The 141,423-nt window shown below is 34.4% G+C and overlaps 8 protein-coding genes across 14 annotated transcripts; 4 read left to right on the forward strand and 4 right to left on the reverse strand.

Annotated features, from left to right (window-relative positions):
* Positions 1–8,903: 8,903 nt before the first annotated feature.
* Positions 8,904–12,693, reverse strand: LOC129892169 (malate dehydrogenase, chloroplastic-like). The gene is made up of 2 exons (XM_055967727.1): positions 12,551–12,693; positions 8,904–10,386 (listed from the first exon to the last, which is right to left on the reverse strand). Exon 2 carries the CDS (start codon positions 10,376–10,378, stop codon positions 9,140–9,142), a length of 1,239 nt encoding a protein of 412 aa, XP_055823702.1. The 5' UTR covers positions 10,379–10,386; positions 12,551–12,693; the 3' UTR covers positions 8,904–9,139.
* Positions 12,694–14,535: 1,842 nt separating this feature from the next.
* On the reverse strand, positions 14,536–24,189 carry LOC129892064 (ribulose-1,5 bisphosphate carboxylase/oxygenase large subunit N-methyltransferase, chloroplastic). Of its 4 annotated transcripts, XR_008767256.1 has the most exons (13): positions 23,724–24,189; positions 21,200–21,402; positions 20,995–21,078; positions 20,123–20,180; positions 19,487–19,540; positions 19,173–19,244; positions 19,001–19,081; positions 18,472–18,644; positions 18,139–18,241; positions 17,920–18,051; positions 17,178–17,300; positions 16,668–16,836; positions 14,536–14,942 (listed from the first exon to the last, which is right to left on the reverse strand). XR_008767256.1 is itself a non-coding variant. In XM_055967600.1 (12 exons), the coding sequence occupies exons 1-12, from the start codon at positions 24,105–24,107 to the stop codon at positions 16,750–16,752; spliced, it is 1,515 nt and encodes a 504-aa protein (XP_055823575.1). In that variant the 5' UTR covers positions 24,108–24,189; the 3' UTR covers positions 16,565–16,749. The 4 variants fall into 4 exon arrangements, 3 of the variants coding, with proteins under 3 accessions (XP_055823575.1, XP_055823574.1, XP_055823576.1); XM_055967600.1 differs by lacking the exon at positions 14,536–14,942 and having other exon boundaries at positions 16,565–16,836; positions 21,200–21,363; XM_055967599.1 differs by lacking the exon at positions 14,536–14,942 and having other exon boundaries at positions 16,565–16,836.
* A 16,329-nt stretch (positions 24,190–40,518) lies between these two features.
* On the forward strand, positions 40,519–44,265 carry LOC129892069 (uncharacterized). Its single transcript, XM_055967607.1, has 6 exons — positions 40,519–41,002; positions 41,645–41,790; positions 42,099–42,267; positions 42,626–42,724; positions 43,567–43,649; positions 43,729–44,265. The coding sequence occupies exons 1-6, from the start codon at positions 40,628–40,630 to the stop codon at positions 43,859–43,861; spliced, it is 1,005 nt and encodes a 334-aa protein (XP_055823582.1). The 5' UTR covers positions 40,519–40,627; the 3' UTR covers positions 43,862–44,265.
* A 549-nt stretch (positions 44,266–44,814) lies between these two features.
* LOC129892068 (long chain acyl-CoA synthetase 8-like) lies at positions 44,815–53,116 on the reverse strand. Of its 2 annotated transcripts, none has more exons than XM_055967605.1 (12): positions 53,011–53,116; positions 50,989–51,557; positions 50,816–50,896; positions 50,453–50,716; positions 49,853–49,984; positions 49,579–49,752; positions 49,232–49,461; positions 48,939–49,056; positions 47,235–47,366; positions 47,012–47,146; positions 46,447–46,653; positions 44,815–45,276 (listed from the first exon to the last, which is right to left on the reverse strand). In XM_055967605.1, the coding sequence occupies exons 2-12, from the start codon at positions 51,529–51,531 to the stop codon at positions 45,112–45,114; spliced, it is 2,181 nt and encodes a 726-aa protein (XP_055823580.1). In that variant the 5' UTR covers positions 51,532–51,557; positions 53,011–53,116; the 3' UTR covers positions 44,815–45,111. The 2 variants fall into 2 exon arrangements, with proteins under 2 accessions (XP_055823580.1, XP_055823581.1); XM_055967606.1 differs by having other exon boundaries at positions 52,935–53,017.
* Positions 53,117–69,278: 16,162 nt separating this feature from the next.
* Positions 69,279–76,032, forward strand: LOC129893200 (uncharacterized). Its single transcript, XM_055968691.1, has 3 exons — positions 69,279–69,780; positions 70,367–70,555; positions 75,611–76,032. Exons 1-3 carry the CDS (start codon positions 69,544–69,546, stop codon positions 75,692–75,694), a joined length of 510 nt encoding a protein of 169 aa, XP_055824666.1. The 5' UTR covers positions 69,279–69,543; the 3' UTR covers positions 75,695–76,032.
* A 13,054-nt stretch (positions 76,033–89,086) lies between these two features.
* Positions 89,087–95,204, forward strand: LOC129892071 (pentatricopeptide repeat-containing protein At3g12770-like). 3 transcript variants are annotated; one of them, XM_055967611.1, is made up of 3 exons: positions 89,087–91,426; positions 93,945–94,408; positions 94,726–95,204. In XM_055967611.1, the coding sequence occupies exon 1, from the start codon at positions 89,769–89,771 to the stop codon at positions 91,356–91,358; it is 1,590 nt and encodes a 529-aa protein (XP_055823586.1). In that variant the 5' UTR covers positions 89,087–89,768; the 3' UTR covers positions 91,359–91,426; positions 93,945–94,408; positions 94,726–95,204. The 3 variants fall into 3 exon arrangements, with proteins under 3 accessions (XP_055823586.1, XP_055823584.1, XP_055823585.1); XM_055967609.1 differs by lacking the exon at positions 94,726–95,204 and having other exon boundaries at positions 93,945–94,634; XM_055967610.1 differs by lacking the exon at positions 94,726–95,204 and having other exon boundaries at positions 93,948–94,634.
* Positions 93,991–94,395, forward strand: LOC129892715 (uncharacterized). The gene has a single exon (XM_055968287.1). The coding sequence runs from the start codon at positions 93,991–93,993 to the stop codon at positions 94,393–94,395; it is 405 nt and encodes a 134-aa protein (XP_055824262.1).
* Positions 95,205–101,295: 6,091 nt separating the features above from the next.
* On the reverse strand, positions 101,296–104,047 carry LOC129892072 (heterogeneous nuclear ribonucleoprotein 1-like). The gene is made up of 6 exons (XM_055967612.1): positions 103,827–104,047; positions 103,636–103,676; positions 103,357–103,520; positions 102,717–102,816; positions 102,434–102,603; positions 101,296–102,153 (listed from the first exon to the last, which is right to left on the reverse strand). Exons 1-6 carry the CDS (start codon positions 103,868–103,870, stop codon positions 101,677–101,679), a joined length of 996 nt encoding a protein of 331 aa, XP_055823587.1. The 5' UTR covers positions 103,871–104,047; the 3' UTR covers positions 101,296–101,676.
* Positions 104,048–141,423: the final 37,376 nt, after the last annotated feature.

Below are 141,423 nucleotides of genomic sequence, written 5' to 3' on the forward strand. Positions count from 1 at the left end.
AGTATGTGGTCCATACCACTGATAAAATCTTCACCCAAGACACTCAAGAAAATTGTTTCAGTTTTAATAACTCTCATCCATAATTTGTTTAAAACACAGAAATATTTGCTTTCACCTTGTCACCACTAAGATACAGGACTCGATAGCTCTAACAAGATGACAGAGGCATTTAGATCGTACACGTAGGCTTTAATTTAATCTTTAGCGAACAAGGAGTCTGAGTAAGTCATAGAAATGGATATTGGAGAAGGATCCTGATTGCAAACGATACAGAAGATCAGAGTAGTATAAAGATGCAAGGCATTCCATCACAAAAAGGCACATAAACAGAATTTAAAATTAAAATATTTTCCTTCTAAAACTATAGATATTATTTACAACCAAGGAATTTAGCCTCATTTGAATCTCAAACGTGAGAAAATTGGTGAAGCTGACTGTTGATTGTGCGAAAATAGACAATATTTGGAATAGAAGAAATAAAAAAGTTAAAATCAAACTGTACAAAGTGTATTTCTAGAATATAAGACATGCATCAGACACCTCTAACTACTAGATTAGATTCTTGTTTCGCTCTCTGTTTGTGTGATAGATGGAAAATGGATGGTAATAGTCGATGAGTTATTAAAATCAATAATTGGACGCACAGGTATGAAATTGCATATGACAAGAATAACGTATTTAGAAAACAGAAATAGCACAATCGCTCCATTAGCTATCACTGCATAATAACTTCAGTGATGGAGTCTTGTTAGACGACTATATGAATCAAGACGAGTTAGACGAGAAGGAAAAATGGAAGTCGAAGTAAAGAAGCTGCAGATACAGCAGCAGAAGAAGAAACAGAGGAGATGTTGCAGAGAAGAAGAGAGGAAGAGAGAAGATCACATTGCTATCAATAGTCACATTATGCATACACACTCTCACCTTTCATGTGGTGTGAGTGAGTTGCATTTATAGAGTTTGAGTAGTTAGTTACAAGTCACTATCAACCTACAACTAACATCTAACAAACTTCAACTAACTTCTAACAAATTTTTAACCATGGTAGCTTGCATATGGTTAACACTCCCCCTCAAGCTCATGGTTTGAACAAGTTCATGACTCCAAGCTCCTTCACCAGCAGTTGATGTTGTCCCTTGCCAAGACTCTTTGTGAGCAAGTCGGCTAGTTGATCCTTGGTGTGTGTGAATTCTGTTTTCAGCATACCTTGGTTGATCTTTTCTCTTACAAAGTGACAATCGATGTCTATGTGTTTGGTTCTTTCATGGAAGATAGGATTAGCAGCAATTTGAATAGCTGCTTTGCTGTCACACACCATGGTTATAGGAAGCTCAATGTGTATGCCAAGTTCTTCAAACAGCCCTACAAGCCATGTAACTTCAGCAGCACAATGAGCCATGCTTCTAAACTCAGCTTCAGTTGAGCTTCTGGATACAGTCTCTTGTTTCTTAGATTTCCAGGATATCAAGGCTCCACCAAGCTTGACCAAGTAGCCAGTTATAGATCTTTTTGTTTCCAGGCAGCTTCCCCAATCTGAGTCATAGTAGGCTAGAAGCTTGTTGGTGTCTTCTACTGGCATTAGTAGTCAGAGACCAGGGGCTTCTTTTATGTACCTAACCACTCTTAATGCAGCTTCCATGTGAGACTCTTTGGGGCAGTGCATGAACTGAATCAGAACCTGAACTGAGAAGGCTAAGTTAGGTCTAGTCATGGTCAGATATAGAAGTCTTCCTACCAGTCTTTGGTACCTGCTGGGATCCTGAAGTTTGTGATCTTCATATCCCTCATTACCTGTACCTCCAACACACTCATCATATTGTGCAGATGTGAGCTTCTGATTCTGTTCCAGGGGAGTTGCTGCAGGTTTAGCTCCCCCTAGACCACACTCAGCTATTAGTTCAAGAGCATATTTCCTTTGAGACATGTGGATCCCTTTGCTTGATCTGGAACATTCAATCCCTAGGAAGAATTTGAGCTCTCCTAGATCATTCATCTTGAACTCCTTCTGTAGATCTTTTTTGATGTCTCTGATGATGTCCTGGTTACTACCAGTGAGCAAAAGATCATCTACATATACCATCACAATAAGTATATCATGTTTATCATGTCTAGTGAAGAGTGAGTAATCATAGTGACTTTGATGAAATCCCAGCCGAAGTAAAGAATGTGTTAGCTTAAAGTTCCATTACCTTGGTGCTTGTTTGAGGCCATATAGAGACTTGTGGAGTTTGCAGACTCTAGTGTTCTCCCCCTGTCTAGCAAACCCAGAAGGAATGGTCATGTAGACATCCTCTAACAGATCACCATTAAGGAAGGCATTGTAAACATCCATCTGATGGATGAGCCAACCCTTTGAAGCAGCAAGTGCTATAATGGATCTCACAGTAACCATTTTGGCCACAGGGCTGAAAGTTTCCCCATAATCGAGCCCCTCTTGTTGGATATACCCCTTAGCAACTAGCCTGGCCTTATACCTCTCCACTTCACCTGTAGATTTGTATTTTACTTTGTAGATCCATCTGCAGCCAATAGGCTTCTTACCAGGAGGAAGATCTACTAGACTCTAAGTTTTGTTGTCCATCAAGGCATCTATTTCCTGCTGCATTGTATGGATCCACTGAGGGTCAAGAGCAGCTTCATGATAAGAAGAGGGCTCTGAGATCGCTGAGAATGTTTTGATGCAGGAGCTGTAAGAAGGAGACAGATGTTTGTAGCTAACAAAGTCAGAAACTGGAAACAGACAAGAGTGACTTTTGGATTGAGTAACAAAATCCTGAAGCCAGATAGGAGGTTTGGTTGATCTGGAGGACTTTCTGGTAGGAGCCGATGTGGGAGATGGAAGTGGAGAATGGATTTCAGGAGTAAGTGGTAGCTGAGAGTCTTGAGGAGGATCATCAGGTGACAGGCTAGTAGGTGGATGATCATTATCAGGTTGTACTAGAGTTAAGACAGGAAAGATGGGATTAGATGAGGTTTGAAAGTCTTTAAAAGGGAACATGTCTTCTTTGAACACAACATGCCTGTTAAAAAACAAGGACTTAGTATGCAGATCATATAGGAGGTACCCCTTTTGAGACAAAGAGTATCCCATAAGCACAACAGGTATAGCTCTAGGAGAGAACTTATCAGTGATGGCTGGACAAGTAGCATAACATAGGCAACCAAAAATTTTGATATGAGAGAGGGATGGAGGATGTTGATATAGTATCTCAAAGGGAGACTTATAAGACAACAGTTTAGATGGAAGTCTATTAAGGATATAGACAGCTGTGGTAACACATTCTCCCCAAAACTGCAAGGGTACTGATGCTTGGAACCTCAAGGCTCTTGCCATGTTCAAGATAGTTCTGTGCTTCCTTTCTACCACACCATTTTGCTGAGGAGTGTAAACACATGTGGTTTGATGACATATTCCCAGAGTTGACAGCATGGACTGAAAGGCTGTGCTCATAAATTCAGTCCCATTATCAATTCTAAGCACTTTGACACAAGTTGAAAACTGATTATGGATTTGAGCAAAAAAATGTCTCATCACAACTATAGTATCAGATTTAGCTGTGAGAAGAAATATCCAAGTGAATCTGGAGTAGTCGTCTACTACAGTAATAAAGTATTTCATTCCATTATGAGTAGGTACTCTATATGGTCCCCAAACATCACAATGCACCAAGTCAAAGAGAGCCTTTGAAGTGTGATTGCTTACAGGAAAAGGAACTTTTGTTTGTTTTGCTAATGGACACACTGTACAAGGTGAGCTGTTAGAGATATCTACTCCTGAAAGACTAAAGGACCTTCTTATTACATCAATAGGAGCATGTCCTAACCTGCTATGCCACAGTGTACTTGACTCAGAACTACTACCATATACAACACTAGTAGAAGAAACTTGAGCAGTAGAAGTACTGCATCTCCTCTGAGTAGGATCAGTATGGTGAAAGCCTTCCTTGAGGATGTAGAGTCCTTCATCTTCTCTACCAATCCCCTTGACCTGTCCACTGTAGAGATCCTGAAAGACACAAAAATCAGGAAAGAAGGCTGCCATACATTGAAGCTCCTTAGTTAGTTGCGACACAGATAAGAGGTTGCATTTGACATCAGGAACAAAGAGAACATTGTCAATAACTTGATCTCCAAAGACTTTTGTGCTGCCAACATGAGACACTAATGCAACATTTCCTGTTGGTAGTAGTACATGCCTTCTTTTAGGCTTAGACACTGAGGTACATTTATTTAGTGATGACAGCTGAGATGTCATATGGTTAGTGGCTCCTGTGTCAACTATCCACTCCTTATTTACATATTTGGACACTAGTGTTGATAAAACTCTACCTGCTGTGGCTGCTTTGGCTGAATGCTCTCCACCAGTGTCACTGCCTTTGGTTAGTAACTGCATTATTTGTTGATATTGTTCTTTTGTGAAGAAAGCTGCTGGTGACTTGTATGCTGCACTAGGTTCTTCATTGTGTGATAAGCCTGCACTTTGAGCAACTGTAACTTGGTTAGCAAAGGAACTAGAGTTAGGTGTAGAACTACCAGTTTTCTTCTTGGATCTCCAGCCAACTGGATATCCTTTGACTTTGAAGCATTGCTCCTTAGTGTGACCTCTGTATCCACACACCTCACAGGTAATAACAGACTTTTGTGGTTTTTGAGGATTGAATTGAGCTTCATAGTGACTTCTAATTGGATTACCACCACCTCCACCAGGTTGATGACCATAATTCCCATTACCAACACTATAACCACTCCCTTTTTGGCTAAACAATGCAGTACTTTCCATTAGTTTAGGAAGGCATGATTCATAGTTAGTGTGTGCTATGTTCCTTTGACTTTCATAATCCATGACAAGGGAAAAGGCTTTGTTAAGAGTTGGAGTTGGAGACTGCATCAAAATCTGTCCTCTAACTGCAGAGTAGGTTTCATTTAGTCCCATTAGGAACTCTAGTAACCTTTGATACTCATAATGATCTTGAAACTTCTTAGACTCGGGACATGAACAACCTGGACAAGGCATAATTGAATCATATTCATTCCACAAGCCTTTGAGTTTTGTATAATAATCTGAAACTGACATGGTTCCCTGACTTAGTCCATGAATTTCTTTATGGAGTTGATACACATGAGCTCCATTTATCTTGTCGAACCTTTCCTTTAGATCACACCAAACCTTGTGTGCATCTCCTCCATACACCACAGTTCCCAGCAATCCTGGTCGAACTGCATTCATAATCCAAGAGAGGATTACAACATTACACTTCTCCCAAGCATCAGAAAACTCAGGTCCAAACTTAGACTTAGGATATCTACCATCAATGAATCCAAGTTTACTCTTGCCTATGAATCCAATTCTCATTGATCTACTCCAGATCGCATAGTTCTCTGAACCAACTAGTTGAAGAGAAATTAATGAGCTACCTGGAGTATCATTTTGATGCAAGAAGAGAGGATGATTGTGGTCAATATTTGGTATTACCAGCTCAGATGTTGTTGTGTTTGAGTTGAAGTTCTCAGCACCTAGTGTTCCAGTTGCAGCTTCACCTAGATTCACCATTGAACTTGCTTCGAAACTGAGAATGCTGAAAATTGACTACGACTCAAACACCTTTCAAAGATGAGCACCTGCACTTCTCGTTTTTTTTTCTTTCAGTACTTAACTGCTTGTTCCAGTTCTAGGAACTTACCAAATGCTCTGATACCATGATAACTTCAGTGATGGAGTCTTGTTAGACGACTATATGAATCAAGACGAGTTAGACGAGAAGGAAAAATGGAAGTCGAAGTAAAGAAGCTGCAGATGCAGCAGAAGAAGAAGAAACAGAGGAGATGTTGCAGAGAAGAAGAGAGGAAGAGAGAAGATCACATTGCTATCAATAGTCACATTATGCATACACACTCTCACCTTTCATGTGGTGTGAGTGAGTTGCATTTATAGAGTTTGAGTAGTTAGTTACAAGTCACTATCAGCCTACAACTAACATCTAACAAACTTCAACTAACTTCTAACAAATTATTAACCATGGTAGCTTGCATATGGTTAACACTGCATAAGTCTACACATCTAGCATCAACTTCAAACATGGACGTTTACATAATTATCCTTTCATAAAGAGAAGCAAGCCGGAGAGATCCGATTACTCCTAGATCAAATTTCAAACTCAGAATCATATTCGATATGCAAAAATAGCAGGGTTTAACAGATCTAAAGTTACAACAGACGAAAACACACACATAAAAAGGTTGATTTACATCAGAGTTACTGCATTCTATTGAATTTTACAAGCAGAATGTGAAAAATCCACCAACTGATCCAGACCTGAACTAGAGTAAATCAAGGAAGTACTATTCTTCTGATAATACCATTGTTCCAAATTACAATAGATTTTCGAAATTAAAATTCAATTTTACCAATTGAAGTTATACTTAATAACTATATATCCCCACTTAAATAAATAAAGTCGAAATAATATTTTTAAAGTTGGTGCCTAATCAATAGTGTTAGGCTTGAGTTACGACTTACGAGTATCACCTCTTTTGGTCCACAAACCTAACATTGAAATCATGGACCGAACTGAGTTTCAATTTTCTTCTCTAGGTGGACCTCAACCTAAGGCTCTAAAGGTCAAGAGGCCATTTGGTAAAAGAGATTCAGAAAATTAAAAAAAAAAAAAACTAATATAGTACTATGTATCATTTTATATCACATAAATTGTGAAGTAAAAATAAATATAGCACTAGTTAACGTAGAGATTAAATTATTTAAAGTTTATTTTTTCTTTAAAATAATAAGCTATACGTAACACTTCAAGTACAAATTTCTACGTCATTATTATTATTATTATTATTATTATTATTATTATTATTATTATTATTATTATTATTATTATTATTATATTGTTGGGATATCACTTTTTCATTATTATTTACCATAGAAATAATCATTGTTCCATAGCTTCAAATAGCTATAGCTTGTGACATAAAAGACTCTTTGGTTTCAATATACCAAAGGTCATCTAATTTGAAGCATAAAAAAATAATCTTGTAAAAGCTCTTGGTTTCAATATACTAAAGGTCAATATACTGAAGATCATTTGTTTTGAATTTGAAGCATAATAAGGGACAGTAAAGGTCATTTTCTTTGAAGTATGCTAAGGGTCATTTGCTTTGGTGTTCAATACAAATGTAAAATCATACACAAGTACAATCTCATTAGTTACTTATCCAAGCTTTACACAGTTTAGTCCATTAATCCAAATACAAAGTTTAAACACTTACTTCGATATTGCTCAAGTACTCAAGTTTGTTTCCTTCACATTGACAGGGATGCTTATTAGTTATTAATCAAACGCTCTTGGAACTTGTATTGTTTTACTGCTTGCAGTCACTCTGGACTACTTGATGAGGGTAGGATGTTTTTCAATAGTATGAGCAAAGAGTTTGGGATTTCATCAAACATTCATCATTATGGGTGTGTGGTTGATCTAATGGGTCGTGCAGGTATGGTTGATGAAGCTTACAACCTTATAAATTCGATGAAGGTCAAACCAGATGCAACTATATGGAGGACTCTACTAGGAGCTTGTAGAATTCATCACCAAGCTGACCTAGGAGAACAAGTCATTGAGCATTTGATTGAACTTGAAGCACAAGAAGCCGGAGATTATGTACTACTGATGAATATTTATTCATCGATGTTGTACGAGATCAATCAACAACTGAGGATAGCAGGATACATTGCTGAGACAATGTCAGAGTTGCACAATTTTGGTACGGAAGAGAAGCAGATTGCATTATCATATCACAGTGAGAAATTGGCTATTGCTTTTGGGGTTCTATCAACTCCCCCTGGCACGTCAATTAGAGTTGCAAAAGACCTCCGGATTTGTGTTGACTGCCATAACTTTGCCAAGTTATTCTCAGCAGTCCATAGTCGTAAAGTTGTTATTAGAGATTGAAACCGCTTCCATCATTTCAGATAAGGTCGATGCTCGAGCAATGACTATTGATAATTGTAAAATGTTTACCCAGTAAATTCTGGAGCAAAATGAAAGTTGGACTTGTAAAGATTTATCTTTTGAAAGGATGATGACAATGATATGGAATGTGGTGTATAGAACCACACTTTTAATATCAGAGTCCCATTAATCATGCATCAGGAGAACTCTAGATGTACAGGAAAGAGAGAATTCCATTGTCGTTGAATACAGCCTGAAGCTAGATTTAACTAGACCCATAGGCAGAGAGAGAGAGAGAATCTATAATATATGTCAAATAGCAGGATGCAGTTGATTTTGCTATGACTAAGTTGTGATCAGTATACTGGCTAAACTTTCCATGCTTATGGACAGAACTGAACGAGTTTCAAGCTGGGAAAACTGTTGAATTTGCCAGATGGAAGACAGTGACTGCAAAAGGACTGTGATCAAAGGGAGGTTTACATTGAACAAACGCAAACTGGCAAAGTGATTTATAATAAAATATCAAAGGACTGTTCAATTCCTTCAAATGGATAGAATTTTTATAGAGTATGTCATTCTAGTTGGAAATTGTAATATAGTGGCGGCAAGATGATCTTGTTCAGGTTGGGAGATTCAATTTTGAAGTTTTGAAAGAATTGGCTTCCTATTTAGGGAGGGGATTTTATTTTGTTACACTTATCTTGTTCAATATTGAAGAACCAAACAATTTAATCAATCAAATATGCCTCCATACCAATCAAGTAGCTCTTACAGGTACAAACATTGAAAAGAAGCTCTGTTGTAATATTCACTGTAAGACGCCAAAAATTGGGTAAGCAAAGTTAACAACGGGTTTAGAATACTCACTTTTAGCATAACTAAGTTTCAGAATAAATCGAAGTATTTCCTGAATTTTCATCACAGAAGAACCAAAATGACACGCTCAGATTATAGAGAGACAGACAGTTGATTTAACAAGAAAGAAGGAACATAATAAGAGTGCCTCAACATCGTCACTTAAAGAGTTTACACACCGGAAAGGAGATACAATTCTACAACATTATTGCTTGTTTCTCCGTAACAGAAGCACCTTTTAACTCAAATGCAAAACTGGAATTTGTTGATCATCATGAATTTTGCTAAATTACTTTATTCCTGTCATCATTTCTTCAGCTTGTAAATTTCTAAGCAGCTACAGGTTCTTTCCCAACAAAACCTGTACCTTTCTCAATGCTAGACTTCAATTCTGGCTTTAAAGCATCAAGAGCTTTCTGTTCATATTCAGTCAATCCTTGAAGGTCAGATGAAATCAAAGCCTCAACCCCATTCTTTCCTATTTTAATCCTTGAAGCAAAGAATGGAAGCTCTGATAGGTCAGACTGCACAAAAGCACACTCATAGACATCACCATCTCCATCAAGTGCGCGGAGAGAGGACTCAACAAATCTTGCAGCAGCGTAAGCCATGGAAAGTGTAGCAGACCCTGCACCAGCCTTTGCCTCCACAACTTCTGTGCCAGCATTTTGAATCCTCACAGTTAGCTCCTGTACTTCTTCGTCAGTGAAAGTAATTGAAGGTTTAGTCTTCGATAACAAAGGCAAAATGGTAATACCAGCATGGCCACCCACAACTGGGACATCTACGTCTATAAGCCTTAAATTTTTCTTCTGAGCAACAAATGTGTTTGCCCTGACTACATCTAGGGTGGTAACACCAAAAAGTTTTTTAGGATCATAAACACCCTTTCGCTTCAACACCTCTGCTGCAATTGGCACTGTGGAGTTGACTGGATTGCTAATAATGTGGATAAAAGCATCAGGGCAGTTATCAGCAACAGCCTCGACCAATGTCTTCACAATGTTTGCGTTAATGTTGAACAGGTCATCACGTGTCATACCTGGCTTTCTTGGAACACCAGCAGGTATGACCACCACATTTACACCTTTCAAGCAGTTGGCCAATTCAGATGCTCCAGTGAAATCCGAAACTTGGGAAGGAGTGTTGCAGTGACTGAGATCAGCAGCAACTCCTTTGACATTAGCTATATCATAAAGGTTCAGCTCTGAAACTAATGGTGACATCTTGACCAAAAGAGCCAAAGGTTGGCCAATACCACCGCTGGCTCCAAGAATAGCCACTTTGTAAGATGCTTGAGGCTGAACACAATTAACATATCCCTTGTTTTCTTTTTGGGCCTTTGGAGTAATAGATTGTTTAAGGGCAGCAACACTTTCTTTCCCAAGAAAGGACGATTCTGATTCACAGCGTACAGTTGTCGCAGCCTTCAAACCACTGAAACTCCTAATGCTGTTTTTGGAGTTGAATTTCACACCAAAGACTTTTGATTGTGATATTGAGCTCCCTTTGCAACCAAGAGATGTGGTTGAACCAACTGATAAAGTAGTTGCTGATGTTTCTGCCATTTCACACCCTGCAAAGAAGAAACGTGATGTTAATATTCTATCGATAATTTTTTAGGACATACCATACGATGCATGAGGGAGAATCTTCCTTATCTGATACATAAAAACATGTGACATTGCATAAATAAAGAATCAGTATTGTGCTTTATTCAGTTTCCCATAATAGATAAACTTAGTGGCCTTATTTCAATTTGACGTGCATAATAGAATTCCTTTCAACAACTTAAAGGAAGGAGGCAAGAATAAGTTTCTTATGGCTTCCGGCAAGCTACAGCAGGCACAAGAGCTTGGTTTAAAAGTGACAGCAGCATGTATAAGAGCAGAAATAGGAGTAAAGGAAAGAGCCATCTAAAAGGTGCACATCAAGTTAAATGAAATAGTCATCTCTTCCCTCAAGGAATCCAGGATATAACTGTCTCCCTCGAGACTATCACTTGAGGGATCTTAGTTCTAGTTTCTAAAACAATACTCAAGTACTAATTTTTTACTGCTCCGTAGCTGTATTATAACCCTGAGTATCACTTCCATTGTTCTCTTAACACTTCCTATTAACATCATTACCAAAATAATGCAATATTTTGACAGATAAGATTCACTTTCCTGTTCTAGATTTATAATATAGAGAGATATTACTATATTAGCATTTTTCAGAAAAAATATTGCACTAAAAAGGATAGCCTTGTAAAGAGTAAAGAGGAAGGAGAATATCCTTTTTTAAATTATCGAGAAATCACCGAGTGCCAATAGCTCAAAGTTTGACATAGTCTCTACTTAAATTAAATACCAGGCTTTTGTCCTTGACAAAGTTTAAAGCCAAGACCCGTGTCTAACTCAGGTATCACATACTACACCTTTGCCACTTAGTATTAGACCAAAGCCCGGGGACCTTAAATTCTTATTAAGAATTATAAGAAATTGATGTTTTCCCCTCCTAAATAATAGGTATAGCACATGTCACTTGATTGCGGAAACAAACCGAGTAAATATTTGGTTTGTGCAATAGAAAAGAAAACAAATGAACTAGGGGATGCATTTTTTGGGATTAAGGGACTCTAGGTCAACAAGCAGCTTGACAACACTTGGATAAAATCTGAATATTGATTGGATGAATAGTGTTGTCATGCCAAGGATCAGATTGCAACATCTGAAAGTGGGTTCAAAAGGTGTAGAACTGCAGCAGTGTCAAATGTTATTGCCATAGTAGGCGTTTGGCCATGCAATTTGGAGTTCAAATTTGAAGTTTTGATTTGAAATCATTGTTTTTGTATGACACTTGAACAAAACTTCAACTTCAATTCGAAATCTTGATTCCATATCTCACTAAAAGGTAGGATCCAAATTTGTGAATTCAACTATTTTAAAACTTAAAACTTGATCTGTAAGTTTATATTTTACAAAAAAAGATCTATAATTTTTAATTTTGCAAGAAACGACTGGGTCGACGTGAAGAGATTGTATGTACCTGTGAAAGGATTATATGAATGAATAACTAGTTATTACTATCGTTGATTTATTGGACTAGTGTATCTTTGTAAAATTATGTGTATATGAAAGTTTGTAATAGCATGTGATCGCAAACATTTATTTCTAAACAAACATGGAGATATGAGATTTTTTAATGTGGTGCCTAATGATATTCTGATAACTTAGTCCTTATTTATAGACTAAGTTTTGCTCATTCGGTAAGCTTGTAAGAATTTGGGAAGTTTTGATAGTTTACAAAATTATGGGACTTTCACGTTTATAAGAAAAAATACAACTTTTGAGATCTAAATTCCACGTCAACTTCAAATCAACCTGATATCAAATCATGGCCATAGGGGCCCTTAGAATAAGATGCAAAGATGAATGGGGGAGTATCTGTTTTGCAAAGATTGTAATTGCATAGATACAGCCAATCTAACAACCCCCAAAACCTAATCACAGAGGAATCAACGGAATAAACTAGGAAGTAAGCCAAAAAAAACCAATACATAATCACAGAGGAATCAAATGAATAAACTAAAAAGTAGGCCAAACTGTATAAAAATCAAGCGTGCAGATATTCATGGGTTGAGTATTCTCTCTTAAAACTGATAGAGGGGTTGTTTCCGAAAGAGAATCAGTAAAGAACACAAATCAATTCAACATTCGCTGGACTAGAAATCAATAAAAGGGCTAAGAAGTGTTTACCTCTCTTTCTGGGCAGCGAATCTGAGAGTTGACGAGAAGGAGACGAACGAAACTCCAACGAGATGAGATGTTGCTTAGGGATCTTCGCCGAGGTCGTTCTCTGGAGTCGTTTGTATGTATGATTGAGTTGTATTGTATGTGTATGTAATGTTGGATCTGAGTGTTGTTATGGGAATTTGGGGTTGGGCTGAATTGGGCCTGAAAAGGTGGATAATTTGGCCAATTTAATTAAGAATTTAACCAGAGTTGGATATAATTGGTAAAATTAGCTAAAAATTAAATAAAATGAATTAGTACTAATTAAAAAAAATAAGGTAACTAACTTAATTATAAACTAATTAGCTCAAATCATAAACTATAATTAAACTAACCTAATTAAATAAAATATTTAGTTTAAAACAATTTTTTTTGAGATGATTTCTAGATCATCATAAAAGGTAGTAATTAAATATATAATTTGAATATATATATATATATATAGAAAATTATAAAAATGACAAAATCATTTAAAAAATTCTTGAAAATATTTTGAATTTTATAAAAGCTAATTATTTTAAATTGTTTGAAATTGAATTAATCCATATTGTGGAGAGCCAAATTGGGTGTCAACAACATCGAGTTTATGTTAATATGAAAATATTCATCTTTTTCAATTTATATGGCATCAACAAAATACTTGACAATATTTCGATACTTACAATTCTAAATTTTCAAATGATCTCGCTCTCCTCAATGTAGCTTTTTACTTATTATTTTAACATTTTATTTAGTTCTTTATAACGTAGAACATAACTGATATTTTAAATTTAATATAGACGTAATGAATTATATAAATTAAAATATAAAAAATATTATCTTTAGCATAGATAGAGTTAAAAGGAGGTAGTGAAGAAAATAAATAGATAAATAAAGTAGATGAAGGAAAAATTGGGGTTGAAGAAAAGATAGAGGAAATAAATAGGGGAGAAGGTCATTTATGTGTACGATCAGTTTTTAATGTATGCATTAGCATGACTAAAAACATGAATATTTCCTCAAAAGCTTTTCTACATCCTTTCCACGTAATTGTGGAGGATATTTTTATAAACAAATAACTTTTTTTTTAGAATTTTAAAAATGTTCAAGAGAAAACTTGTCATTATTTTTCTAATAAAAGGTCACGTGACATACATGATTTTGCAAAATCGTATATCTTTTTTGTAATGACACAAATGAACCCCTTTTATTATGGCAGTGCATAGATGAGTCATCTATAATAGTTCGATGGCATATTTAAGTCTTTTTCCTTTTATTTTCACTTAAAACAATATTCAAGATTGTAAAAAAGAGTTTCAAATATATCTAAAAAACTATCTACCTTTTGCAAAATATATTGTAGAACATTGAATTAAATAATTCAAATCTTCATATTAATCAATAAGCTTTTTACAACAACATCCAAAATATATGGATAATATATTGCAAATACATGACTAACATCTTTCAATTAGAATTAATCCTTACTTTTATATTACTATGTAAGCTTAATCAAAGCATTTTATGTCATTTAAAATTACTATAATAATAAAAAAATTATGTCAATAAAAAAGACAATTCTAAATTATTTTTTTGTGTTATTTATATATATTTTTCTTATTAAAAGTGTATTTTAAACCACTAATTTTATTGAGACTTCATTGCCTCCCCTTCATTGAAATGTAATGCTTATGTGTTGGTTGTGTTATTGATAGCTATGTTATCAAATTTGAAGATTCTTGAGTTGGTTAGGATAGGTATGACTCTGGATTCAACTCTAGATTAAATCTTATCGGTTTTTGATTTTGTTGATTGATTTGTAGTTGAACTAGAAGGATCATGGCCAGTGCTATGCATGACCCTATATATTTGATTTTAAATTATTTTCATTGTAACAGTATAGCTTAAGCAACTACTTAGTCAAATGTCGTTGTAACATGGAAAGAACAGCACATTTTCATGTGCATGTATGAAAAAGGTAAGCCCATATATACCTATAAATAATATTAATAATGAAATAATAATCAATAAAACGCTAATTCATATTGCAGTTGGAATATATAACAATAACCAATAGTCTATGTGCAGTATGAGCATAGTTTTTTTTTTTTATTACAATAAGGTATAACACCCATGAATAAAATATTATAGATATATGAACTACAAATCATAAAATGCGCAATTAGCTTTTTTCTGTACGGAACTAAGTATGGTGTGAAGGATCAAATTCATAAATGTCAAATCCCAATAGAAATCTAACAAATAATTGTGAAATTCAAAAAAGTCTTCTTTTTGTCATCACTTATTCAAGAATCTTATTGTTGAAGACTTTCTTACTTTGATTGTGAGCATTGGAAATTTGATTTTGACAGAGTCCCTGAAATCCGAAATTATGATTGTGAGCATTGAAAATTTAATTTTGACAGACTCCCTAAAAGCATTGAAAATTTAATTTACGCTGAAGAAGGAATGTCCATTATTTCTTACTAAAATCAATACCGCAATCAAATATAATCACAACCCAACCACGGAAGAGTCATTGTTGTTTTTTTTCTTTCTTTTATTGTTCATATACACGCCCAACAAAATTGGCACGTGCAAAAGCTAACTCGGAATAGCTTTAGCTTTTTAGCAGAACAGTGAAAATGATCTGTGGCTGGTTTGAAGGACTTGTCAAGGTTTGAATATATTAAGGATGATTTTTGTTCAATTTATTTGTTGAAGATGTATATTAAGTTTTGGGTATAGTTAAAGAATGTTTTTGACCAAAAACTCTTGGTTCAGTAGTTATCAAATGAATTGTCTAGTTAATATTAGTAACAACTCTTAATTCTCTGTCATTGTTCATACAATTCTTTGTTGCCATATTGGAATAAAACAATAACCTTCTTTACTGTCAATTATAAATGAGTTTCAATAAAGAAAACGGGAACCACTATCATTGACAAAGATCACTTAACTCTACATCTAATTGTTAATATCTTGCTACTTCATTCATAACAACTCTCAATTCAGAAATAATCAGCTCATTTACCTCGATAAGAAAATTGAATAACTTGACTCACCATTATTATTAAAGTTTAATGGACTCAAAGTCTGTCACACCCAAGTCAATGCCCTAATCGGTCATTTAACTTGATAAAAAAAATCTGAATAACTTATCCCATCATTACTGTTAAACCTGCTCTGCCTATAGAATCACAAATCTAGTCATCACTTGACTTTAATGGACTCAAAGTTAGTCACACCCAAATCAACAACGCCCTAATCGGTCATAGATTTCGAAAATGAGCATTGAAACCTTTTCAAGTTGTGTTGGTCAATTCTCCCCTAGTATTCCGAGATTCAACTCCATTCTCGTGCAAAAATCCAACATTTAAGGGTGCATTCCACATTGAGAAAAAATGAAAATTGAGAAAAAATTCTATCATTGGCATTCCACATTGATTGTGTCATTCCACCATCCAACACACCTCATCTTCATCCCACTCCCACCACCCCACCTTCACTTTCCATATTATTTGTTTAGATTATAGACAAGTTTTTAAAATAACAATTTTTGCTTACGTACCAAACACAAGAAAATAAGTAAAAAAACTCTAGAGAACATTTTCCGTCATACCAAACACCTAGGGCAGAGCTACCCTTGAGGCCTTGCTCGAGGGGTGTCGAGCGACGCCTCTTCACCGAAAAATTACACTGGGTCAAATTTTGATTTTTATATGTGTGTGTGTGTGTTGACACCTCCCCTTAAATAGGCTTTATGGGGCCAAACCTGAATTAGTCGGGCCAATAGATTATGTACGGTAAAACTTCACAAATAGCCACTTCTCAACCCCCATAACTGAAAAATAGCCACTGTCATGGAGCTTCACATGTGAAATTTGAAACTCTTGACAATGGCTATTTTTCAAAGACAACCGAAAAGTGATCAATTGGCGCTATTTCTATGTACTTTACTAGATGGTTAAAAAAGAAATAGACACGTGGCAACATCAAAACAGTGGGCAAAAAGTTTAGAGATTACAAAAATTCTTGAAGCTAAGCTGGAAGGTACAATAGCAATTATACACCAAGAGAAGAGAGTACAATGAGCTTTTACCATTTGATCATTGAGACAGTGGCAAACTTTCTTGGAAACAGGAGGATTGATTTCAAAATCCAGGAAGAGTCATTCTTTTAAGTCATTTGAAAAAGTTCCTAAGTCCATCAAATAAATTCAGAGCCCTCAATTCTCCACTCCTTATGTCCCTCAATCTTCTCCTTAATATCTGGTATCATGTCATAAAAGTTCAGAATAAAGGTTACTGGTTAATAAGATTGATTAATCAAAGAAATTAATCAATTTGCAAAACTTTCATTTCCTTTTCTTCATTGCTTTCTTGGGTTTTAAAAGCATATATGATAAGCATAAACAATAAATTGAATTACAGCAAATTAGGATTTACGCAAAACACAAATATATATCTATCTTCCTATGTTTCAATAAAAGATGGGGTCATGAAATCATTAGGCTGTCGCAAATGAAGCATAGGTACTTACAGATACATAAACTGCATGTTATGGAGAGTTTTATTGGAAATTTGAAATGTGAAACAGAGTCTGTACTTACATATTGGCTACGATAGAGTATCCTTCGCTCACTTGAACACAGGTCAACTGCTAGCTGTTTCAGAAACACTCTTCTGTTTAGTTGCTTTGGATTCGTTACATCGAGATCCATTTCTCCACTTGCCTGTCACGAGAAGATTTGATAGTATAAAGCACCCAAGGATGTGACCTAGTGGTCAATGAAGTGGGTTGAGAACCATGAAATCTCAGGTTTAACGAGACAAAAAGCACTAGGTGATTTCTTCCCCTTTGTCCTAGCCTTAGTGGACCGAGTTACATGGTACCTGTTGTTGGTGAAATGTGATAGGTATCCCGTGGAATTAGTCGAGGTGCACGAAAGCGACCAGGACACCACGGTAATTAAAAAAAAAAGGTTTGTACATGCAGTAAATGCAGACAAAAAAGGTACACTTCTCTATATCATCTCTACAACCCATGTTAGTGTGACTAGTGGAAACATTCCTGTATACAAGCCATTTACAAAAAAGTAGAGGATACACACAAGAATATGGTCCTCTACAAATGACACATTATATTCTATACAACAGGATCGCCTTAGCTGCAGCAAAAGGTAACTAGAAACAAAAAGCTCCTCAAATATACAAAATCATTTTCAATCCTGCTAAAAGCTCTCTTGTTTCAATTTCTGCAGGACCACATGATGGCTAAGGAAGCAACATCCCATGCTGGTTCCATATTACTGTGATTATAGGACAGTAGTACCGAGGGAAGAAATTTACTACCTGAAGGAATTTGGAATACTTTGATATGCTAGATTCACAACTATCGAGAATAAATTGCAATGCATCTTCTTCTATTTCTGGGTACTTGATATCTTTCTTTGATCTTGCCTTATTTGATGCAGCAGCAGCCATCTGTAATAGACTTAGTTTTAGAATTTCTTCCCCGATTAAAGAATGTATTTCAAGTTTTCTAACTTGCAAAGTTGAGATTTATCGTACCTCTTCAAATTGTCTGCTCATGCTAGGTGGACTGACCACTAGATAAGCAAAAGCCATCAACTCCAGTGGCCAACCAGTGACTTGTACCGGAAAACATTCTGATCTGTTCAAGGTCAACGAGAATTTGAAAGTCAGTGTTTTCAAACTTAAACAACAAAAAGACACCAAAAGCTATGAAAACCTAGTGTTTTTTTTCTTTTTTCCTGATAACAAGAAACCATAGCGAGAAGGTTTCTACATTTTGTCAGAAATGACTTAAGTTAGAGAAATAATATATCCAAAAGTATCTATTTCACTGTATCATGGACCACCCCATATAACTGAAGTACTCACGCTGACAATCCATACTTCTTTAGAGCTTCCACCTTCTCCTTGTAACATTTATCAGATTTCTTAAGTGACAATGACACCTCAACTGAGTCAGTTGGATTGGTGCCTTCTTTAGGAACAAATCCATATGAAAGCAAAAGTTCTCCATTAGATTTCCTTCCATATGATATAAAAACCTGTACAATCAAAGCTTAAGGGTTATTTATGCAAAGGCATTTTCTATCATGATTATCCAAACCATCAAGTGGTTCTACGAGGATTGCTTTCATCATAAAAAGAATTACTGCATTATACGGATATAAAAGTTTATGTTGCGTACTTTAGCTGGGTTTATAAACAATAAATAAGGGTCTACCAAAAATTTCTGTTCAGCTAGGTTAATCAGAATATTGTTAGTCTATGGTTATCTCTAATCCACAGGGCAGTAGTTTTCTAATTTGAGTTCGCTATTGACATTGAGGATGGGGATATAGTAATTTTGGAAATAAAGTAAGTTAGCTAATCACTTATGAAATATCAAAATAATGTGTACCTGCTCACCTGGAAGATATGCCCTGTCCGTTGTAAAGACAATTCCTTGCGATGATTTATCATAGTCAAGAAATGTTTCCACCTTGAACAATTAAAATAGCTGAAAAAATCAGACAGAGAGTTGTATCATGTATGTCAAGTACAGACATTTTCACAGAAATGTTATTCACAACCTCACAATTATGATTCAGCATATCTGCCCAAGGAACCAACGCAACTCTTCCATCCATAGAGGGTAACCTGACCTGTGGTAAACAAACAAACCAATTTAGGAAACACAGCATAGCTTCTCATGAAGTAGATCTTTTGCGTTGAGCACAAGAGTGATGGCACTATCTCTTTTCTTTTTTAGTATATCATTTCTCTAAAGATACCACATCACAGTTTCTGCACTCAATTTCTACAAGTTTTTCTGTGATGCCTAAACATGAATGGCAGCACAAATCACAGAACAAGCAAATTTTGTGACTTCCATTATGTAACTCACCAAACGTGAGAAGAGAATTCCAAATGACCAGTTGAAAGTCTCTATGTTGAATATCTGCAATAACATGCAGCAGATTTTTTAATAAATATCATGACACTGAATAGAGCAAAAAATAGCAATAGGCAGTGTAAAGTCTCCACTCTCTAGTGAACTGTAAAAAAATAATGCCTCTCTCAACTTCTCCAGACAACCAAAATCATTGCCGGACGTACATTCTTTCCACAACACGTCAATCAGTTCTAGAAAGTGCTGATCTTGGTGAATAGAAGAAGCAGCATGATGATATATATTGAGCAGAATTAATTTATAAACCTCTTTTTCAGGATGGAAGTATGTAGAATCGATCTATTGTGATATAGGCACTCAGTTGAAAAGAAGCTTGGCCATTTGATTGCTCCACTTGGTCAAAGAATATGGTTATTGATGCAGAATCAAATCAGCATTGCCACAGGACAGTGTAGTCTTTCAGTTTGAAGCCAAAAGTATATTATATAAAATAGACTCCAGGAAATGTGAATCTCCATAGCATCTTATCACTTTACATAGACAAACACTTACCCCCAAGAAACAAAAAAAATGACAAACAGATAAATTTTATCCGGCCTCAAATATTAGCTGTCTATTATATTTATGTACCTCTTCAGGAAATAAATCGGGATGCTTGGAAAATATTCTGAGCCTTAAATCATTGTACCTGCATCATAGATCATGAAACAGATAATAGTTAGCAAGCACAACGATGATAAATAAATGAACACAACTTTTCTCAATGAAAATAAATGAACTATACAACACTTCTCTTCAGTTTTTGACAAATTCAGCTGTAATCCTTGTGATATAAGACTAATCATGTTTAACATTCAATTATTTCGGATGTGCACTTTTGGTCCCTAGCAACAGATTCTTGCAAATCCAATGAACAATAAACTGTTATACAATGTGACTGTAACATCATATGCTAAATGTGTGGTATTTTTTGGTACTTCTTCTTTGTGTCATGGGGATTGCAGTTTATTTGACATGTTGTTCATTCTTCTGATCTCAATGTTTATATTCCTCTTCATTAAAATAGTCCACCCTTACCGAAGCATGCAATGATTAGGTACAAAATAGTAGAGTCCATGTGATTGTGTATGAATGTGTTAGTGGAGAGACCAATGAGACATTACAAATAATTAGGGTAAAGTGTGCCCAGTCAGGTGACACACAAAGGTGGAGCCAGGTAGGGGATGAACCCCCTTCGGCGGAAATTACATTGTTTAAACATTGTTAAAATTATATTTGTATATAGTTAAAATTATTTTCTATGTATATATAGTAGATGTTGAATCTCCTTTGGCTTCTTCGTGTGTTTATTTTTAATATTTTAAACCCCCTTAGTGAAAATCATGGTTCACGATAACCAAAGCTAATTATTGAGTGACCAAAAGTAATTTTCCCAGAAAGAAGTAGGGTTAAAACTAGCATCAAATTATAACATCTGAGAAATTGACTAAAGAAAGCCTTACGTTCCAATGACGTTATTTATCCTTTCAATCGCCCTTTCTCTTATTTGTGATGCTTCCAAGTACCTATCTAGCTCTGATTGAGTCCTGAAAAGACATGAAGAAGCTGTAGGGGGACTTATTGAGCATGTACCATTTACGTTGTAAAGGATGAACTCTCAAGTCTTGACAAGATTTGGAGGACACCAAAATCAGTGAAAAGGCTTACCAGTATAAGAGAGAGTAAGGCTGCCTAGGCAAGGCAGATATGTAGTTGCTCCATCTTGAAGACTTCATGAGGCTTGCCTCACTTATTAAATATGTAGCAATAAAAGGCCAATCTGGTACATTGTATTGTTTTAAAACATTACCAACATCTGAATTGCTCCATTTCTGGCATCTCCAGCACATATCAAGACAAAGAAAAATCTTCTGTTGGTACCAAAATCCATAATTTATTTATTTATGTTTTTATCAAGTCCAAATGCATACTATTTTAGATAACAAAACTCAGAATCAAGATAATGGTAACTATATCTGTTATATTCTATACTTCAAGTATGTCCCTCCCATCTGATTTAATTGATTAGGAAGCTAATTATTGATCCAACCTGAAGGGCTCGTGCCTTCTCTCAAAAAACTGATAATGTTGAACATGTAAATTTAAGTATCTTACAATAGCCATTTTTAAACACATGCAAGACTGTCTCCCTTTGTTCATTTTTCATCTTAAGTAAACCAACTTACCACAACTAAAAAAGATGAAACAAAACATCTCATCTTGCAGTTACTTATGTTACTATAGAACCTACACTTACACATGTATAGCCTTAGTATCTAAACCAGCAACCCTAAAAGATTTTAATATATCTATTTCTTCCATTACCTCTAGTGATATACAATTATATAAGTAACAGTTAAGATCCATTTGTAGCCATTTTGTCTCCAAGCTGCACTAATAACTAGTATATGTCAGCATAAAAAAATGGTTAAAAATTCAGCGCTATGTTAAGTATAAGAAGTATCTGTTGTAGAAAGGATTCAACTTTATTTGTTAAGAGATATGATTCGGATATGTGTGGCTGGTGTAATCTTTTTGAAGACGGGAAATTCAGAGTATATGATAGATGTCATCTAGTTATGAACTCCTTCTAGCGGAGAGGGCTATTGTGCTCACACGAGTACACATGAATGTATGTATATGTGATGATGGTATCTCGCACACATGCATGTGTAGATATATGTTGTAGTTGGGATTAGAACCTGTTCTCAAGGTTTTTATACTACGCAACATACCACTCAACCGTCTCCTATAAGATAGGGGCTATAAACTATATAAGCCAGAGTTTCATAATTGAGGCAACAATCAGTGGCAACACATTGGCGTATTAGCAAATGACAACCGTGGAAGTCAAGGTGTACACTTTATGTCCACTTCCTAACAGTCCAACATAGATACCTAGCATGAGATACATTAAGATGTCAAGAAGTTAGGTTGAAGCATATCAACGTCCTGTTTCTAGACTAATTGACCTCCACCTAAATAGCTTCTATAGCAGGCAGGTAATGAAATTTAATTTCATGTGCACGTTTGTTCCTCATCCTTTCGTATTACAACAGTAAGTCCTTTAAACTTTCACTTATCTGCAGCATTAACAATTGATACCCATAGTGTACTTCATAAGTCGGGGCAAACTACATTTTAAGCCTGTAAACATGCTCCTTTAGTTGTTCACTGAAATTAGTCAATAAAGAGGATCATTTCAATTATAAGATTGGTACATTTCACTTTACATGCTCAAGGTTTTCACCTCAGTTGGTTACTCAAGCTCCTAGACCATGATGAGGACAGCACTAAAATTAGTCAAAATTCCCTCCTTGACTTCTCCCTGAACTTAGAATTTAGGATATCATTGTCATCAAACAATCCACGCTCATATGCAATTCTTCTCCATTTTGCTTAAAAAGAACTATTTAAATGCATCATTAGGAGTCCGACCAAGTTCATGTTAAGAAAATGGACCTTGGGCCTAACTCAATCTCAAAAACTAACTCGTGAGACAACAGTCTATTCCCTCAACCAATGTGGGGCACTGAACACTCCTGCACGACCAAAGACAAGTCATCTTGTGCATGGACAAAATAACATGGGCTAGGAAACAAATAATAAAGATGATTTTACTCCGATGCAAATTTGACTTGCGCCTAACTCAACACCAAAAGCTAGCTCATAAAATGAGGATTGATCAAATCCAGGTATAAAAGTGACAACAACAAATTCTCACATCCCCTCAAACAATGTGGGAATGGGACACTTGTGGGTCATTTTGAGAAGGTACAAGAGAAAATAATGCATGTATTAGTTTTGATATTATTAACCCCTTGTTTGGTACACTTTTTCAACTTATGCATAACTAACGCAAGTATTAGTTATACATCACTATTTGGTATTATCTTATGCATAACTAATGTATTAGCAATACCAAGGTTATTAATTCATGCACTAGCATGGTTAAAGATACAATTGCCCTGAAACTGTACAAAGCTAAAGAATGTGGAGGGTATTTTCGTAAACAAACAATTTTTTCTAGAAATCATACCATACATCAAACCAAACAATATAACTATAGGAGCATAATTAATTCTAGCATAACTAATCTCTGCAATACTAATACTATTTATTCAATATTATTGCTATACACCCTACCAAACGAAACCCTTACGGTTCAAGACAAACAAATGGATAAAATTACCGAGTCAGCGGTGATGACAAGTGAGGGAGGAACAAAAAGCAGTTTTTCCCCTTTCCTAATATTGTTGTTAGCAACAAGTCCTCTTTCTCCAACATCCACTCTTTGTATATCCATTTTCTGAGAAGGAAGCCCTGATTCCGACAACCATTTCTCCAAATTCGACGCATTTTCGAGAGAATCAGTCTCGCATCCCCATGGAATATTCTGAGTGTTTGTGGATTTGGTTGTTTCAGTAGTAGAAATTGATGAACAACGGATAACGATGTTGAGTCTATTTCTTCTGTACAATTTGTAGGAAGTAAAGTGGTAATTAGTGATTCCGTCTATTTTATGGGAGAAAGGAGGAAGAAGACATGATTGGAGGATTCTAGAAACTTCCGCCATCGATAGAGAAGAGAAGTGAAAAAGTAGAAGAAGAGTATTCAAGTGAGTGGAGCTCTTGCCTTATCTGTTCCAAGATTGACAGTTACAATTCATTTGAACGTTTTAAATTTCTTTCAAATTTTTATTATATTATAAATTATAAATTAATACTATTAATTAAAAATATTATATAAAAATCAAAGACAATGTCAAATACATACAATAAATATAGTCATATTTTATTTACATAAAAAATAGTCAAAATCATAAGAAATATACAGTGACTATACAATATAATTTGTTAAAAGTCATAGAAAGTATACACTGACTATGTAATATATATTATTTATACATAAGTTATACATTAAATATATATTGTGTTATATTATATACATAAAATATATACCGAATATATATATGAATATACACCGAATAGTTATTTTTTTATACTTAAAATGATCAAATGGTCATTTAATGTAATTATTCCTAAAAATTATCTTCTTTTTTTTCATCAAGTCATGTAACTTTATTTTGTTACTGTACAAAAAATTTTTCTTCTAACAATGTTAAAAGTTAGCCAAATACATAGGTAGCCCCTCTAACTTGTCATCACTTTTTATTTTGGAACTCTATCCTAGTGTTATTTTATTTTAACCTTTTAACTCCATTTTCTTATATATCATTTAAGCATAAAATATTAATTTTATTATTATTATTTTTTTATTTATGTTCTTCAACTATAGTTTTGCATTTTAAAAGTCGGCATCTATCCGTTAGTTTTCATAAAAAAATAATTAAAAGTTAACGGATGAACATCAATTTTTTTTTAAAATAAAATAATTTTTTCTTGAGAATTTCTCTGTATTTTTGCGTGTAAAAATAACCGACGTAAGTGCATCGTTTTCTTTCTTTAAAAAATTATTGGCATCTTGATGGAGTCTGTCAAGTTTTAACATTTTTTAGTAGTGTTGTTAGCAATGAACAAGAGTCTTTTTTTTTATCTGTATTGTAGATGAATTTTTTTTTATCGATTAAAAATAGAAAGCGAGTATTTGACTTATATTTATATAACCTGGATGATATGATAAAAATAAATATGTGATGTTATTTAATTTAATTGAATGTTGAAGAAAGATAACCGATGCACTTTTGTCGGTTATTTTTCACACAAAAATGCAAAGAAAATCTCAAAAACTAAGTTATTATTTTTAAGAAATTGATGTTTGTCCATCAATTTTTATTTATTTTACGAATATATTTTTAAAATGCAAAGTTATAGTTGAAGCATAAATAAAAATAAAAAAATCATAAAAATTAGTATTTTATGTTTAAATGATACATGAAAAATAAAGCTGAAGGGTTAAAAATGAAACAAGACCAAGATAGAGTGTCAAAATGAAAAGAGGACAATCTAGAGCTATTTTCTTCGATTTTCCATCAATTCTTGCAGCATAGACAAGTTAATTACTCACCCAACTTATAATTTGATTTCTTGACCTTAAATCTACGATAAAAAACTCATGGGAGAGTTTTAGCTTGAATTCATGATGGAAAAAACCCTGATTTGTGTAGAATAATCATGAGAATGGCCTGGGGGTTTAGGATTTGAGTATAATTCGGGTGTTTGTAGGTCATTGTTCATTGATTGTTGTGTTTTGTTATTGTTTTAGATCAAGAACAAGTCAGAGCATTACGAAAGGGGAAAGCTCAAGTTGTTTAGAATTTTCAAGGGTTGATTCGAGGTAGGTGATGGTTGTTGTTCCCGTTTATGTTATATGTGTTTGTCTACTGCTTCATTAATATTCCATGTATGATATATGATTAGGGAAAAGGCAAGAACTTATTTTGAAATAGTAAATATGGTCAATGGCAAGAAATGAATGTGTTATTTAGGTGTGCAAGTGTGTTTGCTATTCATTGTGGCTTAATTGTGACATGTGTTGATTATATTGTATCTAGTACTATGCCGATACATATTGTTTTTGGATTAGATACCACGTTAGTACATACTAATATTGATGGGTACCACGCCAATACGCACTATTATTGAAACGGATATCACGTCGGTACACTAACGGATGGAACGGGTACTATACCGGTACACTAATAATTTTTATGTGGGTTCCATGAGAGAATCGGGTTGACTGTTGTGTTGTGATTGTTTCATGTGTATTGTGTTTATTCATTCAGAGTAAAGATTGGAAGTCCAGATTGTGTGTGAACGGTCATTCGATTATATATTATTTGTTTTACTAAGTTATGGTTGCTTGATTCACATTTCATATACTGGAATTGACCATGTGATTATACCAGTACATTGCGTTGTGTACTAATACTGCAATTTCTATTTCTTTGTTGAGTATTGAGCATCTTCAGACGACTGTTGAGAGACCTCAACTATAGACTTTCACTATCTGAATTCAAGGGTGAACTATCTCGTGTAAGCTGTCGTGGATTCCTCTTACTTCTTTGTCCATCTTTTTGGATATTGACATTTAGACTTGATTGTGTTTTCTTGTTAGGGTTGCATCCTCATTTTTGTTAGACTTTGTTAGAATTTTGGTACTATGACTTTCAGATTCTAGGGGAAAAAAAATTCACAATGACTTTTATTAATTAATTGTGTTTATGGGGACTCAGTCGTTTTCATGTTAAAACTATTTTTCGAATATTTCATTTAAGGATTTACTTCATGTATGATTTTATGGGTTAAGTTGAGTTAATGGTTGGTTCACTGAAGGATTAGCAAGGGTACCACTTACAACAGATTGAATCATGACACATATACAAGATGATTATATTCATACATTATGTGTCTATCTTATTTGTCATGTAATTTTGCTAGAAAAATAGTTATAATTAAAGTTTTTTCAACAAGTTTTCAATAGTGCTCAACAATAGTTTGTTCCTTCTTTAGTTTTTATCCTTGTACATTTGACAAAACAAAAGGAACTGTTGAACTAATTTTGCTTGTCTTATCATATTTTCTTGCATTTTACACTGTATAATAGACTCTCATCTATAAAAGATGAATATAATTATAAATTTTCAAGTGAAAAAGGTTTAAATATGAGCCTCACAACAAAACAAGATTCAAGTAACGAAAAAAATATTGATTTTAAAGAAGAATGGAGAGAAAACCAAAAAGGCGAGAAAGACAAAGATGCTACAACCTCTTAAGATTGTCTAATTTCTTTGTAAGAGCTTCTTACGTAAATGTACAGGCGATAAAATAATTTCAACAAAAATGACCACTAATATATGTAATATATCGATATTGTATAAATATTATACAGTGTGTATATATAATGTATAACTATGCATCGATGATGAATATACATCCATATACATTATTTGTACAAAATTAATATATAGTAGTAGTTATCTTCCTCAATAAGTTGATTTTTTTTCAATTTTGATCAACTCAAATCTGCTCTAAACAGTTCCAATTTTTGGATATGGGCTTCCTCGATGTTTCAAATCTTTTGATATATGATTCACTCGAAATAATTCATATTTACGTCAAATCAAATATTAAAAATTAAATTATATTTAAATACAAATATATAATATTGTTTGTAGAACAGATAAAACTAATATGTGCATGATAATTGGTTTAGTTTGAAGGGTCATATATTAGTTAACACTCACTAATTAAAGCTCTCTCTCTCTTAATTTATATGACTCACTTTCCTTTTTAGTAAGTCCGAGAAGAATGATACATTTTTATATTAAGTAACCATTTAACTTCAAAATGTTCATTTGGCCAAAACAAATTACACTGCGTGCCCTTTCCTAGCCTAGGCCCACCCCCAAGAAGTCCAGAGTCTAATAGACTTAGGACCAAACTCATATATATATATATATACTATGATAGTATCATTCAATATTTGGGCAATTTTTTCTAAATATATGTTACGGTATTATTGAGGAATTTAGAAATGTCTCATTAAGGATTGAGGATTGACTTGGTAAAATAATGGTTGTTCCTCAATTATAATGTAACACCTTCTAAAATATTGTATATGGTGTTTCAATTCTCGACAAAAATAATACTGTGTTGGTATTTGGGCATAACTTTTCATAGTATAGTCCAAATTAGGTGATTCAAATTTTTGAATATTCTCAACGGCATCACCTAAAATTTTCATGACCATATTTTAAGATTCGAAGGATACGTAGGTCAAATAAATTAATTTTTACAAGACATGGTGTTGTGACAAAATGAAGTATTTGTAGAAGAAAAATCATATCTCACAGTAGGATGCTCCAAATCGGTTGATTCTTAATCGACATGAAAGTATACTTCTAGATCTACAATTCATATGAAGATACCAGATCCTAATTAGGAAGTTATCTTATTCAAACGCAGCTCCGAAAGAGGATATTCCGTTAAAACAAGGTTCATCTCAACAACCATGAAAAGATCTAGATCCATTTGATATCACTCATGACATCAATAATCCTCCATTTGACATCATCCATAAGATATCACAATCCTCCATTTCATTTTATTCATCAAGCTTTCTCAAGCAACTCTTCTCTCTATACACTTCTTTACTCATTCTCAAATATAGTTTTAGTTTTTAGTAGTGTAGAAATACTATTCCGGTGATTCTTATACTCCGGGTAGTACACAAAATGCTTCGGCGAGGAAAAAAGGCTAGGGGTTCAAGAGTGGTCATTGAGTTCTTCAATTTGGAGTAAAGCTTCGAATTCCAAATAAGTAAGGCTATTCATAGCATTGGATTGAATTCATCCATACACCCAATATTTAAATTCATCGTAATTGAGCTATAGTTAAGTTTACCTAAATCTTGAATTCTAAATGAATTAATTCTTCTTCTATTGAGTTAGATATATTTATGCATTGAGATTATTATTATTTTTATCTCTCATATTATTGGAATTATTGTTTATGGCTACTTTCCCATGAACCCTAATTGATTTGATATTCATGAATATTTTTACACGTGTTTTGAGTAAAGATGTTGGTTTTTAATATTTATTGACAAAAAGAGTGATGTGAATTAATATTATATGAGTCCGTTTGGATAGGCTTAAAAAAGTGACTTATGTATGAAGTGCTTTTAGAACTTTTAAGTGCTAAAAGTTATTTTTATAAATAAGCAGTTGTGTGTTTGGATAAAAGTGTTTATGCTAAAAATAAGTTGTTGATGTATTTGAAAAATAAGTATTGCTAAGCACTTATTTTTTGTCAAAATGACTAAAATACCCTTAAAGCTGTTAACACCATTATAAGTTGATTTAAAAGATTTTTAAACTCTAAAGTTGATTTAAATCAAAAGTAATTTATATTGTAAAATCACTTCCACTATAAAATATTTATTTAAGTTATTTTTTTATAAATACATGTTACTTAAGGGGGTGCATGAGCTAAAAGAGACACTTATTTTGGGATAAAGAGTTGTGTATTAATTATGAGAATATTAATTAAACCATTCTTCTTCCTCCAACAGATATATCTTATGTTAAAGATGATTAAGGGCTCAGATTTACTGTATTTCTTAACAAAGCAAAAGGGAAAAGCGCCGCCGCCATGGCTACACACACCAATTTGCTATTCAAAGCCTTAACTGGGTCGCCCTGCCAAGATACAGGTCGATTTTTTCTCAATGTCGTGATTGAACATAGTTTAGAAAGGAAGCAATCAATCATCATAGCCCCTTTACAACATCAGTAGCACAAAGAAAGAAGAAAGAAAAAGAGAAAAAGCAAGAGCAAGAAGTGTATTAACGTGTGTTTGGATGAAGGTATAATGTTTGTTTTTCTTGTATATTTCAAAGGGTTGTTGGTTTTTTGTTCCATTAATGGAGAAATCACTGGCAAAGTAGAGATGGGCAACCATCATTTTACAGAAAATCTCATTTTTCTCTATCACCTTATTCTTCTTTGTTTCTTGGCTATACTCGAATTTCTTGGCTAGTCACCAAGATTGAAAGTCTGCTTAGCAGCCCAAGCAGAGTAATCAGATGAAGCCTTTTTATTAGTGGCAACTTTGTAGAACCAACCAGCTGGTTGAAGGCTGCGTTGTTGTAGAAGATGATGAACAGAGATCGTGGAGACTGTGTTGTTGCTGCTGAAGAAATGAGGAACAAATGTGAATTTTAGGGCTTTAGCTGAGAGGGTACTTTGAAAATTAAAATAAAATATAAGGGATATAAAAGTAATTTCCATGATCAACGAAAATGGCTTTAAGCCCTCCAAAAAAATTAGAATTTCCAATTTTTCATTTTTGGATGACTTTAAGAACTTTATGACTTAAATTTAGAATTTTAGGTTGGTAGCCAAACACCACAATAAGCTAAAAATGGGCTCTATATGTATTTTATTGAGTTTTGAAAGAGCAAAAGAATTGATTTTAAATGAATTTGAGTAAATGATGTTTCAAGCAAGATGTTTTGATGAGATGTAAATAATGTTTTGAATAATCAGGAGACTATAGGACATTAGGAATAATTTCACTTCTTTCATAATCTGAGTTCGTGCCATAGAGTTTAACTCTATAAAACTTTCTTTTTAATTCGTGCATTTATACGTTGCAGACCATGCCTCCTAAACATACAACCCATCAGAGGAACGCTGCCAGCACTGAGGTTTCACAGTCAGAGATGCCTCTATCGAGAACTAGGAGCCGACCTATAAGGTCTATTGAGGTACCCCAAATACCTATTATTCATACCACTACTACTTCGGAGGTAGAATTCAGAGGAGCTATTGCCATGCTCACTCAACTGTTAGCTGCCCAGATGGATAACCATAGTTCACCAACTCCTAGCTCTAGCTCTCAAAAGTCGTCTTCCACCACAAGGATTAGAGATTTTTTAAGGATGAACCCGCCAGTCTTCATAGGGTCTAAGGTTGAGGAGGATCCTCAAAATTTCATTGATGAGGTGTGGAAGATCTTGAAAGTGATGCATACTACCGAGGTTGAGGGTGTTGAGTTGGTTTCCTACCAGCTCAAGGATGTGGCGAATGTGTGGTATAACCAGTGGGAGCCGAGTTGCGCCGAGGATGCTGGACCTGCAATTTGGGATGAGCTTGAAAGCGCTTTACTTGACCACTTCTTTCCCCAAGAGCCATGGGAAGCAAAAGTTGAGGAGTTTGTGAACCTCAAGTGGGAGAGCATAAATGTAAAAGAGTATAGTTTGAAGTTTATTCAGTTGTCCAAATATGCCCGAGAAATGATTTCTCATATGAGGTCCAACATGAGGAAGTTTGTCTCTGGCCTAGGCAAACATGTAAAGAGAGAATGTAAGGCAATGCTAATGATTTCTGATATGGATTTTTCTAGATTGATGGTGTATGCTCAGCAGGTCGAGGATAACAAGAAAAAAAACCAAGAGGAACACTTAAGCAAGAAGGCTAAGTCTGCTGGGCATGAGAACGAGCAGAAGCAAGGGAAGGGTAACAAGTCATTCTTACAGAAGGGGTCTTCTAATTATACACCTTCTTCAACAAGTGCTTTTACACCTAATCGGAGGTTGCTGAGTGACCAGAACTTTCGAGCTCAAGGTTCTCAGTCCCAATTAAATGTTGCTCAAGGTTCTAGAGGAAAGCCACCGTGTGCTAGATGTGGGAATCTCCATTTGGAAGAGTGTTGTGTGGGCACCAATGCTTGCTACAAATATGGAAAGAAAGGTCACTTCCAGAATGAGTATCTTTCAAAGAGATAGGGAGATAGAAGTAGTAGAGCTCAGTTTTCTTCTGCAGCTCCGTAGAATAGAGGTAATCAGATAGGTGCAGCTTCAAGTGCAGGTGTGGGAACAAACTGTCTGTATGCTATGGGTAGTTTCCAAGACCAAAAAAATGCACCCGATGTTGTTACTGGTATGTTTTGAGTCCTTTCTTTTGATGTGTATGTATTACTTGATCCGGGTGCTACATTATCTTTTATGAATCCTTACTTGGCTAGTAAATTTGAGATCCTTCTTGAGTGTCTTCTTGAGCCGTTTAGCGTGTCTACTCCTGTTGGTGAGTCTATCTTAGCTGAGAGGGTCTATAGAGATTGTACTATGTCAATCTATCACAGGGATACGATGGCTGACTTAGTTGAGTTGGACATAGTTGATTTTGATGTGATTCTTGGCATGGATTGGCTTTATGCTTGTTATGCCTCAGTTGATTGTAGGACTCGAATTGTCAAGTTTCAATTTCCAAATGAGCCTATCTTAGAGTGGAAGGGGAGTTCTATAGTGCCTAGGGGTAAATTTATTTCTTACCTTAAGGCCAGAAAGTTAATCACTAAGGGATGCATATATCATATAGTCTAAGTCAAAAATATTAATGATCAGGCTCCATCTCTTAAGTCAGTTTCCGTTGTGAGTGAGTTTCCGAAGTCTTTTCTAAAGATCTACCCGGAATCCTTCCTGATAGAGAGATAGACTTTGGTATTGATGTCTTTCTTGATATACAACCTATCTCTATTCCTCTTTATAAGATGGCTCCCGCTGAGTTGAAAGAACAGCTGAAAGACCTCATAGATAAGGGATTTATTAGGCCAAGTATCTCGTCTTAGGGCGCTTTTGTCATATTCATGCGAAAGAAAAATAGATCCCTTAGAATATGCATTGATTACCGGCAACTAAACAAGGTCACTATAAAGAACAAGTATCCTATCCCTAGGATAAATGATTTATTTGACCAAATTCAGGGTGCCACATGCTTCTCTAAGATAGATCTCAGATCAGGCTATCATCAGTTGAAAGTGAGAGAATGTGACATCCTGAAGATGGATTTCCGAACCCGCTATGGTCATTTTGAGTTTCTTGTTATGTCCTTTGGATTGACAAACTCTCCATCAGTTTTTATGGACCTCATGAACTGGGTATTCAATCCATACCTGAATACGTTTGTGATTGTCTTCATCGATGATATTTTGGTCTACTCTAGAAGTAAGAGTGAGCATGATAACCACCTTAAGATTGTCCTTCAAACTCTTAAGGAGAGAGAGTTGTATGCTAAGTTTTCGAAGTGTGAGTTTTGACTTGCATCTGTAGCATTTCTAGGCTATATTATATCTGGTGATGGAATTCAAGTTGATACTCAAAAGATTGAGGCAGTTACAAACTAGCCCAGATCTACCTCTCTAACCGATATAAGGAGTTTCTTAGGTTTGGCTTGTTACAACACGAGGTTTGTTGAGGGATTCTCATCCATATCCTCACCATTGACTAAGCTGAATCAGAAAAAGGCTAAGTTCCAATGGTCTGATGCTTGTGAGAAAAGCTTTCAAGAGTTGAAATCTAGATTGATTATTGCTCCAGTACAGTCCTTACCCAAGGGAACGGATGGTTTTGTAATCTATTATGATGCTTCAAGAGTTGGGTTGGGATATATGTTGATGTAGAAAGGTAAGGTCATTGCCTATGCCTCTAGACAAAATCAATTTGTTGAAGAGGCAACATGAGAAGATGAAGAAGCTATGAAGGCTAAATATCCTCATCTATTCGTGTCTTTTAAGGATGATGTTCAAGGTAATATTCCTTACTTCTACCTTTGAGTCGATGTGTATTCTTGAGTTTGAGTCATTGACTATTTCAGTATGTGTTGTTTGAACATTTGAGTATCAGAGTTTTTGAGAAATTGATGTCTTGATGATATTCGTTATTCATGTCCCCTAGTTTCATCTTTATTCGAGGACAAATGATCCCAAGGAGGAGATATTGTAACACCCCCTAAAACGTTGTATGTGGTGTTTCAGTTTTTGATGAAAATGATACTGCTTTTATATTTTGGGCATAACTTTTCATAGAATAGTCCAAATTAGGTAATTCAAATTTCTGAATAACTCCAACGATATTACCTACAACTTTAATGAGACCATATCTTAAGATTCAGAGGATAAGTAGGTCAAATAAATTAATTTTTGCAAGATATGGTGTTGTGATAAAATGAAGTATTTGTAGAAGAAAAATCATATCTCACAGTAGGATGCTCCAAATCAGTTGATTCTTAAACAACATGAAAGTATACTTGTAGATCTACAATTCATATGAGATACCAGATCCTAATTAGGAAGTTATCTTGTTCAAACGCAGCTCCGAAAAAGGGTATTCTGTTAAAAGAAGATTTATCTCAACAATCATGGAAAGATCTAGATCCATTTGACATCACTCATTACATCAATAGTCCTCCATTTGACATCATCCATAAGATCACAATCCTCCATTGAATTTTCAAGATCATCCTTTGTAATTATTTTTATTTATTGTTAGGTCCCTCCTCCACACCTATAAATACCACCTTATTTTCTCATTTTATTCATCAAGCTTTCTCAAGCAACTCTTCTCTCTATACACTTCTTTAATCATTCTCAAATATATTTTTAGTTTTTAGTAGTGTAGAAATACTATTCCGATGATTTTTATACTCTGAATAGTATACAAAATACTCCGGCGAGGAGAAAAGGCTAGGGTTCAAAAGTGGTCATTGAGTTCTTCAATTCGGAGTAAAGCTTCGAATTCCAAATAAGTAAGGCTATTAATAGCATTGGATTGAGTTCGTCCATACACTCAATATTTAAATTCATCGTAATTGAGTTATAGTTGAGTTTTACCCAAATCTTGAATTCTAAATAAATTAATTCTTCTTCTATTGAGTTAGATATATTTATGCATTGAGATTATTATTATTTTTATCTCTCATATTATTGGAATTATTGTTTATGACTACTTTCCCATGAACCCTAATTGATTTGATGTTCATAAATATTTTTACATGTGTTTTAAGTGAAGATGTTGCCTTTTAATATTTATTGACAAAAAGAGTGATTTGAATTAATACTATATATGTATTTTATTGAGTTTTGAAAGAGCAAAAGGATTGAGTTTAAATGAATTTGAGTAAATGATGTTTTGAGTAAGATATTTTGATGAGATGTAAATAATATTTTGAAGTGTAATGATTGATGAAGAGGTAATAAGATGAGTTTGATGTTTTTTTACAATAAGAGTAGATGTTGATGTTAATATGAGCACATATTTTGGAAATAGTATTGAGCACCGAGTTGGGTAAGAATTTAATTGACTCAAACCCCAGAACTACGTAGCCAGCGTAGGATGGAGGTTATACCTTTTAAGTCCCAAAAAGAGAACGTTGATGATTGGATCCAAGATAGTGATATTCTTTACCCTAGCAAGATATTGGATAGATGTGGCAACGACATCACTTCGTTGTATCATCACTAGCTCATAAGTGATGGTTGTCGGTTAGAGAAACTCCCAACTGAGTAAGCATTGCTTATTATTATTATTATTATTTTTAAACTTGCATTACATATTGATGTTGAGTTCTGAGCCGAGTCTTTCTGAGAGGAGTTTCTTGATATCTGTCCTTACTTTTCTGTCATTTTACATACTTGTACATTCTATGTACTAATGTTATTTGACCTGTACCGTTTTATGATGCAGATACATGTGTTAGAGATCCTCAACGGGAGCATTGTTGAAGATTATTACTTTTCAACTATTTGGTGAGTTTTTCTTGTATTCAGAGGAACTCTTTATCCTTTTATTATTGTTGAGTATTATATTTCTTTTGAGGTAGCCATGAACATGTCATTGACACCGTCTGATAGTGTTAGAGGCTTCATAAACATAGTTTGGTGATGTAATTGGAGTAGTTCTCCTTTGAAACTACTTATTTTAAGGATTATTTCTTTCATTTGATGTTGATGATGACAAGCCTACATAAGTATTCCTATTTTCACTTAAGTCTTCCGCTGATGAACGAATGAGTGATGAGACCAGGTAGTTCTCTTGGAGGCCAAAGATGGTTTCTGAGTGCCGGTCACGCCTAGGGTACCCTCTCGGGTCGTGACATATACAATTTTAATATCATGATAATATATGAATATACTGTGTTAGTATCATTCATGTGTCACCGAATACAACAACAACAACAACAACAACCCAGTGAAATCCCACAACATGGGGTCTGGGGAGGGTAGAATGTACGCAGACCTTACTCCTACCAAGGTAGATACCATCACAGTAGATATACTATGATGGTATCATTCAGTAATTGTGCAATTTTCTATTATGTAATTTACTATTTTTGTATCATTGAGGATTTTAGAAGCCCATCATTAAGAATTGATGATTAATTTGGTGAAACAGTGGTTGTTTCTTAATTATACATTTTAATATCATGAAAATACATGAATATATTGTGATAGTATTATTCATGTATCATTAAATGACTTTAAAAAATCTTTATCATTCAATATTTGTGCAATTTTTCCTGAATGTCTAGTTGTTCCTCAGTGATTCTATAACAATATGTCATATACTGTTATAATATCATTGAGGATTTAGAAGTTTCACATTAAGGATTGAGGATTGGCTTTGTGAACTAGTGATTATAGACGATCGCCAGTGGATATGAAGTTTCAGGCTTTTTTATCTTCAACTCGATGTAGACTTTCATGCTCATACTACTAGATATTTTTAATGATGGAAATTTAGATGCATTTGCATATTTGATCTCGATATTTTTAAAAGCAACAATATTGATTTTAGTTGACATTTGTGTGAAATTGAGTATTGATTTGAATTAGAGAAGAAGAAGCATGGGGAAGAAGGAGAACTAGAGAAGAAGAACTGGGAAGAAGGAGCGAACTGGAGAAGAGGAAGAAGAAAAAATGGGATATGAACTATAAAGTGGTATTTGTATGTAATTATTTTGCTTTTATGGGGCATGAGCTTAGTTTTTCCTATTTTTAATGAACTGATTTATAGCCACATAAACATTTATCACTTATTTTAGATCATAAGTTTTAAGAGTGTATATATATATATATATATATATGTGTGTGTGTGTGCGCGCGCGCGCGCGCGCACGTGTACCTACACAAATTGGATCCATTAAGCAATGTATATACCTAAATTGGATCCAACTCAAACTATTTACCCGAGTTGGACCACAACAAAACTATTTAGAGAAACTTACATAAATAGCTACATTTAAAGGGTTATTGAAATTGAATAGCTATAAGTATCATATTTACTAATAATGGCTACACTTTCTATCAAAAAATGGTTGAATGCGTGTATATATTTTTTTTCTTTGATATATATAATCATACAATTTTTAATATTTTATGAATTAAATGAGGCAATATCAATTACAATAATTGAATTTCCTACAATTATGACCCTAAAAAGCTCGGCAACTTCCCATTTTTATTAACAATACTAATATAGATACGGCACATCCCATTATATATGAAATCAGAATAGCGAAATACATGTGATTCAAATCTTCTTATGATTAAATAAGATAGTTATACATCATGAAATGCACTGATACTCATCTAATAACAAATTCAGTTATTATTTTATAAAAATTCAATTATGAAGACCAGCTTATGTACTCATTTGCATACTTAGATACTAGATTTGTTGAAGCTTTTTTTAATTTAATACACGTATACTAATTTTTAGATTACATATACCATGAATGTATATTTATAATAATACCATACATTATTGCATTCATGTAAAGTATAAATAAAAAAAATATGACTTATTTTTTAATTTAATACGTGTATACTAACCTTAGTTATACTTGTGTATAGCATGACTGTATATTTTTAATAATAATATACATTAATACGTTTATGTAAAATACCAAATAGACATGATTCAATTCTTTTTTCAAATCAATTCAGTCTAAAATTTAATTTAATTGTCACTGATTAATCAATTAAGTACTTGAACTTTGACAAAAAGATTGAATAAGATGACATCATCAAGACTGTATTCAAATGAAAATTACCCCAAAATGTAATTAAATTGTTACATGTCTTATCTTAAAGTAAAAACTATCAAAGCATAGTATCCAAAATATAAAATTATTGGTTTCAAAACAAAAAGGCTTATACATGCTACTAGTTGATCATGACAAATTCCATGTTGTTAGTTCCAGTGCATGGCGACTTGTTGATTTTTTGTGGTGCTTCGTTGTCGCTAACAGCCCCATCATCAATCTTTTTTTGCAGCATACTCCCATAATAGAGCGCATAACCATGGCAAGCATAATTGTATTGTGATTTATACGAAACAACAGTGCATCTGAGGAATTGTCCTCCAATTCGCAAACCATTAAGCACCTAAAGATTTGATTTTGCACGTGACACTCATGCAACTGTGTATATACGCCAAAGCATGTATTATTGAATTTATTGAACTGGACAGTGATAAGTTTATCCTTCAGATCTTGAACTATGTTGTGGTTTGCGTATATCTGCATATGCGGTGCTTCAATCGGACGATTCACTATATAAAATTTGATTTCCTACAAACGGGGAGATGTGTTACTTGTACATTTATAATGATAATTCTAATATCAATTTGGTACAAAAGCATTGCATAACTTAATGAATTGCGCTTGTGGATACTAATATATATGTAAACAATTTGTATTAAGAAATACTTTGAATTCAATTATCCACTTATATGCTAATGTATTAGTATAAGACACATGTTAAAGTATAAAATATATCAGTATAAACAAGTTAAAGTATCGTAATATCAAACTTGTTAAAATATTAGTATAACAAACAAATTAAAGCATTAGTTGTATCAAAAAGTTAAAGTATCAGAATATCAAACATGTTGAAGTATTATTATTAGTATAACTAACATGTTAAAGTATATATGTTAAGGTGTAGGAATATCAGTATCATAAATATCAAACATGTTAATGAATCAAAAATATCAAGCAAGTTTAAGTATTAGTATACCAAACAAATTAAAGTATTAGTATAATAAATATGTTAAAGTGTTAGTATACCAATCATGTTAAAGTATAAGTATATCAGATTATTACATGTACATTAATCATATAAATTACACTTTTTGGTATTGTATTCAATGATACTCAAATTTTTATCAAAATGGCACACATAAAAACCCATAAACCTGGCACAAAAAAAATAATCAAAATTGTATTCAGATTTATATCAATATGACACTGAAAAATTTCTAAAAAAGTAAATAAATTAAAGTATGCTTGAAAAAACCTCGGTCTCTTGCTCCTCCAATTATTGCTGCTCCGTAACAATTTCTTCATTGCTATGGGGATCCACATTGTTGACCTTTCTTCTTTTTTTTGAGATTATTTTGCATGTCTAAAGAATTTGAATCTTCTTTCCTCTTTGTGGATTTTACGGATTCAGTTTCATCCATAAAATTCCAAGTTATAGGATTATTAGCTTTCTTTGTTCTTCTTTTATCCTCCAATGCAGCAAGAGAGCTTGAAATTTTGGCTTGTATTTAAGTAATACCCAAATTAAAAAATGGTATTTCGTTCAACAATCATCAAATAAATCTATACCTCATGTAACTCTCTTAAAAGAGTTGATTTCTACCATTTTAATGGATACATGAGTGTCTCAATCAAACCCCCCAAAATCCTATGAAATTAGAAGAAACGTGAATATGTATACAATGATAAACTTCATAAAAGCGAGTAAAAAATGGAATTAAATGATACTATGGAAGTAGAAGATACCTGATGAATATGAATTACTGAACTCACTCCTAAAATCGTGCAAAAAATCCTATTTGAGATGATGAAAATTTGGGGAAAAAATTGAAAAGAAAATCTGTGTAATGCTGGTGAAGAAAGAGAAAACATCTTGAAGGGAGAATAGCAAAACATAGGGAAACAAATTGTGTTGAAAACGGAGTCTTAATTATTAGGCGTGCAGGATTTTTTTAAAAAATTTATGATTATTAATATATAAATTGAAATAAATTTTTATTGTGGAATATTAATTAATTTTGCTATTAATAATAAAAGTGTATCCATATAGTTTTAAAAAAGTAAACTATAGTTATTTAATTAAAATATGTATTAATGTTTGCTGGATTCTGTAGTTTTTCCAACTATTTACCGTCTCCCCCTTGTTTTATTTACTTAACTACTACTTATTCATCTTTGATACCATTGATATGTATATGCTTTAATTGTATCAAACAGTAATTAAATACTTTTCATTGAAATATTTTTTATTATATATATACTCTAATGGTATTAAAGAGTAACTGAGTAATGTTTTCTACTTCTCTTTGATACAGTCAAATTATATATATACTCCGATGATATCAAACAGTAAATATAAATTAGCGATTAAAAACATGGTGAATGGTGAATATGAAAGTAAGGGGGTAGATACTAGTTTTCCTTTTTGGTTACAAAGTGTTCTTTTTTTCATCCAAAAACGCACTTTGTCTTCTGTAATTAAAGTTGGGGGAATATCTAGTTTTAGTAATAATTGATTGTAATTTAGTTATTTTGAACAAGGAATTTTAAATTAATGAACATTTTATTTAATTTTCCCTGAAATATAAGACCTCTTGTATTGCCATTGTTTAATTATTTTTTTGTTATCTTATGTACAATGGACTTATTTGCATCCGTTTGTGATATTCCTTTGAACACATTGCTGAGATATTTTCGGTTATTTTGGTCCTTCCAAGTAGTATTGCTGCATTTTCCTTAATACTCTCAACATGTTAGCTAATTCCAGCCTCATCTCCTCTAACTTCTCTTCCTTACTATTTCTTAGAAATCAGAAAGTTGCCACTAGAATTTCATTTCCAAACAGTGCAAAAATCAAGAATCCACCCAAGACTCAGCTTTTCAACAACTCAATCTCAGGATTTGGGGAAAAGGGTCGTCTTTATGTATGTCATAGTTCACTAAACCTTCAAAATCAAGAAGACCCATCAATGGAAAAAGATGTAGATGGTACTACAGAGGAGGATGAGCTTGTTGGTGGAAACAATAATGGAGACCAATGGGATTGGACGACGTCGTTTGTGCTGTTTGGCTTGTGGTCTGGACTCATGTACTATGTTTTCTTCCTTGCTCCTAACCAGACACCGGTATCACATCATATTTTGCTGCTAAATATTCTCTTTTTTATGGTTTCTCATCTTCTTTGCATAGTTTTAGTTATTTACATGGACACTGGTTTGTGATTCAAAGCATTTAAGACATCACATATTTAGGGTGTGTTTGATAGGAAGGAGAATGTTTTCTTGGAAAATTAGTGAATTTCTTACTTATATTTCAGTGGTACAGTAGGAAAAATATGTTATCCCAAAAATCTTTACAATGTAATCTTAGGAAAACGCTATGGTGAGTGGGAGTTTGGGAATGACAGGTTAAGGGGCGGGGGTTGGGGGTCGTTGGAGATTGGGAAGGAGACAATGAGCTCAAAAGATCATTTATGGAACTTGCTTTTTCTAATCTACGAGGGAACTCATGTCTAAAATATTTCGACCAACCAAATATGAGAAAGTTGGAAAACATCCCCAGATCCATATCAAACACACCCTTAAGTGTCCTGAAAGAGTCAATTCCAAGCAAATAGTTCTTGAGTGTGCTAGAAGTGATTGAAATAGCATATTATGACAAAATGCTTGTCATGAGTACTTCTTTATGAACATGATACTTATTTGCTTCACTCTCTTCTGCACTTTGTGTTGTGTTTTTCTTAGTCCTTTTTAACCTTATAATTGCAGTTGACAGACATGTATTTCTTAAAAAAACTCCTTAATTTGAAAGGAGATGATGGCTTCCAGATGAATGAAGTGCTAGTGGGACTTTGGTACATCATGGGTTTGTGGCCATTAGTTTACAGTATGCTGCTCCTTCCTACCGCTAGAAGGTAACTTTTTAGGCACCCTCGCTTAAGGTCACTTTTTCTAGATGTCATCAATACTAAGCCACAGGAAAAGGAATTGAGAAGTCACATCACATTCTCCTCTTCGGTAACGAGGAGACTAAAGATCCAGAATTGTTGTATTGTTCTTGATTTTACTAGTTTGGTTCTATATATAATATGACATTAAGTTGCTTGGAATGATCAAGTGCAATTCAAACATTCTAGAATAATACCACATTCAAAATTGTCCAAATTTTCTTGTTTGGACTGAAAAGATTCAGTTATCTGATATTGAACCTTTGTTTCTGCAGTTCAAAAGGCAGCATTCCCGTTTGGCCTTTTCTTGTACTTTCATGCTTTGGTGGTGCATATGTTCTCATTCCTTATTTTGCTCTCTGGAAACCACCACCTCCACCTGTTGAAGAAACTGAGCTTCAAAGGTTGCCTCTGAATTTGCTCGAATCAAAGCTAACTGCAGGGGTAAGGGATTCTTTCATTTGACACCTAAAGAGCTTCTCTTCTTCTATTTATCATGGAGATATCATGAGATGGACAAGTATGTGTGAAATAGAGTAAGAATATCTAACCTTCGATCTATCTCATGCCAAGGAATATGGGACATAAATTTTGTTATTTATAAGAATGTTAAAAATCTTCTTACAACCAAATCACATCGGAAGTAAGCACAAAAGGGGAGTGAAATCTGGCAGCCTAAATGGCACTGAATTGTATGTTTTATAGTCTCGAGTAGAAGGTTACAAGCTTTACAAAACGGATCTGAAGTGCTTAAAACTGATGGTTGACCTATTTTCCTCTCTCCTAACTAATGATACTTCAGATCACAATGGCTGCAGGGCTAGGGATAATATTCTATGCAGGTTTATCAAATGGAGATGTCTGGAAGGAATTTTACCAATATTTCAGAGAGAGCAGATTCGTAAGTTTCTCTTTGCATGTGTATATTCATATGAATGTGATGCAACATTCTTTATCATGTTACCATAAATTTAGTAGTTGAATCAATGTGGTATTGTTAATCTTTGGAGTAATGATCAGATTATAGTGCTACCTTCAGTTTCCTGCAATAACTGGTAAAGCTTGTGACATTCAAAAGAACGATCAGTCAACTGGTCTCCAGAAGGCGATCTGTGTGATAACTAAGAGAATTGCTTCAACATTTCACCAGATATGAAAGAAATTAGTTCAGTAAAATGTTTCAACTTATACTAGGGGTCTTTTTGTTGATTTAAAATCTAAAGTTTATTTTTTCACTCGACTTTCCTTTTCTTTGGGGATGAGGAGTGGTTGGAGAGATTGATTATAGTTCTAAAAAATATAAATCTCTCACGATTTAACAAAGGAAGTTGGATTTGGAGTCTCTATAGATCTGCATCACACGGAAGGTGGATGGATCTTTCAGTGAGGCTTTCCCTTGTTCTCTGTCAATTAGGTTGGTGATTCTTCTTCAAGTTTTTCATTGAAATAAAAGCAAAGATAACTGGAATGGGGAAGGATACCGTTGCAGGCAGTTAACACTGGTCAGTCATAGGGAGCCATTCATGCATTTGGGGTGTCGATTGCTCCTTTAAGCTACTCGTGACCATTTTATCACTAGTTTAGCCCCTGTGTAAATCCTTATCTGGCTAAAAGCTGATTCGAGAATCTAACTAGCTCGTACCATGGCAAAAACATTTATTAGAATCTAGAACTGTTTGTGTCAATTGTGCATACCTTGCATTTGACCTATATAAACCTGACATATACTTGATTTATCTGCAGATCCATGTGATGTCGATTGATTTCAGTTTACTGTCAGCATTTGCACCCTTCTGGATTTACAATGACATGACTGCTCGAAAGTGGTAAGTTCCTGCTCATAGAAGTGTAATTCCCACTCTATGCAAAACGAATTGATTTAATGACACAGTTATATCTCACAAGGTATGACAAAGGATCTTGGCTTCTTCCTTTGTCGGTGATACCTTTTTTGGGTCCATCATTATACCTTCTCCTACGCCCATCTATTCCAACAGTACCAACCTTATCAAGCCCAACTTCGACTGAAGAAAAATGATGCAAATCTCTTACATCAGGATTCTAATATCATGGTACATTGAGCAAAAATAACCGACCGGTGAAACAAATCTAAACAAGTAGTGCACAAACTCTTCTCTGCTGTCTGTGATGTACACTCTCAGAGCACAAGCAACAACAAAAACAGGTCATCAGCTGCTCTGTAGAGCATAGTTCAGCATTTATGCTGCAAATACCAAAACTTGTTGATCGTCTTCTCTTCTTCATTCTTTTTTTTCCGCCCTTGCTTTATTTAAACTTTCACACGATGTATTCTTAAGATGATAATTTCCAATTTCAACTGTACTGTAGTTATTCACAACACCCTCGTATATTGGATAGATATAATAAATAGAGAGATTAACTTCCTCTATTCTTTCATATCTATATATATACTACTTTGAGTCTTGGCGGTTTAGTGTATTAGTAGTTATTTTGGTACTTTAGCTTTCTCATTCTTAGAATGTCCTCACGTAATATAACATTGTTCCAAAGAGGGTACAGTTTTGTTACTGTCCTTTTGTTTGGAAAGTGCCGACTGTTCCTTATTTGACCTGGTGATAAAAGGAGAAAAATATTTAATCGATCCTACTTTGTTTGATAGGGAAAACAGAAAACGATTTAAGATATCTAACAAGGAAAAGCAAGTGTCATATAATTAATATGTTAGCGCTTAAGTTTATGGCAAATATTGCCTACAATCCTATCCTCCCATCATTTGTGAGAAAAATTCCTTTTGTAATAATTCCAAGTATTTCATTTCAGACAAAAAAGAAAAGAAAAGGAAAAGCAAGTGTAGACGCACATTCTATGATCAATGTTCAAAACTACTTCTAAGCATAAAATCAATCTATGTGTTTTACTTATACATTTAACTAGATATATTAGAGAGGGGAAAAAAGTAAATTAGAAGCTAATCATCGAAATGATTTTAGAAGGTGCAACATTAAGAAATTATTAGAGAGAAAACAAACAATTAACTTTATTTACCTGTCTGAGAAATGATTAACAAACAAAGAAATAACTGAAGCTGGCGATTTTTTCCTTTTACGCGAGTACAAAATCTATTACACCTCACTCCTCAACAGGACAACCATGTGGAAAACTGCATACAGCTGCTTTAACATTAACGCAACAGAAAAAAGAGATAGAGATGTGCAACAGGAAAACTTGTGCTTATCTTGGAATGTTTAACTGCCAACAGGCACACAAATCTGCTTAATGGAGTGTAACTTGGCAAGGAAGAATGATTCACTGATACAGCTTTTCCAACTCATTCTTATATCGAGCCTTCAGAGGTTCCCGCTTCAATTTCAGAGCTGCAGTTACCAATCCAGATTCGGGAGTCCAAGACTCTGGTATTAACTTGACCTTGGCAGGAAGCTCAAACTTGTCCAATCTTGCAGCTTTTGCTACCTGAAAAACATGCATAAAAGTTTTTCCAAATTTTGAACCAAAATTGTCCAATTGGAACACTTTATTAGGAGTTGAGATGTTCAATTGGAACATGACTAGTTCGATTGTCTAAACGGAATACCCTGGCAACTTCTTTAAGAGGCTGACAATGTATTAAGCCAAAATTAAACCTTTCAACAAAATTAAGATTAATAAAGCACATGTGGTGTTAACGGCTGTTAGCCAGGTCAAATTGGTGTGGGATGTGATCATGTCACGAGATTGTGGTGGATGAATGCAACTTTTACAAGTTAAATTGGCACTGCATATGGAGTTGACCAGTGTGTGGAGAGTTTTGCTGCCAATAAGTGCAGCGGTGTTTGTGTATGAGAGGAAGTCGTGCAGCTAATAGGATATAGAGGTTTTCAGATTATGAGAAGAGACACTTGAGCAGCTGCTACAAGACAGTTAAGGTCATTACTCGCCTACCCAGAAGAACAAAATGGAAAAAAGAAAGTCAAGAAACAAAGAAGAGCCTTGGGCTGCGGAAGGAGATGAAACACTCCACCAGAAGGCAATTTATCAGAGGAGAAGGCAAGGTAAACAACTGTGACAGGGTCTATGACTTTGGGGTTAATTGTCAGGGCTGAAATGGTAATCACTAATGACTGCAAGATGGTATGTAAGTGAGAGGGAGGTAAAGGTCGGTTGGTAATTTTTTTCCAGTGAAAAACTCTACTCAATTTTTTTCCTTTTTTATGTTCATTCTTTTGACTTTTGCTTATTTTCTTGGATTCTCTTCCAGTTTTGCTTTTCTCTTTAGCATTTACGCTCATTCATAAAAAGGCCTGCCCTGCGCACAAAGCATCCCGCGTCAACATTTTTGGTCTTTCATGTTTCCTTTTAAATTCAGCAATTGATTTTACATTACTATTCACCCCTTTTGTCATGGAGGGATGGGGGAAAGGCCTTTGAGCTTTGCACCAAAATTTGGAGGAAATGTGTACCATGTTTATCTTTTAGTTTTTTTAACTTTTCTCAATTATGCCATCATCTTCCTTTGCCCACAGTCACGATAGCATTCATATATCCTTCATACCACAACTTTCAGAATGAAGAAAGGCCACTAGTTTGACAAATTAATATAGAACATGATTATAAATTGGTAACACTCACTGAAAAGAAACTAACCTTTGAAAGTGATTGTTTGATCTCGTTGACTGATTCTGCTTTGTCACACAGTTCAGAAAAATCTTTGTGCTGGATGCCATTTTCTTGGGCCCATTTCTCAAGCACCGGGCGTGAAGGGACAACTAAAGCTACACAATAATTATGGAAGGGGTCTGCATACGCCATGATGCTTTCCACGTAATTGCTAGACAGAAGTGCTGCCTCAACCTGTGCGTTGAGCATCAATTTACCAAGTTATTGCCCAAAATCAAGACTAAAGATGATAAATAAATAGGAGAAAACAGGAGGAAAATAAAAATCATATAAGAGCTCAAAATAACAGAAAAGAAAAGCCCCGTAATATGATATAAAAAAAATTACATCACCGCTTTGTAAAGGCTTCATGACCAAAAAAAAGTGGCCAAAAGTCTAAATCACGTGTCCAATCATAGGATGAGGTGAATCTACTAGTAGTAGTTCATACTTTTTCTTAATTTGTTATACTAGTGATTAGTCAATCTACTAGGAATTAGTTATACTGCTAGGCAAAACATCAAATTCCATGTAAGAAAGAAATTGTGAATACCTTTCCAAGTGAGATATACTCCCCGTGCTGAAGCTTAACAATATCTTTCTTTCTATCAATAATTTCAATGCATCCATCGGGATGGAATCTTCCAATGTCACCAGTGTAGAACCAGCGCATGCCTCTCTCATCAACCTGTATCAGAGATAATAGCAGCATAAATTATTGTCAATGTACAAAATTCCTCTATTTGCAAGAGCAAAAGCTCATAAGACAGCACTACCTTATAAACCTCATTAGTTTTGTCCTCATTGTTGAAGTAACCAGCAGTAATGCTGCATCCACCAACAACTACTTCTCCCCGTGGCATAGGCTTATCAACTATTCTGTAACCTCCTTCTTCCCAAGTAATAAGCTGCATGGTTTAACACAAGGTTTTAAGTAAGATCCCACATGCACTACCACAAAAACCAGGAAGCTCAGGATTTAGTAAGTTAACCAGTGTCAGGCAAGAAAAGAAAGAAATGGGAACAGCCACTATCCTTTTCTCTTGCTATAACGTTTAATTGAACCTAGCTTTATCCATTTTGTCCATTTCCTTTAACTAGGGCTTCCATGGAAGTCTCCAGATAAGAAAATTACCACTCTGACTACATTTGAAATTTGAAACATTTATAGAAGAAAATTTCCAGAGAAACTCATGAAAATAATAATCGATCTCATAAACTATAAGCCATCTGACAGATTCAAAGACAGTGAAAGGACAAAAACCTAACACCGGTTCAAGTAGGCAGCGAAGTATATGTCTTTTAACAGTCTAACAAGTGAAGATATTATTTAGATTCTTGTACAACTACACCACGCCTCAGTCCCAAAAAAGTTGGCGTCGGCACCTTTCTATAACAGTAACAAAAAGCATCAAAGTAATGGTTGAGAAGTTAGGTTGATGGATTTTAAATCTAATTGAATCTTGAAATTTGTGAAAGTTGTATAAATAACATTATTAGTGAAATACGATCAGTGGTTTTGGACATTTCAAAATAAGAAGAGTGTCATATAAATTAGGACAGAACAAGAAGTAGTAAATAGGTAACTTTTCAGTATCTTATGAGTTAATCGTACATCGCAGGAAAGATGGTAGTACAATGAAGGCACTGAAGGTAGCCGAGGAAAATGATCTGAAGGCGATGAAGTTAATCATTTCAAAACTTCCAATAAAGGGACTAGACAAGGCTTTTGGAGTCAATGGTTGAAAGGATGGCTCCTTGCAGAGCTGACAATTGGGACCACTAAAGTGGGAGATGTACAGTGGTGTACGCTGCCCCAGTGGAGAGTTTTACAGAAACATGAATAATTTGGTGTATGAGAGGCTGCAAATGCAATGCCCTATTTAGTTCCTCTCTTGTCTTGCCTTTTCCTTCTTGGGATTTTGTTGTTTCTTAGAGAAATCATAAGCTGTGAAAGAAGAGAAAAATTTTAAAAAGGAGGTTAATAAACAGAAATGTTTTCCTGCACATCTCTGATCCATTAACTTTACTGCATGGATTATTTGCAGTTCTGCGTTTATTTTTTCTCCTTTCCACAGACCACAGATAACTTCTAGATTTAGAATTAAAAGACATGTACATTGCCCGAAACCTTGACAAAGATTGATGAAATTATCCTCACATTCTCATGGCATACAACAGAAGCTGGTATTAGAAGACTAAAAGTAAAGATTCTACGAAAACCTGGGGAAATCATAGGATTGTCAAAAATATAAAGGGAAGGACAAGGTAGAAACTGACAGACGAAGTTAACGTGAAATATTCAGCTTTTGTAAAGACTTCCAAAGTTTATATCTATTCAGAACAACTTGCTAATATAGTTTCATAAAGATCTTTCATAAATGAATGATCACAGTTGATGCTCTCAAATGAACTCTATATCCAAACCAGGCTATCCATTTATCACATGTTTCCATTTTGCTACCATAAAGTGACCATACCTTTATGTAGCAACAAGGAAGAGGTGGACCAACACGCCCAACAGAAGGATCATCCCACTCAGAAAAAGCAGCTCCAGCAAATGTCTCTGTCAAGCCATACCCTTGACCAATAGGAGCTCTAAGCAAGTTGTCACAAAAATATTTACACCAAATATACTTGTCAGATTTGAAGCTTAACCACAGGCAAGCCATACTAGGAGCAGATATTGAGGAAAAAAAACAAATTGATCTTTCCAAGCAAGAGGACATATACAGATTGGATAAAGACCATCATCAGGAGTGAGAAGAATTACCCCATACAAATGTTGATAAATCTTTGAGTATCCCCTGATAGAGGAGCACCGCCGCAAAGCATGAAACGGATATCTCCTCCAAGCACAGCCCTCACCTTTTTAAATATAATGATATCCCACAATTGTTTCTCTAGACCCCAAGCTCCAAACCAGCTACCTTCCATAGCAGACAATCGACGGTTAAAGGCAATGTGGAAAAGTTTCTTGGCAGAACCTGCTTTCTCCTCAACCTAGCATCACGAAAAATATAAACAACAGTTAGTCCACGTTGAATCTTTTGGAGCCGTGCTCTCAAACTATGTATGATCTTCTCATTGGGATCTTAAGACTGAAATGTCAGTGGAAACCTTCTTCATAACACCATCCCGAACACGATCCAGAATGGCTGGAACTGCTGCCATTAAAGTAGGTTTTAAAACTGTAGCATCTCCCTTGGTCCCCTTCATGACTTTGTTAGAAGTGTCCGTCAATGTGAGGGCTGAGCCATAACCAATACAAGCACCTGCAGTCACCATTACCGTCTGCAACACAACAATCACTTAGAACTACAATAATCATTTGCTAGGGTAAAATATGAATGAAGCAAATAGAAGATACTCTCCTAAGTTATTACGGTGTTACCTCAGCAGCCAACTCAAAAACGTGAGCTAAAGGAAGGTAAGCCAAATAGACATCACTGCTTCCAAGTTTTGGAATCACAGTCATAACAGCAGCTGCAGTGGCTACAATGTTGCCATGAGTTATCATAACACCCTATAAAACATAGACAAAGAGATTAATTAAGAGCAGTATTCTTTTCCTAATAAAAAGGGATAAAACACGCAATTATTCAGCTGGTTTAAACCAAAATTTAAAAAGACAACAAGCATCAGTGGAGGGATAGACGTCGAGGAAGAAGCAGTGCAATCTACACTATGTGTGTGTTTAAGTGACACTATGCCAAAGCCGAAATACTCATTTTTCTTTCTTTTTATGTCTTGGTATGACATCTCACCGTGGATAACACTTTCTGAATTTACAAATAATCAGTGCTTTGACACCAAAGCTTAATGGATTCAACAATCCCATATGTTATCAGCTTCAGGTAGCATAACTCTTAATAACAAACAAGCGTGGATCACTGGGAAGCCATAGTCTATAAGAGACATACAATGGTTATATTTTTTATATTGGATTCCAGTACATCAGGAGAAATCGATCAATTGAAAGTAGGGGTCAGACCTTAGGCAAGCCTGTACTGCCACTTGTATACATGATCACACCAATATCTTCTTTGATAGGCAGTCTTGTCTGAATAGGACTATTTCTACCCAGCTTTTCAACTTCTGAGAAAGATGACACCCTCCAGCTGTCAATATTTGTGGAATCTGTTGCCGTCTCATCATCCTCAAAATAGATGACATTCTTGATGGTTTTCAGGCTCGAACTAATAGAATCCAATTTTTTCAGTTGCTTGGCATCGCATATCAAGGTAGATACTTGAGTCTGTCAATGGTCACAAGTGAATTAACTCATCGCATCATATAACGCCTCTAATAGCAAAGAAAAAATGCATACATAGGGTAAATAATAAAACTGGCTCACCTCATTGAGTGAATATATAAGTGCATCATCACCCAAAGAAGCATAAATGGTAACAACAGTAATATTCTGCCGGAAGCATCCCTGAATACAATAATTTCATCGTGAAAACTGTTGTATCTCACAAGAATTAGGAACACAGAATAAGGGACTATTTTAGTATACAACTTGAATACCTGAAAGGCAATGAGCCACTCCGCACGAGATTCTGCGAAGATAGCAGCACGAGTGTCCACATCATGACCCAAATTAATAAGACCAGAGGCAAAGTTGCAAACCCGATCAAATACTTGTCCATAAGACTCCCACTGATACTCCCCCAAGTGAAGTTTCTCAAACTTCCTTCCATCACTTGCAGTAACGAAGTCCCTGCTAACTAGTTTTCTAGTTCCAAGACAGCGCTCAGAGGAATGTTTTTTACAAGACTGCTCAAATAGAGCTGCTACAGTTGTAGCCCCTTCCCAGGGAACTTCAACTAATCTGGCTGATTTAGCATTGCGCATTGCAATACCTGCCTCACCACCAACTTGAACCGGAACCCCTCTCTGTTTTGGCTTCTTCTTCCCCATAAGTAACATGGAGAGAAATATTGGTATAATAATGGCAATAAAAACTGCACCAGCAATCCCAGATGAGCCATAATTTTTGGAGATATAATCATAGCTGGCCAGTCTCTTCAGTGTACTCGTGTATGGATTACTTCCCTCGGAATCTTCCATCTTATATATCGCACAATTCTATGTTTCTGCAATGACTTGTTAAAAAAATAAGCAGATACCTAACGTATTATACATAGATATGTAACACCGACTTTAATCTGAATACAACAGTACAACATAGGATATGTTATTAAGGCATTCAGCCAACAAAAGAGCCAAAAGTACTGCCCCCGGACCTAAGCTCAAAATGGAATTTATATGGCATCCTTTGCCGTTAAAGTATACATGAAAGGAATGGCCAAGGACTTGAACCCATAGATGCTAGAAAAAATTCACATATTATAGAATCAGAAGGAGTACTAGGAAATGCAAAAATGTGGACTCACAAATGCAGAGAACCCCCAAAATAATGGCCCAAAACTCAGTGTTATTACAAAGAATCCTCAGCCTCTAACTCATTAATCTTAGCTTTCTGGATGTCATTAGCTAATCATGTACAAGCTAAACTTTTCAGTTTCTAGGAATCAACAAAGACAGGTTTGAAGATGAAAAGTCCAAACACCATTGCCTGAATTCAAACACCCAGTACATTGAATAGTCCCTCAAACGTCTGCACTATACCTGAATATTTCACCATTGAGAATCCCAAAAATACTACGTACTCAAACGAAAAATGAATCACAGGGGAATATTGAAATTTTCTCAACTCTAACCCGGTAATAAGAAGAAAGAAACACCCAAACATGGTAGCATTATATACAGAAAATATGAAGATTTTTTTACTTTACTAGATCACGTAACACAGTCACATACAAGAAATTGTCTAATCCTCCATAAGCATGTCTAGCTGAGATACTGTAAAAAAAAAAAATCTCGAGACAGTACCTGTATACAATCTAAATCCCAAATGCACAAAAGAAACAAGGAAACTTGTGAAAATAAACAGCTCAAAAGTTCCAGGCACAGAAATCAATTCACTAAAATGAGCATAATCACCAATTTGCAGAGCTCAAAATCAGCATATTGGAAAACAAATACACATACGCGAATACAACTTAAATCAAATACACATAAATTGTCTAATACTCCATAAGCATGACTTAGCCAACATGAGAGTGTAAAATAATCTCTACACAGCCCGTGTACACAACTTAAATCCAATCACAAATACTCGAAATAAACAAGGAACAGATCATTACTTGTGAAAATAAGCAGCTCAAAAGTTGCAGGCGCAGAAATCAACTCACTATAACGATGAAAATCACCAAATTGCAGTTCAAAATCAACATATTAGAAAACAAATACACATACGTGAATACAACTTAAATCAAATACAAAGAAATCTTCTAATACTCCATAAGCATGACTAGCTGAATACTGTAAATCAATTCACTAAAATGATCACAATCACCAAATTGTAGAGCTCAAAATTAGTATAATATTAGAAAACGAAATACACATACGTGCGATCTAGATCATTGATCAAAGCTATCAATCTATCGTTGCAGATACTGAAATTGAAATTGATGCAGAGATTACCTTATCGATGGTGAATGTTCACTTTCCCGTTTTCTAATGGTGCGGGGAAAGTTATAACTAAGAGCCTGTTTGGATTAAGCTGTTAAACTCTTTATAAGTTTTTAAAAAAAATACCTGCAGCCCAATTTTTTTATTTTATTTATAAGTTATTTTTAATACAAAATAATTTTAAGTTAATCAACTAAATACTCAAAAAAAATTAAAAATAACTTATAAATCAATCCAAACGGTTCTAGCTTTACATAAGAACACACACATTTCAGCATTTTCGTAGCCATTGAATTTAACGTATTTTCTGTACAAGGCTCATAAGTTTTCTCTATTTCAAATTCAGACCCATAACAACAAAATATTGCTCCACCATGCTGGATACTATATACTATTTTCTACGTCCTTATTTATGTCACTATTTTAGATTTTACGTATATTAAAAAACCAAGTAAATTTATTATTCTATTCTTATTTAATATTTTTTGAAGTCAAGTTTTCAATCAATGAACATGAATTAATTTATTTTAATTAATTAATTTAACCAATGCACATGAATTATTTACTTAGTTTTTCTATGTTAGTCAAATGTATATTTTTAAGGCTAATAACTCACAAGGATAAAATAGGAAGAATAGTGTCATTTATGCATTAATTTTGTGAAATGATAAATATTAAAGATCGTCTATTTTTAGTAAGGACGATATATAAATAGGAACGAAGTGAGTATTATTTACTTTGGTTTTCTCTATATTAAAATACTTACAAGATACGTTCATTTTTACTTGTTCAGTATTGACTTGACACATTTTTAAGAAATAATTTTTATAGAATGACAATTTTAGTATATTACTCTTTAAATATAATAAATGCAATGCTTTATAAAATACATTGAAAAATGAGAATAGTTAATAATAAGGGGAAAATAGCAACTAGGTGATAAATTATCTATTCATTTTTCAAACTATATAAGTAAAAGCGGACATTTATTTTTAATATAGTAAATAAGTAAAAATGAGCTGAAAAATAGTTATATAAAAGTTAATAAAAATTGTTTAATATTATTTTTCTATGAGATACAATACTAAATGATTAATTCTCAAAACTATTAATATGTGGCAAAATCCATGTATCACTATAAGAAAACATAAACATTTCATAAAGCGAACCTAAAAGATTAGTAACTTACTAACTTTCTTTTCGAAAATTGTTATGATAAAAAAAATAGTCTAAATAATACTCAAGAACAAAATGTCACTTATTATATTTTAAAAAATCAAGATAATATATGTATTTAACTCGATTTCAGCTAACTATATTATACAATTTTTTCACGCAACTATATCATATGATTGACTAAAGAGTTGTTTGCTGCTTACTAAGTAGGAGGAGCATAGATGAAATGAGCTACGTAATATGATGAGTTTAACTTTCCTTAATATTGTTAACACATAATATTTTACTAATATATATGTGAAAATTATTACTAATATTTTGACAAATATCAAAATCTGAACTCATGATTACAAAATTAAATTTTTTTCGTTCTAAAGTATGTAATACTCTTTTCTTATTAATCAATCTCAAAAAAATATACATTTTTATATTTTAGTACTACGTATCAATTTAACTTTAAACTTATTTTACCTTGAAATGTAATATAGTCATGTAGCTATAATTATGATTTATTTTATATCATAATTTTTAATTATTCTTAATTTTATATACTTAATCAAATAACTTCACATTAATTAAAATATAAAAAAAATTAAATTTAATATAAAATTTAAATTTTAAATTTAAATTTTAAATTCGTCTCTAAATAGAATAATTGCAACCCAAATACGTATTGATCACAGACGGAATGAAGTGTGATTAAGGAAACTATGTGGTGTTATGTTCATTTAAGGAGGTAATAAGAGGACAATTAGTGCAAAGGACTTTTCTTTCGTAAAGCAATCGTATTCATGTGATGCTAATGCTTTGACAAAGAAAACGTCGTACTACTTTATTTTTTAAGAATAATAATTATATAAACTATTAATAAAAAAATAATTATAAAAACAAAAGGAGACCTTTCATTAAAGTGAGAAGTAACTTGAGAGAACCCTAGAATTTATAGTGGAGTAAACTTGGAAATTGAAGTCAATTTAACCCGTACTTCTTCTATTTCAAAATATTTGTCATCTTTATTAAAAATATTTATCTCAATATACTTATCATTATAGTACATAAAAAATATAATCACTCAATAAATAGAAAATATATCTTAAATTATAAATATGAATAAAATAATTAAAACAACTCCTAATTAATTCTCTAATTCATATTAAGTGATGTTGGGGTAGCGCATACCCCTTAAGAAAAATATCCGAGGACAAAAATTAGAGGTTATTTTTTGTTATTACTCTTTTGGTTATTCCCCTATAAAATATAAAGTAATCAAGAACCTCATTAACGAAGGGCAAATATGAAGAAAAAAAAGGTCTCAACAATTTTCTCGAACTTTGAAAAATTCGTTTATTTTCCACTATGAAAAATATCAAAACAATTCACTATATATGAACTAGAGGGAGTATTATCTTAAGATATGTAATAAAAAAAAAACATTGTTCTGAATTTCATAATAATAATCTTAAATGATAATAATTAGATTCTAAATTTAATATTTATATATATTTTAATAAATTTATTAGCATAAATATATTCTTTGAAAAAATCTATTAAATTCGATCAAATTTACATATGGATTATTAGCTCCGCCTTACTTGCAGTTTTTTGGACAAAATTATCCTTCAAATCTAATAAAATAAATGAAGTTTGTATTTTGATAACTAAAAAGTTATATTTTTTTTTCTTTTTTTCTCTCTCTTTCTCTTTTTCCCCCCTCATTTCTGACCTTTTTTTCTTATGTTTTTTTTCCTTTTCCTTCCTTTTTTTTTTAATCTTTCTTTTTTTGTGTTTGTTCCTCTCTTTTTTTTCCTTTTGTTTGGTTATCTTTATTTTTCTTTCTTTTCATTTTTTTAATTATGGAATTAAATTTTTTTTTATCTATTTTATACATTTTGTACTTCTCTTAAATAAAATGATCCCTAGATTCAAGTGTCAAGGTTTAAGATAAATTTTTTTTCATATTTACTATTTTAAATTTAAAGATACTTTATAACTCTTGCTTTAGGGACAATACTTAGCCCAAAAACTTTAATAGAAGAAGTTGCGTTCCATGGGCAAGAGTTAGCACTGTCTTTTTGTATCTTGATTTATGAGATACTATATAACTCTTGTCGTAGAGACAAGACTTAGATAAGAACTTCACAAGTTACGAGCCCATTGGCAAGACTTGACACTACGACTTGTGTCTTGATTTATCATATTTTCTATAACTCTTGCCTCTTAGCTCAAGGACTTCCAAACAACAAGTTAAGCCTCATACGCAATACTTGACAATATCACATTGTGTTTTGATTTATGAGATACTCTATAACTATTGCCCAAGAGGTAAGACTTGCTAGTCCAAGGACTCTCAAATAACAAGTTAAGCCCCATGACTTGACACTACCACATTATGTATTGATTTATTAGATGCTCTATAACTGTTATTTTAGAGGCGAGACTTAGCCGAGGACTTCAAAGAGCAACATTTTACACCATCTTTACTAAGTCTAATTTATGGAGAACGCAATAACTTTTGCATTAGAGGCAGAACATAGCTCAGGGTTAAAAAAATAGCATATGCTTTATGGACAATGGTTTACACTATTTCACTATGTCTGTTACAACCCAACCCACCGGTCCTTGCAGGCACCCACTCTACATCTTAAGTAAGTGTCATCGTATAATCTGACACTTACCGCATAGTATATGAACAGAGAAATAAGAGAGACCATAATAATTAAACTTTATTAACTTGCCCACCCCAATCAATAAGTACTCCTTACTCTCACCCTTAGGGGTCGTTTGATTTGAATACAAGTTATGATGAGATTAGTTATGATGTGATAAGTTATGTTGGATTAGTAATTATTACATTCCGTATTTTTGCATTTTGGATTATTCGTAAGCTAACGATTATAAATTCAAGGACTTTTAATTTTGAATTTTAAAAGGACATGATTTGTTGTAGATGCCAAGTTATATGAATAATTTATGTGTAGTAAAATACATCTCAAGAAGGACCCTTAAGCCAAATCAAAATAGAAGCCATCAAATATGTTTTTCTTAAAGTCACGTTTCGGGTAAGCTGACTTTGGGAGGCCATAACCTCTTTATAATTTGGGAATTTGGGAAAACTCTAAAAATGAAAGTTGTAGGTAATTGAAATATCTTTCCAACCATAGGTCGTGGGACGAAATGTGATATCGGAGTAATAAGATATAGACGTTTTAAGTCTGACAGGCCAAACTAAATAGTGAATTCGGCCCAACCCAATTCTAATTCGGGTCAGGCCCAATACCCACGAAATTAATCTAATTCTTATCTATTCTTTCATACTTTAGACTAAGAAAATATCCAGAAAAATTTCCAGAGAGAGAGAGGGGAAGTTCTTGAGAGAAAAACCAAATCCGACCAAAATTAAAGCCCCGAATCTCAAAGCTCTTGAAGAGAAAATTGTTGTACGTCGCATTGACTTCAATTTGAGCTAGATATCATCCAATAAGGAGAAGATTTTATGTGGTGCTGCAAATTTAAGGTAATATTAAAGTCTTCTTTTCATTGTTGACAAGTTTAGTTAGAGTTTTAACGGATTAGAACGGAGAAAATAGTGTTATAAACTAGTTTGGTGATTTGTTGAGATTTATAGGTTAAAAGGTTGTTTTAGGTAGATTAAATGGATGGAATTAGCTTAGTGATGATGTATAATAATGGTTGATATTGTTTTGATGTTGTTGATGAGTTGTTGTTCTTGAATTTGGAGGAAAAAGGTGTATGAAGATTGTGAATGTTCAAAATCGTTTTTGGAATTGAGTAGCTGGTAGTAATTCGGGAATATATCATTGTGTAGACCTTCGATTTTAGATATTAAACATGTTTTGGAAAGCTAATACACGTACCTACAACTCTTATGTTTATATCTTAGTCTATATCTGCTGTTATTATGTCGAAAACTGAGGATGAATCATAAGACAAATTCTGTCCAGATTCTGGATTGAAAAATCCTTCATGTATAGCTGTTCGTATTTTGATGATATCTCTTTGTAGCAAAATGATTTTTGAGTTGATTTCTTTTGCATTGGAAACTTAAGACAAAGATCTAAATGTTTCATGAGGTCATAAAGTCTAGTTTTGCCGTTTTCATTTTCAAAATTTAGATACAACATGAGGTACTTGACTTTCCGAATTTACTGCTTTGGTAACATGAGTCGGGTGGAAATATTCTAGGCTTATTGTCAATAATAAATCTTATTTTGTGTCAATATTTTGGATTGTTGATGTTGATTGATGATTATATGGCTGGTTTGAAAGTGGAAAAAGTGAGCGGTATAGGAGAGGTGCTATCCAATTTTTTTTAGAAATAACCTACTAACGATAGACTACGTTTTATTCTTGTCCATAGCTTAACCATAGTGCTTAACGTTTTAATATAGGTTGAGACAATATTGGACAGCATATACGTATAAACGCTAAAGGTATGTAAAGTTAACATTTTCTTCTTTTGGCATGATCCATATGAAACGAACGAATGACGTATGCTTAAATTCCAAAGAAACTCTTATTCGTAGATATACTCGGATGGCTACCGTTCTTGATTTTCAAAATTTATATTGTTATGTCTTGACTCATGTGTATGATTCCAGCCATCCTAGTTGGTATAACTCATGTTGTGGTATAATTCATATTTTAGTATAATCCATAATTGGTGTGATTCATAATGACTATTGTCTTGGTTTTCAAATGATGGACTGTTTTGCTTATTCTATTAAGTCTCCGATAATGATCAAATTTCACAAGGTTGCTAATGATACCTTATTCGTGCATATTGTTATGGTATTATTCACCGAGTCCTACGATAGGCCGGGTATGTTATCATGTATGGATTCCACTACATTATTCACCGAGTCCCTTACTAGAGGGCCGGGTACGTGATATGATAATATGATATTATGATGATATGACGATATGATTATGGCACCGAGTCCCATAATGGGCCGGGTACGGTATCAGTGTACACTACTCTATTCACCAAGTTCCTTGCTAAAGGGCCGGGTATGGTATGTATATATACATATAACGATATATTGATATAATTGTGACACCGAGTTCCCTAACGGGCCGGGTATGATATATGATGATGATATGCATGTATTCATTTCATAAGACACAAGTACAGTGATTAGCTCCTGAATCTTTATTGCAGATGTGATCTCATTTACGGTATTTTATGCTTTATATACTCGGTACATAGTTCGTACTGACCCCCTTTCTTCGGGGGGCTGCATTTCATGCCCGCAGGTACAGATACTCATTTTGGAGAGCCGCCAGCTTAGGATTCTACTCAACGAGTTTGAAGTGCTCCATTGTCTCGGAACCCAAACTTTGGGTACTAATCCTTATAATGTATATATTTGTGTATTTAGGGGTACGACGGGGCCCTGTCCCGTCATATGCTATTGTTAATCCTCTTAGAGTTCTGTAGACATATGAGTGAGTTGTATATAGATGTTGTCCGGTGTACTAGTATGACTTATGTTTTTGGACGTTTACATTCAGAATGGAAGCCTTGTCGGCTTACATATTATGTTATCTTATTTTTGACAATTAAGACTCCCCAAAAAAATAGGTGATTTTGGTATATATATAAGTAACAGTTTGAGACGACGTGCTACCCATATAAATCTTATATCATGTTTAATTGCCGATTGACTATAGATAATAGGTGTGTATATGAGGGTCCAATTCGGACACTAGTCACGGGGTTAGGTCGTGACAGTAATGATGAAATAAGTTATGCTGAAATTATTTCTTATTGAGTCTTTGGTTTGTTATATTCAAAATAATATGCATTGCATAAATTTTAAGGATAGGTTATTTGTTTACAAAAATACCCTTCACTTTATTTAGTTTTTTATATTTTCTTTGCAAGCTTTTGTTATTCAATATTCATTCTTAAAAAAAAACTTTCATGTTCTTTACCTTAAATATTTTTATGTGTGCATTTCCATGGTGTCCGTATGTATTTAAAAATAAAACTTTCTTCTTATTTAATTTTAAAATAGAATTTTTATTTTAAATTTATTAAAGTAAAAAAGAATTTATGAGAAATTAAAATATAAATAAATATAGGAATTAAATAAATAAAAATTATATTGTATAGTATAACCTAAGCTACCGACACCTCCCACAAATGGGTCGTGCCTGAATTTATTGTGATCAAAATAGGTTGGGCAAATGGCCATTGATTTTGTGATTTTGGCACACACATCTATTGTCTGTTATAGGAATTAATAAGTGCAACTACACGCCGTTTGAATTTGCCATTTTAGGTGCCAGATCTACAAGGAGAAGCTTCTCTCTCTTTGTATTGTTTGCCTCCTATCAGAAAATTCAAAAATTGACGTGTCTCTCTAGCTAAAACGTAAGTCATGACGAATTAAAAAAAAATATTCTTAATTAATATTTTTAATCAATTATCTGAAAGAATGTATCATACGCTAAAAATTCATTTATTTTGAAAGAAAAATTATATAAAATTTGTGAGTTTTGCGACAAATTTAAAATTCATAAATTTGAGATTGTGACTTCACTTGTATTGGAGATATTAAATGTCATCTAGCGTTTGTTATTTCATTAATGTTGAAAGCGACATGACTTAAAGTTATTACTCATTGATTAGTTGCTTAAACGTGCAACATAGTCTATATGATCATTTTGCTAGAAAGGAAAAGATCGAGTTGAAAACTTTTATAGAGTCTATATTGATAATGTAATTTGAAATCATGATTTAAAATAAGATTGATATGAAATTGAAGTTTGGTCTGAATATGCAATTTGAATTTCTTAAATTATATTTTTTTAATATTTATTTTTTTATATAAATATTAAAATTTCATAGATTGCGAAAATTATCAAAATTTCCACCACCCGTATGCAATCTTATCAAATGAGTAACTATAATTCATAAATAAAATATCAAAAATATCCTAAGGCGCCGCATTAATAAATTACATATTAACATGTTCTTTTTATAAATAATTATTTGTGATTACAATTTTTTAAATACACATAATTTTATAAAGATTCACTAGTCAACAATACATAACAACAACTAGTTATTCGTTAATATAAACTCTTTACATGATATAATTGTGACTTAGAATCTCCAATCATATTTTTAGTATATCTAAATTTCAAATCGTGATTCCAAATTACATATCTCAATGGTAATTTGAAATCATGACTTTACATCATATATTGAAGCAGGTTCTTAGTCCACATCCATGCCATTTTTCTTGAATGTCATAAGATTAAGCATATCTTAAATTATTGAAACTCCTCGTGAGTCCTTCATACTATTTTAAGATTGGCCTCGAGCATTTCCTACATAAAAATAATGATCCCGTTTTGAAACACAAATTAAAAGTTCTATAATATATTCGAAGATCTAAAGGATCTTCACACCAAACAAAGGGTCAACGTGGAATCACTTTAATCATAAATAAGAAAAATTCAAATACTCATGTTTTAATCAAAGAAGTTCCACCTCATTTAACAGTGAAAATTATTTTCACTGTCCAACTTTACTTTAAAAGTTAAACTTCCCTTCAGTTCTGAATAATAATCATTATAAGTTCTTTTTTTTATGTTCATTAACATTATAAGAAGAAGAATATTTTTATGAATTTGTCACAAAATTTAATATTATTTTTATAACCATTATTTCAATATAATATGCATTAAACGTGTGTATATGTATGTATGCATATATTTTTATCTTTCTCCACTCTCTTACTCCATGCATTTCATCTTACTTAACCCTTCTTAGTATGACACCCCTTACAAAAATTTAAATAGAGGTGTATTTTACTAAACTAACATTATTAATAATGCTTTAAAACTTTAAATTTGACTACCGCCACTTTATGCAGTTATTTAATACTAAGGATAAAGTAAAAAAATAAAAAAAAAATCTTTTGATTTCATAAATTGGATAAGTAAATTAAAATAACTAGTTTTAGAATGAGGGTCAAACAATATAAACGACAGGGGTACATCTATTTTCTATATATATAAACAAATTTTGATTGACACTAATGGAGCATTACATAAATTATAGTTTCAAATAATTTAAAATTTAAATAAATACAATCTTTAAAAATTTGACCTTAATTAAATTAATTATTTTGTATTTCCTACATCGAAATATACTTGTATAGTTATTATTCTCTGCTATTTTCACTTGTATAAATAAATATTAGAGTTTTGATTATTATTATTAATAAAATTAATTTTCTCATTATGCTAAATCACTTCATTATAAAACAGCATAAGCTTATATACTTAATAGTATTTCTCACCTTTTTTGTCCAAAAGATAGTATTTATGCTTTTATGAAAAATTTGTATCATGAAATAAAAAAAATAAAAAAATCATGATTTTTAAAGTAGTAAAAAAAGTTGACAATGAAAGAGTATAATAGGCATTTTAAGATGATAAAAGGAGAAGTTTGATTATTATTCAAAGATGTGGTGGAGGGAGGGGGGTTGATTTTAAAAGAAAAGTTTTTCATCCTTTAAATATTGAATTTAATTCCACGTTCTTTAATAATTGCATTCACACCTAACCGATCATTAATTGTTTTTCTTGGTACCTGTAAGGGAATCAACCCAAGATGATCTAGCTCACTTCGGCAGTCTAACAAACTTAGACTCAACTCTTTCCTTTTTTTCTCTCAATCTAGTTTCACACTTAGACAATGCCTACGAAATCAGGACAACACAAGCACGTAGAGGAACAAGTCCCAACGTTGTATTAAACTCGTGCTACAAAGAAGCACACAAATATTTAGCCTTTACAAAATTCGACATTAGGCCTCTTTGCCTAAGACCGGTCTGCTTGTGCCAATAAATAGGCCACAACACCAGTCACATGTCAGGCACATGTCTACTACGTCAGCTGACATCCCCGACTAATAGACCAAATTCAAATTCAAAATTACAAGCCATAAACGACTAGAATTTGTCCAACCACCCAATTGCCCATGCATGTGCGAGGCACACGATGGAAGCCTTCAAATCTGGCGCCAAATTTGCTCCCGGTCGCCCAGCTTTGCGCATGCCCACGTGTCTGTGTTGTGCCCAGGTCCTTCTCCGCACAGCTAGTCATTGTGGTCCAGTCTCCTAAGTCATTTGCCTTTGTCCAGCACTTAGCCCTCGAACTTGTTTAGCTACAACCTTGCCACAATCACAACTTTGCCTTGCTTTAGCTTTGTCCAAACATTGTCATATCTTAGCTACGACTTGCCTTGTATTCCTTAGCCATGACAATGCCAAGGTCTTCCACTTTATCATGTCTTAGCTACGGCTTGCCTTGTATTCCTTAGCCATGACACTGCCAAGGTCTTCCACTTTATCTTGACTGATTTCATTGAGTCTTGGCTAAGTTCATCATGTAAATCCCTAGCCAAGCCCGAGCTACTCGAGCCATCAAGGCAAGGGTCTAACAGTATCCATATTAAAATCCGACTAAATTTGAATTTGCGTCTAAAAATTTTATATTGGGGGCAAATGTGACTCCATACCCAAGGAGATCTTCGAATCCGAGACCTCTGATTAAGGATGAAAGAGTACTTATCACTCTACTACAAACTTTATTAATGCCAGTCATTAGTTGAAAACAAGACTCCATCTTGCATTCGAAAAACTCTAATTTATTATTATTACTAGTTATGAAAAATTTGTGTTATGAACGAGATCAATTTGTTCATAAGATTATTTTAAAAATAGTGTTAATTATAAAACGATTTAAAATTATCTCATTAAGTGTAAAATAAATACTTAAAAATATTATTAATATTCATAAATTTTAAATGGCATTGATTAAATGATTTTAAATATTTATCCTATAAATAAATGTATATATACAATTGCGTGAATAGGCGCGCACACACTTTTACCCGATCCAACATGAAGTTACACATCACAATCACAACCACAATGAACAGGCATACACAAACTTGTACAGCCAAGTAATACATTTATTACATGTAATTTAATCATAATAAGAAAATCTTGTCCATTTAATTTTTAATATGCTTATTATTTTGGGATAGTTTCAGAGACCTTCCTTCAGGATTCGCTTTGTAACGCTCACCTCCCCTATGGTTTACAATATTATGTCTACCTTCCTTATTTTGATTTTCTTGTAACCATTCTTTAAACCTATTTAAAATAATGTAAATTAATTATAATTTGACAAATTTATCCTTCTTGATATTATTTCTTCATATTAATGCATCTTTTAAAAAATGACCTATTTAGTAAATACTTTTAAAATAAATCAAAAATGTTTACCATTGTTTGGTAAAAAAAATATGCGTATTCATATATATTATGTAATAGTATTAACTTATTTGTATTAATTTATTTTTAAAGTATTCATTAAATACGTCATTTTTAATTATATGAAGAAATAAATATGAAAAGGGGATAAATTTGTCAAATTATAATTAAATTATATTTATTTTAAATAAGTTTAAAGAATGATTACAACAAAATCAAAATAAGGGAGGTGAGTGTTATAGAGTGAAACCTGAAGGGGGTCTCTGAAATTATCCTTAAAAATAATGGTATAATAATTGAAGAAAAATGATGAAAAGACGACTTTGTCTAAAAATGAGGTCTTTTAATGAATGACAAAACGTTCAAACAATATTTCTAAAAACAATAATGTTTTTAATAAAGTATAAATAGATATAAATATATTATAGGATAGAAATGCTCTTTTAATTAAAATTTACCTTGAGAATTTCCTACATAAAAATAATTACCCGTTTCGAATCACTAATTAAAAGCTCTATAATATATACTCATATTGAAAATCTAAAGGATCTTCACACCAAATAAAGGCTCAACATAGGATTACTTTGATCATAAATAAGAAGAAAGTAAAATATATTTCAATAAAAGAAGATCAAATTTATTCAAATATTAAATTTAATTCCACTTTCTTTGATAGTTGCATGCACTTACCCAATCATTAGTTGATAACAAGACTCCATGCATTAAGAGAACTTTACTTTATTACTACATTTTTAATTTTTTTTTTATGATGACTATCTAATAAATGAAATTAGCACACAGCTCTGTCAACGTATATCATTGAATTAGAGGGTATTTCTTTCATTTAAGATTTTGCCACTTTATACCTTCATACTTTAATATCTTGTACTGAATATTATATTGTGTGTACATTTTTCGTTATGGATAAAAGGTATTATATCTTTAGTTTATTCTTTTTTATACGTGGATTCGTAGGGCAAAGACGAATGTGAGGTTGTAATTGTTAACCTTAATTTATATTATTGTTTGGTTGCATATAACTGTTGATGAATATTTATAGTGAAATTGCGAAATTAGTTAGTTTTGTATTTTAATAGAAAATAAAGTGCATTGATAAGTATCTCAACATTTTATTATTCAATTTTTATTTGATTCTTCTATGAGCTTAAGAATTGTCATTAAAAATCAAAATTAGAAAGTATTCACCAAAAACTTTAGAGCATGAACCATTTTTTCGATGCTCTATCACATGTGGTTACTTTGCTTATCATTGCTTTGTCTATCAAGAGTTTACTTTATTGGAAAGAAAAGTATTACTTGTTGATGGAAATTGTAATCAACTTTCTAAATTCGCAAGAAGTAGAAATACATTATCGCAAGCATTGAACATGAATATAGCCGTAGAATAACAATGTCACTATATCTTGTTTGTCATCCTAATTGTCTCATTGATAACTAACAATCAAAATCCGTATCGAGTTACTATCGTGATTCCTTTTACTAAATTACTATATATCTACAAAGTTGACCATATAAATATTTAAGAATTATTTTTATGAATAATACATAGCAAGACTTGTTGATATATTACTTACATCAATACATATGCAACGATCTGTTCCCGCCGTTAGGGATAGGCCAACGGGGAAGGAATTCGGGCCAGAAAAGTTCGGATAGTAACTTCGAAAAATTTGAACTTAGGCCAGACTTGGACGAATTCTGAGTCAGATGAAGTCTAGGGTGATCACGTGAATGATGGGAGGTCAAATCTATAATTTGATTAGACAGGCTGATAGCCAAGACGATACAGAGCATTTACGGCTTCGCGAAATCGCATTCGGGCGAGTAAAACTCTTGAAATCGAATTTGGCGTGAAGGGTATAATTTTAATGCATCTTTGGAATAGGTGTGTTGAGCAATGGGGGCTTAGAACATAAAATCCGAGCTCACTGTTTTCACATATTCCACCAGAGAAGGATTATTCCCATCAGAGCGGGATAGTCGCGACTTAAGTCGTGAAAAAGATCAGAAATGGTCTTTTCTGCAACAATCAGTTTTTAAAACCCCAAGAGGCGACCTAGGGCGATTTCCATTGATTTTCTACGAATTTCCACTCTTAAGGTAAGGTTTTTACTCTCTAGATTCATACTTTTATTCTTAGAAACTAGAAGTATTAGTGGTAATCATTGGGGGAGGGTTTGAACTGAAAATCTATGGTAGAAAATAACCCTAGGGTAAGGTTAGGATCATGGGTTTGGCCTAGGGAGTGAAATTGTGTTATATTTACTGATAGTTAGGCCATTGTATAGATCCTTGCTATGTATTTAATGTTTTCTAAACCAAGAACGAGAAGAACGAACCCGAAAAGGGAATGCTCTTGCATTGTAAGGTTGTGAAAGTTTAAATTTGAGGTAAGTGATAGTCTAGTTTCCCGTATGTGTTTCATATACTTGTTAAATTGCCTCATGATATGCATGCGTGTATATGAATAGGGAAACATGCTAGATTATGTGTGAAATGATCACTTGCTGGCCTGTTATTGTGATGAACCTGTTCTTGGTGGTATACATGTTGTAAACATTGAATGCTCTTATGATTGTGATATCTTGGGATCGGGTGTCATGTTCCGACACATAATTTGAATCGGGTGTCACGTTCCGACACAAAGTTGATTGCTTGTAGGTCCCTTGAGAGGACCCCTGTGTGGAATTATAGCATGTGGAAGACATTGAGTTGTGATATTGAGATGTTGTTGACTTATTTTGTATATGTATATGCCTATTGAGTTGAGTTTACTTGTCTATGATCCGCTTACTAGCTAACCGTGTGATCCTATCAGTACACCGTTGTTTTTGTATACTGATACTACTCTTGCTCTGCCTTTTTGTTGAGTACAGGGCATATTCAGCCGACTGCGAAGAGACCTCGGTTAGAAGATTAAGCTTGTTCGAGTTCAAGGGTGAGCTGTTAGTTTCAAGCTGCCATGAACTCTTTCATGTTCTAGTCCCTTTTCCAGGACTAAGACTTTAGTCACTGTTTTATTATTTTGACTTCTGTTTGGAGAGTGTTTCCCCTTTTCTTACATTGACACTGGTTAGAGTTTTGATATGGACGACTTTCAATTCCTAGAATGTGCTGACTTCCGCATTTTCGTAGTAATTAAAAATTATTGGCTGAGTTTATGGAAACTCAGTATTATTTTCTGGTTATATTCATGCTTCTGCAAGATTTTAATATTTATTTGTTAAGTTGATAAGTTGGCTGTAGAAATGATTCTCCCACTGGAATAAATATTGTGGGTGTCAGTCACGACAGGTTGGGATCGTGATAACATATGGAGAAGATAATCTATTTATACTATTTTTAACTAGTGAAACACTCAAAATAATTGTGTATTTTGCGCTCATCAAATTTTGGCGCTGATAGCGAAAGTTGTCAACTAGTAGTTTTAGTAGAATATTGTGTATTAATTCATACTTTTATTTATTTCTTTTTCTACGTTAATAATTCATGTCTATCTGATCATAGCAACATGCGCTAGTCTCTAACTCTAGTGTATAACACGATCATCTTCAAAAGAAATTATTCAGAAGCTCAGAATTGAATTTTTTTTTACGCCTACTTAAGAAAAAACTTGCGGACAGGGTCTCAGAACAGTTATACATTCAGAGCGTTATGAGTGAGGATGGTGTGCATGTTGCACTTAATGATTCACTCAATTTCAATCATCCTCCTTGACTAGAGGATAATGTTGAAATTAAGGGTCCATAAATTATAAAAATCCTCAAATTTTAAAAATTATATACATTTTTAAATCTAGTCACAATACATTTTAAAATCATTTGAATCTCTAAATTCAATTAGCAAATTTTGATCTAACCAAAAATGGCGGAACGATCTGGGAGACCCTTATACTTGGCTCCGTTTGTAAGTTGGACTCTTATACTTACAAGTTTACCAACTGAACCCTTTAACTCACCAAAACACAATATTTTAAACCCGTTTGACCATTGACCGAACTTACGTGGCATTGATATTGTTGAGTTGGAAAAATGTGTCATTATACGCATTTTCAAGTGAGTGAAGTTAAATATTTTACATTAAAAATTATTAAAATTAAAAAATTGAAAAAAATGTAATTAAAAAAAAAGAAAAAAAAGGAAAACCTTCCTTCTTCCGGCCTTCAACCCCTCCTCCTCCACCCCCATACACACACCTACACTCCGTCCAGTCTTTCTTTTTCCCAACTCACCTTTTCTTCTTCTATGAATCCACCCATCATACCCATCCCCTTCTTTTTCTTCTTCTTAACATCAACCCCCCTCCCCTGCCCCACCCAACCAATTTTTTTGTCCCTATCTCTAAATGCTCTCTCAAAAATTTCTTTTGTTTTTACAGCAAATCAATACTTTCTTTGGTTATTTTTTGTTCTGCCACATTTTTATTTTCAAAAGTTTTGATTTTGTGAGTATTTTTTTGAATATTGTGTTTCAGTGAATTTAAGGGTTCAGTTGGCAAAGTCATAAGTATAAGAATCCAATTTACAAACGAAGTCAAATATAAAGGCCTTCAAGTCATTCCGCAACCAAAAATTAAAGAAACTGAGAAAAACAATTAGGGGGAACTCACACTGAAGTGTTCCTGTTTTTGGTCTAATTTAAGTGAGTCATTTTGTTTCATTATAAAATTTGAAAAAAAAATAAATATTTTTTATTTTCAAAGTGAAAATAATATTATTGTGTTTGGTCATCAAATATAAATTAAAATTGTTTTTGACTCTTTATAAATAATTTATTTATAGTGAAAAAAAAAAGAGCCAAACACATTTTTATTATTTTTCAAATTCTTGAAAGTTGTACAATTCAACTGCAAGAACATAGAAATTTTCCAGACACAAAGGAAAATCTGTTTAATAACTGTTGTACAGCTTCGAAAAATCAAAAACCCTAACCCCTCATTTCAAATTTTCCATATTCTCTCTTCTACTCAATTATCAGATGCACTATCTACGGTACCCAGTTGATAATTGATTCAATTTCTTAGTATAATCATGCTGGGTATTCGCAAATTTTGTAGACAAATTCACACTTTGTCTCGTGAATATGGCCCCAGCGAGACGTTGAAGAAGAAGGTTGCTGAATTGAAAGAGAAGAAGAAACGAAAAGATCCTCGGAAGAATCAGTTATTTGTTCAAGTTCCTGATTCAAGATCATTCCTTGATACTGCTACGATGCCCATGATACTCACTGTCGTTGGCACCGCACTTTTCGCAAAGCTTCTCATGATGGTATGATGCTCCATTGCAGTTTGTGTAAAGTCCTATTTTAGTAGTTGGCTGAATTTGGAATGATCTTAAAAATGGACAAAACCCTAATATATATTCATTTGTTGGGGAAATTGATACTTGACAAAGTTTAAATGTTGCTTCATAGGTGGAGTGACGTGAAATAATTTGAGATAGGCTTCATTGATATCCATAATCTTAACAGGAGAACTACTTTAGTGCTCTAATGTACCAAAGAAATGGAATCTCGATAGTAGAATTGCTTATAGACTGTAGAATACCTTCGGTTTTCTTGGTTTGAATTAATGGCACTTATTTCTATTTACATTCATTATTATGTAAAACAAATTTAAGTCAAATCTTGTTGATATTGATGGAGGAGTTTGATGGAATTTAGCTGACTGAACCCACAAACCTCAAAGTCTCCATCATGGGTACTTTTAAAATTTTATTCTACAGGTAGGGATGTGTGGAAATTATGGTTAGCACTAAGATATTTTTCAATTCTCTGGTGTAGTAAACTTGCTCGTATGTTTTACAATCTAAATCAGCTGAGTAGCTTATAAGTTACAGTTGTGTTTGCATGCAGTATGATGACTCGAAGTCACAAGATATGATTGAGCGAAAAATAAAGAATGCACCTGCTGGTCAAGGAACAGTTAGGATGCTTACCCGCGAGGAATGGGAAAAAGTTCAGGAAGTGCGACCAAGAACTCCATTTGAATCTAAACTAGCTCGTCCAAATGCAAAGCTTAGGACAGGGGAACCTTTGAAGATGGTAAATGCATTACTTCTTTAACCTTTCCATTCATCTGGCAATAGGTGTTTTTCCTGCTAACATTCTAGAGAACAAACAAAGTGGGTCAGAAATCTTCCTATAGTTTAAGACATTCAGTCTACTAGTGGGAATGCTTTTTAGCAGAATGTCAATAATGACCATAATGGTGTTGTAGGGTCTAGAGGTTTATCATTATGGTCACATTGGTTGCCTGTTGGCCTAGAACTAGGCATGCCAACGGTAGTGCAAAATGAAGGTGTTAGATAGATAGTTAAGTTTCTATACTAGTGATATGCTAGTTTTCCACATGGGTTAGATGCATGATGTTGATTGCTTTTCACCTAAAGTAAGTGTGTATTGTATGAATTATCATGAAGTAAGTAATACATATTTTCTTTCCTCTTAGTTTCTCACATGCTATCAGAATCTTCTATGATCTTAATAGAAATCTAAATTGCCTTCATTCCTACGGGCATCACTCTTATTTACCGTGTCCGTTTCATAGTATCATGCCTAATTTCTGTGATTGTTCTGATAGCACTGTGGCAATTCCTGGTGATTGTTATGTAGCATTGAGCGTGTTTCTGGAAAAAATTTCAGCGACACCTCACATCTTTCCAGTGACTTTTTTGGTGGTGCCACACATCTTTCCAGCAACACCACATGCCTTTTTAGTGACCATTCCTGCAATTACCTGCATTTATTGAACAGTAATTACAACAAAAATGATACGATGAAGTACATGATACAACAAATAGTAACATAAATCAAAGGAAAAGAAATTATAGGAGCAATACTATGACTACTAGTATGGATGGATTTCGAGACGACACACTACTACCTGCTAACCTATTATCCTAATCCGTCTCCTCCACAACCTCCTATCTAAGGACGTTTGAGCTCATTGCAAATGTAAAAACATAAAATTATTCAAACATTATGAATCACTGTAAAATTAGTGTATGTATTTGTTTACTTATCAAGATTGAAGAAAGATATTGTAAGAAAAGAGTTTTATCACAAAAATTACTTGCTTATTCCAAGCAATTAACTGTTTGCTAACTTAATTAAAATAAGTTTATTTTCATAGAGGAATGCATTAGGAACTTATTCTTAGTACCAGATGAGAGTCACACAGACCTTTTATTTCAACTTTTCACGATCATATCTTGTTGTTCAAGTACACCTTCCTCTATTATAAGAATCTTGTTTCACTTTTCCCGTTAATTGTATACCTTCCATCTATTACTTGGTTTACCTTTTGGGATCCTATCAGTACTTCTCCTCCATCTCCTTCTGCAGACAGCTTACTCTTGACTAGTCATTGTCGTTACTGACACAGCATTTTCAAATGATTCACACCTGCACTAAATCCGCTCCCGATATTTCCTCATGGCTTTCCAAAGAGGGATTCTCTCTCTATTTAACTCCAACCCATCTAGACCTTACCCCCGTTTGTTGTAACTCCATTATTCCTTTCTGTTGCCCCTGTTATCTGCATCTATCAGTGATGTTAGAGGTGAAGCCCTTTGTCACTGTTATTGTGAATGTGCACTTACACTGGTATTTATGACAAGATCAAAATCTGAAACTGTGTTAGTGCTTTTGTAAGGTCTCTTGCTAATTGTAATAGAGCTATCATAATGTCTTTTGCAGAGATAGATCTAAGGGATCCAGATAGATTTTAACTAAATCCTTGAGTCCTCCTATAGTTTAGAAAATTCTTCATAGGCCTGTTTTTATTTTTCATTGTTAAGCCTCTTCATAGCCTTATTACTTTAGGTCTCCATGGGAAGTGTTGGTATTTGGATGTTGCCACTACTAAGGTGTTTTTCATTGTTGCGCCCTTTTTTCATGGATTTGAAGAACACACGAAAAAAGAATAGCTGAATTTGATGTGTGGCAGTCCTTTAGCCGTTCGGTTGGATTTTGTGCATATGCTTTCTGTAGAAAAAGAACTTTAGACAATGTAGTATATCTTGAATTTGCCTGTTAATATGGTTCGCCAAGCTACATAATTAGAGTCAGTTTAGGGATGTGTCCTCTGTAGCACTTAGCTAAAAACACAACTTTTTGGCCCTATTATTTGTTATATTATTTACACCTTTTATTTGTCTTCAATATTGATTTTATAGGTAGTATTAAGGATATCTTTGGTTGTCCATGAGGACTTATATCACTAATCTGAGGCGTAGTTGTTGTATGAGGCTAGTCTTGGTGTAATGAGTGGTAATACTCAATTGCAGAGCCTTTTTTTTCTCCTCATAACTCTGCAATAAACCATTTTCAAGCCAATCAACATCTTCCTCCCTTCTCACCTGGGGCCACACATCCTGAACTCACTGCACATAATATATCTCTCATCCCTAGCCCAAGCACAATTCATAGTGGATTGCAGGTGCGAAGAAGAAAACTATAAAGGGAGAATAATACTGCAAATTGCAGGTGTTACATAAGAGGCATTGAGTCAACTTTAGGAACTGTTTGCTAGCTTAGCTTTGATTGTTTTGTACCTTTTGTTTTCTTTTAGTAGTCCTTAATAATGAAGATGCAAATTGATGTGCATAGCTTTTTATGAAACTTTGGAGGTCAAACTTCTGTTACTGTGATATTGGTTCACCAAAATAACCCCAATCAGCCAATTAACCGAGTACACCTTAATCCCAAATTACTACAGGTCAATCTATTAGGCTATTAATGTTTACAATTCAAGTCACTTTATATGTTTAGAAAATAGACCTTGGGCATAACGCCATCTCAAAAGCTAGTTCATGAAATGAGAATGTCTAAGACAACATTTTTGCTCAACCAATGTGGGACTCTTTAAATTCCCCATTTCCCACCCGGTCCTGGCTTAGACAACTGGAGGCCTGGCTGCTGGCAACATGAGTGTGGATAACATAACATGGGAACGCATGCAATAACATGGATGAGTATGATTCTAATACCACAACCAATAACAACAACAATACCTGAAACTCTAGAGTCTAGCAAGTTCGTGTCGTCTATTTGAATCCTCATTGACATGACATCAAATCATTTACTTTTAAAAACTCTACTAAAACATGTTGCAATCAGATGGCCAAATCCGTTAAAAAAATAGATAAGTTTTGCAATTTGTAAAGGATTGTGAAAATTGTTATAAAGCCAACATGGTCTTTCTCAAGGCCACCCAAAACAGGGTGAAAATAGGATCATTTGAGGTTGTTTAAATTTTGTCCCCGTTGAAGAAATTTGTACAAAAATAGTCAAGTTCTGCTCCTTGTGATTGCGGATTCATCATAAATAGATTAGTTTTACACTGGATGTCAACCGATCACAACCTTCCTCGTATATCCAAGCTTGAGGCTGGCAATATGAGCAAGCTCACACAGGTGGGGTTGACTGAGCCCGACTCTAATATCATGTTAAGAAAATGAACCTTTCGCCTAGTTCAGCCCAAAAAAATAGCTCATGAGGTAATAATTATTCAAGACCATGTATGGAGACAACAACTTACTAAATACTATATGAACTAATATGGTATATCTCAATTGTTAAAGTTTTATTTTTAAATTAAATTTGAATAAATCTAAATAAGTTCAAACTTATATTTTGTTAATCTTGGCTTTTGAAACTAAAAAAATAAAATATGAAAAAGGATTGGCGGATATAACAACAACAATAACATACCCAGTATAATTCCACAAGTGGTGCCTGGGGATGGGAGTTTTTTTTTTTTTTTTTGATAAACAATCTGGGGAGGATAGACTGTACGCAAACTTTAGCCCTATCTTGTAAGGGTAGGGGGGTTGTTTCCGACAGACGTTCTATGAAAAGGAAGCGTAATAATAAGCAGTAACAACAAGAAGATACTAAGATAAGCAAAATGGAAGAAACAAATAAGTAGTACTAGAGATTTATGAATAAGCAAACATAAAAATGAAACTAATACTCCTGGACAAAAAAGCAAAACGCTGTACAACCTACTAGCCCTTTAGCATGATACTCTACCTCCACACCCTCCTATCAAATGTCATGTCCTCGGTAAGTTGAAGTTGCACCTCCCTCTTAGAAAGGCTTCCCAGTCTCCACCAACCCCAATCCCCCTAACCCCAAAACCCTGGCACTGGAAGCCATGAGTTTGTGTCTTACGTGCCATCCATCATATTCGGCAGAGTTTCATGCACCGGCTCATGGGTCTTTTTCCCGCAACCTTCCTACTGCAACCACTCTATCAAGGTCAACCAAGTCCCCTGCTTCATCTTCTCTTTCACTTTCTATTGGGTTCAATTTTCTTTCCCAAACCTCTTTTTTTAAACTATACTCATCATAGTCCAAACTTTTCTGTTGCTGACCCGGCCATATGTTTTTTCCCATATGAATTGCTTCTTTCCTTTCTAACTTTTTATTCTCACTGTTCAGATCTTCCTTCTAGTTTGTACACGCTTAATATCTCCAACTCTCACATACAATGTGATTGGAATGGTAAAAGTCCTGTTCTTCTCAAATTTAGGCCCGAATTAGTAAAAATGATGAATATATATGTTGGAAGTAATCGCACATCTAAAGCCAACCAGCTATTAAGGCCATTAAGTGATGAGGACCAATGGAGAACTCTTAGCTATATATTTTAAAATTGGAAGTTTCAATGCCGGGTGAAATATTACAAATTTAATTCGAAAAAAAATGTCTATCCAAATAATGGAAGTCTGGAAATATATATAAAAAATTCAATGAGTCCATTTTCAACTGAATTACTTCACGAGGAAGAAGCCTGTAGAAAATGGGATTTTGACATAGTCATCGAACTTTCTCTACTTTGGTTTGGTGTCACGGTTCTGTTGGGTTAGGACCAGTGCAATTCTTTTGGTATGTTTTATTTGGAAACTTATTTTTGATATAATGCAAGAGCATCTTGTCTTAAATGCCCTGTGTTACCTTATAAAGTGGGAACGTACCATTTGTTCTTTTCTTCTTCTGATACCTTAATTATTTCCCTGAAATTCTTCCTGGTTTCAGCTGCATGACAAAATTTGAATGACCATGATGTTTCATTTGATTGCTTATATGCAGGAAGATGTCAAGGATTGGACAATAGATGTTATAACTGATGCACTAACACGAGCTGAAGAATGTGCTAAACGAGGATCGAACTAAGCTTGTAAGTCGATAATAGTGGTAAGCTAGTTCAACCACAGCTACTTCTTATGCTCTTCAACCTCAGCTGCCCATTTCAACATACCGTCCTTCGACTATCGTCTTTCTTACCGGACCACGATGTCCAAGCTTATACTTTTCTCTTCATAGTAATGTACTCCATTTCCATTGTAGTGATAGTTTTTTTTTACATTATTGGAAATGGTATACTTTGTCGCGATGTAGAAGGGTTCGCAGTATTAACATTGAATTGAAAAGTGTGTGTATACACTTTAATTCACAAAGATAATATTTTCATTAAAAAAAGAGAGTTTTTATGGTAACTCTCTTCTTTAAAATGTGTGTGTGTTTTCTTCCATTTAAGAAAAAAAAAATGATGAAAATTAAAGAAATTAAAAACGTAAAGAAAACAAAACGACAATTCTATTGTTGGTTATATTCAGTGACATGTTTTCAAATTTCACAATTCTTTTTTTGCCAAGTGAACCCATCAACGTACTGCTAACTCAATAATTTGTTTGTTTCAACCTCAAATACTCATTCATAGATATATATTGTACAATACTCAAGCCTAAAATAAATCTTGGAACATTCACAAAAATGACAAAGGCCCTGTGAACGTTAATTTGAGAAGATAATAATTGTAATAGCAATGTCTGAGAGAATAATCTCATTATTATTAACAATTACAAGTAGGATGTGTTTCAATAATTCAGCAGGTACTTTATCAAAAATTAATTGTAGAGGTAAATGATTTACATATGAGAGATATTTATTTTTATACGTAAGAGATTTCAAAAGGTCATATTTTTTTATTTAATTTACAAGTAGTCATAATAAATCAATTCCACTAAATTATAAAACTATAATGAAAACCCTGAAATTTCAGGTTTAACAATTGAGAGATCATCTTAAAATGAGTGAAGAAAATTAAAATAAATTGGTCAATGTAAAATTGAGTATAATAAATGAGGAGCAATTACATCATGTAAAATCGATAAATAGCCCTTTTTGATACCATCTATTAAATATTAATCACTATTTTTAAAGCTATTAACATTTAGCCACTTTATTAACATGAACCTTTTTTTAGGACAAAATCATCCTCAACTGAAACACACAACAACTTCAGCAATTAATGCTGAAGTTTAAATTTTTGACAAGTGGAACCACAAGTGAAAACTCAAGATCGTATGCTTAGAAACGCTTGGGTTCCAACTCCACAACACAACAACTTCAACAATCAATGCTGAAGTTTAAATTCTTATTGCGCCACTTCTTTTCAACTTCAATTTATTTATGTTTTTTGTTAAAAAGAGATATTTCATTTATTTAATATTATGCATCATAGTACACAAAAGTAACTATACTGGTGTTAGCACAAGACTGTTCTGGCTTAATGATATAATTACAATCCAAATAACATAATGACTTTCTATGTCTTATAAAAAAAGTTTCTTTCTTGTCTGCTTTCAAAGCGTTTCTAACAAACGTGGGAGAAATCCTTGCAAGAACATAAATTATTTGTATAAGCTATCTCCAATTGTTGGGCTTCCCAGATTGTGGAGCAAATCCTTGCAAGAACATAAAATATTTGTATGAGCTATCTCCAATTGTTTGACTTGCATTTTGTCAGCAAAGTATAGATGAACCAATTATTTTCACATTTCATGTATGATATCTTTGTTGAGTTTAAACATATGCTATAGGTAAAATAATCTTTTTCGCGCATTATTATGTGTGCTTATTTCACTCATCATAACTTTTTTAATACTTATATATTTTATTATTGTACCTACTTTAAAGTTGTAATATTTTTCATTCATGATACTTCAAACAACATGAAAGTGTTTGATGTTTGAACCTTTATAAGTTCAAACTTCATATCAAGGTTCACACTCTAGAAACAAACTCCATTGATTTTTACCTAGAGTTTAAATCTTTATAAATTTGAACTCCAAGAATCATTTCTGGAGTTTCAAACTCTAGGTTTGAACTCCTCAGCTTGTGGTGGGGTTCTACTTGTCTAAGTGTTGAACTCCAAACCATGTTGGGGTTGTTTCACATTTTTTTCTAGAAGTATTTTTGTTTAAATATTATTTTCATCTTATGTACTCAAAAGGCTTGAGAGCTAAGAATGACGTAAGAATTGTAGTATATAGAGATCTAAGAAAGAAAGTGGTAAAAAGATTAGGAAGACTAGTGACAAAATGATGACGATTAAGCTAGTCATTGGAGGGCTTACTTTGAAATTTATAGTGCTTATTAGGAAGACTAGTGACAAAATGATGACGATTAAGCTAGTCATTGGAGGGCTTACTTTGAAATTTATAGTGCTTATACGCTGTAAGTGGACTTGGATGAGGAGGTCCATAAGCACTTTTGGGTGGATTTGAATAAGATGGTGAAGGGTTTAAAAATGGATGACTTCTAGTGGTTTTGATGAGGTGCATAAAGCTCTTGCATCTGGGGATAAAAATGAGGGAGGAGATTCACTTTTGGACTTTGATAAAGTTTTTGAGCTAGTAATAGCTAATTCCAGCTTCTCGAAGAAAGAGGATCACTTGGTTACCTTTTGTAGTGCGGTGGCTAAGATGCATATAGATTACTTGCGACACTTCCTCTACCGATCGAGGGTGGGAGAAAGAAGAAAGAAAAGATACTCACATGTTGGTTTCACCAAGTGAAAGAGAGGTACTTGCTAAAGGACGACACTCTCACTTCTACTGGATCTCAATCTATACACTTAGTGGAGCGCGGAACTCGAAGTGAAAGGGCACCGTCTTGTGCAAGGCAACGATAGTGTAACACCCCTCAAAAATTTTCCCCTAAGATTCGGGCCTTCCTTGTACACGTGTGAGGCCCATCGTATTTAGTTCGAAGTATGTGCTTGAGTTAAGATGAGTCCTTGAGAAATTAAAGAGCGTTGGAGGTGATGTGGGGTCATTGAGGACCCCTAGGATTGAGCTAAGTCCCAAAAAGGTTCGTCGTGGCTAAGTTAGGATGAGTTCGTGTATGGGGTCGACTTCTAATGGCCCTATCTTTTGAAAGACGGAAATCTAGGTGGACCTCGACTTATTAAATTAAAGGTCGTCGAGTCTTCTTTCCAACGCCACCAAGAATGTGAATTTAGGAGTTCGGAGTTGAAAGATATGACGATCCTAAGACGAGCTAGCACGACAGGAATTTCATTTTTGGCCTGGGTTGCAACTGCTGGGGAAATGGCCCTGATGCTATAAGGGCGCGATGCGCCACTATCACGCCAGAAACATGCCTCAGTAGTTTGGGCTCTGGCGCGGCGCGCCACTAAAAATTGTGTAGGGTTTTTCAGGCCAAATTCCCAGAACTCAGAACAATGGCCTTGGCGCTGTAAGGGCGTGACGCGCCACTATCGCGCCAGAAACATGCCTCAGTAGTTTGGTCTCTGGCGCGGCGCGCCACTATGAGGTGTGCAGGTTTTAGGCGTATTCAGCCTGGCGCTGCAATGGCGCGACGCGCCACTATCGCGCCAGGTGCGTTTTTAGCCTATTTTCAGAACTTTTGAGGAGGGGTAATTTGGGAACTTACCCAAGTTATATATGTATTGCCATTGGTCATTTTGGGATCAAAAAATTTCCAGCTCTCTCTCTCTCTAAAAGCCCTAGAAATCTCTCTCTCTCTCTCTCTTCTTCTTCTTCTCCATTTCCAACAAAAAGAGTCCAAGAGCTTCAAGATTTGAGTCCTCCATTGAAGACCCAACACCAAGGTTTTCTTCAAGTCTTCCCTAAGGTATGTAAGGCTATCCAAAACATGGGCTAAGTCCACCCATGTGCCCTACTCTTGCTTTGAGGATAGATATCCATGAAAAATGTAGTTTCTTGGTATGGTTCATATTTGAATGAGTTTTGTCCCCTATTTATTTAATGCCATATGTGTTGATGTTGTTGAGCTAAGAAATTCCTAAAACCTTCATGTTAGTATGAGTTGATGGAGATGACTTGTTATTATGTTTTGTTGATCTCTTTAGCCAAGTGATTATGTTGCTTAAGTCATTTTCCTTAAATGTGTTATTCTACTTGAATTGTTGAGCTAAAGTCATAGAGTTGTGATGAGTCTTGAGGAGATGTCATAAATGCTTACCTAAATGAGGCTTGATTGATTTAATTGGAGGATAGAATTGACGAGTGGACAAGATCCTAAATGAGACTTGCCATTATGACTTAAATTGAGTTAAGAATGAGGATAGAGTTGATGAGTGGGAAATGTTCCACATGAAACTAGCCGTGAGGGCTTGTTTGAGATGATTGGAGGGAGTCTTATGAGCATAGAGTCATGGGAGGAGTATCGAGCACCGAAGCGGGTAAGAGTATAGTCCATACTCAAACCCCAGAAACTACGCCGCCAACGTAGGTAGGGATGGAACCGTTAAAGTCGGATGCTTCCCATGGGATCGAACCGTTAAAGTCGGATGTTTCCCATTTTACTGTCCTGAAATGATAGGATTTGACTAATCGATGGTATCCATGATTAGGGAGGCGTTCATGCCCTGGCAAGGTATGGACGGATATGGCAACAACGTCTGATTATTGTACTATCACCGGCTCATAGGTGATGGTTGTCGGTTAAGAGAAACTCCCATTTAGGCCTTGATAGTGCTCCGAGTCAGTTGAGTTAAGTGGCTTATGAGTTAGTCCTCTCTAAACTATTCTTGTTGGACTTAGGATATTTGAGTGAGTTGTCATGTATATATGTATGAGTTGAGATCCTGAGCGATATTGATGTTTTCTTATTGTGGTTTCATCCGGCCATTTTACATACTCGTACATTTCATGTACTGACGCCATTTGTCTTGCATCGTTTCATGATGCAGAGACAGGTACTAGAGATCATCAACCGGCGCTCCGTTGAAGATCCATATACACTTCCAGCTAGTTGGTGAGTCCTCCTAGTTCCCGGAGGATATTGAGCCTTCTTGTACAGTTTTGTTGTCATTTCGTTTATTTTGATTGTTGGTAGCCATGGATTTGTCATTGGTACCTTTTAGACTTGGATAGAGGCTTCATAGACTGGAGTGTGGGGAGGTTGAACAGTTAATTCGAGGAGTCTTATTATATTTGTTATTGAGTTGATGAATGCTTGGCCTTCGGCCCTCATATTGCGAATAATATTTCATTAATTGAGTTTCCGCTAAGAGAATGTGATTGAATAAATGTGTGACTGGACCAGGTGGTTCGCTCGGAGGTCAAAAATGGCCTTCGGGTGCCGGTTACGTCTAGGGTACCCTCCCAGGGCGTGACAGATAGTTGGCCCTCTATCATCTTCTATCTGGTAGACTTGGTTAAAGGGCCCCAAAGTCCTATTATCGGAGAGAGACTTCTTTCATTATTTATCCTATTTCCGATCGGACCTTGCTCGATCACCTGCCTTCTTGTGTGGAAATGCTTTTCATGATCTCCAGCTCTTTCCCAATTATTGGGGTTGTAGGGTTGGTGTGAAGTCTACCGATTGTCTATCCTATGCTTTGCAAGCCTACATAGGGTACATGATCGAAAAGAATGAGGGAAAAGCTCAGGTTATGAAATCGCTTAGCCGTTAATTAATTGAAAAATGAAAGTAGTAGTGAGGCATCGGTACAGAGTTGCACAAATTCTTGGCGCGGAATATAATCCTAAAGTACTCCAAAGACTCAAATATAGATGCCCGGGCATTAAGAAGGAAGGACGCTTTCAGAGGCGAAAGGCCATGGGGAGATACCGTTTGTGATTCATGGATCTCCGATCGAGAAATCATATCCAGGGGAACAAGAGTCAGAGTTCAATCTACTTGAAAGCGGTCTTGAGCCATCATAGTATTTTTGAACTCCTCCAAAAGAAAGGATGGCAGTTTGATTATTTACCCATCTGATCTGAGTCTGATAGGTTCTATTTTAGGCCAGCTTAGTTCTCTTATCCATCGGTCCAATTCTTTGCTCTTTTTCCTTCTCTCTTTCAGTTTATGATCTTACGAATCTAAAGATCTCAAAATGGAAGAACGGGTGGAAGAATGGAATATAGCATTACCTACTCCAAGTGATAGATGCATATATGCCAATGAACTTGTTACGAGGGACAAAACTGGGGATGTCAAGGGTTTTTTATCAATGATGTGACATTTTTGTAGTTGTATGTGCTTGCATTTCTTTTGTGATGTTAGTATGCTTTGATCACATCGAATCAATAGTTGACACATATAAAATAGAATTAAAAGAATGGCCTTTTGCACGACTTTGCTTTGTAAGGACTACACAATTATCCCGAGTGAGAATATGATTGTCCAACAAGAAATTTTGGTGATGCATTTGGTGATTAAGAGGAAAACAAATAAAAGGACTTTGTATGACTGACCGACGATCAAATGGGCTGGCCTAACACTTGGATAATGCTCGAAAGGTGGAGAGAAATTGATGACGATATGAACTTGGGAGAGTAGTGGAGATGCTAACAACATGTGGGTTAGGACAACTAATTACATTGGAAGAGCAACAAAATAGGTGTAATGAATTTTGAGGGATAACTCTAGTGGTCATCAAGGGATTTGGTGGTGGAATGGAGAAGTCCAAGAAAAAATAAAAATAAGTTGGTGGAGAACAAGCACGAAGAAGAAAGATGGACGGGTAAGAAAAGACATAAGGTAGCGAAGGTAGCAATTACAACGTTAAAATAGCAATTTTCAAATTCTTATACGTTGAACTAGTGGACAACAACTAGGATAAGAAGTTGAACAAGCCCGCCAAGACACGTAAGTGGAAGTCTTGTGATACGAATCAAATGAAGTGCATCAAAAAAGGGGAAGGAAAAGTGTTGGTAGAAGAGCCTCACATTCAACGAAGACGACAAGCATACTTTCATTAACTCTTGAACAAAGTGAGATATTGTGTTGGATGATTTAAAGTACTATGAGAAGACGTCGAAATTTTGGGTAACGTAGGTATGTTAAGATTGATAAGGTTAAAAGTGTTTGTTATTCGTCGTACGAGTAGGATAAAAGCGATGAATGTGACGATATCTCGATGGAATTTGAAAGATCATAGGCAATGCAAGTCTAGAGTAATTAACTGAGTTGTTTAATATCATTTTAAAGACAAAAAATGTCTGAAGAATTGAGGTGGAGTAATATTATCCCATAGTATTAGAAAAAAAGTAATATTCAAGACTACAACAGTTATAGAGTTGCATCAATGCTTAAACTTCTTATTTTTAACGAGTTCAAGCGTCTAATTACAACTTTATTAAAGTATAAAAATCCAATTGACAATCCATGCCAGATATAAAAGTCTTCCCAATCATTCCATTTTTTTTAAATAATATTTATTCTAATTATCCTATCTTGTACTAATAAGTAATAACTATGAGTAAGTATATAATGTTATAAAATAAACTGACTTAACAAATTAATAAGAAGGAGAGATGGTAAGAGAAAGAGAGAGAGTTAGAGAATTAAGTGCATATTTTTTATTGCAGAAAACGAGTGCCTTTTATAGGCAAAACTGAAGTGAAAAAAATGCGTGCTACAGTGCAACTACAGTGCAAAACGCGTGATTCTACTTTTTTCAACACTCCCTCTTGGATGTTCATGTACAAAAGAAAAATTCTAGTGAAAGAACAAATATCTTGAATACCCATAAATGTTGTGCCTCGTTAAAACCTTATTAGAAAAAATCTAGTGAAAAAAAGCCTCATGAAGAAAAAATAGTACACACATTTAATAATACGCTTTAAGTGTTGCCTCATTAAAAATATTGTTAGAAAAACCCAGTAGGACAAAACCTAGACTAAGGAAAAAATAGTGCAACGCGTATTATACTACCCCCGATGAAGACATTATTTAATATCTCAAAGATGACGCATTCCAATCTTGTATCTCAATTTCTCAAAAGTTGAAGTTAGCAATGCCTTGGTGAATATATCTGCTAAATTATCACTTGAACGAACTTGTTGAATATCTATTTTACCTTTCTTTTGAAGATCATGGGTAAAGAAGAATTTTGGTGAAATATGTATTGTTCTGTCTCCTTTGATATATCCCCCTTTAATTGAATTATACATGCAACATTGTCTTCATATAATATTGTTGGAACGTCTCTTGTCAAAGAAAGGCCACATGTTTCTTGAATGTGTTGAATTATTGATCTTAACCAAACACAGTCTCGACTTGCTTCATGAATGATTATTATCTCTGCATGATTTGAATAAGTGACAATCATAGTTTTCTTTGTTGATTGTCATGATATAGTTGTACCACCACATGTAAATAAGTAGCCTGTCTGTGATCGACCTTTATAGGGATCAGACAAATATCCTACATCTGCATAACCAGTCAATTCTGACATGGATTCATTTGAGTAAAACAATCTCATATATGTGGTCCCTCAGAGGTATCTGAATATATGCTTAATTCCATTCCAGTGTCTTCGCGTTGGGGAAGAACTAAATATCGCTAACAAGTTTACTGAGAAAGCTATATCTGGTCTAGAATTGTTGGCAAGATACATTAATGCATCAATTGTACTAAGATATGGTATTTCAGTACCAACAATCTCTTCATCATTTTCATGACATCGAAATAGATCTATATTAATATCAAGAGATCTCACAACCATTGGGGTACTCAGTGGGTGTGCTTTATCCACGTAAAATCTCCTTAAAATATTTTCTGTATATATTGATTGATGGACAAATATCTCATTTGAAAAATATTCAATTTGTACACCAAGCTAAAAAATTTTCTTTTCAAGGTCTTTTATTTCAAATTCCCTTTACAGACATTTTACTGCCTTTGAAAGTTTTTCAGAATTTCCGATAATATTCAAATTATCAACATATACGATTATTATGACAAATTCAGATCCAGACATTTTCATAAAGACACAAGAAAAAATTGGATTATTTTTATATCCTTCTTTTAGCAAATATTCGCTAAGACAATTGTACCACATTCGCCCTGATTGTTACAGCCGTACAAAGATTTTTGAAGTTTTATTGAACAAGTTTTTCGGAAATCTTTATATATTTCAGGCATTTTAAATCCTTCAGAAATTTTTATTAAAATATCGTTATCTAGAGAACCATATAAATAGGTTGTAACGACATCCATTAGATGCATGCCAAGTTTTCCATGAACCACCAAATTTATAAGATACCTGAAAGTAATTGCATCCACCACAGGAGAATATATTTTCATATAATCAATGTCAGATCTTTGCAAAAATTCTTGTGCCACCAGTCGTGCTTTATATCTTACGAATTTATTTTTCTTATTTCATTTCTGCATAAATACCCATTTGTACCCCACTGGTTTTATACCTTCAGGTGTTCGGACTATTGGTCCGAAAATTTTACGTTTTTCAAGAGAAGCTAATTCAAATTGAATTGCATCTTTTCATTTTGGCCAATCATTCCTCTTTCTACATTCATCGACAGATTTTGGTTTAAGATCCCTATTTTATTGCATTATTTCAATAACAACATTATAAGTAAAACTATTGTCGACAATTACATTATTTCGGTTCCATATTTTTCTTGATGAGACATAATTTATTGAAATTTCTTTATCATTTTCAAGCGCCCTAACCTCTTCGAAGGTCTTATCAATTGTTATGTCTCCTCGCTTTTCTTGAGCAGGTTCTTTCATATCATGACCATCTTGATTGTTTTGCTCCTTTTCATTTTCAAGGATTTTTATCTTTGGAACCGATCAGTCTACCATATTTTAAATATGGTTTAGACTCATTTATATTAATTAATTGTCCAACTGGGACATCAATTCGAATTAGAGCATTAACAGTTGAAATATGAGATTTAGTAACTCTTGATAGGTCAGTGAATGCATCTGGCAGTTGATTTGCAATATTTTGCAAATGAATTATCTTTTGAACTTTCAGTTCACATTTATTTGTACGAGGATCTAAATGAGATAGTGATAATGCATTCCAATCTATTTCACTTTTCAGCTACTTATTTTCTTCCCCTAATGTTGGGTATACTGATTCATCAAAATGACAATCAATAAATCTTGCAGTAAATAAATCTTCAGTCATATGTTCCAAATATTTTATGATAGAAGGAGATTCATACCCAATATATATCTCCATTCTTCTTTGGGGTCCCATCTTTGTGCATTGTGGTGGAGCAATTGGAACATATACTGCACATCCAAATATTCTAAGATGGGAAAGGTTCAACTCCTGACCAAAATCCAATTGTAATGGAGAGACTTTATGATAACTTGTGGGTCCGATCCGCACAAAATTTGTTGCTGCAAAATAGCATGAACCCATAATGAAATGGAAAATTTTGTCCTCATAAGCATTGGACTAGCAATTAATTGTAAACGTTTAATCAATGATTTCGCTAAATCATTTTGAGTATGCACATGAGCAACCGGATGCTCAACTGTTATCCAGTGGACAAACAATAATCATTAAATGCCTGAGATGTGAACTCACCAGCATTATCAAGACGAATTGTCTTTATTGCATAATCTGGAAATTGTGCTCTTAACTTAATTATTTGAGCAAGTAATCTCGCAAATGTCATATTACGAGTTGATAATAAATACACATGTGATCATCTTGTAGATGCATCTATTAAAATCATATAATATTTAAATGGTCTACATGATGGGTGAATTAGCCTACATATATCACCTTGTATACGCTCCAAAAATGTTGGGGATTCAATTTCCACTTTGGTTACCGATAGTCTAGTAATCAATGTGTCTTGAGAACATGCAACACAAGAGAATTCTTTAAATTGAAGAATCTTTTGGTTCTTCAAAGAGTGTCCATGTAAACTTTCAAGTATTTTGCGCATCATATTAGAACCGAGATGGCTCAACCGGTCATGCCAAATAATAAAATCATTTGAGTTAGTAAACCTTTGGTTTATTATGACATATGTTTCAACCATGCTAATACTTGTGAAGTATAAGACGGATGAAAGAGCGAGTAACTTTTCAAGTATAAACTTCTTGCGCGACATCATTATAGTAATGTAAAAATATTCATTCTTTTCATCATTTGTAGTCTCGATATGATAACCATTTTGACGAATGGCTTTGGAACTTAATAAGTTTTTTTGAGGCTTACTACAATATAATGCTTCATTAATTGTTAAATGTGTTCCTCCGACAAATACAACTTTAGCTTTTTGGGATCCTTCAATTAATCTTGTGCTACCAGATATTGTATTAACATTAGCCTCTGTCATAATCAAACAAGAGAAATATTTCTTATTTTTTAAAATAGTGTGTGTTGTGGCACTATCAATAAGACACTTATTATCATAATTGATTTTGAATCCAACTGATTACAGGGGAATTTTCATATTCTTCATAAACAAAAAGATACATTTTAAGAACATGAAAAACTAACAATAAAAGAAATTTTAAGAAATTGCACTGTCTTAAGAAATATTTCTACGAAGGACAACATAATATCAAACATAATAAGAAAAATAATAATTATCTTATAATATTTATCCCCAGTTAGATGATCAATTCTTCAATCAATATTCGTAAAGTCTTGAGCTTCCAAATGAGTAATATTTGATAGACTTTCCAAATCATCATCTTTATAAGCAAGATTTGCCTCAATATCTTCATATTTATTTGAGAGAGTTGCTTCATTACCATCATTCCGAAAATTCAAGTGCGCCTCTACATTATTATCTTTTCTTTTGAGAGAGACTTGATAAAGTTTCACAAAATGATCGGGTGTACGACATTCACGTGCCCAATGACCCTTCATACCACACCGGTGACAAATATTGAATTTACCTCTGGAAGGATTATTTTGAGGAACTTTATTGTTCTCATGTTTATTTCCATCACGATGACAATAATTGTTTCGTCCTCTACCACATCCTTGCCCACGGCCACGGCTGTAGCCGCGATAATTATTTTATCTTGATTCAGACTGATTATGTGCTGCTACAACATTCGCTTCGGAGAATGGAGCAGACCCAGTGGGATGGGCTTTATGATTTTTCATTAGCAGAGTATTATTCTGCTTGGCCACAAGTAGGGATGTAATTAATTCAGAATATTGCTTAAACCCCTTTTCATGATATTGTTGTTGTAGCAACACATTTGAGGCGTGAAAAGTGGAAAGAGTTTTCTCAAGTAAGTCATCATTAATGATAGTATTTCCACATAATTTTCACATGAAATTTACCTTGTGAATAGCAAAATTATACTCTGTCACAATTTTAAAATCTTGAAATCAAAGGTGTATCCAGTCATATCGAGCTTTTGGTAACACCGTAAGTTTTGAGTGGTGATATCAAACCTTCAAATTAGTCCATAATTCAACAGGGTCTTTCACAGTTAAATATTCAGTTTTTAATCCTTCACGAATATGATGACGAAGAAAAATCATGGACTTTGCGTTATCTTGGCTTGATGCTTTATTTTCTTGTTTAATAGTATCACCAAGACCTTTGGCGTCAAGGTGAATTTCAGCATCAGGGATCCATGACAAATAATTTTTTTCGGTAATGTCAAGTGTTACAAACTCAAATTTTGATAAATTTGACATGATAAAAATTGATAAAGAAATTAATTTAAAGACAACTAAATTAAATTTCTTCAGTAGATATACATGATATAAAAGTTATTTGTCAGGAGAAAATTAGAATTTCGTGTTGATAACATATTATAAAATAAACTGACTTAACAAATTAATAAAAAGAAGAGATGGTAAAAGAAAGAGACAGAGTTGAGAGAATTAAGTGCATATTTTTCATTGTAGAAAACGAGTGCTTTTATAAGTAAAGCTGAAGAAAAAAAAACACATGCTACTTTATCTACTTTTTTTCAACATATAATATTACCGATATACATATATATTTTTCACACATTAAAGTTTATTACTTGTTTATCCAAAAAGTTTTTTTTTTCTAAATAATATTTAAACTTACCAATTGTAGTGTCTAATTAGTAGATTATGTAATTAGTTGGGTTTCCAAATACACCCTTTTTACTGGTAAAGCAGATGAGAGATTCGGAGTAGTTGAGTACCATACTCTCTCTTATAGCTAAGTTTACTCACACAACCGTTGAGCAAATATCCTTTTCCACTCTTCTTAGCTCTCTTCTCTCTCTCTCTCTCTGTTTCTTTTTCGGCTGATGGAGGAGCTCTATTGTCATCTCTGTTGACACCCAAGACTTACTTTTTTATCTAACTTCTGTATTCGGGTTGCAAGCTATTCTGGATCTGTTCTTGACCCTTTTTGTTTTTGCTGATTTTAGTGGCTAGAAGCTATCTATACGAGGTAAACAAATCTGGGTCGAAGTGTTCTTGAAGTTTCATCTCATGGTTTGACTGGTTTGTTTTGCTCCAGTGAGTCATTTGGTGAGTACCCATATATCAGTTTCTCGGTTTCTCCCACTGCCTTTTGGATTTTATAAGAGTTGTTGAATTTGATGGTGATTTCTGCTCTAATTTTTTGGATCTAATTTCTATTTTGTTAGTTTGGATTTGCATGCTTGTCTTGATGTTCAATGAGATCTCTTTCATGACTGTAAAGTGATTATTTAACTCAAATCCTTCAAATAGAGTATAAAGGGTGTCTTGCTTTCTTGATTTTGCTTCTGATGGGGATATAGGGTACTGTTACTTGTTAATTAGCAGTACATGTTTTTCAGTGAGTCATCAGTTTACAAATGGAGGATATGTATACTAGATGTAGAAATTGAGGCTTCTGTGGCTTTGTCTGCAACAGTTTAGATTTTGATGCAGGACTCCTGAATTAGTAGGACTAACGACCTTTGTTCCTTTGCTCTCTCCAGATCTTCGCAGGACGATGAACAACCCTTTTTGAATTGTTTATTATATCTTTTTGTGCTTAGGAATGGGGATTTGATCTTCTCCAGTTCCTGGTTGTATATACCAGATTGATGTTAAAGGCTGTACTTTGGGCTTTGATTTGGGTACTATCATATTTAACTTTGTTATCTTACAGTCTTACAATTGCAGATTCCAGTCAGTATTTGGTCAGTAGAATATTGAAAATCAACACTACATGTGAGTGTTTCCATTTGGGACTTCCTTTTGGACATGAATTTGTGCCTCTTATCCCCAATCAACCTCTCTGTAAGCAGTTTCGGCTTATTATTACAAAAATGCTTGAAAGCAAAGTTGCTGCAACCATGCAAGCAAATTCATGGATTGATGTTAATATCACACACTGACATGAATGCTTTGTCATTGAATTCAAAGCTCATTGGTGCCTATGCAAGTTGTGGGGATCTAGGTTCTGCTGAGCTTGTGTTCCAAAGAACAACTAACCTGAATATTTTTGCGTTCAATTGGATGATTTCAGCTTTAACATTCCATGGCTACCCTGAGAAATCCATTGGCTACTTCTCTCTTCTTCAACAATCAAGAATTATTCCGAACAAGTACACATTTGCTGTTGTGTTAAAAGCGTGTGTTGGTCTAATGGATCTGAACAAAGGAAAGGAAGTGCAAAGTATGATATATAGAATGGGATTTGAGTCAGAGATATCAGTTGCCAATTCCTTGATTGATATGTATGGTAAATGTGGTAATACGGACTATGCTCGTTTAGTTTTTAATGTAATGGTCGAGAGAGATATTGTATCCTGGACATCAATGATATATTCATATGCTAACATGGGGAAAATTGAAGAATCCTTTATTTTGTTTGAAAAAATGAGGTTAGAAGGCACAAGGCCCAATAATTTTACATGGAACGTAATGATCGCTGGATATGCTAGGAGAGGAGATTGTCACACAGCTTTTATGTTACTCTCTAAAATGAGTGAAGAGGGGTTGACTCCAGATTTGGTTACCTGGAATGCAATGGTTTCAGGATATGTTCAGAGCCACAGATCAACTGAAGCTCTAGCATTATTGCAGGACATGTTGGATGCTGGAGTGAAGCCTAATGAAGTTACTCTCACTGGGCTTCTTCCTGTCTGTGGGTTGATTGACTCTGCATGTACAGGGAAAGAAATTCATGGCTTAGCATATAGATTAGAGCTTTTTGCTAATGTCTTTGTTGCTAGTGCTCTCATTGACATGTACAGTAGATGTGGGAGTGTAGAAGACGCTTGGAATGTTTTCAGTTCCGTTCCTTTTAAGAATGTTGCATCATGGAATGCTATGATAGGTTGTTATGGGAAGCATGGCAGAGTAGAACATGCAATCAAAATATTTGAGAAGATGCAGTATGAAGGAGTGCTGCCAAATGAAGTCACCTTAACTTCTATTCTTTCTGCATGTAGTCATGGTGGTTTAGTTGAAAAGGGTTTGAAGATCTTTTGGTCCATGGAGGAGTCTTATGGCATTAGAGCAAAGAAAGAGCATTATGCTTGTGTTATTGATCTTTTGTGTCGTGTCGGGAGGCTAGAGGAGGCTTACGATATAGTCAAAGATATGCCAATAGAAGTTACAGATTCAATTATTGGCGCTTTCTTCAGTGGTTGTAAGGTCTATGCAAGGAGAGATCTTGCTGAAAAGATGGCTAAGGATATATTGCAGATGGATCTGAAGAAGCCTGAAGGTCTTGTAGCCATTTCAAACATTTATGCTGCTGAGGAAGAGTGGGAGAATGTTGAGAATGTGAGGAACATGATGAAGGACAAGGGATTAAATAAGATACCTGGTTCCAGTTGGTTGTAGAGGATAGGAATAGCATGATACACAGAAATAGATCTAGGAATGTGATGCTTTTAAACTATTAGATAATGGTAAGAACATATAAAATATACCTGCTTTGCATTTTGCAATAGTGTTGAAAATGATTATTCAAGGTCTCTCATCCTTTTCAAAAGAACCTGTGTTTAGGGAATGAGGAATGTTAGCTAAATGATCTGAGTTCTTTGCTCTGTGCCTTTACCCTTCACAAGTTGTAAATTTTGCTGATCTGATAGTAGCTTCGGCTGCATTGAGAGAGTGCATATCTGTGAATTTTTCATCCATCCATGCCCAAATAAGATAGAGAACCTTTGTTTTTAAAAAACAAGTGGATTGGTGCAGTCTTACTTGAATTTCTTCCTTATTTTGTGTTCCTTGGCTCATATTGGCTGATAAAAGAAGAAATTCTTTCAAAATTATATTCTTTCACCTTGAAGTGGCCTTTTAGTTTGGTCACCTTATATGATATGCTATGATGTCCAATTTTCGGGATTGAGGTTGAGTTGACTGATTAACTCTGTGAAGTCCACTACTCAATAATTTAGGATTTTACTGGTTGTTAGGTTTAGTTGTATTCTTTGTTTTATTTTTCTTTCTTTCTTTTCTTAGATGCAATGCTCTGCAATCTTATCCTCAGAACTAGCTATACATTGTATTATAGAAGCTGTGGAATAAGCTAATACTGTTAAAGTATGTGGCCATCTCATTTAAAGCTAAAAGCTTAAGCTGTAAGAGAAAGCATACTTTTAATTATTTAGTTATATTATATTTCAATACGCCCCCTTACGTGCAGGACCAATTCTTTTTCTTTGGCCAAATACGTGAAAAATCCTTTTTTATTTATAATGGGTTGCGGTGAGATTCGACTCAAGACTTCCGCCTGCTCTTAACACTATGTTGAAATGTGTGACTCTCATCTAAAAGCTTAAACTGTTAGAGAGAGCACAGTTTGAATTATTTGATTATATTATATCTCAATAAATACACCGAGCAGTTTATTTCAGTTTGCATTACTAATTTCGGTTGGAGCCACATCAAACTGATTAGGACTCTTAAAAACTATATAGTGTTCTAAATACTTCTGTTGCAAAGTCCAATTCAACTGTCTAACCTTTTATTGTTTCCTCTCAACCTTGTCCTAGTATCGTCTTCGGATCTGGATTATTTCATATGTTTCTCACCCTTGACCAGCTTGTTTTGTTACCCCAAGAGGTGTGATTTTTTTACACTGATAAAAAAGAATGATGTCAAACAACTTTCTTGTGTTCTTTTTCCAAGATAATGCCATGCTGGTATGGACACAAGGATTGCTATAAAAGTAGTTTTGGTTGAACTATGTTATTTCCTAGAAAGAATGGGAGGCTGAAGAGAATTTGATTGGATTACTTTCTCTAGGTGATGTATTAATACTTACATACAGTTACTTACATCCAGTTGCTTGGTACAATTCAAATGAAAGTAAACTATTGTGCTTCCTCCTCTCTGTGAATGAAAAATCTGAATTGAAGGACTTGGATTTTTCTTTTACTTCCTTAAAGGATTTCACTGGGTTGTTGTTGTTGTTGTTGTTGTTCCTTAAAAATGAGGGTAACAATCTGTGCATTCCCCTTTTTCCACTCGTTCACCCATTCCTCCTTTCACCCCAATCAAACATTTCTCCACTTGCCTTGTGAACCCGGCTGTATGTAGATTAGATATGTTTAACTTGGAATGTACAGTAGAACTGAGTTGATTTCTACACAATGTTATGACCTTTAATATTGGTTATTGTAATTTCTTAAACTCATGCACAAGTAAGAGCTTTGCAGATTTGCATTTGCCTACTTTTTAAGCCTTCTGATGATGCGATTCTACTGTTTTTATATCACCTAGTTGAGAGTAACTACAGTTGATCTTTCTACATAGGGAACTCAGCTATTCTTTCAGAGTACTACTGACTAAAGCTAGACATAGTTGGGAGTACTAAAGAAAAATAACACTTGCGACTTTTTACGGCCTGTGCCTGCAAAAGGGCTCTACTGTATGCATCATTATCTGGATTAGGTTTCGACATATCAAATCCTGTTTTTCTTTGTTCCAAATATGGGTTTTGGTAGGTGTGGGTTAGTGAAAAAAAAGAGTGGACACTGTTTCTATACTAAAAAGTGTAGGAACGGGAGGTAACTCCAACTTACCAATCATATAGCAACTTCTTCAAACTTTGGCTCACATCAATCAGATGTACCTGGTAAAGGAGGTCTTGACTTCCTTGCGTTGTCACATAATTTATGTTCTCTGGGTTGTACATCCCGTTACTTACAATACGTTTTCTAGCTATGAAAAGAAAAGCCATGTGAACCTTTTTTTTGTCTCACAGTGGTAGCTTTGTCTTCTTTTGGACAGCCAGTTCTTACCTCCCATTCCCATTCATGTAATACCTGAAATTTTTTTAGGAAAAAGAGAGATTTTATATTCTTGATTGTTTATGTGCCTGTGATTATTAATGACCTGAACATCCTTCTGTATAATTGTCTATTTGAATCTTTTCATTGGATAACATAGTTGATTCATGTCTCCTAATGTTATATTTAGCAGGTGTTTCTGCTGCTATTTGTTAAACTCGGAGGTTTTCAAGGCAATGGGTCGAGGTAGAGGAAAGGGTAAGAAATTGACTGTAATTGACCCTGATGATCCAGGAAGTGATGAGGAAGAAAAAATCCCTACACAGAAGAGGAGAGGAAGGCCACAAAAATCACTCAAAGATGACATTGATGAAGAAGCAGCTGAGATGATTGAAGAGGAAGATTCTGAGAGTGAAAAACTTGGAATTCAAAACTTGGAGATAAAAGGTTCTGCGACGGAAAATGGGAAGAAGAGGAGGCGGAATAGTCGGGTGAAAGAAAAGCATGATTCAGTAAAAGAGGAAAATGGTAATGGAACCAGATCAAGCACTGATGAATCTGCCAGGTCCAATAATGTTTTCCGTCATAGGCGAAAAAACAAGCCTCGTCGTGCTGCAGAAGCTGGTGTTAAGTGCAACTGACATTTGGTTCTGCGTATGTGGACTTTGTTCCCTTTACACTGTAAATCGCGCGCCTTAATTTCTGTCTTTCCTTTCTTTATGCTCATTTTGGTACTTGCATACATTGACCTTTTTCTTAACCTTTTTGGGAAGGTCCTGAGCTGGACATACCTCTTATTATCTTCAATACTAGTAATTTGTATCTTTGACCATATTTCTTCTTGAGATTTCCAAGTTAAAACTTATGATGATTGCTTGTTCATGTGCAGAGCAAATTTCATTTCATATCCAATCTGTTATTTTCTGACTATAAATGTGTTCTCCCCCTATGTTGCTTTTGATTGTTCACAGGTGAATTTAATCATGATTTGACGCATAGCCCTTATCATGAAAGGAAAATGAGCTTTGCTCCTGCACCCGTGGTTCGCGAGAAGGAAAAATGATGTCGCATATGGCACGAGATAATAAAGAGAGAGCTTCGTCCATCGATGACCAGCAGATTGACGGAGCTCTTGGCATTGCTTTGTTTTCTCTCCTTTCCTATCAGCGAATTCTGACCTTTTTGTTCGAAATTTTTTCGTTTGTACTGAATGCTTGCAGAATCAAATCCTCCCCGAATAAGCAAGAAAGTCTAGGAAGATACCAACAATGGATGGAAGGTCTCTTGTAAGCCAAAAGGTCCTACTAAGTGGTCGTAGTCGAACTCCTTCCTTGAATAGTTACGGAAAGCTTTCATGTAATGTCTTAGTTCTCTTACTAAACTCTTCGACTTGGTTGGGATTGTAACCTTGAATTAGAGGGGAGACTTCAATTTTATGTGGTTCTCGGCTTATGAAGAGCAACAAGAAATTTCCTCTTGTGTTCGCGTGTTTATTTTTTATATTTTGACTCTTTAGTGAAACTGTCACTGATAGAACTCTAATTAGGTCCAAAAGATAATACGTTAATTGATTAAGTACTTCTCGTTGCCTCTGTCATCTGGAAAATAAGTTTTTTTAAAATTTATTTATGTTTATGAAGATTGCAATAGTATGAATTAAACATAAACTTGTGAACCATTGAATATCGTAAAAGTAATGTGCGTCGTGTTTTCTCCAACTACAAAAAAAATGGTAATAAGAAAAAGATTATATAAAAATGTTCTAGAAAATAAAATGCCTATGTTTTATTCAATGCAACAAAAACAAGAAATTAATTTGAATTCAATATTAATAATAACGACATGCCCAATATAATTTCACATTGACACCCAAATTCAAACCTTGTAACCCACAATCTTATCTCATATCTTATATAAATAAAATAAGATAAAAAAGAGAATCTTTGATCCGGTGATGTGGCATGCATCATTGAGTAGAAACTCAATTATTATTTTTTATCATTTTTTTTGCCTTTTATTCTATTTTTCCTATTAATTTATCAAATCCAAAAAGACATTTCTTTTTAAACCAAAATACACGTCCTCTTTCATTTATTTATATCGCATCGACGTTAAACTGTATTTCTCAAACATTACATTTTTAAAACCCATTAATTATGACTCCTACCAACAGTCTTATTCCTTTTCAGTTAAAACTCCTCATCACCCTTTCTTTTTAATTCTTATGTCTTTAATCCTTGTCCTCTTGAAGTTGAGTTGTAGAGATCTTCTTCTGTCTTTCTTTCATCCGAATTTCAATAAAAAAAAATTGTTGTATGTATAAGATATTTTTTACTTTTACATGTATATAACAATATATATCGATTTTGAATACCTTAAATACAAAATTACATGTTCACTTATTGGTTTACCAATTAAGGAGTTCAAATTTCATTATGAGATTCCAAGTTCAAACCAGGAAACTAGGCACTATTTACCCCCCTTCACTATACACTTGAAATCAAAACGTGAGAACTTGACCTGGTGATTGCATGCTATTAGTACCGAATAACTAATTAACATTATTTTTTTTGGGAAATTTATTTGTTTCATTAATTTAGTTGATAAATTTTTCTTTTATATTGTTTTTTCACAGCATCATGAAGCATTTTAATAAAGACTTTTATTTTTAAACTTTTCACTAGGAAACGAGGGGTGTTCTTCCAAGTCTCACCTCTGAAGGGTGTAGATTCAGAATTAAGGAAGGAAACATTTAGTCCCAAATACAGAATCTTGCAAAGAATTGAACAAAATAACCTACATATATGTCCAGTTGGAGACAAGACATCCAAGTCTGTAGAAGAAACAAAAAAACTTTCCTGTTGCACTAAGTTTTAATAGCACAGATGTAAGAAGGTTTGATTTCTTTGATTTTTCAGGTACAAATTTTAACTGACTTTAATGGAGCATCAAGTGTTCCAGGTAAGTTTTCTCTAACTTTTATGGAACAACAGTTTTGTTAGATTTGTAAAATTTGCTATATTGTTTGGGAAATAGCACAACGGAATTTGTAGAAAATATGCATATCAAATCTATGTAAGATCTCATTTTAAAGGAATAATAGGTCACGTGAAATTCCTGCTAATATACTTGATAATAAGTGAAGAAAATATTATACTATATGGGTGTGTTTGGTACGAAGGAAAATGTTTTCTTAAAAAACAAGTTGATTTTTAACATTTTTTTTTTTGGTCAGTGAATGAAAATATCTTTTAGAAAATAGTTTTTATTTTTGGCTAGAGAGTCAAAAATATTTTTTAGAAAAATAGTTTTTGACATGAAAATCAACCCTATAATTGACTCGGGATCCAACCCCGACAATTGATGTAGGACCCAACTCAACTTTCAACCCAAGATTCGGATTTCAAATTTCCACTCAATCCCAACTTTTTAACCGAAATCCGACCACACCCAACTCCAAATCTAACTTTTAAATAATTTAATTTTTAAAAAAAATAACTTTTTAATTTTTTTGGGAGTGGGCCGGGAGGGGGGGTTGAGGGGCTGGTAGGGGGATCAGAGTTAGTGTGGGGTGAAAATGAAATTTTTAAGACTTAAAATATTTTTCAAAAACAAATTTTAAATTTTTTTCTTCTGTGTGTGTGGGGGGGAGGGGGGGGGAGAGAGGGGGGCTGCTTGGGGTGGTGGGTCGGGGTAGGAAGTGTAGGTGGGGTAGAAAAAATGAAATTTTTAAAATTTGAAATATTTTTAAAAATAAATTTTAATTTTTTTAATATTTGGGGGTTGGGCTGCTTGGGATGGGGGGTCGGGGTAGGACATGGAGTAAAAAAATTCAAAAATAAGTTTTTAATTTTTTTGTGTGGTGGGTGGAGAGGGGGGCTGGTGGGGTGGGGGGCTAGTAAGGGATGAGGTAAAATATAAAACTTTCAAAATTTGAATATTTTTCAAAAATAAATTTTTAAATTTTTTTTGTGGAACGGGAGGAGGGGGTGCCAGTGAGCATGGGGTGGGGCCTGGTAAGGGGGTGGAATAAAAAATAATTTTTTAAAATTTTGAAGTATTTTTTAAAAAAATAAAAAAATTAATTATTTTTTGTGGGGGGAGGGTAGGATGGTCGAGGTAGGAATGAAATTAAAAAAATTAAATTTTTAAAATGTGAAATATTTTTCAAAAATAAGCTTTTAATTTTTTCTTAAAAAGAAAATTTTAATTTTTTTTTTTGGGGGGGAGAAGGATCGTGATAGGAGTGGGATAAAAATAAAACATTGCAATTTGATATTAGAGGAGAGTTTTGAAAAATGTTTTTCTTATTAGTTTTTTTAAGAAAGTCATTTTTCTTGAATTTGATGAAAATAAGTTGATTTGAAAAACATTTTTCAAAAACCAACCAAACATGAAAAAATTAAAAAACATTTTCCAGAAAATATTTTCCTTTCACACCAAACACACTATATCATCTCTATTTTTTTTTCCCAACTTCACATTTTCCCTATCTCCCCTTCAAGTTTGATTTTTTTCATTAATCTTGCTTCTGAAGGTCAGTATGATTTTTAGTGTTATCAGTTCAAGCATAGATTTTCCTACCTACAACTGTATTATTTTATTTATAATAAATAATTCTTTGTTTGGGTAAGCATAATAAGTAATTCTATTTGTCATCAACATTTAACTATGAAAGGTTTGCAATATTCTTTTTTAGGATTTATTTTTTTATCTATATTTTCATATTTATTTTTGCTTATACATTATGTAAATAAAAAATTTTATCAATGCCTAAGATTATATATTTGCGTCCAATATGGTATTATGCCATTTATTCCAATTATATTTACAAACAAAAAAGAAAGTTTGACCATGCAAAGTGCAGGTAATTTACCTAGTTTCATTATAGTTCGGGTGTATTTTTATGCCCTCTTTCTTTTAAAAAAAATCAGGAATAATAGGATTTTCAGAAAGTAAAATTTGTAACTGAATATTTGTGACAAGTTCATGGGTATAAACTTATCACGAATTTTCAGTTAAAAATTTCGCGATTGGATCGTGGAGCAATTAAGTCCTAACTAAATGATTTGCTATTTTTCTACTTTTTTTTATTCGGTCTTAACATGTATTATGTCAAACTCGAGAAGAAAGGTTAAATTTGAGTCATATTAGTATGTCTAGTTTAGGTGCAAAATGTCTTGGGAGATTTAAATTTATGGTATCATGAGCACTAAATATTTTTTTTATTTCCCTCCCCCACGTTTTTGCTCCTTTTGATAACTCAAATTCACAACTTTAGGATTGGAGATAGAGGGTGTTTACCCCTTGAATAACCCTCCTATATACTTATCATACTAAATTCAATCATTGTTGTATAAGACCAAATATTAATCAGTCAAGAACATGCATGTTCAGCAGATGAAGGTACTAGAAAAGAAGATGCTCAACATACTAAGAGAGATAAAACTAGGAATAAAGTTGTACATGACAAGGTGGAGACCTTCATTGCAAACAAAATGAAGAAAGTGAGGTCGAGATGGTTCAGACATATAAAGAAGTGTGCGGATGCACTAGTATGAAAGTGTGAACTGCTATAGCAAGTCGTAGGAGAGATAGAGACAAGCCGAAGAAGAATTGGGAGGGAGCTAATTAGACAAGACATAGCACATCTTCATTTTATTGAGAACATAACCCTAAATCAAAAAATATAGAAATCAAAGAATAGAGTAAATAAATAATATGTACCCCAATGTCGTCTTTGGTAGTCTTAGTTAGTAGTCTCGTAATATCTTATTGTTCAATATCCACTACTACACTTGGCTTCATTTGCTTTGTATAATCTTGTTATTTTATTACCATTATTTTTCTTTCAATCTATTTTGGTTATACTTCATTTGAACCAAAAGTCAATAAAAAATAGTCTATCTACACACAAAGATAGATGTAAGATCTGTGTTCATACCACCCTTACCCTCCCCAAACTGGTGGCAACGTGATGGTGGTGAGAGCCTCAATATGGTCATGAGAAGAAGATTTAGAGGGAAAATATTGTGTGTGGGTGAGAGTGGTGGGGGGGGAGGGGAGGGGGGGATCGTCGAAGAAGAACTCGACCTACATTAATGGAGTTCAAAATGTGAAATGAAAAAACAATAACGAAAAGAAAAGAAATATTATAAAAAGGTTTTTCTTTTTTAGCTTCTCTCTGTAAGTGTGTCAAATTAAGTTTTATAATTCCTCTTTTAACTAGTCCAAAGAGTAATAAGAAATGTAACTGACAATTCCCCGATAACTCATGCGTATTTTAATGTGTTTTCTCTTTTTCAAATTAACACGTTAACACACTAAGGCAAGCAAACAAATTTTCATTTAAGATGACAAATTTAAAAACATTTTGGCATACTTGCAAGTTCGGGCTGAGAGGAGTTTACGCCTTCTACCTTGAGAACCAGTTTCTTTTGAAACTAGCAGGTTTTAGGGATTTAATATAATTGATCCTCTTAGTGAGCCAACAAAAAGAATAAGATTTCAATGATTGTATCAGTATATATTACTATATCCATTTAAAAAAGAATGGTCTACTTTCTTTTTTAATATGTTTCAAATTTCAAAAAGAATGACCCAATTTCTTTTTTGACAACAATTTAATTTCAACTTTCCACGTAACATATTTAAGGCCAGCATTTTAATACATTTGACATAACTTTAATTTAGGACCACAAAATTGAAAAATCTTCTTTATTTTCTTAAACTCCGTGTTAATTCAAATTAGGTCATTCTTTTTTAAACGGAGGGAGTATATGATTTGAGAGAAAATGGAATCTCATTACAAGTATTTTTGGTCCAAAAAATTCATCTACATAGATCACACCATTCCAACAAACACCTAGTATCAGTGATTATAGAAGACAACCTAAAACAGCTAAGATGCTAATTAGCCCCAGATTCACAATCGTCTCTTTTCAGTACTTGGGACATTGAAAGGTAAAAGTTCTTGCAAACTAACAGCCAACTATCAACAAAATTTAAATACGTGTTTGCATTTTAAAAGATGATATGAAGAACAGAAGATGAATTACAAATTCAACACAAATTAAGATATGAATTACAGCCATTTACAACGGGTATGCAGAGACTTAAGGCGCTAACCTGAGAGATTATAAACAAATTAGATCTTGATTACCAAAACAAAAAAAATTAAAGTGACGGAGAAAAGGATGGAGAAAAGCACTTCCTGCACAAGCCAGTAAGTTTTAGGCACCCCCAGCGCTCCCCTCTTATAATTAGATAAAATGCAATCCCTAAATTATGAATGGTCGAGACGAGACATGCAGCTCCTTTTAAAACTCAAAACAAAGTACCGGCGAGACCAACAATCTACTGTTTTTAGCCTTACAACGTAAATGGCTTCATCAAATTCTTGAGCAGCACACATTTCTAATAAAACTAAAGTGGCGCGAAGGAAAATAGCTTAAAATATCCACAACTATGATTGAGCATGACCAAGCTAAGCCCACTAAACCACACAAAGTGATAGCTAGACACCAAACACCATAGATCTCTTAAAAGTAAAAAGCTCATGGACCTATCATAGAGTGGTACCTGAACTAAGTAGAGAACAATACAGACCTGCATCATATGTATCTATGAAACCAAACTTACAAGACACACAAAATAACTCCAAAAGAAGGTTCTAGCTTAATCCATAGTTCATAAACAGAGAAAATGTCTAAACTAAGACAAAGCACAAGCTACATATCATATTTATCTAGATATGGTTCTGTGGTCACACAGTCGTAATTAGTAGCAGCAAACTAGGGCTCTCCAAATCTTCTAGGTGGTGTCTCCTTGCTAGTGATCCGAGATATCTACTCGACCCTTGCCTGACTGAGGATGCAGTAACCAAGAGACCTGAATGCAACTCCTACAAAGCTTAGGAAAATCTACCTGGTATAAGGATGGTAACGACCACTGCCACTATACCCTCCCCTACTTCCATATAAACCTCCTGGTCCACCATAACCAGCACCAGGGCCAGATCCACCATAACCCCCATAACCACCTCCACGGCCATATGCTCCTAGCCCACTGCTACCATATCCCCCACCATAACCACCAGCATACGAGCCAAAACGACTAGAATAACCAAGTGAGGGGTCTCCACGGTAACCACCAAAATCACTACTGCCAAAGTCTCCATATCTACCACCAAATTCACCGCCACCGTATCCATAGTCACCATACCTAGATCCAAATGACCTATAAGAAGAAGGGCCAAAACCTCCACTGTCAAAACCGCTATATGAATCAGCAAATCCTCCATAACTATCACCATATCCACGCCCCCTAGAGTTACTACCATATGCAGGAGCAGAAGCTGGGTTTGAGGGTTTCTTTGGTTCTGCCTTCTTGATCTCAACCTACAACAAAGAAGCAAGTTAACCTAGAAGTTCCACCTGCATAATAGCCTGACAGCTGAGCACTAAAAGATGCATACTACAATGGAGAAACCTACAAACTTATACTCCTTGCATTACTATCACATATGCAGCAGCTCCTTAAGGCTGATAGGTATATGTAAAAGGAGAAAATTAGGCTGGGAGATGCTATGAAAGGGCAATCCTGAGGATCCACTATGTACACATGACAGCCATGTCCCCGAACATTTGAGATCATGAAAATATATCCTACAAAACTTACCTGAGTACCCATCATGTCAATCCTATTTCCCTCAGCCAGCAAATTATCAACTACTTGTTCATTGTCAAACACAATAAATCCAAAGCCTCTAGAACGCTTGGACACGTGATCTCGTATGATCTCATACTCTATTACTTTCCCAAACTTGGAGAAAAAGTCCTTGAATTCATCTGATAGTAAATGCACAAGAGACAACAGTTAAAGCACTCCAACCTTAAAGAATACTACTGCAACTGCCAGACAACAAAACTAGTATGTATGTAACAAAAAGACACAGAGTTACCTTCGGTCGTGGTAGTAGGAATGCCACCAACAAAAATCTTCCTTGTTTTAAAATCCTTTGAATCAGCGGTTCCTTTCGGGATGGTTCTTTTAATCTCAACCTGAAAAAAACCAATACCACAATTTGCAAGCCACAATTTTTCAAGTACTTACAATGAGATATGATTTTCAGCTGAAGCTAAAGAAAACATGTAATACTCAGAACTCTACAAATAAATGAGACCCATCAACCACGCTCACAATCTCACAAGCATATGACTACCTATAGTGTGTGTGCATATTGCAAGTGGTCAACAAAGTTTCACCATAGTTTTCTAATATTTCAACTCAATTCGAATAAACTAACTTGGAAAAATCAATACCACGATTTGCAAGCCACAATTTCTACGTACTTACAAAATATGATCTTCAGCTAAAGCTTAGAAAATCAGTAATACTTAGAACTCTTACAAATAAATGAAACCCCACAACCAAGCTCACGAACTCACAAGCATAGGACTATAACTAACGTGTTTTTGCATATTGCAAGTAGCCAACAAAGTTCACCATAGTTCTCTAATATTTCAACTCAAATTCAACTACAAATAAACATCAAGCAGGAGCTAAATAAATCTATAGAAAACTGAAGCTAAACTACTCACTTGTTTGTCATTGATAATATGGTTTTCGGCTATAACAGTGTCTACAACGGTTGGATCCGCATAAGTGATGAACCCAAAACCTCTGGGTCTACCCGTATGCCTATCTTTCATAATCACCGAGTCTATTATCTCCCCGTACTTCTCAAAGTACTTCACAAATTGTTCTACCAAAGTCAAAAATCCAATTTTCATTAACACCCTCGTGAACAAATCAAAAACCCACTAGCAAGAACTAATTAATACATCAAAATATGTATGAAACAGTTCAAAAACACTAACCTAACGTCGTCTCTTTCGCTAGACCTCCAATAAAGATTTTTCTGTTCAACAAAAACCAAAAGAACAAAAAAAAAAAACAATCAATACACATCAAACTTCGTATGAAAAAACAATAATTTGGAGCAATACATCTATTTCATAGACAGTTTATTATTTATCCAACAAAACAAATAACCAAAAAAAAAACGAACCCAGGACTAGCGCCATCGTCGAAATCGTTCTTCTTGGAACCCATGGCTAAGATTGGGTGTTGCGGAATAGTAAGATCTGAGAGGTGTAAACGGAAAGCTAGGGTTCGTGGTTGTGTATTTATGTCAATTGAAAGAAAGAATGAAAGAGCGGAGTCTTATGGTGCAATATATAAAGTGATTAGAGTTGGCTAGGTAGCTTCTGGAAACTCTCTTGCTTTCAGTTTTATTTTGGGTTTAAGTTAGTGCATAATTTACTTGAACAATTTAATTAAGATTTGTACTCAATTTAACTTGTAGTTGCTGCTATGTGTCCGCGAGGTCACGGTTTCAAGTCTTGAAAATAGTCTTTGGCAGAAATATAAGATAAAATTGTGTATAATAGACCCTTGTAATCAGATTCTTCTCCGAATCTTGCGCATAGCGAGAGCTTTAGTGCACCAAATTGCCTATTTTTAATACTTTTGATGACATGGCATCATACTGTAGCACAATTCCAACAGGCGCGTGAAGCCATTAAAACTTATATAGAAACCAATCCAAAAATGACAAGTGGACATTAGAAAAATCAAAATCTATACATAAAAAAATAAAATAAAAAATCCCCCTAGCAACCTTCATCTTCCCCTGCAACATGCTTCTTCCCCAACCATACCATCCAAATGCTCTGCAATTTTTTCACCGACCAAATCCCTTCGCATCGTCTGCTGCCACAGTTTTTTCATATTCTTCTCCATTCTTTCTTTCTAACATCATCCCGCCACCATCAATGTCTTCGTCCTTGTCATGGAATTCGTCGGAAAAGCACCAATTTAACAAATGACCAGCCAAAATAAAAAGAATCAAAAGAGTTGACTCACAAAGATTTTCATTAAGGTTGTAGAAGAGAATTTCATCAAAAAATTTAAAATTAAATTGGGTCAAAAAAAATCGACAATAATCTGAATTTTTTGCTTTAAAATTATTAAAAAAACTCAACCCCTAAAGAAACCACAACACAAAAAGAAGAAAGCATCAACAAATTTGAATTAATGCTTGACGAAGAAAGTGAGATCGTAAAAGGTCGTGTGTTGATGGGTATCGGAATAAAGGAAAGGGGGTAGGTGGATGAGGTGGTAAATATATATATATATAAAATTAGGTGATGAAATTTAAAATAGATTTCTTTTTTTGCCTTGTTCATAGTTTATTTTTTTAATATTTTTTTAAATTCATATCCCAAATGTCATCATTTAATTTGTTACTTTGCTACGTCACCGCGAGTGAAATACACACATTTTATATTTTCAGCTAATTATCAAAAAAATATTTAAATGGTTCAAATTCGAAATGGTAGAGGTTTTCAATAAATACAAGTTTAAATATTTTTTTCTTAATATGTGTGTATTGTCTCACAAATTCAGTTAATACGGAATAAGGAGAGTATCACCTAAACAAGGATCCCCGAAGATAAACAATCATGAACTAGACAATCTTTTTTAGTCATAAAATAATCATTACATATTCAGTACATTTCTGCCCTAGACAGTAATAGCCAACAAGTTTCTAACCTTCTAGACTCCGTACTCGAAAACTTAGACATGAAACCTCCCATCAATTTACAAATATCATACAATTGGAAACAAGTCTAGACTACTCGGTTAAGCATAGCCTACCTGAGCGTCATGCAACTGCTGCAGAAGTCTGATCACGAACTTTGACTCCTTTGTGAAGTTTTAGCTTTTCTCGGTTCATCCCAATCAAACCAGATTCAAGTCAAAACTTTCTCCTAAGATTACCACCACAGATTATAAGGCTTAAGAATCGAATTACTAAGTTAGGAGAGTAATAATTTACCTTTACTGATGAATACAATGAAGAATAGGTGAAAATCGCTCTAGATCGCCTCTACACTTTTCCAAAATAATTTTGCAAAATAATAAGCAGTTTTTAGACGTTTCAACATAAAATCGAGACTACCCTGCTATAGCAACTCCAACCTATTATAGAGGCATCACCATAGCAGGATCCTACCCACTATAGTAGATTATATAGGACAACGACCTAAAAGTTTTCTCAAAAGTTTTCAATTTTCAACACATCTTCAAACTTGACGTTCTAAATTAACTCCTTCATGTCAAGTTTGATATCGGCTCTTCAACGTCTTAACTAATAGAAAATCTAACACAAGCTTAGACATTATCCATAATCCTTCCGCGGATTACCCTAGATTTCATCTTGCTCAAAAATCGTTTGAACCTAGCCTAGCCTAAAAATTTTAACTTACTACCACGAAAGTTTTCTATCCCAAATTCTTTCACTATTGCCTTCCCCATTACGACCAGAGGGGTAGTTATAGCTGCCAACTCCAAATCATGTGTTGGGTAGTTTCTCTCATGAATCTTCAACTGTCATAAAGCATAGGTTGTGACATTCTTGTACTGCATCAATACATCACCCAAGCCTGAATGTGAGGCATCATAATAAATAATAAACTTATTATATTCCATTGGCGATGTCAAGATAGGAACTGTGGTCAAGAGCACTTTGAGCTTTTAGAAGCTCTTCTTACACTAGTCAAACCACACAAAGGGTATATCCTTCTGGGTCAACCTTGTCAGATGGGTAGCAATCAAAGCGAAGTTCATGTCAAATCTGCGGTAGTAGCTAGCAAGACCCACAAAGTTCCTAACTTTTGGCACAAAGTTTGGCCGGAGCCAATTCTTAACTGCCTCAATCTTTTAAGGATCTATCATCATCTTTTTTTCTGATACACATGCCCTAAGAAAGCAACCGAAGATAACTAGAATTCAAACTTGAAAAATTTAGCATACGATTTCTTCTTTTCGAGAATACCCAAAACAATTCGAAGGTAATTGCATGCTCCTTCTTACTTTTGGAGTAGATCAAGATATCATCCATAAACACGATCACAAAAAATCTAAGAATGGCTTGAACACACCATTCATCAAGCTCATAATTTTTTTTGGCACATTAGTCAATCTAAACGACTCTACCAAGAACTCATAATGCCCATATCGAGTTCTGGATAACGTTTTTTGTATATACGCAGGCCTATACCCTGACCTCAAGTCAAGCTTAGAGAATATTGAAGCACTCTACAACTGGTCGAAGAGTTCATCTATACGAGGAAATGGATATTTTTTCTGGATGGTGGTGACCTTATTCAATTGTCTGTAATCTATACATATCCCCATGCTACTATATTTCTTCCTTACAAACAATATCGGAGCACCCCAAGGAGAAGCACTAGAACGAATGAAATCTTTATCAAAAAGTTTTTAAAGTTGAGTCTCGAGTTCCCTCAACTCTGTTAGAGCCATGCGATATGGAGGGATAAGAATTAGGCGAGTGCTCGACTCCAAATCAATACAAAATTCAATGTCCCTATCCAGAGGTATACCAGACAGATCCATAGAAAATACCTCATGAAATTTCAAAACTACAAGGATTGACTCAAAGGAAGGGAACTCTACACTAACATCCCGAAGATGAGCCAAGTAGGCTAAACAATCCTTTCCTACCAGCCTTCTAGCCCAAATGAAGGATATGATCTTTACTGGCTAAGGCTTGCACATCCTTTTCCACTATAATCTTTTTCTACCCGGGATCTCTAGAGTTACTGTCTTAGAATTACAATTTAGCACCACATAATGAATGGACAGGCAATTCATATCCAATATCACAATGAAATCTACCATATTCAAAATGACCAAATCTACTCAAGTCTAAAACCTACAAACATCACAGAATATAAACGGTATACATAGATCACTACCACAAACTCTCTGATCGGGACATAAACATGAATAGGAGTATCAAGAATATCACATGTCAATTCGAGACTCAAAGCAAAATTAACAGATATGTAGGATTAGGTAGATCCTGAATCAATCAAAACAATAATCATCTAGTCATAAACAGGAATAGTATTTGTTATCACTATGTCAGATGCCTCAGCCTCAGATCTGCTCAGGAAGGCATAAAACTAAGTTGTATCATCATTATGTGCAACCCCTCTACCTAGTTGTGCTGCTCTCATTCTCGCATTTTCATTTCCTCGGCACCTACGACCTTTTTTATTACCCCCTTGCCCATCATATGGATGACCTCTATCATTGCCACTGCCACTTGCTGGTATCACAGCCTTTACATGTTGCTGCATCTGGCCACCCGTCTGTTTGTGAGGGCATTCCCCTCTTAAAATGTCCCTGCTCACCACAATTTAAACATCTTGGTTTGTTGGTTGGTGAATAAGAAGCTCCTTGACCATTTGTAGCTAGAGATTGTTATGGGACCCTTGAATAACCACCCCATAGAAAAGGGCAACGCGGACTAAATCGAATGGGCTGAATATAACTACCAACCAGAACCCTTAGAATAGGAACTACTAAAGTTACCCATATTCTTGGACCTCTTAGCCAATGCCTTGGCATGCCCAACCTATTGAACTCCTTCAATTTTCTTTACATAGTCTATAACCTCATTGAAGCTCCTCGTGGTTGAAGTCACGTGCACAAATTAGACCTACAAGCCAGTGTTTAGTCCCTGCACATAAAGATGAATCCTCTCCTTCTCAGTGCACACAACCTGAGTAGCGTATCGAGACAAGGCATGAAACTTAGCCTCATATATTGCTATAGACATACTACCCTACATAAGAGTCACAAATTCATCCTTCTTAGGATTTTGGAGAGTTCGAGGTACATACTTCTCTAGAAACAGATGATGAAATGGGTCCAAGTCAACGAAGGCAGAACTAATGCACAACACTCCATATAAGCCATCCACCACTGTTTAGCTTCACCCTCTGATTAGAAGGTAACAAACTCAAACCCATGATGCCACACAATGCCCATGTTATGCAACCTTTCATAGCAATCCAAAATAAACTTTATAGCAATCTAAAATAAACTCAAACGCATCCTTATTCTCTACATTGTGGAACACTAGAGGCTTTAACTTCATAAACTTAGTAAGCATCTCATATTATGTTCCAGTCATTACATGGCCCAGTAACGAATGGAAGAACGCATTAGTACCAAAAGCTTTATCCATCCTGGGGTCATAGTAGCAATAGAATGAGTACATGGAACCTGAGTAGCCGACACAGTGGGAGTAGCTACAGTACCTTCTAACCCACACATAAATGCTAACACTTACTGAACCGCCTCTATAACATAAAGGGGAGACTTACACCCCAATTTGTTTTTCCACATCTGGCTCAAATCCTCTTCAATTTCCATCTCAACCTCTTCTTCAACAAGATCTTGGGGTGGGGGAGGGGTCACTCTAGGCTCAGTCATCATCCGAGCTCCATCCTTGGTAGATATTTCTCTCCCTCTGCCCCTTCTCCTATCTTTGGCTCTACCTCTACCTCTTTTTCGTGCTTCCGTCTCCGTAGTTGGAGCTACTTCCCTTGTGTCATTGCGTCTAGTATCAATCATCTACGAAAAAATGAGTGAAGGAAGTCAGGTTCCAATTTGGATCTCTCGGTACTAATTGAAATCAAGTCATAGCACAAAGGAAGAAAAAAAAATTCTAAAGTCATGTAGCCTTTCGAAGAAAAGTACAGACATCTTCGTACCATTCCATAAGACTCTACTTAACTCATTTTGGTAGGATGAAATCAACGAACATATAGCTCTGATACCAATTTTGTCATGATCTGAACTGCCATTAATAGAACCCACATTAAACTTCCGATGGGAGAACCAACTACCAATCTCATCTGTATGAAGTAACAGTCTTAAAATAACAGATTCAAGCAATAAAAGTCAAGTTTTTAATAAATAAAAACCATCATAAAATTTATTTGCAGAAATAATCTCTCTAGAACATGAAAGTCGAGGTACCAAAATTCTAAAATAGTCAAGAGTAGAAATACAACCCCCAAACAATACAAATCTAAAATATCTAAATAGTCTAAGTTCAAATAGATGGACTAAGAACTAATGAGGAATCTATGAAATTCGAAAGAAATAACTTACCTTTTGATTCAGAAAATGAAGGTCTTACAGTTGAGGTCGCGAAACAACTGCTTGAACATGCTCTATACTCAATAAAAAAGTAAATGCAGTATCAGTACACAAATCACAGTGTACTGATAAAATTATCGACCAATTCCAAATATATGAATGTAAACAAGTAACCAAACATAATAATACTAGACAACACATGCATAAATAAGTTATAAACCAAGTCAACAATAAAATCAGACTCTTGGTCACCAATATCTTGTCTTAACCTTTTGTCATGATCCAAAAATTGAGGTCATAATGGCACACATCCTAAATCCCATTTCGACGTGTAAGCCGAAAAGAAAACCATTTGAAACTTCCAAAGGGGAGTCATGCCACAAATAAACACAAAATAAAGGACAACTACGAAATTATCTCAAAACCTGGTATCATAAGTTTAAGAGCATCTAAATACAAATCTGAGCCTGAATACATAGTTTAAATCTCCGAATATAAAAAAGATTGTAAACAAAAGATGGACTAGCAGCGATCTGGATCCCAAGATATCACCACTAATTCGATGATAATGTATCCGCTAGAATCAACTACCGCATTAGACACCCTGGCTACTAGCTGCATCAAAAGGAGATAGAGAAGTATGGGCGAGTATAATCCATATGTACTAATTAGGTTTAACCGACTGAGTATAAGGAATTAATCAAAAAATATGAAATAAACTAAGGAACTCTTCCACCTGCATGCAGAAAAGTCTCACTTCAACTACGTTACCACCAATGTTTATAGAACGGCATGGGTAAAGTAAACACATAAGTACAGTTCAGTATCACAATTAAACAAATAGAATAAATATCATAGGTATCAATGTAATGCAATGCATTATGATGATGCAATGATATGATGGAACGGTGGGATCAAGGTTGTCACAATACCTGACGTATATACCTGCCGAGCTGTGCTACCAAACAGGATTCATGGGGGTCTCGCAGACCATATACCTCATCACAATCTCAATGTATCAACTACCTCTCCACCCAACTCGTGGCCAAGGAATCATGATACTAATATCTCAACCACTTGCCACCTAGTCGTGGTCGAGGATACAAAAAAATGTCATATTTTCTTTCTCAAAAAGGATTTCCACAATTCTCAATTTCCCAAAGATCAATAATAATATGAATGAGGATGAATGCATTTACAACATATAAGGCATGGAGGTAATATTCAACTCAACATGTAGTGCGAGGTTCAAAGTTCTCAAAACTTTACCTAAATATGATATTCACCCCCAATAAATAGTAATGGGAAGAAAATACTTTAATTTAAATGTTCACCCTTTTTTCAACAGTATTTTAATATTCAGGCACACTCAAAACCCTCAACTCAACCCCTCAGGTGTGCATTACAAGTCAAATAACCTCTTCACATCTCTAACTTAGTTAAGTCATTAATTACACAACCTCGAATCACAAATAAAATATCGCATAAGGCCCCCACATGGGCTACACAACAGATATAAGCTCCACACGGGTCTCACAATACAAATTATCAATCCCAAACTACACTACGACCCTATCCTAAAGTCTACAACATAGAATTTAATTAATCACCCCAACTCAGCCCCAAAAAGGATAGTTAAACCTACCTCGATAGCCGAAATCGCACTCGAACACCTCTATCGGATGATCAATTCTCGAATTCAATGCTCAGAATGATAACCCACTATCAAGAATGAAACATATGCATCTTACGGAGTCCAATGACAACCATATTGATAGATTTCAGACTCGAGAGTAAAATAGTCCAAAAATTGATTATTTTTAAAAAGGGTCAAGTCTGGAATTTTATTACAAAAGCATATTCTACTAGTAATAAGAAATTCGTGGTTGAAAATCCATAAAAACAGAGTTAAAAATGAGCTAAAAATCATAATTTTCCTTAAATTCGGGTTAGAGAAGGAAAGGGGATATTTGTGGTTTGAAACTAAATATTAGGATTTAAAATCACCAAATAATTAACGAAAATGAAAGATTTTAGGTCAAAAATCACTCACCCAACACTTTTCCTCAAAAATCTCTTCTCAAATTGCCTCCCCAAGCTCCAAGAACTCAAAATGGTGAAAAATGGAGGTTTTCCCGATAGTTCCCTATTTATGTGAAATTTGTTCTCCGTGAATGTGAACCTACTCCGCGAATGCGGCGAAGGGAGATGCTGCCCTCTGCGAATGCAGAGAAGAGGTTGGAGGCCCTCCAATAATGGCCAGGAGACCCACGATCGCAATCCCTTATGCACCAAACATTAGATCAGCAAAAGATTTAAGGTTCAAGTTTTTGATGGAACCCTCGAGATTCGTTTGAAATCTCGTACACAAAAACCATATATGCATTCCTATTATATTTAACGTTTTAGACTCAGTGGAACCTTCCAAATTCAAATTTGAGGTCTTCTTGATCCAAAATCTGATAAGTTGCAACTAAACTAGTTTCTACACTTGAAATACCCAAAATACCCTCGAGACATCCAAAAACTACAACAAGGCTATTTCTAGCGTTCGAAACATCCCCCAAAACCATTAGAATCATCAAAAATCCAATTCGAGCTTCCGAACTCAATTTGTTGACCAAAGTCAAACTTAGTTCATTTAAAACCAAACTTTTCAACTTGAGACCTCAAATTCACATATCAATCCAAATTTGATTCTGATAACTCTCCTAGATCAATTTCCATTTTTCAAAGCTGATGGAACTAACGAAATTCTGTTCCGATACTCGCAGCTCTAATTGGTACCGAAAACTACTTTTTAACATTTTAACTTTATAAAACTCAAGAATTTGCCCAATTCACAACCCTTTGCATGAAAATGTCTCACATTATCACAACAACATATACCCGGTCCACTCAAGAAACCAACACACATGTAAGAAATCACACTTGTACGCAATTAAACATATATTAGGATTGGTATCCGAACCAACTGTATAGTAACTTAAACTAGGCGTGGTACCCAAGCCAACCGAATGATATTCCATACCAGGAATGGTATTCAAGCCAATTGATAATATGTACCATGCATGGTATCTAAGCCAATCAAAAGATATCTTGTGCCAAACGTGGTACCCAAGCCAACCGTTCGTATCCTTAACCAGATGTGGTACCAGAGTCAACCAACATCACAAATGACATGCACAATAACAATCATAATGAAACAACCACACTTATAAGCAACAAGTAAGATTAACAGGTTCATTATATGAGATTGACAACATGATATAATTTCACATTCACTCTTATATTTTTTTGCAACATGCATTATACAAATAATCAAGCCTTGAAAATTCTATTGAACCTGAGTCTTCCCCTTGTTATGAATTCTAACTTGTTTTTTTGTGTAAAACAAATACAAAATAACATAATCAATGAAAAATCGCCTAAATATACTTGGATTATAACTTAATCCTAACTTCGTGCCAATTTCATGATCATCCCACCAAAATCGAGACTTTTCCACCATTAATTCTAGTCAAAATTCTCCCCTAAGATTACCACCACATATTCTAAGGCTTTAGAATTAAATTATTAAGTTAGGGGAGTAAATAACTTACCTTTACCAATAAATACAATGGAAAACAGGTAAAAATCACCCTAGGTCGCCTTTGCATTTCCCCAAAATGAGTTTGCCAAATAATGAGTAATTTTAGAATTTTCTATAGTTTTTAGCAACTTAACCCTATTATAGCATGTCCCATCCCGCTATAGCAGCCCCTTCGTAGTGGGATCCCACCCATTGTAGCGGATTACACAAGATATAAACTCAAAAATTCTCCCAAAAGTCTCATTTCGCAATACACTTTTGAACCTTGACGTTCTAAATTAACCCATTCACATCAAGTTCGACTCACCTTGCCCATATTTTTCCCAATCCTTTTCCAAATTATCCTAGACCTCACCTTGCCCATATTTCATCTGAGGATGGCCTAGCCTAAAATTTTCAAGCCGCGTGTAACGATCTATTTCCATCGTTATGGATAGTTAAATGGGAAAGGAATTTGAGCATGGAAACTTCTGGGTAGTAACTTAGAAAATTTGAGGCTAGGTCAGATATTGACGAAATCTGAGTCAAGTGAAGTATAGGGTAATCCGATAGTGGATGGTGGATTTAATTATGAATTTGATTACTTAAGTTGATAGCCAAGACATTAAGGAGCCTATACGGTTTTATGGAATTGGATTTGGGTGGGTAGAACTCTTGAAATTGATATTGGCATGAAAAGGTAATGTTAGAATGTCAAGGTTTGAAGATGAGTTGCAAAATAGGAGCTTGGAACTCAAATTCTGACTCTCTGTCTCTGTGCAACCCGCCATGGTAGGATTGTTCCCACCAGGGCGGGGCCGCTAGGAGGGCCTGTCGTGACTTAAATCGGGGAAAAACCCTAAGAATATTAGTTTTTTGCAAACTTTATTTTTGACAGCTAAAGGGCGACCTAGGGCAGTTTCTTATCAGTTTTCCATAAATTCTCATGCAAAAGGTAAATAAATTACTCTCCTAATCCATATTTTGATTCTTAAAACTTAGAATCCTTGTTATTTATCATTGGGGAAGGGTTTTAGCTTGAATTGAATGGTGGAAAAAGTCCTATTTGGGTGTTAGGATTATGAATTTGACTAAGGGTTGGTGTTTATATATGATCCGGGTAAATGAGGCCACTTTTATTGAACCTTTGCATGTATGTATTTTATCTAGACCAAAAATAAGCTGAAAGACTCCGGAAAGGGAAAACTCAAGTCCTTTGAGAGCATTTAAGCTAGATTTTGAGGTAATTGATGGTTTATTTTCTCTTTATGATATATGTCAGTTAACTGTCCCATTGTATGCATGGATATATGGAAATAGGGAGAGAAGGATTGAACCTGATGAAAAGACTATTTGTGAGCAATTACATGAAATAGATATGTTACTTGCTTGTGTAACTATGTGAGACTATTAAATATGATTGTGGTTGATTGGATTGGGTGTCACGTACTGACACAAAATTGGAATGAGTGTCATTTTTGATACATAATTTGGATTGAGTGTATTATTCTGACACAATATTGTATTGAGTGTTAATTAAATTGGGTATCACGTTCTGACACAACTAACAGTTTGGATGTGGGTTCAATAAGAGAACCATTCTTTGATTGTTTCATTGAAATTGGCATTATTAACCTATGTATTTATATATATATTTATTATGAGATGATAAGTGGTAAAGTACTTTGTACATTGTGTCTATTGTGTTGTGGTTACTTGTTTATATTTTACTTACTAGAATAGTCGCGTGATTCTACCAATAAATTATTATTTTTTGTACTGATACTGCACTTGCTTTTTCTTTATTGAGTACAAGCTATCTTCAGGCGGCTATAGACAGACCTCAGTTAGGAGATCACTGATTTACCGGATTCAAAGGTGAGCCAGCTCTTTCAGGCTGCCATTGATCCATCTTAGTTCTTAATCCATCATTTCTGACTTAGACTTTTATATAGAATTATTGTGTTATAGTTTTCGTGGTTGCATCCCTTTTTTCCTTAGACTTATTAGTTAGTAGAGTTTTTGGTACAATGACTTTCAAGTTCTAGAGATTGAAATTCTATATGTTTATATTTGATTTTGTTAACTTACTGAGTTTATTGGAATTCAGATTTTAAACTAATATTTAAACCTGCTTTCACATGTTTAAATGCCTCTCTTGTTAATATTGCTTAGTTGGGTTATAGTAATGGTTCTCCCACCAGATGGTTAGAGTGGGTACCAATCACAACAGGTCAGGGCCGTGACAAAGTTGGTATAACCGTAGTTTTATTGATATTGTTGTACCAAAATGAGTCTATTAGATTTTTGTGGAATGGTACGGAGATGTACTTTTCTTCGAGAGGCAATATGACTTAAGGAAAATTTCTCTATCTTCTTCTCATTTTATGATATAACTTAATTTCAATTGATATTTGATGATCCAAATTGGTATCTAATCTCTTCACTTTTCTGTGCACAGATGGTTAACATATGATACAATATCGTCTAGCTAGTATCTCCTATCAATGAGCCAATGGAGGAGCCCATAGTGAGAGGGCGTGGTCGAGGCAGGAGTAGAGGAAGAGAAAGGGGAAAAGGCCGAGGAAGGGTAGCACCCGCCAGGGGTGAAGCCCAAGTTGAGAATATACCTACATATGAGGCCCCTCCCGCACCCTAGGATAAGGTCAAAGAGAATATGGAGATTGAGATTGAGGAGGATCCTGAACTAGAGAAGAATGCATAGGCCAGGACTGCGGGTTTTCCCCCTTTGGACCCAACAATAGCTCAGCAGGTCTTGACTTTTCTGAATGGGTTAGCCGACTCTAAAGCCAATCCTATGGTGCCCGTTGCTCAAGCTCCAGTTACTCATTCTGCTGCTGCCACAGTCCCTAAGATGGATGGGGAATTGGGTACTGATGCATTCTTTCTTCCACTTTTGGTCCCCGTGGTGACTGGTACTGAGCACAAAATATGGACCAAGTTTATGAAGTTAAAGCCACTAGTGTTCTATGGTTCTGAGAGTGAGGATGCTTATGAGTTTATCCTTGATTATTATAAGAGGCTCCACAAGTTGGGCATTATGCACCAGCATGGAAGTTGAGTTTGTGACTTTCCAGCTTCAAGGTGAGGCTAAGCAGTAGTGGAAAGCCTTTATGGAATATCGATCTCCAGTATTGCCTCCCCTCACTTGGGTTCAGTTTAATGTTTTATTCTTGGCGAAGTATATACCCAGACCTTGAGGGATCATAAGAAGGATGAGTTCATGGCTTTGGAATAAGGTGGTATGACAGTAGTCGTTTATGAGGCTAAGTTCTATACTTTGTCTAAATAAGCTACATAATTGGTGACTGCAAAAGAGGAGATGGTATGTTTGTTCATGAAGGGATTGAATCCTGAATTATAGGTATCGTCTGTCCACATGACCTCTGCAGATAAAAGTTTTAATAAAGTGGCAGACTTTGTGAAGAAGGTAGAGGGAGTTCGACGAGATGGGTAGGCCAAGGGTTTGGATAAGAAACCCAAAATTATAGGTAACTTTAATGGCTCTTAATCTAGAGGTTCAGGTAGGCCGACAATTGCATCCTGACCAATTTAGTCAGCTATGCCCGCCTCTACTGGTGGTTATTTAGGACCTCCACAGCAGAATCCTACCTAGGAGGGTCAGGGAGCTTTGTTCATGTTGGGCAGCAAGTCATTCCTTGACCGTAACTATTTTAATTTTAGAAAGTTAGGGCATATAAGGAGAGAATATACCCACCCTCTCATGATTGATTTGGTACAGTAGCAGACTAAAGCAATGGTACTAGTGGGCGAAGGTATTAATGATAGAAGAAGTCCATAAGGTGGGCGATGATGGAACTAGAAAGGTCGTAGAGGCTGAGGGAAATGGTAATGCAGGTAGAGGAGCAGTGCAGCCAGGTAGATAAATTGCCCGTCAGGATGACATGGCATAATTTTATGTTTTTTTGGACAGGACGGAGGTTTAAGCGTCTGATGCAGTGATCACAGGTACTATTCTCGTTTATGATCAAATGACTACTCTCCTATTTGATCCGTGTTCTACTTACTCTTATATATTAGTACAGTTTTCCTTGATTTTTAATGTGATTTGTGATATGCTCGATGCCCCCATTCATGTTTCTACCCCAGTTGGAGAGTCTGTTATAGTCACCAATATCTATCATGTTTGTTTTGTTTAGGAGTTTTCAAACTTGGGTTGATTTTGTAATCTTAGATATGGCTGACTTTGATGTGATCTTATGCGTGACTTGGTTGTCTCCCTATTATGTTGTACTTAACTGTAATGCTAAGACTATGACGCTAGAGATTCTGAATAAAGAAATATTAGAGTGGAAAGGGGTGTACAAGTCTAAGCCGGTTAAAGTCATATCTTTCATTCGGGCTAGAAAAATGATAGGGCAGGGTTGTTTGGCATATTTGGCTCATATTTGGGTTGTTGATACAGAGTCTCTCTCTATTGAGTCTATTTCTGTAGTGTCTGAGTTTAAGGAAGTGTTTCCTACCGATTTGCCTGGTATGCCTCTAGATAGAGATATAGATTTCTGCATTGACCTGGATCCGCACACTCGTCCAATCTCTATTCCTGCTTATCACATGGTTCTGATAGAATTAAGATAGCTTAAAGCTCAAAACTAATAACTCTTTGATAAAAGTTTTATCTGTCCTAGTTCTTTTCCGCAGGGTAATCCAGTCTTATTTTATTAAAAAAAAAGATTGTAGTATGAGAATGTGTATAGATTACCAGTAGCTTAAAGGGTAACCATTAGAAATAAGTACCTGTTGCCTCGCAAAGATGTTACACCCCACACTCTTGAGCTCGGAATGTCCCTTAAGTTTCTTAGAAGTTATCATTTGAGCCGCATAAGCTACAACACTATCAAACAACTCTAAGGAAGGGAAAATGGGATATCCCATAGTAGGGAAGGTTAGAAATAGGGTCATAAGAAATCAGAAGGAGTTGGAGGCTAAGTAATAAGTCGTAGGACTCGATTTACCTACGTAAGCTGCTAATTTAGTATTGTGCTTGTGGTGTGCGGCTGCAGGTGTGTGGTGGTATGTTGTTGAGCTAGAACATGGTATAAATGGGGCATGGGTGCTGCTGTTTGCAGCCACACGACCCCCATTTCGTATAGTTAAAGGTTTTACGAAATAAAGATTAAAACTCTCTTTTGGTATCGTAGTTTTGGGCAAATTGTTTGGAACTTATATTGTGTCGTATTGTGGTATTCTTGTGTTGTATAGCTGCTGGTTGTTGTGGTTGTTATGTATGCTAAGGTTTGGGGTAAAATGGAATTGTTGATAGGGAAAGTTATAGGAGAGGTGCTGCCCGATTTCCGTTAACCCCTTAACTAACTAAGGAAGTAGTCGAGAAGGCGAGCGAGGAAACGAGTTCTATGAATACTCGTAGGTAATCTAAGATGCTGGAAAAGTCTAAGGATAATATCCATCGGAAAAGGCCTCAACCATAACATCCGCCGAAAAAGACCTCGGCCATCGAAAAAGACCTCGGCCAATAATCACAACTGATAAAGACCTCAGCCACCAACATTTCCAATACCTTGCACGATCGGTAGAGACCTCGGTCCCAAAATAGCTAATATCTCACTCATATCATTTCCTCAGCCATCACAGATAATCATGTGCACAAGTGATGAGTGAATACAGAATGAATATTCACATATAATGTCATATAGTCCACGACCACACAACTAGTCATTATCTAGTGATTCACAACATTTAGACGAGATTTTATTGATACTTGAGTTGCACTTTATTGGAGACTTATATGTACATTCGTATTGTGCTGTTAGAATTGTTAGACTGGTTGATTTTTGCGTATGTTGTAGTCTGGGGGTTGGATGGTATGACAGGAGTATGTGTATCTTATTAGCTTAGCTTAGTCTTAGTCGTTTGCTTGCTGGGTACCGTGTCGGTGGTACTCACCCTTGTTATCTATACTTGTGTAGGTTCTGAGCCTAGATAGTGACCCTGTTCTCTTATCTTTCATTAGAGGCTTTCTAAAGTGATTCAAGAGGTAGTTGTTGATGCTGGCCATCTTTCCTATTCCTCTTTATCTTTTACTTTGTTCTATTCGAGAGACAAATATTGAGACTTGTATTTATTTCAGTATCTTGTATTATAAGGCTTGTACACGTGACAAATAATCTGTGGGAATTTTTTTAATGATTAAGATTTTCCAATTAGGTCATTTAAATTACTTATTTTAAAACTATTTTCGCATTTAGTGGATTAGGCTGACTTATCCGGTAGAAAAAGATAAGTGTCATCAGACTCGAATTTCAGATCATGACAAATAGTACCAATAAATTGATTAATGGTTTCAATGTTTCAAACATATAGTTTGGATTCTCGAATGTTCTTCGTAATAAGAATTATAAGGAACCAATTGAGTGTGTGTCAGTGTACTCGTAGGCAAAACAGTACTGACCACTCTTCATTTTTTAAAATCATTTATCCTAGTGATTTTCTAATTCAAATGAGTTTGGTAATTTATTTATTTTACTTTTATTAATTATTTTTTCATTTAAAAATTACATAAAAAGTATTATATATTACAATAATTAATAATTTTTTATTATTATCTAATTAGAGGCAACAAGCACACAGCTCTTAAAAGTATCTTATGCATTTGAAAATTATATAAAAATATACTATAAGTCATAATAATTTACAATTTAAAATAATTTTAAAAAATATAAAATAATATTTGTTGACTCTCCAAATTCTATCAGTACTGCATTAATTTAAACATATGGAATAACATATATTATTTGAATATTACATAAAAATTACTATAAATCACAATAATTAACCATTGAAAAATATTTAAAAATCTTAAGAAATTTGGTTGACTTTTCAAATTCCATCTGAGCCACATAAATTAAAAAATGAGTAAAATATATTATTTAAAAAATACTACAAAAATGTAAACAAATCTTGTTGATTCTCCAAATTTCATCTATGTCACATGAATTGATACAAACAAGCGAGATAGATGAGCTAATCGTAAAAGAAATTGGGTGAGATTTTTTTTTGGTTTGAGGAGTTGAAAATTTTAGGCTAGGCTAGGCTCGAACGAAATTTGCATAAGGTAAATTCTAGGATAATCGGGAAAGAATTAGGTAAAATATCTAAGTTTGAGCTGATTTTCCTTTTAGCTAAGATGTTAAGGTGTCCGTAGAACTTTCCAGAATTGAATTTGGGTGAGTAGAACTTTCGATATCAAACTTACGTGAAAGAGTTAATCTAGAATTTCAAGATTTTAAGGTGTGTTGCGAAATGGGCAAAATTGGGAGGATTTTTGATTTTCTGTTATGTGTCAGTAGTTATAGCAGGTGACATGCCGCTACTGCGATGACCATTATAGTGGATAAATTCCCGCTATAACAGAAGTGAAGACAGTCAACCTCGCTATAGTGGTCGACTTCCGCTACGGCACACCGCTATAGCAGGATTGGTATGCTATATTGGGATGGGGCCGCTATAGCAGGATAAATTACCATTTTACCCCTCCCATCAGTTGCCCGAGTTATTTTAGATTGGGTTTGAAAGTTGATTTTTGGAAATCTTGTGAAAAGTTGAAGTTTTACTAAAGAAATGAGTTTTAAAGGATTAAGTTGTCAAATTTTGAGTTTTGGAGTTATTTGGAGTTTCGAGTCTCAAAATGGAATTCCGTTGATTTCAAAAGTTTCAGATGTGGAAATTGATCTAGAAGAGTTGTCGGAATCAGATATGGAGTTGAAACGTAGATTTTAGGTTCGAAGTTGGAAATTGAGTTAAAGTTATATCTAAGTTTAACTTTGGTCAACTTTTGGGGTTTGAGTACTAGGATTGGATTTTTGATTGTTTCAATAGTTTTGGAAGGTGATTCTAATGCTAAAAAGGGCTTTGTTGTAATTTTTAGAGGTTCTGAGGGTATTTTGGATATTTTAAGTGTCAAAACAATTTGAGTTGCGACTAAATAATTAATTCACGAAACGAAATTGGAAACCTTACCTATTTCTCTCTTGGTCGTCGTCCCTTTCTCTCTAGGTTTAGGGTTTTTTTTCTTTGTTGTAGCTGAAGTTTTTTGGATAAGGAATGACCTTAAGAGTCATATAACATGTATATATATGGGTGCCTTAGAGGTGACATGTGTCAGCCCCTTAGAGGAGACACGTGTCAGCCCCTTAGGATGACACGTGTCCAGGCCTTATTGGGTCACCGTATCTATGCAGCCTATTAGGGGCTGCCACGTGGCAGTGGGGGTCCACCCCCCCCTCAAGTAGGCAGGTGAGTCAATTGCTTGCTTCAACTACTGCCACGTGTCACTCCTTTCTTGCTGTCACGTGTTATTTTCTCCTCCTCCTCGTGGGTTCGTAATCTCGTCTTATTTTAAAAACCTTATAGCGACTCCAATTTAGTTTGTTTTGAACTTTGAGCATTTCTATGATATTTTTATCCTTCCAACCACTTACAAGGCACATAATACACTCCATAACCACCCCATAAAAGTCCAAATTGAAGGGAGAAACCTTACCTTAATCGAAATTGGCCAAAACTTGCCAAATTGTGCCTCAGAACTTCTCTAAACGCGCTGAAATTGAGTGGGATGCTTGTAGCTCTTCCTTGCTGCCCCAAAATGAATTTTTTTTGTTATCAACCACCGCTATATCACCGTAGGATACCTTCAGATATTGGGTCAAGAAGACCTCAAATTCAAAATCTGATGATTTTATTGAGTCTAAAACATTAAATTTTGTAGGGTTGCATACATGGTTTGTGTATACGGGGTTCTGAGCAAATACCGAGGGTTCGTTCAGAGGCTTAAGTTGCGACTTAGTTCATTTTTATTGGTGCTGATGCAGGATCCGCTTAAGCGAACCTTTGCTTAAGCGAGACCCATCGCTTAAGCAAAAAGGCTCACTTAGGTGGGGTTCGCAAAAGCGAAGATCCAGCTGCTTAAGCGACATCGGAAAGGGTTTAGACGAGGTTTAAGGTGTTTTCACCATTTTTAACATTTTCAAGCTCGGTTTAGGCAATTTCTTCAAGGATTCTTGAGACAAAACTATTGGGTAATGTATTTCTATCACTTTCCGTCAATTTTCATTGAATATTTTTGAATTTTAACTTCAAAATGTGGATTTTAAATTGAAGATTTTAGATTTTCTTGAACATGAACTTTTGAAAGAGAAATTGGGTTTGTGAAATCATTTTAACTCCATTTTTGAAATGATTTTCAACATTAGATTTCTGATTACTTGAACAATATTTTCATCTAAAAATATTTAGATTTTGAGTTCATTTTTCGATATGAAATTTTTGGACCATTTTACCCTTTATACCCAAATTGCTTGATTTTAGTGGCAATAGCTTCAAAATATGATTGTGAGGCTATATTTGATTAGATTGTAATGATTTGGAGTATTGTCTGAAAGAAAATGCTTTGATTTTGGATTGTTCATGACTTTTGATTAAGGCAAGTGAATTTCTAAACCAATTCTAAAGCTTGTAGGATCATATATTCGTGTCTTATGTATTGATGATGGATAGGAAGTGGTTTTAAGAACTGTTGGACATTCAATTGAACTTGATGATAAAGAATGGGGTAATAGATGACAAATTGAGATGAGTTAACATAATTGTGTTCGATATGATAGGACATTTGGCTTATTATGGGTATTTGGTTATATTTATATGTTGTTGTTATGTTATGAAGTATGATTGTGGAAATTGGATAAGGGTATATCATTACATCATTGTATTTTACATGGATATTTTCTATTTGCATTGATTCTAATACTTTGAGATGGAATTCGATTTGAGGATTATGTCGAAGGGAAATGGTTTTGGCGAGAGATGATCTATGCCGAAGGAAAACAGTTCCAACAATGTCGAAGGTAAATGGTTCCAATGAATGATATTTATGCCGAAGAAAAATAATTTCGGCGGATACATGATCCATGTGTGGCCCCTATGTGCTTCGGCCTGCTAGTCAGTGGATGTGTATCATTTAAGACAGACATGCATCATTATATGTGACATTGCATTGCATTCATACTTGTTTTTCCATTTTGGTTAGCTTTACCCCTAATACCCCCTGATCTGTATTATTGACTTATTCATATTTAAGAGTAATGTAATTTCTGAAAATAGTTTAGATATAACATATCCAGACCTCACGTTGTGGAATTTTACTGGGTTGTTGTTGTTGTAGTTTAGATATAACATACTTTCTATATAAAATAATTGGGAAAATATTATAAGAATTAAAATTTGGAATTTACCCTCCTGGCTTCGAATCATCAATTAAATTCGAAATTTACCCTCCTTGTTTCTATTCATCAAGGAGATTGGTTGAGGAATGGAGAAATACAAGGTAAAGTAAAAACAAAGAAGGTTGGATATACAAAGTAGGTGGAGCACGTGGATGATGAAGCGAAGCAGACGTTTAAGAAAGTCTATAAGACGACGAAGACAAAAGCTAAGCTAGTGATTATGGCAACTACGATACCTGCTTTTGAACGCTTGTATATTGAGCTAGGTGACAAAGATGGGGATAAAAAATTGTAAAGACTCACAAAAGTGAGAGAGATATAGAGAAAGGCTCACGACTTGGATCAAATGAAATGCATCAAGAATAAGAAAGGCAAGGTGTTGGTGGAAGAGACCTCCATTGAGCAAAAATGATAGATTTATAATTCCTCAAACTCTTAAATGAAAAAGGGAACAGAGATATTGCATTGGGTGATTTTGCGCACTCCAAAAGATTAGGTATTTTAGAGTTGGGAGGTTAAATGTGTTATTAGTAGGATGAGCAGGGAAAGAGAAATCAAACCCGATGAGATCCTGATAGAATTTTGGAAGAGCACAAATAAAAAAGGTATGAAGTGGTTAACGTGGTTGTTTAATGTATTTTTAAAATGATAAAAATGCCCGACAAATTAAAGCGGAGTACAATGGTTCCAATGTACTAGAACAAGTGTGATATCCAAAATTGTAACAATTAAATGGATATCAAATTTCTAAGCCACACTATAAAGGTTTGGGAGAGAATGGTGGAGATGAGGGTAAGGAGATGTCACGACCAGATCCATCGTGGGTGACACCTACACTAATCCTCCAATGGAAGACTAAAACTACACCCAACTAAAACATACTATAAACCAAAACATCCATTTAAACATGAAGAAACAGTTTAAATATAGAGCCCGTTTGGATTGGCTTTAAGTTGGTCAAAACCAACTTAAAGCCCCTTTTTAGCTTTTGGACGTGTTTGCCTAATGCTGACTTTAAGCCATAAAGTTTTTAAAGTCAGTCAAAAATGAAAAGTTAGGATTCCTAACTTTTTTTTCTAAAGTGCTTAAAGTCATTTTCTTTGACCATGGAAATTACTTTTATATCCCTTATATTTTAACTAAATTCTCAAACTACCTTTTTTTATTCTTTTAACCCTAAAATTCACATCATAAGCACTTTTATCAAAACACTCAACTGCTTATTTATAAAAATAACTTCCAGCACTTCAAAGTTCTAAAAGCACTTCATACATAAAAGCTATTTTTTAAGCCCATCCAAATGGGCTCATAATTTAAAAGTTGAGTTCTCATAAACTCATGTAATTTATAATCAATGCGGAAATTAACTCCCTAAAATCTGAAAGTCATTGTATAAAAACTCTATCTAACAGTCTAGAATAAGGAGATGCAACCCAAAAAAATAATAAATATAAAAAAGAGTCTAACAAGTCTGAGTTCGAAAATAAAGGACTAAGAGCTAGGATTAATCTTGACAGCATGAAAGAATTGTCTCACCCTTGAATTTGAAAAAATCACTGATCTCCTAACTGAAGTCTCTCAACAACCACCAGAATATGCCTTGTACTCAATAAAAAAAGATCAAGTGCAATATCAGTATACAACCACAGTGTACTGGTCGGATCAAACGGCTATTTTTAGTAAATGAAATATGAACAAGCAATTACAACATCAAAAGTCAACAATATATATAATTACGTCACAGTTATGCCAACTCTTAAATCATTATAGAGGTAAACATGTTCAATCACAATTCAATCATCAACAATGGTCCTCTTATTGAATCCATACTCAAACTGTTAGTGTACTAGTGTGATACCCATTTCAAATGTATTGGTATGGTACCCGATTCAATTGTACCGATATAGTATCTAATCCAATTATACCAGCGCGGTACCCAATCCAAAAGTACTGGTATGGTACCTAATCCAACATGAAGTCACACATCACAATCACAACCACAATTAATAGGCACACATACACTTATAAAACTAAGTAATACCTTTATTATATGCAATTTGATCACAAGATATCATTTCATCTCATGTTCTTTCCTTTTCTCTAATCATATATCATGCATGTAATACTAGCAAAGTAGTTAACATGCACATATAACACAAATAAAAAAACACATCCATCATTTACTTTGAAACAAGCCTTAAAAACTCTAAAGAACTAGAGCTTTTGCTTTATTCAATGCTTTGGCTCATTCTTGGTCTAAAACAAACAAAGAATACATGTAATCAATGAACAATAGACTACATTGCCCATTATATCAAAATTCTAACCCTTAGCCAATTCCATGATCATCTCCCCAACTAGGGCCTTTTCCATCATTAATTTCAGGACAAAACCTCCCCCTAAGAGAATTCTTATCAATTATAAAGTCTAAGAATCGAATTACAAGTTACATGAATGAATAACTTACCTTTACCAAATGATTTGGTGGAAAACTTAAAAGAAACAGCCCTAAGTCACCCCTTGCTCTTTAAAAATGAAGTTGCAGCAAATGATAATGTTTTTAAAACTTTTTCCCAGATAAACCCTTGACTGTCCCGCTATAGCAGCCCCTGCCATGACGGGATTCAATCCTTTATAGTGACTTATACAGAGACAGAAACTCGAAATTCATTCACCAAGCCCCTAATTCATTATATAACCTCAAATATTGACGTTCTAAGATAATCCTTTCACGACAATTTCGATTATGAGAGTTCTACTAACCTAAATTTACTTCTGTAAGGCCCTATGGATTCCACAAAGTCTTAGATACTAGCTCAAACAATCAAAATAGAAATCAACTATGAGATTCCAAAAGTTGGAAAGTCCTAAAATGAGGTCCAAAAGATGAATTTCTAGAAAAATGAAGTTATTGGCACCAGGTGACGACCACAAAGGCCATCACGGGCCATGTTCCTCACCACGGTTCATGTTATGCTGCTGTGGTAGAGATTTAGAAACTTGGGCCCTGCAGGGAAGTACACGGGCCGTGATGAGCACCACGAGCCATGGTGACATTCCACTCCAAGTCAGGGACCACGTCCCAACCACCACGAGTCGTATTTCCCTTCACGGACTGTGGTGGATCTCGTGGTGGTTACATATTCAAAGACCCTTTCCCCATAAGTTCAATCCCTCACCACAAGGGACCATGAACCGTGGTGCCCTTGACGGTTTGTGGTGATGGTCTGTCAATAGTTCCAAATTCAATTTAACCTGAGGTTATTTTGGTCATTTTCCCATATTTCATTAATAAATGTGGGTAGTTTTTGAGGCTAGATTCCTACTTATTAACTAACCTAAATTCCCCTCATCCTCTCATTCTCACCATAACCCCCAAAATAACAAAACCTTCTCTCCCAAGTTCTCTTAAAAGGTCTTCTTCTTCCTCAAGCAATTCAAAGGATTTATTCAAGGTCAAGCTTCTATTCTCTTCTATTTAGGATTCATAAAGATCAAGGTATGTGGCACTTCATCCATGGGAACCTTTAACCTATGCAATTCCAAATATTCCTTCTCTAATTCTCTTATGATTTCTTTAATTAAAAGCCCTAATTTCATGATGTATATTGGGTCTATCAATACATGATTATACACATTTATAAAATATCACATATATTATATATACACTAAATAATTGTTTATATATCATATATACATGTTTATACATAATTTATACAATATTGATACATATTTATATAATATCGATATATTACATACATACTACATAATTATTTTTACATTATATATACATGTTTATATACATATTTATACAATATCAATATATTATATATACACTACATAATTATTTATACATCATATATACATATTTATATACACATATACAATATTGATACATTACATATACACTACATAATTGTTTGTATATTACATATATATACATATTTTTACACTATTTATACAATATTGATAGATGAAAAAAATTTCATGAAAAAATTTTCAAAAAAAAGGAGGATATTTTTTATTTAAAAAAATGCAGCAAAAAAAACAGCAAAATAATTTTTATTTTTTTTAAAAAAATCAACACTACAAAGAAAAAAAAAGGAAAGAAAGCAAAAAAAGCTTAATGGCCTTGGGCCGAATTGAGCCCTGTAATGTTCAATCCATGGCCTCTTTTTGGCTATTTTTTGTGTAAATGGAAATATGACTATATTTATTGTAAAGTAATAACTTTTTGATATATATATGAAATTAGCCCTTTATTTTATCACACTAGATATGACAAGGCCTATTAGCGAGTCGAACATTCCAATTTCAACTTATATTTTTAGTTTTTTACGTTGTCAATCATATTTCTATTATTAAGTTAATTTTTAATATTTTCATGTAAAATATAACAGAGAGTGCTATTAAATGACAAATGAGGTTCATAAAATAAATAAATTAATGATTAATATATTTAATAATTTTGAAATGATTATATCGCCCTTGATCATCCTAGACTTCATCTTCTATATACTAGATAGGTATGCCTGTGCAAATCATGAGGCCAACATAAAAGTCGATGTATTCTTCATATGTTTGCCTCAAACAATGAAGTTGAAGAAAATAAATTCACACAATCTGATAGATTGATGATCGCTCGATAATTTTGAACCCGATGATGATTTGAATAAAATGTGCATTTATTTGGTGAACTGGATAAATGAGACACCATTTTTTTAAAACAAGTAAGGTAGAAAATTAAAAACAAAAAAAAAATTGCATTAACAACTAAATTTTCGCAGATCTCCAGATAGCGAGATGATTTTGGTGCTAGAGAGGTCCAACTCTTTTGCTTTCTTTGAATACTTAACTTTTAATCTTAATTTCTTTTACATTTTATGAATTTCTTATGACATGACAAAATTTAAAAGTCATGTGTGTCATGACCTAAACCGCTATGAGAGACACCCGTACAAAACTTCAGATGGGAGAATATTGAAAACCAATACTTAACCCACTAAACAACTAAGAAAACATGTTGCCTTATTTAAAGCCAAGATTCATAACTAAAATCATTAACAGAAAAACTTGCAGAAATAATTCACCTAAAATCTAAAAGTTGTTTACCAAAACATCTAACATAGTCTATAATACGGGGATACAACTCCAAATAAAAGAAATCTAAGTCTAAACAATGAACTAGAGAGAGTGGATGAATTCATGGTAGCCGAGAAGAAACAACGCACCCTTAGATTCAGGAAACGTCTGTATCACAATTGAGATCGCGCAGCCGCCGCCGGAATATGCCATGTACTCAACAAAAGAAGAGTCAGTGCAGTATCAGTACACAAAACAATAGTGTATTGATAGGATCATTGGCTACCTCTAAATATACGAAATATGAACATATAACTATAACTTATTAAAACATGATAAAACATGAATAACCCAAGTCAGTGAATATAACCAAGACTCTCAGTCATCAGCCTGACTTAACAACCACATGAGATGTGTCCAACATCACAACAATAACAATATATGCAATTCCACACCTTTCAGTTAATCTGAACAATCCAAGGATTCCTAATACATCTTCTACGATGTTTAACATGTAATTTCGATCTACTCAAGAACCATTCCTGCATTTAAACTCAATAATCCGGCCACTCATGGACCAACATATAATAATTACATCAGAAGAAATAAATTTTGATTTATTCATGGGATCAACACACAAAAGCATAACCAAACATGTACCATGCGCGATACACAAGCCAACGATAATAGAATTTGTACCAGTGTGGTACCCAAGTCAACCGATAGATATTCCATACCGAGCGTGGTACTCGAGCCAATCGAAAGTCACAAATATCATAACAATCACAACCATAATAAAAAATAACTCATACTTATAAAACTAACAAGTATTTAAGACAATTCATTGCATAAGATTAACAACTAGATATACTTAATATTCATTCCCTTATCTCCTAAAAGACAAAAGTACAGGAAATACTAACAAAACATTTAACATACACACATAACACAATTTGGAAAATAATTCAACGATTACCTACCTCGAATCAAGCTTGAATGTTCTCAATTATGATATACTTCAATGTTATTAGCCTAATTATGCATAATTGACATCATATTGCATGATTTCAAGTTGAATTCCAATGACCCATGCAATATTCTAGTTTCAAGTATGATTTATGAGATATGATCATGATTTTTAAGTTATATTCTATGAAAACTTTATGAATGAGTTTAAAGATGATTTATGCAAAGACGTTTATGAAAGATGATTGTATGATGTTTCAAGCAAGTTAATGATAGGGAAAGTTAGACTCTAAAGAGATTTGATGAGTAAAGATATGTAATAATGGAAGGCCTACACCACATTGCATGAGTTATATGATAGATGAACTAATCCTATGATTTTACTATAATGTTGATAAATGGGCTATTCTTATGTTATCTTCTAAAAATGCATTGATATTTATTATTATCTTTCCCTATGATCTTTATGATCATGTTTCATGAAAGTTTCATTGTGATAATGACTAAGCACTGAGTGGACCTTGGGATAGGCCTTATTTCCTATAGTTAGGGCAAGAGACCAGAAGTAAGATTCCATTTTTTCATAACTACATTGCCCGCTTAGGTTTACAGATGTCAATATGGCGAAGCTAGTGGATCCACAGAACCCAGTTAGATGAGCTACTAATGGAGTATGCCCTGGTAAGGTAGGCTCTCCTATTTCGATGCTAGAGTCATCGGATTCCATGTATTAGCTTGCTTGATCTTATATATCAGTTAAAGGTCCTATCCCACACAAATTTTAGTTGAGATATGAGTTCTTATGATATTTATGAGATTTTTTCAGCATTGACCGATGAGATAAATATTTTAATATTTTTATGACTTTATTTATGTTTTAAAGATATCGGTGTTGCATCCTATTGTTATTGTTTATGAATCTTCTCACATACTTAGTGTATTTCATGTACTAACACATAATTTTTGCCTATATTGTATCATAATGTAGGGTCAGACGATCACGCTCATCCTCCTCCTGCTCGTGGCTAGAGTTCATTACTGTCACTTTGTTGGTGAGTCTTCATGTTTTGAGGACGAGATATTTACTTGCTTATAAGCTTGTGACTTGATTTTATCTTTCACATTGGTTGAGCTGGGAGATTGTCTCACGCCCCCATCTAATAGTAGAGGCATGTTAGACAGTGAAGAGTCTATGTTGTCATTTCCTCATTTTGAGACTTATGTTTTATTTGAGTTTATGCTTCTATACCCCTTTTGGTCTTGTTTGTTTACTTTATTTACCTTATGTATACTCATGAATGTTATGCTACGAGGCTTGGTTGGGTCCTTCAAGATTTTAAATATCGTGTTACAACTTCGTATATCTTCCATATTAAATAGGTTTGGAGGACGAAAATGTGAATGTGATTAAGAGAAGTCCGTAAGAGGTATGTAAAGCCTATTCCTTCTCTTTATTTGGCATGTCTTAGAGGTAAGTAAGACGTGATACGATCTTTGAAGTAATTCCATTCCTAAGTGTCTCTTATTCACTTCTGGAGGTTGGACTTTTATAGTAGTTGAGTTACTTTCCTTGAACCTTTAATATGCTGAGGACCTTAATGAATATACGGGCTCCTAGTTATAGGACTATATGAAATCAAGTGCTCTGGAGTCCTTAAGTGGTTAGCATTACTTTAGTACACGTCTAGAGACCCCAAGATGCTAATTAATATAGCCCCTAATGGCAGTTAAAGGGCAGCTAAGATGACTAAACTACTACTCGGGTCCTCAGACGATAGCTTAATCCTCTTATACTATCGGATCTCTGATAATATTTAAAATTGCATATGGTTACTCACTACTCTATTCGTGCATACTGTAACCCTTCTATCATCAAGTCCTGGGTCGGGGTATGTAAACATGCGCAGTTCACTGCACTATCCATCGAGTCTCTCACTAAAGGACCGGGTACACTATACGAAGACATGACAATGTAGTGACATGAAAAACTCACTAAGTCCCTCACTAGAGGGCCAGGTATGTATGTATATATATGATGATGTGATGTAATAAGGTGGTGATGGTGCCGAGCCTATGATGGTCCTACGGGTATGATTCACTTGATCCTTAAAAGGGACGGCTATATTGTATAATTTGAGCATGCATGTTTTTACAATTCACAAGGTACAGGTACAAGTTTCTTATATAATGTTTTATCCCCTGCTTCTGTTTCAGATATGCTTCTAGTTATGCTATGTTATGTTTTACATATTTAATACATATGTCGTACTGACCCCCTTTTATGGGGGGCTGCGTTCATGCCTGCAGGTATAAATACACAATTTGGAGATCCGCCAGTGTAGGAGTCCCACTCAGCTGTCCAGAAGTACTCCATCTTGCTAGAGCCTAGATTTTGGTACTAAACCCTAATGTATATATTTTTATTCAGGGTAAGACGGAGGTCCTGTCCCGCCTTATGTTACTGTTCTTACTTTTAAAGGTCTGTGGATATGTACGTGGGTTATGTATGGGTTGTACAGGTATGTATGTACGGTTGTGCTTATATGACTTATGATTTGGGCGTTCCTTGTGTCATAACAACTTTGTCGGCTCGCATGTATATATGTTATGGAATGACCTTATATGATATGACAGCCTTGTTGACTTGTATATTTTCTTACCTATTGGTGCGCTATGAGTCGAACAGGAAATGGGTTTACTTATAGTTGGTAGGGGTACACACGTGTGTCCAGTTCGGGCAACCGTCACGGCCTACGAGGTTAGGTCATGACAATAGATGATCTCTTTGACTAGTTGCAGGGCGCATGTCTTTTCCAAAATTGATCTAATGTCTGGGTACCATCAGCTGAAGATTAGACCTAAGGATGTGCTGAAAATGACATTTAGAACTCGGTATGGGCACTATGTGTTTCTGATAATGTCGTTTAGGTTGAACAATGCACCTATAGCCTTCATGAATTTGATGAATGGGGTGTTTAAGCTGTTCCTCGATTCTTTTGTAATTATATTTATAGATGACATTTTGGTCTATTCGAAGAGTAAGAAAGAATATACAGACCATCTTCATATTGTTTTGGATGTCCTAGGAAAATAGAAATCGTATGTAAAATTTTCTAAATGTGAATTCTAATTATCTTCAGTTGTATTTTTGGGGCATGTGGTTTCAAAATAAGAGGTAATGGTAGATCTTCACAAGATTAAAGTAGTCAAGAACTGATCCGTCCTAGCTCTATGATTAAAGTTAGAAGTTTTGTAGGACTTGCCAGCTACTATCGTCGATTTATGAGAAATTTTATTTCTATCTCTCGTCCTCCTCTCTTTGAAAGAAGGGGCGCTTCCGGTTTTGTTGGTGCTTGAAATAATTTTGTCTTCTCCATATTACTATATCTCTAGAGTCAATAATTTTATATGAGGAACTACTGAACTCAATCATTTGCTGCCGTTACTCTTCAGTTTTCTATTGAGGTCTATCCTGCAGAGGTACTCAAATTGGATCAGTGATCGATTTCTAGGTTTCGTCGTAAACCTAATTGGTTATTTCCAATTACGTAAATCAATAGTTCAAACCGCACTCAAAGGTAGGGCATTTCCCATTTTTATAGGAACTTCTATACCAGAAACAATGGTATCTCCAATTATAGCCCCTCTGGGATGTAAAATATATCTCTTCTCACCATCCCCATAGTGTATGAGACAAATGTATGTATTTCGATTAGGGTCGTATTCTATGGTTACAATTCTACCATATATGTCTTTTTCATTCCGTCGAAAATCGATTTTACGGTATAGACGCTTATGACCTCCCCATCTATGCCTTGCGGTAATGATTCCTCTAGCATTACGACCTTTACCACAATCACACTGTCCATAGATCAAATTATTTCATAGATTAGATTTCACTTGACTGTCTACGGTTCCATTCCACCTATTTGACAAGGCTAACTTAGAAGAAGATATTGTTTGAGTGGACTGATAAATATGAAGAGAGATTCCGAAAGCTTAAGACTCTTCTGACCATGACACCAATTTTGACCCTGCCAGTTGAAGGTAAACATTTCATTATTTATTGTAATTCTTCACATTCAGGCTTGGTTGTTGTATTAATGCAGGATAAGAATGTTATAGCCTATGCCTCGCAGTAGTTGAAGGTTCATAAGAAGAATTATCCAACGCATAATTTGGAGTTGGTAGCGGTAGTTTTTGCTCTAAAAATTTGGTGGCATTACCTTTATGGTGTCAAGTATAAAGTGTTTACTGACCATCGCAGCCTACAACACGTGTTCACTCAGAAAGACTTGAACCAAAGATAGCAAAGGTGGATGAAGTTACTCAAGGATTATGATGTCACCATTCAGTATCATCCAGGTAAGGCTAATGTGGTGCAGACACATTAAGCCGAAAGCCAGTTATCATGGATAGTCTAGCTTGTTTGGGTGTTTCAAAACGGCCCTTGGCTAGGGAGATTCAAGCTTTGGAGACAAAATTTGTGAAGTTAGGCATCTCATAAAAAGATGGGGTGTTGGACAGTATCAAAGCCAAGCAGTTTAAAATGAAAGTTTGAATGAGCTAAGAAAGAAGACAGTATCTGGCAAGGCACCAAATGCGGCTCTTGATGCAGGTGGTGTGCTTAGTTTTAGGGGAATGATTTGTGTTCCTCGAGTGGATGACTTGATTCAAAAAGTGTTGTCTGAGTCTCATGATTTGAGGTACTCTATTCATTCAAATATGACAAAAATGTATCAAGACGTGAAGGGGCTTTATTGATGGCCTAACATAACGAAGGACATAGTTGAGTTTGTGTCTAAGTGTCAGAATTGTCACCAAGTGAAGTATGATCATCAAAGTCCTGTAGGATTACTTTGGATGATGCCCATTCCTGAATAAAAGTGGAAAAGGATAGCTATGAATTTCATGGTGAGTCTTCGTAAGACCTTGAAAAAGTTTGACTCTATTTGGGTTGTGGTTAACAGACTGACGAAGTCATCCCACTTCATTCCAGTCAGAGTAGACTATAATGCACAGTAATTGGCGAAGATTTATGTGAAGAAAGTAGTAAGGCTGCACAGAGTGCCCCTTTCTATCATCTCAAACCGTGGTACGCAGTTTATATCGAAGTTTTGGGGGAAATTGCATGAGGAGTTGGTCACTCAATTCACTTTTAGCACAACGTTTTATCCACAGACTGACGGGCAACAGTGTTTTAAAAGGCGAGGACGTAAGGCAAGGTGTTTTATCCAGTACGAGGCGAGACGTTTTATCCAATACGAGGCGAGGCGTAAGCTCGGAGACACAGAGCGTAAGTCCCATGGATTTACGTGGCGTACATCTCATGTATATTCAATTTTATAATTTTATTACTTAAAAAATAAGGTAAAGTAAAACTTTCAACGATTTTACAAATAAATTTTAATAAATAACCAATAATATAGAAAACAATATCATAATTATTATTTGAGAAAGGTATTAATAATTAATAATATAGAAAAAAGTATTATAATTACTATTTGAGAAATGTAACAACTAACAACACAAAAAATGATAATAGCCAAAATAATCTTTAAGATAAAATTATCATTCATCTTCACATTTACTAGTTTTCTCACCCTTAATTAATATTTGCACTGATTATTATTTATATATTTTAAAGAAGAAGAAAGATAAAAAGTGTAAGAGTAATGACAAAAAATGAATAAATTATTTCATAAACATAGTGCTATAAAAGATTTATCATATCAATTTCAGACATGATTATCTAAAAAATTATTTATAGCAATATCATTTTCTATACGATTTTATTTATATATTTTATAATAAATCACTAAAATCTGAAAAAACTTGATAACATAAAATATAAATATCATCACACCAATAATAAAAAATTTATTTAAAGCAAAAATGGATTAAAAAAAAAGTTAACATTCGGGGCCTATGTTTTTATGCCCAGGACTTAGGTTTTTATACTCGAGGCTTACGCACTAAATTCTAGGACTTACGCTCTATGGATCTACACCTTCAATTTGCGCTCTAGAACAGTTTTGATACGCCACGCCCAGGGGCTTGCCTCGGGACTCTCCCCGAAAATGCTTTTTAAAACACTGATGGACTGTCAGAGAGGACCATCAAAGTGTTGGAAGACAAGTTGAGAGCATATGTAATTGAGTTTGGAGGTCATTGGGATAAAGTCCTATCTTTGTGTGAGTTCTTCTACAATAATATCTATCATTCCAAGATTGATATGGAACCATTCGAAGCGCTCTATGAGAGAAAATGTAGATTGCCTATAGGGTGGTTTGAGGCTGGAGATGTGAAGCCTTTGGGGGTTGACTTGGTAAATGATGTTTAGGATGAGGTAAGAAGCATCCAATCTAAGCTCCTAACAGACAGATTGAGTATGCAGATCGCCAGGTGAGGGACAGGACATTTCAGGCTGGTGAGCAAGTTCTTCTGAAAGTGTCACCCATAAAGGGGAGTGATGCGATTTGGCAAAAAAGGCAAACTCATTCCTTGATACATTGACCCATTTGAGATTCTTGACTGTGTAGGGCCAATGGCTTTACTGCCAAGCCTATTTGGGGTCCATCTTGTATTTCACGTGTCCATATTGAAAAAATATCATGGGGATGGAGATTATTTCATAAAGTGAGACTCAATTTTGTTAGATAAGGACCTTCAGTATGAGGAGGAACCCGTTGCAATCCTTGATCGTGATGTTCAGAAGCTGAGGAACAAAGAGATTAAGTCGATAAAGGTCCAATGGAAGCATCATTCGGTGGAGAAAACTATTTGGAAAACTGAGGAGGATATGTGAGACAAGTATCCTCAATTATTTGACGATTCAGGTACTACTCTATCCTTGCGTTAACCTAGTTTTTTCCTAATTTTGTCACTCAGGAGTGAGTGATGGGTAAATTGGTATCTATTGTAACAACTTATTCCCGTTGTTATAGATAAGCCAATGGGGGAAGAATTTGGGCCAGGAAACTTTTGGGTAGTAATTTGGAAATTTTGAGCCTAGACAAGACTTGGATGAAATTTGAGTCAAGTAAGGTCTAGGGTAATCGAATAATGGGTGGAGGATTTAATTATGAATTTGATCACTTGAGTTGATAGCCAAGACATTAAGGAACTTGTACGGATTTACGGGATTAAATTCAGGCGAGTAAAACTCCCGAAATTAAGGATAGTGTTACAACATCAAAGTTTGAAGATGATCTGCAAAATGGGAGCTTGGAACTCAAATTCTGACTCTCTGTCTCCGTGCAACCAGCTATAGAGAGATTATTCCCACAAGGACGGGGTCGTTATAATGGGATGGGGCCCCTGTGGTGGACCAGTCGCGACCTAAATCGAGGAAAAGCCTCAAAAATATTATTTTTCTAAAAACTTTATTTTTTAGAGCTAAGGGGAGACCTAAGACAGTTTCTTATCAGTTTTTCACAAATTCTCACGCAAAATGTACGTCAATTACTCCCAATCCATATTTTGATTTTTATAACTTAGAACCTTTGTTATTTATCGTTGGTAGGGGTTTTAGCTTAAATTGAATAGTGGAAAAAATCCTAGTTGGGTGTTAGGATCATGAACTTAGCTACGAGTTGGTGTTTAGATATAGATATGATTCGGATAAATAAGGCCGCTTTTATTGATCCTTTGTATGTATATAATTATTTTAGATCAAGAACAAGCAGAAAGACTCCGAAAAGGGAAAATAAAAGTTCTTTGAGAGCATTCAAGCTAGATTTTGAGGTAGGTGATTGTTTATTTTTCTGTGTGTGATATATATGCCTAGCATGTATGAGAATAAGGAGAGATGGATTGAACCTGATGAAAAGACTATTTCTGATCAATTATGTGAAATGAACTTGTTACTTGCTTGTGTAACTATGTGAGACTATTCATTATGATTGTGATTGTGGTTGATTGGATCGAGTGTCACATTTCGACATATAATTAGATCGAGTGTTATATTACAATACATAATTTGGATCGGATATCGTGTTTCGACATAATATTGAATCGAATGTCATGTTCCGATAATTAATTAGATCGGGTTTCATATTCCGACACAACTAACAGTTTAGGTGTAGGTTCCATGAGAAACCATTCTTTGACCATTGCATTGAAATTGAGATTGTTAATTTATGTATATGTATATGTACTAATTATTAAATGATAAGTGGTGAAGTACTCTGTACATGTGTGTTTATTGTGTTGTGGTTATTTGTTTATATTTCACTTACTAGAATAGCGGCGTGTACCTACCAGTACACTATTGTTTTGTGTACTCATACTGCACTTGCTCTTTCTTTGTTGAGTACAAGGCATCTTCAGGTGACTACTGACAGACCTCAGTTAAGAGATCGTTGATTTGACGGATTCAAGGGTGAGCCACCTCTTTCAGGCTGCCATGGATCTATCTTAGTTCTTAGTCCATCCTTTCAGACTTAGACTTTGATTTAGACTTATTATGTTATGGTTTTCGGGGTTGCATCCCCTTTTTCTTAGACTTGTTGGTTAGTAAAGTTTTGATACAATGACTTTCAGGTTCTAGGGGTTGAAATTCTGCATGTGTTTTGTTTTGTTAACTCACTGAGTTTATGAGAACTCAGCTTTTAAATTGATATTTAAACTTGTTTCCATATCTTTAAATGCACATCTCTTGTTAATGTTGCTTAGTTGGGTTGTAGTAATGGATCTCCCACCGAAGGATTGGAGTGGGTGTCAATCACGGCGGATCAGGATCGTGACATCACTACACCAAAAGTTTTCTTACCCAATTTCTTTCATCAGTGGTTTACCTATCACGACCAGAGGGGTCATTATAAAAATATTTTTAAATTTAGTACATTCAAACAAATATATTATTTTATTTATACACTAACAACTTGTTTGGATAGTGATTTTTTGTGGTATGCTATGATATGGTTAGTAAAAGAACTACGTTTGTTTTAATTATTTCTTTAATTACATGGAGTGGTATGGTTTGGTTTCATGGTAACCATGAAAACCCTCACTTTTTAAAACCACCAATTTGGTGGTATTCCATTGTTTCCTTATTTTTGTTTCAAGTATACCCTTACTTAATTTTAAATAATTTTAATTTATCCTCTATTCTTTATTAAACGTTACCCTAAAATATCTACTTCTTTCACCGTGTATTACTTATTCTCCTCTGCAATAATTTTTGAAGTTTCTAGGAATTTCAAATTGATATTATCTCTTCAATTGTGCTTGTTATCTCTTCAATTGAAGCTTCTAGGGATTTCAAATTGAAATTTTCTCTTCAATTATTATTAATACTTATAATAATTAAGGGCATTTGCATAAATTTATCAGTTACGATACATTGTCATACAGTCAAACCAAACAACAAAATTATCATTAAACAATATCAAAGCATATAGCCTATCCAAACATAGTATTATACTGTACATTACAGTATTATACCATACCATACCATATAGTATATTATGGAACCATGGAAAACCATCATCCAAATAGAGTGTAAGAAAATAATTTGTTAATTCAAAAACGGCAAAACAATAATAATGATGTAATTTAATTTTTATTTCAAATTTTGACAAATAATAAATGTAAATTTTTTTCTTCAAAAAAATGAAAATAAAAACATAAATATATTAAAATACATTTAACACGACCCAATAGCAAAAAAAATCAATTTTAAATATTTAATTATTATAACAAACTTCTTTTTATATCTATTATTTCTTTAATTCTCATTATTAATTAGCACCAAAATTTCTTCATGTCAACTAAGAAATTCATCCTTCTATAAAATGCTTTTAAATTGAGTACATTAGAAAAAAATATATCATTTTACTTATATACTAAGCAAATAATTTATTAACTCAACAACAACAACAACAACAACAACCCAGTGAAATCCCACATCGTGGGGTCTGGGGAGGGTAGAGTGTACGCAGACCTGACTCCTATCAATGTAGGACGGCTGTTTCCGAAAGACCCTCGGCTCAATAAAAGCATAGAAAAAGGTCAGACAAGAATATTAGAGTAAATAAGTAGATGACGAAAACGGTCCAAACAATAGTATAATCAAAGCACAGAAAACAGTAGATATTATTATTGGATAATAACATAAATACCATAAATAACATACATCAGAGTACAAGAAATCATAGTGCGTTAATACGCCTACGAACAAGGGAGAATAAAACCACTATGTACTAGCCTTCTACCCTAATGTGTGTCCTCCACACCCTCCTATCTAGGGTCATGTCCTCGGTAAGTCGTAAATGCGCCATGTCCTGTCTGATCATCTCTCCCCAATATTTCTTCGGCCTACCCCTACCTCTTCTGAAACCATCCATGGCCAGCCTCTCACATCTCCGCACTGGTGCATCTGGGACTCTCCTCTTCACATGTCCAAACCATCTCAGTCGCGTTTTCCGCATCTTGTCTTCCACCGAGGCCACTCCTACCTTTTCTCGAATAGCCTCATTTCTAATCTTGTCACTCCTGGTATGCCCACACATCCATCTCAACATTCTCATCTCGGCAACCTTCATCTTTTGCACGTGGGAGACCTTAACTGGCCAACACTCCGCCCCATACAACATAGCTGGTCTAACGACCACTTTGTAGAACTTGCCCTTAAGTTGTGGTGGTACCTTCTTGTCACATAACACACCTGAGGCGAGCCTCCATTTCATCCATCCTGCCCCAATACGGTGTGTGACATCCTCGTCGATCTCTCCGCTGTCTTGCATGATAGAACCAAGGTACTTAAAACTACTTCTCTTTTGGATGGCTTGGTCCCCGAGCCTAACTTCCGCGCTAACCTCTTGAGGTGTCTCACTGAACTTGCACTCTAGGTATTCTGTCTTGATCCTAGTCAGCTTAAACCCCTTAGACTCCAAGGTGCGTTCTAATTCGTAATTCAAATTTGACTAATAATGTATACAAAAAGTGTTTCAAAAAAGAAAAAATAAATAAAAATTAAATACATAAAATAATTTTAACATGGACCCAATAGCAAAAAAATAATAATTCAATTTTAATATCTTTAATTATTGTAACAAACTCTTTATATATCTATTATTTATTCACTTCTTATTATTAATTAGCAACAAAATTTCTTCATGTCACCTTTGGAATTCATCCTTCCAAAACAATGATTTTTAAATTGAGTACATTTTAAAAAATATAGATCGTTTTATTTATATACTACGAAAATAATTTATTAACTCAGAAATGACAAAACATTAATAATGATACAATTTTGTTCATATTTCAAATTTTGACTAATAATAAATATACAAAAATTATTTCAAAAAATGCAAAAAATTAAATACATAAAATACATTTAACACGACCCAATAGCAAATAAATATTAATATATTTAATTATCGTAACAAACTTCTTTTATATCTACTATTTTTCCACGTCTCATTATTAATTTGCAACAAAATTTCTTCATGTCAAGTTAGGAATTCATCATTTCATAAAATGCTTTTAAATTAAGTACATTCGAAGAAATATATCATCTTATTTATACACTAAAAGAATAATATATTAACTCAGAAACGGCGAAACGATAATAATGATACAATCTAATTCGAATTTTAAAATTTGACTAATAATAAATGTAAAAGAACTGCTTCACAAAATAAATAAAATAAAAATAAATTAAACACATAAAATACCTTTAACACCATCCAATAGCAAAAAATATAGATAAATCA

Source organism: Solanum dulcamara, chromosome 6, assembly GCF_947179165.1.
Source record: "Solanum dulcamara chromosome 6, daSolDulc1.2, whole genome shotgun sequence".
In the NCBI taxonomy this organism is placed as follows: Eukaryota; Viridiplantae; Streptophyta; class Magnoliopsida; order Solanales; family Solanaceae; genus Solanum; species Solanum dulcamara.

What these genes read in the sequence shown, in the direction of transcription:
- LOC129892169 (XM_055967727.1), bottom strand. Translation starts at nt 10,378, where the DNA reads ATGGCAGAAACATCAGCAACTACTTTATCAGTTGGTTCAACCACATCT.
- LOC129892069 (XM_055967607.1), top strand. Translation starts at nt 40,628, where the DNA reads ATGTTAGCTAATTCCAGCCTCATCTCCTCTAACTTCTCTTCCTTACTA. An exon ending in TTGCTCCTAACCAGACACCG is followed by an intron (nt 41,003 to 41,644) that starts GTATCACATCAT and finishes TTATAATTGCAG; the next exon opens with TTGACAGACATGTATTTCTT. An exon ending in ATTTCAGAGAGAGCAGATTC is followed by an intron (nt 42,725 to 43,566) that starts GTAAGTTTCTCT and finishes ATTTATCTGCAG; the next exon opens with ATCCATGTGATGTCGATTGA.
- LOC129892068 (XM_055967605.1), bottom strand. Translation starts at nt 51,531, where the DNA reads ATGGAAGATTCCGAGGGAAGTAATCCATACACGAGTACACTGAAGAGA. An exon ending in TTATATATTCACTCAATGAG is followed by an intron (nt 50,717 to 50,815) that starts GTGAGCCAGTTT and finishes GACCATTGACAG; the next exon opens with ACTCAAGTATCTACCTTGAT. An exon ending in TCAAACAATCACTTTCAAAG is followed by an intron (nt 45,277 to 46,446) that starts GTTAGTTTCTTT and finishes CATGTTTTTCAG; the next exon opens with GTAGCAAAAGCTGCAAGATT.
- LOC129892072 (XM_055967612.1), bottom strand. Translation starts at nt 103,870, where the DNA reads ATGGGTTCCAAGAAGAACGATTTCGACGATGGCGCTAGTCCTGG. An exon ending in GACGATGGCGCTAGTCCTGG is followed by an intron (nt 103,677 to 103,826) that starts GTTCGTTTTTTT and finishes TTTGTTGAACAG; the next exon opens with AAAAATCTTTATTGGAGGTC. An exon ending in TTGACATGATGGGTACTCAG is followed by an intron (nt 102,154 to 102,433) that starts GTAAGTTTTGTA and finishes TCTTTGTTGTAG; the next exon opens with GTTGAGATCAAGAAGGCAGA.
- LOC129892071 (XM_055967611.1), top strand. Translation starts at nt 89,769, where the DNA reads ATGAATTTGTGCCTCTTATCCCCAATCAACCTCTCTGTAAGCAGTTTC.
- LOC129893200 (XM_055968691.1), top strand. Translation starts at nt 69,544, where the DNA reads ATGCTGGGTATTCGCAAATTTTGTAGACAAATTCACACTTTGTCTCGT. An exon ending in TCGCAAAGCTTCTCATGATG is followed by an intron (nt 69,781 to 70,366) that starts GTATGATGCTCC and finishes GTTTGCATGCAG; the next exon opens with TATGATGACTCGAAGTCACA. An exon ending in CAGGGGAACCTTTGAAGATG is followed by an intron (nt 70,556 to 75,610) that starts GTAAATGCATTA and finishes GCTTATATGCAG; the next exon opens with GAAGATGTCAAGGATTGGAC.
- LOC129892715 (XM_055968287.1), top strand. Translation starts at nt 93,991, where the DNA reads ATGGGTCGAGGTAGAGGAAAGGGTAAGAAATTGACTGTAATTGACCCT.
- LOC129892064 (XM_055967599.1), bottom strand. Translation starts at nt 24,107, where the DNA reads ATGGCGGAAGTTTCTAGAATCCTCCAATCATGTCTTCTTCCTCCTTTC. An exon ending in CCGATTTATTTCCTGAAGAG is followed by an intron (nt 19,541 to 20,122) that starts GTACATAAATAT and finishes ATGTTATTGCAG; the next exon opens with ATATTCAACATAGAGACTTT. An exon ending in TGAGCAGACAATTTGAAGAG is followed by an intron (nt 18,052 to 18,138) that starts GTACGATAAATC and finishes AGTCTATTACAG; the next exon opens with ATGGCTGCTGCTGCATCAAA.